Here is a 144,179-nt window from a genome sequence, read left to right as displayed (position 1 = left end):
AGTCGATTCAGATTTTGTATAGAACAATCGATTCGAGTCAAGTTGACTCCCAGTTCTATGTGATAATGTCTTTAGGCTGGTTTGACTCTGTCATAGAGTCGAATTTGGTACGATCCGGTGTAACTCTAATGAGGAGCCAAATTTACTGAGTTCAACTCCACGACAGAGTCACAGTAGCCTAAAGACAGTGTTATTCGCGTTTTACGTCTTCTCCTATCGGGATCACATTCTTCGACATTATTACTGTATTTACCATTCAAAAGAAAGTCATAAGTTACATTACTAGCACAAATAAATTTAAACAGCAGTAATAAATCGTAATACATAAAATACCCACATTTCAACTCCCTATCCCAAGCATCTTCCCATTAGAAAACGTATGCGTTTCTAAAAGGTAAGAAAAAAATTTCCAACCATAATATCTTACCGGCAGGGGTTTCCCTTCCATAAATCCACCCCAGCCAAGCAATGATAATAAAACAAAATTTCTTTTAATTCTTAATTTTCATTACTTTGATGAATGTTTGTAAAAGTAATTAAGATACTTTAAAATAATGAAACTAAAAAAAATAACCAAACAAATTTATGTACCATTTTTATAGCTCGACTGTTCCGCATTTAGAGAAAAAAAAACTTTTTCATCCTGTTCTAATTCAGGTTAATTTAATTTTTTCTCATTCTTACCAACAATTTTCGTTAATTTTCATTAGAACACACCTGAATTCTATGAGCGTTGAGATTCTATTTCACATTCCGGCTGGTCACATTACTATAATCAGTAAAAATAACGGCTACGTTTCTCGGCCCCAAAACTAAGACAAAAAAAAAGATAATAAAATAAATGAGAGACAATAGAAGGAATAATATAACATGAAATGAAACAAGAAAGATAAACAGTCGTTGTAAGACTAGAATAATAAATGGCACAATCATTAAGTTAACGTTCCTTTTCTCTCATTTGCTGGTGTCATTTCTATTTCTTTTCTTCATGCCAAGCTTCATATAGAAAAATATAGGAAGTCTTGTGCATTGAAAAAAAAAGAAAATAGGAAGGAGATTTTCATTAACTAAACATTTTTTGAGTTTAACTTTAATTAAATTTCTACGGGTCATAAGAGTCAAGTCAAACTACTTGAAAAAACTTGAAATGAAATGCACAGTGTTTCTGGTGGAGGAACCTTTTTTTCTTCTCTAGCTCATTCCAAAACATTTTCCCTTTTTGCATTTTTCTTTCTCATTTTTATTTGCTTGAGCCATTGTTGTTCAGCAGCTTCATGGCGACAATTTCATCTCATTCTTATTTTTCCTTATGTTTTTCAATCTTTAGCATATGATTCGGTACTCTGCTGGTGTTGTTAATTGGTCTGATGATCCATGTCCAGTAAATGTGGACAACTTGATACAATGTCCAGTAAATAAGGAGAGCTACGGTCGTCTAGTGACGCATTTCGTAAAAAAAAGGTCATTAGTCAACCGTAGGTCTGGTTATTTACTGGACAAGTTGTTCACTCGGATGTACTTAGACCAGGACAAGAGGAATTCATAGAATTCTCAAGGTGAGAGGTTGACCTTTCACTTTAATCGACACTCCCTTTAAGCACTCCTTTGTCTTTAGGACTTGCAATTGTCCATTAATAATAGGTACAGTATCAATGATGAGGCTAATTTGCAGCAGAAATCAAATAGCTGATTATAAATTGAGAAACACTCTCCCAGACAAAATTCTCAACTGTCTTCAACATGCAGTAAGCAACACACCTCACCGAACAGCTCACCGTGTTCATTAGGGCAACACTATGTCATCGTATTAACGCTAAGACTCAAAAATACCCTAACATCACCATGAAGACTGATTTTTACCCCAAAAATTGCAGTCCACCTCATTGTGCCTCTAAATCCAGACATCAAAAATCCTTAACAATGAAGATATCCACTAAAATATTAACCCAATCTTATTATTCCCATCCATACAAAAATTGAATATTCTTCCTCATTAAATAAGCAACATTTCATCCAATTTCAAGCCATACTATCTAGCTTCATAAATGTACACATTAAACTCATCCACTAAGCAAACACAGAAAATTTTCCTACTTGTCTTTTTTTCTCTTTCCGTTTTTTGGAATATATGCTGGTGTGCTTCTGCTATGTGCATTAGAGCTTTTCGTCTAATGAGTTTTTAATTAAATTCTGATGCTGCAACCGTATGTTTACGTATTCATAGGGTGGATCGGATAGAACTGGGAAGATATGACGTTTTGTGGGTGATTTTTTTTTAAGGTTGTAGGGAAATTTTTGGAATTTTTTTGGGGACGCTAAGGATGTGAATTAGGGTTGAGAGGACTTCGATGTGGAGGGGTCTTTACTGGAGTCCAGACACTGTTGGGGAACTTTTTTGTATTTTTGGAATCCGGACCCATGAAGTCCTGCCAATTCTGGATATGATTTACCAGTTTAGTCTGAATTATTCTTGGAAAATTTCAAATTAGGCAACCTTACTCATCTAATGGTAGACTTGGGTCATTAATTGACCTAGTTGGGAAGCAAAAGACAGTACAATTGCCCTATATGAGCGCCTTAATAACAAGGTTAATTACCAGAGTGACAAAATGTGGAAAATAGCATCTTGGGACATACAAATGAGCCGAAATCAGCCTCCATAGTGCCGTCAGGGCAAATTTGTGTCTTACTGTTGATTCAGTGACTTAATAGTGCCCTATCAAACAAGTTGTACAACAGCATAACCAACAACTCCAGAACATTTCCCAAAATACCCCAAACAAGTCTCCAACTATCACCATATCCACCCAATGTAAAAATTGTTCAGGAAAAGTGAGTAGTTTTATATAGGAAGAAAAAGACTTCTCTTTTTTATTTCTCATTCTTTCCTTTAATTTTTTTTCTTCAACATTTATCGGTCGGTAGGAAAACATGTTTTGTGTAATTTATAGCTTATAATCATACTCAATCGTTACATGCAGTTCTTCCTTTCATTACATCTACATTAGAAAGAGAAAGTTCAATAACATTTATTTTTTAAAAAGTTTGTCAATTAACTTGTTATGAGTTTGTGTTATCATGTGACATAAATCGCCTATCACTCCCTTCTACAGTCTATCCATATTGCATATAATGAAAGGAAAAAAGTCATTTAGTTAAATGGAATAAGACTGTTTCTACAGATGAAACGTAATTAGTGTAGTGTGATGTAATTTTATTAATTTTTTTTCCATCCCTTTTGCCTTCTTACTTCCTTCATTATTCAGCATGAGGTAGACTTTTAAAATTCTCCATTATATAGCCATTTGAAATACATATTTATTCACCGTGAAATATTATGAGCAAATTTTCAGTTCCTCTTTTATATATTCCTATTCATACCAGCTATGAATAAATAGAACAGAAATGAATTCAGCAACAGGTCTTCCTCTCTTATTTCCTATTGCCACTTGAGACAATGGCGACGTTCCAACTGAACAATTCCACGGGCATGAACACATTTTCTCCTCTTACTATTGTGTGTTGGTTGTATAAAGTCACTAGCTTGTGGAAAATTTCTATCTACCCATCTCCTTCCGCACTTTTACTCACTTATTATTGTTGTAGAACTTGCTGCCATTTCTCATTTTTCCACTATCTGGGGGACTTATGTTCTGTTTTATTCACACCGTTGGGTTTGGTCTTTGTTATGATATTTTTTGGAGGATTGTGGATAAATAAGGATATGCACATGTAGTTTTGAATGGGGATGATAGTTTTAGTATGTAAAATAGTCAAATTGAAGTAAATGCCACTCGATCGAGTCCGACCAGCACAACGTGGTTGGTGGAAGGCATCGCAAGCGCTGATGTTTTCTCAATTTGCAACTAAAAACGGACATTTGTTGCATTGTTCAACTCAGACTAGATGATTGCATCGTTAAAGAACTCATAGATAATCCTTGTGTCATGGCTTGACAATATTCACGTCGAGCTATAGATTCGCATTTACTGTATTTTGAAAGGTTAGAAACTTGACTTACTTACTTACTTCGCTGGCCATACAGATCAACTGTGATTCATGGCCTCCCTCAGATGTCGCTTATAACTGGTTTTATCGCCGGCTTCCGCCTGCCAATTGCCAATACCAATTGCAATGCTGTCTCTATCGACAACTTTCTTTTTGGTTAACCTAAGTTAGCATTTTTTGGATATATAAATCGAATGGGACTTGAACCAATGTCCTATGATTGCCGGTCGCATGCTACTCCTATTGAGCTACCGGGCGTTATTATGGAGCCTAGCAAAAAGCACACTTAAACATACTTCTTCTATACGGCATTCATTGAACAGCTCATATCATTGCATTGAACCAAAACACAAATCAAAGTATCTAAAATTGACTCAAAATGTTCAAAGGTTCTTGATACATATTCAACATGCTCTACCCAATGACCAAAACATCCAAGCTTACTCATATTCATCATCACACATACGTGGCTTATTAACAAGCTCAATATGACCTCATATGCACAAAAATAATCTAATCTTAATTTTAAAATCTAGAATTTTTAAATCTCATTAATTTTGTCAATTGACGCATGACAATCATGATTGACCGTGAAAATAGATAAGTCAAACTGTTGATCTGGGGGAATAACAGATCTAAAATCTGATAGATTGCAAGTGAAAAACTTCGTTAATTAAGATTTATCATTTATTTGTTATATCGTGTATTTCAGCAATAATTAACAGCGATACTTTGTGAACATTTTTTACGGAAGCCAAATAGTGTTTTTGATGCACGAAAATTTCGTATAAATAGCGATGACATGGGAAAGTAAAGTCATCATTTGAATAGTAACAGTTTAACAGTTAATACATTATCCAAATAATAATTATTCACAGTATAAAAGACGTGAGAAAAATGTTCTTCAAAGTTGTTCTTGTTGTTGCTGTTTTGGCTGTTGCAGTCAATGCATCACCTGCTAATAAGGTATATTGAGTGAAATTTATTAAATTTGAAGACTTCAACCTCAAATTTGCCAAAAATGCTCCAAAATCTAGGTTAAGCGTCAGATTCCAACACCACCAATGCCACCAGGCATGCCAGCTCCACCAATGCCACCAGGTAAGCTAATCATCCAAAACCATTAAACTCAAATTAACCCCAATCCCCCACAGGCATGATCTTTGACGATCTCAACCGTGCAAAGAGACAAGCTGAAACAACAGCACCAAGTCGTGTTGCCCGTCAAGCTCCAGAAGACACAACACCACCAGCTAGAGTCGTCCGTCAAGCTCCAGAGGACACAACACCACCAGCTAGAGTTGTCCGTCAAGCACCAGACTCACCATCACTATCCCGTTTTGTTCGTAGTGTCTTCGGTGAACAAGAAGCACCAAAAACTATCGCTCAAGAAGCTTACTTCTCAAAAATCACCACAATTAATGGTGAAAAGTAAGAGAACAATCAGAAATATGATTTTTAATTATTTTTGTAAGTGAACATTTATAAATTATTAAATTATTAATAAACGTAACCACGATAAACCCTAAAAATAGATTTTTGTTATTTCTTTGAGGAAATGGTTAGTGATTTTTGTGTGTATTGTTGAGGATTGTATTGGAAAATAAGACATTTAGGGCTATTGAGCATGCAATGGCATTCAAATTAATTGTTACTGATTTAAAAAGGTTTTTGATTAGTTTTGACTAATGAGCATTGGAGCCTATTGATTGAGTATTGGGGACGAGGAGCATGTATGATAGTAGACTTAACCTCCAAATCTACGGTACAAATCCAGCTTGTGTTGCATTAACTGTTTTGATTACTTTAATAATCCCGAACTGTACATTATCTCCGTCTTGACATAGCTAAATCATCGTATTAGCAGTAAGACGTGAAGTTGCCAGGACGGCAACCATGTACGCAGATGACCCATGACCCATCTTTAACGGCTAAATGCAGCCGTATTGAGCCGCTCTAGTAAGCTGATGAGATATTAAGCTTCCTTTACGAAAGCCACTGTTGATACTGTCAGAAAAAGTATAAATTCGAATCACGGATCCTGAGTGGGACTCGAACCCACGTCCTACGATTTCCGAGCACAAGATCCTACTGATCCTACTACTGAGCTATCTTGGGTTATTCAAGTACATGGCAAAATGTCATATTTAAATTATACATTTTCTGTCAACCTCTAGTGCTGCACTTCCAATGATATGTCATTAAAAGTCAAACTCCAATTAAAAAAGCATATACCCCAGCATATACCAGTAGGTGTGAATAGTCTCATAAAAGCATGACCTTCCTTCTATCATAAGTCATTTGACTGTTGTTCTGCATGGTGAATCTTTTGACACCCTCGTCCATAAGCATGTATATTTACACAATAATAGTACAATGAAGACAACAGAAGCAGTCAGCAATAAGGCTAGTAAAAAAAGGAAGAAAATTGTCTTCCTTTATTTTATATTTCCAACTGTACTTTCCTTCTGTTATTGTGTTTTGACACTCTCGAGTATCTTTCGACTTTATCTATCCATCTTTTTGTGTTGATGTTGATTACATTCCTTGCTGCCTTGTTGTACACGGTGTTATATAAAAAAAATGCGGGAATAAACTCAATTTTCCTCGTAAACGTAATTAGATATAATCAAAAAACAAGGAAATATGATGGAATGATGATGATTCCTTTCATCCATCTCAAACAACAAAAACAATAACAACAAAAAAAATAACAAAAGAAAGTCATAGCACGACAGAAACTAACACAAGATCCGACAATACTGTCATCATGTATACATGCTGTTGTTCCTACATCTTGAGTTCTTTTTTTTCGGGTAATTTCCTGAGGGGTTTAAAGCCGCCTTTTTTCACACTTATGATTCTTTCATCTTTTTTTCTTCCTTCTTTTTCTCACTGGTTTATTTTTTTTTTTGCTGCTCTGTCGTCTCTCCCCCATCTCCTTTTCAATGAGCAGAAATTAGATTATGTTTGCATTACAAAAAAAAACTTCTATCTTACCCTTTTTATCAAAAAAAAAATGAAATTTTCTTATTGAACATATTTTTAGAGCTAGTTTTCAAAAGAGGGTATGTTTGGTGATGTCATTGTTAGGTCTGTCTGAATGTCTGTTGAGTGCTGAATGTTGTTTGTTGATGCCACAATGTGTTAAAATGGAAATTGTTAGAGTTATATTAAAAATAATCAAAAAATTGCCAAAGAGCTATAAGCAGCAATAAAGCAGCGGTGGCCTAGTAGTAAGATTGTCGCCCTACCGATCCTAACGACCCGGGTTCGATCCCAGGAAAATTCTAATCAGATTCGGATGTTTTTTCGTTGTTTCTAGTCACACCAACTAGGTTTGTATAATCGCGATACACAAATTGTTAATAGGCACATTGTATTCGTGTACCCTAGTCCATGCCTGTCCAAGTCTGAAGAAATGAGAGATTGCTTGTATCGACTCCATCAAGATTCTCTCACGGAAACTCGAACTAAGCAATAACTCTGAAGAAGCTGCTGATGGAGATAGCATTGCAATTGGTATCGGTAATGGGTAGACGGAACATTATTCCAAATGTAACTCTCCTTAGAAATGTCGCAAGTGGATGTAATCTTGTCCTAATAATGTCATTGTGTTACTCTATGAAGAAGTGGATATTAAGTCGGATCAAGCTCTAAAGAACTCACTTTATTGTCACTAGCCTCATGATTATTCTCATTCAAATGCAGAACAATGCGTCCCTAGTAAATTTATTAAAGAAATTTTCTACTTTTTACTTTTCGTTTAAATGTAAAGGTAAGAAAAAGACATTTTCTTGTGATATAGAATGAGAACGAAAACGGAAGGGTAAAAATTTTCGGAAATACACATGTTCATACATTCTAGCAGACTCATCAAGTACATGAGTAAAGAGAAGAAGCAAAAAAAAAATCGTCAATATTGAACCCGGAAAATGCTGTCTGATTGTGATCATGAACCTTGACTTCTCCTCCCGTATTCTTTACGTCCTGCTTGTTCACATTATATATAATATCATTATGTGATATTGTAAAATGAAGATTGAGGGAACTGAGAAAAATTTAAGAAAATAATACAAAAAAATTCTCTCCTCCGTAATCTACTATTAAAGTCATTTATGGTGTCGGCAGCACATAACAAAGTTTTTTTTTCTGCTCGCTTCTTTCTGTTTTTTTCGTATTATCAGAAAAGGCAGCACATTAAGTTTTTAACGAAATTTTTGAAAGATTGCATCTTAATTAAACAGTTTGTCTGGTCGGTCGGGCGGTCAGTTAGTTGCTCGGTCGTTCAGCTAGAAGCTCGTTCGGTCAGTTAGTTGCTCAGTCGGTCAGTTAGTTGCTCGGTCGGCCAGTTAGTTGCTCAGTCGGTCAGTTAGTTGCTCAGTCGGTCAGTTAGTTGCTCAGTCGGTCAATAAGTCACTCGGTTAGCCAATTAGTTGCTCGGTCGATCAGCTAGTACATAGCTGGGTCAGTCGGTTATTTGCTCAGTCGACCAGTTAGTCACGTGCTCGGTCAGCTAGTTGCTCGGTCGTTCAGCAAGTTGCTCGGTCAGTCGGTAAGTTGCTCGGTTGAACAGTTGGTCGATCAGTCAGATGAGTCAGTAGAAACTTTGGATTGCAAAAAACCGTTAATTAATGAATTTCTGATTTCTGGCACATAAATGCGTTGAAGTCACTCGATAGTAATGAATACTTCTGTAATTTCTTTTTACTCTTACTTTACTTTTATGCTATACACGAGAAAAAGTACTTTTCTTCCTAAAAATACACACACAGTAAAGAGAGAGAAAAAAAAATTGAAAACAACATTAAACTTTGTAATTTTATAATGCTTAATTTCCATCCAACCTTTCCATATTTAATGGTTTTTCTTTCTTTTCCACTTTATATCTTCTTATTTCTATTTTATCCGAGGGGTTTTTAGACTTTTTTTTCTCTTTTTTTTGGTTAAAATAATTTTCATTTCTTACCTTCAAAAATTGAAACAAAATCACTAAATGGAATGAAATTTTATATCTTTTGCGTTGGTGAAAATTTCTCACTTCAAGTGGAATTTATTAGACAAGTTTTAGATTTTTTTTTTAATGAAATGAAAAGAGGCAAAATTAATTTGATGCTGTTAAGTCTTAGGTGGTCATGATTTTTGTATGCAAAATTAACCAAATTTTTAATGCTTTTTTATTCAATATTTTTTAAAGTACGGGCATTAATATTTTATGAGACAAATGTTTCTAAATTGAGTGAGAAGGGAGGGGAAGTTGGGAATGTCTTTGATGATGAATTTAGACATAATAGAGGTATAATGTACTTTATTTTTTTGTGAGATGCTGTTCATGAAATATTCTTTTGAAATTAATGTGATTTAAAACGTGTTAAGTCGTGGTAATTTTTTATAATAAACAATGTATTCAGCTTGGTATTCAGGAGGGTAGAAGCATGAACAGTAAGGGGTTTGGTGCCTCTGGTTGATGTTAAACATTCAACACTTTCATCCTAAGGTATTGTAATGTCATGGGCATAGTGTAAATTCTTGTCATATCTACAGCACTCTTTATAAAGATTGAGAGATCGATCTCTCATGAAAATCGAATCCACGTACTCAGAAAAGAGCAATCCAGAATTTTGGTCTGATGTTTAACCACTCGGTCACCGAGATCTTATTCTCGGTTCGATTTCCATGATTTCATTCTGCAGATAGATGTTGATTTTCTGGTTGAAAGAAGAAATGTTGAACTTGTTCCAAGAAACTAAAAAGCGGTAGGTTGCAATATATCCAGATTTAGGCTACAGTTTCGGTTGTTTGCATCTAGTTTGTCTTCCTTACTTACTTTGCTGGCCGTACAGATCAAGTGTGAGTCATGCTAAGTATTCCATCACTTTGAATTATTGAACCGTCAAAGCCGCAGCCACTAATGAGTTGTTCGAGTTAATGCCCCTTCTTGCTCTCATACTTTTATGGCAGGATTTTTCCTCTTTTGTCTTTGCCCAAGAGACTTTAAAATTTTAAATCATTCAGGAACATTTTAAAGTGCATTAAACATGATATTATGCTTCTATTAATAAATAAACAATTTTGACTTGATTCCAAAAATATTTTTGGCTTCCTTAAACTGATTAGATTGCCAAATCCATGACCTTTAGATTATTTATACTACATTAAGTAGCCAAAGTGGCTAAAGATGGAATTTATTAAAAGTATTCATAAAATATCATCCCTAACAGACAAAGAACTTACTCTTGGGTAGTGAGCAAGCACATAATCCAACCTTAATAACACTAGATGAGCCTGCTCGTAAGCATTGGTCTCTCCTAGCTCTGCTCTTGAGGGAATCTTTTGAAAATTTAAAATTTTTTATGAATATTTTCCAAAAAATATGAATTTTTTCAAATTTAATAAATGTATGTTTAACAGCAACTTGACAGCAATTATCTTTAAAACACCAAAATTACCAACTAAACCCCTCAAAACTTCATTCATCGATTTACAGCAAAAATATATATTTTTCAAATAAAATCCAACCAACATTTCCCATCCATTTATCTCTATAAATCGCAAGTTTAACAGTCGACAATGAATTTATTATTCCACATGCCATTCAACTTCGCAAAAGATGTGAAAATTTTTCAATCTTTATTTACTTTATTATTATTGAAAGTTTTTTTCTATTGCAATTCTTCTTCTCATTTCTTCCCATTCAACTCATTCCACGAATGTCTTTTTTTATCATCATCAAGTACAAGCGAGACTCGGTATCATCAGAAGTTTTTGTGTGTATACACGTTTCTGTTCCTTCCTGTTCTTTCCCATCGAGAGAGGTTAAAATTCTCAATTTTCATTGTGTAATGAGAGGGGAAAATGACAGAAAAAATTCAGAGATCAATCCCAGATATTTTGTGCTGACAATTTTTATTTTTGAAATAAAATTTACCGTAAAAAATGCGGTAAATTACGCAATTTGTAATAGAATCGGTTTCACGTGCCGTGGCAGCGTTTGATGATACTTGAAGTGAACAATTTCTGTGATTTGAGTGAATTACTTTTTTTGTGTATCTTATTTCAAATTAATATCTTGATAATCACTTCTAATAGGTAATTAATACTCTATCAAGAGACTTCATTGATACTGAAAAAATGTCGAAGAAGACAACATGAAGATGTAGGATTTAATGTGATTACATTAAGAGCTGTGGTGGATAACCTTTGTGCTGCGGGACACTAGTGCAGTGATGAGTAATTTGTGTATTGTGACACGATAGTGATGTGGTAGGCCACCTGTTTGCTGCAACACAATAGTGATGTGGTAGACCACCTAAGCGCTATGACACACTAGTGATGGGATAAGCAACACGTGTGCAGTGACAAACTAGTGAAGTAACAGGTAACCTGTGTTCTGTGACACACTAGTGATGTGGTAAGCAACATGTGCTGCGACACAGTAGTGATGTAAAGGGCAACCTGAGTTCTGCGACACAGTAGTGATGTTGTAGTCAATCTATGGGCTGCGAAACACTAGTGCTGTTGTGGGAAGCCTGTGTGCTGCTGCAACCATGTGACAACCAGAGCAACAATGGAAAAGGCGTCTTCAGTCGACTGTTATTCTTATTTAAATTTCTCTTTTTTTTTGTCGTCAGATAAATTGAATAAATAAGCAAGAACTCTTTAGTATCTTGAGACACTTTAGACATGAAGATTAAAATATGTAAATGTACTTTTTTACATGAACACTTTTCGATTCTTTTTCTTTTTTTTTGTTCAAGTATTTGTCATGAATGAGAGAGAAAAAGAGATGTGAAAATGAAAATGTCGAATTAATTTCATTGCTAATAAAATCACATAAAATGTTGTTAAATATAGAATGATGGAAAAGGGCTTTTAAATTTTTATTTAATATTTTTTTGGGAAAACTTCCATGCTTTGTAGTTACTTACTTTTCTGGATATGAAGATCATATGTGATCTATGGCGTATCTCAGTTGGCGTTTAATGCTAGCTTAATCACTGGTTGCCTTTTGACAGCTGGCTTATCATCAGCCATACTCCAAGAGTTCTTTATCCACTTTGTGCCTTCCGATGCTTCAAACTTTTGGATTTTGAAAGTTTTTGAGCAGACTCAAAGAGATGCAGAAGATTAAAGGTGATGAAAATTGAGAATTGAGACGGTTATTTAACATCTTTCGATTCATAGCTCATCAATAAGATCTAATTGTCGTCATAATCACAAAACTACTGAGTTTTGAGCGTGGGAGGCAGAAAATTCAGGTGACAAGTGGCAAAAACGTGACAAAAGGTCACAAGCATTGTCATTTGAATTGATCGCTTCCTCTCATCTGATGTTGCAAAGATTCATACCAGATGGACATCGTTTGATCCGGAATGAGCACAATAATTAATGCTTTAAAAACCTTTAACTTCCAGCTCATAAATATACCAAAATCAGCTTTAACACAACAATTCAAATAAAGCTCATGCCCCAAATTCAAACTTTTAAAGTCCTTCTTCCTTTCCAAATCAATAAATTCTCACCCCACAAAAACAAAACCCAAAAAAAAATCTCAGCAAAAATTGACCCTCCAAAAAAAAATAACAAGTCTGACATGCCAAAAACCAATAATTTTCATATTTTGCGTGGAAGTTAATACATTTCAAAATAACATTCATTTCATTCCATTACCATATCGCTGTAATTTTTTTTTTGTGCTATTCAATTCCTCGACCTCCCCAAGCGCACATATCAAACATCACCGTCTGTTATTTCTCACTTTTATACATTTTTTTTTCTCTGTTGCTCTTGCCATCTCTCTTACTTCTTTTGCCTCCCTCTCGTACCATTATTGTGCGTAATTGCTAAAGTAAATATTTTAGGATATCAAGGTGAATGAGAGGAGAAAAAAAAAATATTCTGAAGCATAACGACAGGAAAAAGTAGCAAGGAATGAAAATGTAAAATGAAGAGGGATGATGGTGAGGATGGGGAGGTTATTGTGACTTATTAAAGCGCATTTTTTAAGGTATTTGAGGAATTATCTGGTATTTAGTTAGGATTTAGCTGTGTGGATTATCATAAGGTGCGTCTTAGCGTGGATGTTGGAATTGAACTGACATAAATTAATCAGCGTTGTTTAGGTTTGGATACTTTTAGTATTAATATTGTTGGTTCTGTGCCTTAATTCGACGAGTTGAGTTGACTTTTCTATGCAAAATCTGAGTTGACTTCAAGCTCTGCTTTATGACATTTGGCTGCTTTACTGTTTTTTCAGTCATTTTACACTTTCATTCCCGAACAACAGAACGTGTTCGCTAGGCTGCTATGTTGCAATATTAATGGTAAGATCGGATGTTTCCTTGACTGCACCTTGAAGGCTGACTTCGACCCATTTTTACAACAAAAAATGCGGTTATTTGCATTGCGCTGTTCGGGATAGTCCTAAGGGAGCTTCAGCAAGCAATCAAGTTTCCAACTAAATTACCAAGCTGTACAACAGAGCTTCTTAGACACTGCTACGTCGCCTTGTTTATGTCAAAGGGCAAAAGTGACGTGGGAATGTCCTTACGGCATTATAAGGGTTGTCTTTAGTCAATTTTGGCAAGAAATGAGATTTAGACGAATGCAGAGTTGGCAGGACTCCAATGTGGGACGAATGAGTTGAATCCAAGCAACTTGAAAGAATGAGATTTTCGGATAATTATGTACAGCCAACCAGTCAATCCACAGCCAATTCCCCTCTCACCCCTCATAAAAATTGCTTCAAAAGGCAAACTTTCGCACAATCGTGGAAGGGAAAAAAATGAGAGAATAAGAGATTCCTATTATAGCTCTACAAATCAAGTGCCCTCCTCATTTTCGATCCTAAAAACGAGAACGGTAAGGAAGAAAAGAATAGAGAAAAAATAAGCTTCAAATACACACAATTTAATAGCATAAATTTTTTTAATCAAATTCCTATGTTGGTAGTTACGGCAAAAATGAAAGTAGAAATGGCAATAGTAACACGGAACAAAAAAAATATATAAAGTTGTAGAGCGAATATTTCATTTGGGACTAGAAAAAAAATTCAATAGAAACGGATAATTTTGAATGTATGATATTAAGTAGGGTGAGGAAGGCACCGTGAATATGCAAGAAAATCGTTATTTAACTTACTTTTTTCTTTATGCTTTCCACAAACAATGCCATCAAGTGTCTTTCAAGTTTTGTGGTACTTTAAAATGTGTTTTTTTGGTTGCTGCCTAACCTTCAGAAGGAGAAAGTTAAAAGATGAGCAAAATTATCGAGATTTATGAAGGATCTGCGATAAAAATAAGAGAACCTCGCTTGTAAAAAAAATATGTATAGCTATAATGTCTATATAAAGACATCCTAATAATCTTTACGCCTTTACAGCACAGTTGATAAATATATATAAAGGCACTCTTTTATACACATGAAGTAAGTAGATAACATAAAGTATGAAGGCAAGAAAAAAAAATGTACGTGCATAACAAATAATGCACATCGTGATTGTCATATCTCTTAAGGTTTTTATGATATAAATATATGAACTTTCCACGTGGCGGTGGCGATAGCATTAAAAGTAGTAAAGATAAACAACATATAAAAAGGATTGAAGACATTGTTCCTTTACCTCATATGAGATATGAATATTTACATTTATTTTATTAACGTCAAATCTCTTGTAGAAAAAAAAATATTTAAATTCAAATGAGATGGATCTAAGGTAGTTGATAAGTACATTGAAATTTGAGACAGATCGTGATTTTACATATACATGGATTTTTTTGTTGTTTGGAACCATTTTACTTCGTTGAGGTTGGATAAAGATGGGAATGATGTGGATCTGGAGAAAATTTGAATATTTTAAAGGTATTCCTTTACTTCCGATTCATCATACTAGATTGTATTAAGAAGGCTGTTGCTGTAGCTTTCAGGAATTAGTAGTTTTTATTGCATAAGAGGCATATCGGACACTAGAGACCGCTCTCATCAAGACGCGTATTTTGAGTATAAATATGTTATGCTTTGGTCAAGTTTTCTGAGTAAAATGTTAAATTTTCAATTTTTACCAAAATTTTTCAAAAAAAATCACTTTTTTTCAAAAATTCAATGAAACTGTTCTATTTTTATATTGTTCAGCAACTTGTCTCAAATTTACCTAATTGAGGTTGAAATTTGACAAAAACTTATTTTTAGTGCATTTTTTGAGGTTTTTTCATACAAATGCTATTAAATCTTATCAAATATCAATTTTTAGCATCATATTATTGATTAACTTTATGTTTTTGAGAATGATCTTTCATTTTCCGAAGAGAAACTTATCAGATATCTTGTAAAAACGGTCAAAAACTGACTTTAAGTAGTTCAAGCAAGGAGACAAAAATTTTCAAATTCACTTTTTTGCAACTAAAATTATTCAGAAGACTTCCAAACTTTCAAGAGGCACCTTTTTCATCTGAGAACTACATTTGAAAACAGTTTATAGATAATGCTTTCACAGATACTATGAAATTTTTATTTTTAGTTTAAATTTGATATTCTTGATAATGATAAATATTTTCCTTTAAGCAAATACATATCAATCATAGTCAAATATGATTCCTACTCTGTATCTTTTTTAAAAATATTGCAAACTAAATACGAAATACTTGAAGATTTTGATAAGAAAAATGAGGCACTTTCTATGAAATTTGCTGAAAGTTTGGAAGTCTTCTGAATAATTTTAGTTGCTGAATTTGAAAATTTTTGAACTACTTAAAGTCAGAGTTTTTTCAAGATATCTGATAAGTTTCTCTTCGGATGAAAGATCATTCTCAAAAACATAAAGTTAATCAATAATATGTGCTAAAAATTGATATTTGATAAGATTTAATAGCATTTGTATGAAAAAACCTCATGCACTAAAAATAAGTTTTTGTCAAATTTCAACCTCAATTAGGTAAATTTGAGACAAGTTGCTGAGAAAAAGTTGATTACGATATAAAAATAGAACTTTTAAAAAGATTCCAGCAAGTTTCATTGAATTTTTGATGATTTTTTTTGAAAAATTTTGGTAAAAATTGAAAATTTAACATTTTACTCAGAAAACTTGACCAAAGCATAACATATTTATACTCAAAATACGCGTCTTGATGAGATCTATTGATCTACAGTTAAAACAAAAATTTTTGTTAGACTATAAAAAAGTTATTCAATTTTTTCATTTTCGTCGATCCATTTCACTATCACTTCAAAGCCAAATTGCTCGAAAGTGTCCGATATACCGACTTCCAACTAACTGCACTTTCAAATAGCATAAAGTAAGAGCTACCACTACTATGGGTATTCCTGAAGAGCTACAGCAACTTATGTCCAAAAATTGCGATTTTTTTGAAGAAAATAATTTTTTTCATCACCAAAACTGCAGTAAAATTATATAGTATGTTCATAAAAGTTGTAGATTATATCCATATCTATAATATAAAAATAATTTTAGAATCCATAGTTACACTGGTTGAGGCTCAGACAAACGGAAACACAACATGCCTGTGATTTTTATAGAAAATCCAAAAATTCCCCTAAGGGAATCAAGGCAGGATAATTTTTTATATCTTATAATTAAGCACACATAGCTATCAAATAAAAAAAGTTTTAAGAATTTTTATCAAACCAGTGACTGGTTGATCGTTTGAGGATGACCATTTGAAGTGCAACAAAATCTTCCTGTACCATAAATGGGAGCATAATTTAAGCGAAGAAAATTCTTTGTCCCATAGTGATGCCTGTTAAGAGGAATTTTGTTACGTCCAATGTTACAGCAGATCAGCTTTCATTACAGCATACCTCTGAAGGAGGCCATGTTCCACGATCACAATTGATCTTTAAGTACTCATATGCATGTTCCTTGTTTATTCAAAAACATAAGTTCCTCTTAAAACTGGAAATCAACTACTCAAATAAGCATCCGTCCACTATAGATGCAAAACTCCAAAAAATTTGACTCCAATTCCTTTAAATCTGCAAACAAATCTAGTATAAATGCCAATAATTTCCACCATCATGGATCCCTTACCATTTTTTAATTATCACAGCTTTAATACCCACTTTCAGCATATTAATTATAGAGACTTAACAGCCAAGCATTAACGAAAATTATCTTTGATACTGAACAACAAAATATTATAGCCTCTAAAATTTACTATCATTCTTTATGAGTAGACTAAAGTCTAGAAAAGCTTTAACCACATCTACAAGCAAATTGTAACTACAAGATTGTTTATTAAAATCAGCATGATATCTATCCACAATCTGTTCTCATTTATTCAAGTCAAATTGTCTGAAAATTATGCTTTCAGTAGCTGAATGCGCTTCTAGAAGTGGAACTAGCTTCAATATTTCAATTTAAAAAATTCTCTTCTATTCCATTACTTCTGATCTATTGCAAATATGTTTCTGAACAGCCTACATATCCATATTTTTGCGTACAATAAATGTAATGGAAAAATGACAGAAAATATTCATTGTCTGCCAAGAAAAAGAACTAAGAAGCAAATATCATTGCTGTATATTTTTTCCAATTTTCATGAAATTGAAAAGATGAAAAAAATAGAAAATTGACTTTTTGTCATCATTCCCAAGCCATCAGCACCATTGACTTCATTCTTTTCTCATTCATAGATATGTTCACTTTCCTTTTTTTGTACACAATTTAGTGAAGCAGACGTAAAGGTCACCCTAGTCTTTTCATCCCCTCCCGTCTCCAAAGGTTGAAATTAAATTAAGCAAAAAATTTTCAAGCAAAACAATTTCCTTGTATCATCAACAAAAGGAATAAGAGACACAGAAAGAACAGAAAAGAAGAAAGAAAATTACCGCACTACCGCATATTTTTGAAGTAGGCGGAAAATGAGATACAGAGAGTAGAGATTAAATGATAAATCTGTAATCTTATCTTCGTGAAAAGAGCCGCTTTTTTTTTGTTATGAAAACGAAAATTGGATGACAAAAAAAAAGTTTCGAGGGAAAAAAGGGACTGGTTGGAAATGTTTGAGTTAATGTGGTACTGAGACGCAATTTTTTGGTGTTTCTTTGAATCTGGTACATGAAGATGCAGCTTGCATTCTTCTTTTGCATCCAAAATGACATTTGTTCCATATTCAAGCATATTTAAGCAGTCTATAACCTGAGTTTCAAAACATTTGGTCTTAATTGTAACTCTCATGAGTTTGGCATCCGAATCATGGCTAGATGGGCCCATAACAATGTCTTGCATTGCTAAATGACTCTAGATCGGAAGGTTTATTGAGTATTACAGTATCTTTAAATCAGCTTGACTTTGACCAAGGATCTGATTCGTTGAAATCCATAAATTTCTATAATTTCATTGGAATCAATACGTTAAGTAGTTAAATGTCTCTGTAGAGCAATTGGCAAGGCGCTTGACTTGAATTTGGTATAGTAACTCGAAGGTCGTCGGTTTGGTCGTCAATTTCCAGATTTGTGCCTTTTCAGAAGTTTAGATGCTTCAACTACTTGCTTAATATACGAGATCAAGACGAAATTGGAGCTCTGGTCAACGTTAGATTAAGGAACAGGTTAGAAACATGAAAAATTGGAACGAGATCCATCTTACAATTTGAAAATATTGTTAGTACGAACCTGAACCCTGACAGGTAAAGAGACCGCTTTAAGGTACCGTAGTGGTATTTCTGTACCAACAAATCATGCTCTTTGCCTGTTATGGTGAAGGTATCATTTTATGTCAATTTAAGGAAACGACTTCCATATGAATCACAAACAGAGCTTTAGTATCACTTATCATAAAATGACAGACAAAATACAGTCACAACCTCTTTTTCATCCAAAAAGAGACACACACGTTAAAAAGTACAAAGGCAAAAAATGGTAAAAGGATCTTAAATGTGTGAATTATTACATAAAGGAAGTTTTTCAGTGAATAAAAGCGAATTGAAAAGGCAGAAAATGAGTATTGAGATAAATGTTGCCAATATATCTATGCTTGAGAAAGAAAAAAAGCGGGGAAGAATCGACGAGAAGCTCGATATCAAGTCAATTATTTTGCCCTTTAGAACTTCGAGACATGATGTCTGACAGAATATTGAAAACATTTCTTTTATTGTTGATGCTTAAAATGCTTCTCGGAATTGTCGATAAAGAAAATGCTGGGAGATTCCATTTTTAAGCAATTTAAAGAAGTACTTTAAATATGTTTTGTGGATTGACTTGTGCACCTCAAGCGATTTTTAAAGACAGGGTTAAGAATTGGATTTAGAATGCTGTTTCTGTGTCTAACAGATGTTAGCATTTAGTGAATGTTCATAAATGACATCAATTGCATTTGAAGAGCTTATGTGGGAAATTATGTCTTACTCTTTTGTAAGGTATTGGTCTAGAATCGAGCTTGAAGTCAATTCGAATTCGAGTCGGCTTTTCCATAAAAAATCGAGAAAATTGCTGCATCTAGTTCATTTACAATTGAGATGCAAGTCAAGTTCTAGACTTCTAATCGCTTGCCTGGACAGCTTCAAATCCGATACTTAGATGGGAATTGTTTCTTATTTTGCAGCCTTTAGGTCTTTTGGCTCAAATGGCTCAACATGATCGCTAGAATACCGTAATGCAGTTGTTTATAGGATAGAACGCGATGTTGCCTTGACTACACCGTGATGGTGTGAAGTTTGCCAAGTTGTGCAGCTCGGTCGACTCCAGCTTCTTCTAAAACATGACCAAAAAATTGAAAAATCAACTTCGACCCCATTCTGTATCAAAATCATCAACATCATAGGTAAACAACCCCTTCCAATACCTTGCAGTCCCAATATATTCTTTTCAAATTAGTACAAAACTCTATCCACCTTTCAATCTAATCCATGTCTCCCTTTAAAATAACTAAAATTGCTTTTTAAAATCAAATATTACAAGCTTAAAGCAATTTCCTTTGTTCCTTTATTTTACTGATCAATACACTTTGATAATTTTTCGAAAACTCACTCAGTTGGAAACACAATTTTAAGCATCTTACTACATCCATAGTTTAAGGATTTCTTAGAATATTTTAGATAGAATCTCAATGTCATTTTTTTCATGCATTCATACCAATTTTTTTTTGATACTTTACGTGCCAAATTGTATATTATGATAGAAGTCATAGCAAAAAAAGATTCGCTTTGAATTTTTGATATTCGTTATTTGAGGAACCGAAATGAAAAAAATGCTAATACAGATGATCCCCTTCCTCATATAAGGGCGAAGGAAAAAAAAATAAGAAAAGAAATGATAAAAACAAAACGTGTCTCACATAAATTAATTTAACATTATTTTCGTCTTGTTGTTTTTGCCATCCTCGTTACTACACATATAAGCCAAAACCAAATATATGTCATTTTGAAAGGCACAGCAAGAGAACATAAAATAAGCATAAAAATGCGTCCTATGTGTTATAAATGAACAACAAATTTTATTTATTTTTATTCTCAACATATATACAGATATGCGTGCTTTATGCGTGTTTTTAACTATGCCACATTTTATGAACTCAAACCTATAAGTATGCTTGTTTTTTTTGCTGAGGGATTGGATGTTTCATCATTATTCAGATAGGACGACACATTATAAATTTAAATTGGTGACATATCGGGAAAGTTAAGTAAGTATTTTACACATCATTATAGAGGATAGCTTCATGTTGGATGTTTGTCTTTAAATTTTGTTTCTTTTTTTTTGGGTTTGTGTGACAGAAAAAATTGGGATTTAAAGGTTTAGATGGAATCATGTACTGTTTGAGGACATGTTTATAGCATCATGAAACTATTGCTGTATATTTATCAGGAAATGTGGATCACAATCCGAGCGGCACAATGCGACGAGCCACATATTTTGCTGTAAAATGAGTCAAGATTAGTTAAGAACACCGTCATGGTGCTGTCAGAGTAACTTGCTGTCTTACTAGTAATACGGCGTCGTAACGGTGAACTGTCGAGCTCGCAGTGCTGTCTGGTCAAGTAACAAATCCGAATTATGATAGCTGACAAATATCCTAAGAGGTATAAGAATCATATTCATGACACATGCAAAATTACAGCTTATTGAATTTAAACCATGGTAAATCATAAAAGCTGAATATTATAGACCAAAATCAATAGAGTTGCTTGAAACGGTTGAATTTTTTTTGCAATAAACCCTAAAAAATCGAACAATTTTCTTTTCTGAGGATGTTTTTTGATGCCAAAACCCCTTTCTAGCTATTATTTGGCACAAGCAGGACAACAAATTCACTTGAACACCGCAACTTACCGTGTTGATGACAAACTGTTAATAAGCTTCCTAAATACCTTGACGACACAGTGATGACTGATGTTGACCAATTTGACGACAGTGAAATGAGATTTGCTACATTTCCGAAAGCAATCTTTTGCGATTATTCGACCGTTCATCCAGTTACATATATACTTAATATTACATGGGGGCGGTTCATTTATTAGGTAACGTCAGAGCTTCATTTCTACTCGAAGTTGAGTCGAATTTAATATTATGTAGAATCGACTGTAATTAAGTCGACTTTTTACAATATCTGAGTTGACTTCCAACTTTATATAGCGCTCTTTAAAATTAAGGAGTCAAACGACTTTTTCCCATAAATGGACCAATGACAAGTTCTACAAATGTCAATTTTATAACTAGATCTACTCTCGACAAATTGCAGGCTCAACTACATAGTATCGTATCACTCGGGCCAATGCCAAGCTTGTATGGTCACTTCCTAACCCAAATTTAACAAACTTTTCAAACTAAAAAGTCACAAACTCTCAACCATAGGTTCGACATGACATCTACAATGTTCCGATTCATTTTCGATCAGTTCATAAACATCATGAGACAATTCAGCTTTAAATGTCTGTTAAATAGCTTTAATTTTCTCACAAAACATCCCACTTAAGCAACAAGAAAAGATTCTACAAAAAAAAATCAATTTCATACTTGACACGAAGCAATATCATCTCTGTCATTCTAATACGAAAATGACGTAAAATTATTGTTCTCATAAATATGAGCAAAATACTAAACTAAACTGGAATTATTTTCATTTTTTTTTGTTGTTCGTTCGCCTTCATCTCTCGTATGATGATGAAGTGATAAGAAAAGTAAATTTAACGCACATAAATTCCATTCAGCATTTTCATCGTCACACACATATTTTCCTTATTATTTTTGTTGAGACGAACAAACAAAAAAACATTTTTCTTCATTTCCATTCACAGTTTTTATGATGATTTTTCTTTTCTTATTTGCAAGCACCATTCAGCATCAAGTGATGAAATGAAATGAAATGACTTAAACAGAAGTTAATGCAATAGTTGAATATTTCAAATTATTCATGATGAGTTCCGCAATGTCTTTTCTTTTACATTATTTTTTTTTGTTTGTTTTATGCGACATGACAAACTCATTTTCATGTCCGCATAGTCAAAATGAGGCTGGGTGGCATGTTCATCTTGTGTTTTTAAAGTTTTCTGTTTTTTATCAAATTTACAATTTTTAAAGGATTTGTACTAAAAAGTGAATAATGATAGTGCATGGGATAAAAGGATATCTAAAGTAAATGGTTATATGGCCCAGTATAGACTGCGCTATGTGATATTGAAGATCCAACTCATTTTTGTACAATTGTAATGTATCACATCAAAATAGCGTTAACTTCACATATCATCCAAAATCAACATCCAGAACTGCATTTAACCTTCCCGGAGATAATTAGGCATTGCAATTGCCGAAAATCTGGTCCCAGGTCGACTTGACTCTAGTCTGATGGCTGATTTCATCGAATTTTACCAGGAGTCAGAGTCACAATTTTGTGATGTGGCCAGCGACAGAGTCAGATGAAAGGCCTTTTGCAATAACCTAGGTTCCAAGTCTGAGCATCGTTCCAGTAAGTAAGTAAGTAAGTCAGAGTCACACTAACCTGCGACAGTATTTCCAGCCATTTTTTTCGCCATATGTCTTCCTAGCTTGTCTCTGAACTATCCATAATGACCATTTTATCCACAAATCCAATATAAACCTAACAACTCGTACCAACTCAGACTCCATCGATTCACTATGCTTCCCTCCAATATCTTCAATCTAAAATATGTCTTCCGATTTATATCATGCAAAATTCATAGAAAACCGATAGTTTTAGATCAAAACTTTATGTTAATTTATAGCACATATTCCCTTCAATCATTCATGTCCATCTTCATCATAATATTCATCAAATTTTCATATGTACATCCTTGGGAATCATCATTGACATTACCATAAGATACATCAGAGCTGATTGGAATGCATAGAAATTGAAAAATTATAAATATCATTTTTTTGCTGCTGCTTATTTTCTTTCCTTTTTGAAAATCAAAAGATTTCATTCCTTTGAGTTCTTTTTTCATCTTTCCTTTTTCCTTCTTCCAACTCATTTCATTTTCTCAATCATTTTAAGATTATTTTTTGCTCTCTCTTTGGAACTGCTTTCAATTTATTTGATTTGTTGAGATTTAATAGTATAAAATGTGAAGTTGTTATAGATGATGATATTAAAAAATGTTAATGTTGCATCTGTAAGATGCAATTCTAAGGTTCAATGCACTTTGATTTAAGTTGCATCCTTAAAAAGTGGAATCGATACTTTTTTGTATCATAGGAATCTACATTAAATTCTACTAAAAAATTGTCATGCTCACCTAAACGAAACACAGCCGCAAAGTAGAATTTTATCGCTTGTTATGGCTCATTCATGAATAAATAGCCACAAACTTGGTTTTGTTTACCACTAGTCGGTTTGTCGATTAATTTATGGCTCATGAAATGCAACAATGTGCTTAGACAATCATTTCAGACTGTCTTAATTGAAATACATGAATTTAGAATTGAGAGAATAAACTTAAGAATTTTAAGTAATTAGAGACAATGATGTAAAATTAACGAATGATGAGGATGAATTTATCCAAGAAGGCAATGAGCATACTCACTTAAATGAACCGTCTTATGGCTATAATAAATCAATTGAATTGAAAATGATGACTTTTGTGAACATAATCATGATCATAATTCATATCTGTTCGAGTCAGATGTCTGCAGTTGCACAGATTGTTGCAATTTGTAAACAGTTTAATTCGAGACGTAAGGTAGGGGAAATATTATACCCGAGTGAACCAGACTACGTTTAGTTGACCATATGTCTAGTTACAAATTTGAGATTTCATGACTAATTCCATGAATGTCAAGTGTACAGAATGCGAATTATCAGAGCCTTAAGTCTAGTTATTTTGTGTGTTGTTGAAAGTTTATGGAATTGATCAATGTCTTTACTACTAGAAATAGGATTGAATAGTGCAGCCTGTTTCGTTTAGGATTTACATGAAAATGAAGTCAATCAAGCTATTAGTTCCTGAGTATTTCAAAGACAAATTATCAATTTCCATTATTGATTGTCAAGTAAACATTGACCCTAAGCCCGAATCTAGAAGTAAAACTGACTAAAAGTAGACTGTAATTAGGTAGCCTGGACAGTTGTAATCGAACTTGCTCAATACAAGAGTTCGAAGTCGACTCGAATTTCATATGAAGTCGAGTCGACATTCAATTCGAATTAATGACTGTCGAGCTCAATACTCAAATATCGTTTTCTTTAAAGTTTCTAGCTATACTGATTCTTTGGTTTATACCAGTTTATACTTCTAATATGTAATGAACATTGGCAAACTGAGGATTTACTTTCTTACTTCACTGGCCGTATAACAGAGGGCTACCTTATTATCCTACTAATTATTCAACATTACTAAATAATCCCTCCCAAAAATTAAGACCAAATTAAACATAACTCAGCATCTAAAAATCTAATTAAACCCCAGAAATCCTCATTAATTACTCAAAAAAATTAATTAATATCATTAAATAGCTAGCAATTAAAAAACGCTGCCTTTCAAACACAAGAATCAATTCCATAAATTTAATCTATTTAACAGCCTAAAAAAAATATGAAAATTAGCGGTTAAATTATTTTCTGCTGACCACAGCTTCAATGAAATTAAATTGCATTCATTATTCTGTGTCTCTGCGATTTGAATCAAAAGCGAGACTCATTCAAGCGTACACAAATTTTTATTCCTTTAATGACATCCAATATATTTTACCAAAAAGCAGCATCAAGCTTTGGGGAGACTATCAGAAAAGAAAAATTGAAAACACGACTCATTTGAATATATTTATTCTGTAGATAAAGAAATGAATATATTTACTGGAATTGGAAGAAAAAGAGTCAAAAATCCTCTCGAGATGAAGAATGCAACAGCAAAAATTGAATGAGAAAAAGAAGAAAAAAGTCTCAAACCACAGCGGTAGTGAAATCAGAAGCAAATAATTGAAATTGACTTCAAAGGGTCAAATGAAAGGCAGGATAGATTATAGAGCATTGATAAGAGAGAAATTTGTGTACTTGTTCAGGATTTTTTATGTGTAACGTGGATATTTTTGGTATATTTTAAATGTATGGATATTGAGTTGATTCTTTTGGGGACTGTTTAGGAATGATGTTGCTTAATTCGAATTATGGTCTAGTCTCTGTCACAATTCTGATTTTAGTGGGCATAGAAGTAGTTAGAACTAGTCTTTAACTAAACATTAACTAGATATAATGAATTTTTGTCCAATTTGGTTCCGGATATGCAACATCAAAGTCAAAAGGAAGCACTAGAGTTTTCAATCTCAAGATTAAAGTGTCCTGAACCTCGATATTGATCCTGTGAATTACAATTTAAAGCTCACCAATCCTAGTTCCTTGATGATTTGTCGTTTAAATTCATTATTTATACCAAATAAGGAACCAAGTCAGAGTCACGTCAGTCTGAGACTAGATTTTCCATTGATTAGCAATTTGTGCAAATCGGGTATACGTCCTCGTTCTCTCCCAAATTTAATGCCATGTATCTCTATCGACAGCTTCTCTCCATGAATTCTTGGGCCGTCTTCGTGTTCGTTTGCCATAAAATTTGAGTTCAACTGTCAATGAAATTTCCACAGGCTAATAATTACAGACCTGCATTTTCTACATTTTAGATGCTGAGGTCTGAAGTTTTAGGCTAAACCCTAAAATCTCCTTTCCCATGAGATCTCAAAAACCCAGTCACACATTAGACACCATCCACTACCAAACCCCAAACGCATCAGTAAACTAAGCTACTGTACCAAAGATTACTAAAGAGATTCAAAAGAACAGCACATAAATTTATTCGTTTAAGTGATAACTTCTTATACAATGCAGCATCATTTCTCTTTTGACATTGGCGTTATCGGACGCAAAAAATCACAATCGAATAAATACATTAGGCTAATACACGAAGAAAAAAAAGCAAGGTAATAGAGAATAAAGGCATAAATTTTTGCAGCTCTTTCAAGCTCTCTTCCATTTCTTAACATTTTCTGATTCGGCATTTTTTTTTCTTGTGCTGTTAGCATACGTAAAGTAGAAAAGTAGAAAGCAAACATTCAATACAAGAAAAAAAAGTAGATTTCCTCATGGGTAATCAGCATCAAATAAAAAAAAAAGAAAGAAAAAATCTTCTATTCCAAATGCCTGTTCCTACCATTTATGATAATGCGATTAGAGATTGAAATCGATAAAATGACATTGTTCAGGTTCCTTTTTCTTGCTCATGCCTTTTTTTTATTGTTGGCATTTTCATTCATCTACTTTAAAATTTATATGGAATCATTTTTCCATCCAACATCAACAGACTTTAAATAAAGCTTGGCATGTCGATGTGGATAGAAAAAAAAAATTCCACAGCACATAAAATATGTGCAACAAAAAAAAATAAACTAGTCACTAAAGTCATTTAACACATCATCTAAAAACATTTCATTTCAACGACACTGGAAAGAAAGAGAATGCAGAAAAAAATGAGAATATTTGCGACATGATGCTTCCTCTATGGTCATTAATTAATTCGGGTGTCAAATAGATATGGCCTTACAGTCATCCCACAATAAACAAACATTATAACAAGAGATATACAGGAATAAGGAGAGTTTGGATGAAGATCATTGGATGATGAGAGGAATCAAGTTGAGCGGAATAAGGCGCAGTTTTTTGAGAAATAGAGAATAGATTGACAAGTTAATGGCTTTATTGTCTTAAAGAATGTAATTTATACATTTGGACTGCTTTGACTGTATTAGACAGCAATCTGACATTCAGGAGCAAAAAGGAGTCAACTAATGTCAAAACTATAAATGGAAATAGGCTTTATGGGAGATAATGCCATCGTGGAGTCAACAGAAGCTTCATTTGGTGCAAATTCAATGGCAGCTGTTAGGGCATAGGTTCCATTCTCGATTACTCATCTGCTTGGACCTATGAGACTCACTGGATGCATGGAAACAGTTTTCATGCTTAAGTTTCAGGCCGAATCTGGCCTTTACATCGACATGGACCGAATTTTGAAGCCATTAACCCTACCGAAATGATGCCTGATTTATTCCGCTTGTAGTTTCTGAGTATTTACACTGAGAAATGTACACTGATTTATCCTTAGAAACTGAATATACTCCTTTATTCAGTACCCAGTCAATAAGCAATTTACCAACTCAGTCTCCCTTAAGTGAACAAATTGACAGCATTCAACTCAATTTCCATCACAAAATGTTCCAGAACAAACTAAATCCAACAACAACCAGCCATTTGCAATATGTAACACATTGAAGGATTGCATTAACAGTCTCTGCCGGACGTTTTAAATGATCTGAAAGGAAAACAAAAGAGAAATTCAATGTATCGCTATCCAATGACTTTACAGTTGAGCTTGAACGAAAAAAAAAGAAAAAATATTTCTAGAGTCACAAAACGAGGTGAAATAAGTCATTCCTTTTTCGTGTCTACCCAAGAGTAAAACAGCAAAATTCAGTTCCAAAAAAAAAGTGAAAATGTAACAACGAGAATGAGAGCAGAAGAGGACTGTTCACTGATGAATGGCTTTATGTGTTTATATGGATTTTTTTTTTTGTTGTTGTTGCTGTTCAGAGAAACATCAGAAAAAAGAAGTGGAAATAACATTTCTACTAATATTACTTATAAAGAGTGAAAACTGTAAATCAAGGATAATCACTCCCAAGTGGATATGAGTCAGGACACGTACTATCTCTCCCTAACAATTCTATTTCTTTCATCCAATTCCTAAAAAAAAATGTGTTTACATGTGCACTGTGCTCATATATGTATGTTTCTAGTGTAATAAGCCATTCTGCTTTTGGAACAATAAAATAAATAAAATTTTTAACATTAATAAAAGATTTTTTCTTTAAAGTTTATCAAAAATTCATGAAAAATATTGCGAAATTGGAATGTTTTACCAAGTGTCATATTGATTTAACTTTACATTCATAATTTATAAGATTATTGAAGTTGATGCGTAATGAGGGAGTGAATTTTCGGAGAATGTTGGATTAAATTTCAAATAAAATGTTAAATATTTAATTTTTATGTGAATTTTAAAAGGATATAAAAATGATTTATTATTGATTTAAAGTCATTTTTAATGTGAAACTTAAAGATTTCGCAAATTTTGCTGTTTTAATGTAAAAATTGGTTCTGCATTCATTTTATCATAGAAAAATTCTTACATCAGGTCGGTGTACAGCCAGTTTTGGATCTATCATCAAATTACACTTGTCCAAACAACTAATGTGTTCGCTAAGTTTCTACTACTGCAGGGTTTGACCTTAACCACAAGCCTGCATTGTCTGCATTTTAGATGAGCAGAATTGCAGTATGAAACCCGTCCAAGGACGCAAACCTGCGTTTTTGTCTACAAACCTGCAATTTTGAACGAAACCTATTTTTACGTCACCGTATTAATGGTACGACGTGAAGTTGCTCTAACGGTATCGTAGCAACTGATTTCGAATCATTTTAGCACAAAAAAGCGGTTTTTTGCATTGTGTTGCTCGGGAAGTCTGTCGTCAAGCTGCATCTTTAATATTTTTAAACACTATTTGTCATAAATACCATCTAGATACATAGCTTATGTTGCTTCCTATATACATGTTCATTTCGGAAATGGTCGGCTAATATCTTACCTATCATTGCCTTATTATAGGACTGCCATCTTTCAGGCGAGGAATTTACTATCCTTTAATGTACTTATCTTCCGCATATCTCGGTCGGACCAGCGGCGTATTTATTGATATCAGGAAATACCACGAGAAGGTTTACAATTGACATTTGGTCAACTTAAGATTCAGACTTCGACTTAACCAATTCCCCTCAAAAATCCATCCTGCATCTCTAATTTTAAATTTCATCAATTTTATCTCAAAAAAAACTCTTTCAAATTCTCAAAACTACCTCCTATTACCAGACTCTAAAATCCAGCTGACTCTAATAAAAAAAAAAAAAATTTTAAACTTTGTTAAATGCACACAGCTAATTAAATACAGCACTGTCATTTCAAAGACGAATGCCATCTGTTTTGACTGTTAAAATCTATTCACGAATATAAAAATACACAAAACTACGATCAGGTGTTGAAAAATTTCATAATTTTTATTCTGTCGTGTCAAGCATTTCCACATAAAACTGCAAAAATTGCAAATAATATGATAAATGTTTCCTGAAATATTATATATTTTTATGCAACGTTTCATTTTTGTCATGATTTTATATTTTATATTTTGGATGTATGAAATATACAATCCACCTCCATATATGACTAAATTCACTTAGACGAAAATGGAATAAAGATTTATTTGACAAAAAGGTATTAAATAAGTAAGTAATTTCAAAGGAAAAGTGCATAACAAACCACGAATACTTCTTTAATCATAAAAGCAATGTTTGTTGTCTCTCCACAAAGTTCCCCATCCACAGCCCACGACTCTTATAAGTAAAAATTTTGCTTTTATGTGTTTTGTTCATTTCCATTTTTTATTAGTTCTTTCCTATCTCTCTTTTTTTCCGTTGTTATGTTGTTTATCAGTTTATTTTTTCACAATTTCGTTTTTTTTTTTGCCATTCGCATAGGTGGAATTGTTGCTGATTTTCCACATTTTGGCTGTCTGTCTGACTGTTTCCAAAAATTATGTCTTCTGCCCACTTATTGACGGCAACACGTGACGGCTGATTTTGGTCCATTTTAACGGCGAAAAATGACATTTGTCGCGTTGTGTGTTTAACAATGCGCCAAGATTTGCTGAGATACATCATTTGACTGCTTTTATGACGAGTCTTGACAGGAACACCTCCAACGAATGAGTTTTGAACAATGTAGTCCTGATCCGAGTTAAACAGGCGTAATTAGCTAATTTAACCTCATTTAAAGTCGACATTTGTGAAATTGCCAAGTTTATAATAGACATACAATGACAATTTTTAGCTGGAATCCTAATGTTTCTAGTTATGCTCAGATATATCAGGCTCCAAATTATTGCTATCTCTGCAGTAAAGCCAATCTTGACAGGAAAACAAACATACGAATGAGTTTTGAACATCTGCGTAGTCCTGATCAACGAGTACCTAAACAGGCAAAAATTAGTCAATTAAATTTTCTTTTGCAAGCATGACAATTTGCATGGATTCCGACAGCTCTCATGATTACTCTCAGTTTACTCTGCTCTTAAGACTACGTTATTGGAGCTAGGGTTAGCAACTCCATAACGACTATGCTGTGCTACTCAGTCTCTTGAACCTCAAAACAGCGCTTTAGACCACAACAATCCACAAACAACACCACCAGTTTCTTCTTCTTCTGTTGCTGCTACCACTGCCATTTTATCACCAAAAAAAATGTATACTCGGAACGAAATAAAATAAAATTAACAAGTCTAGAGCATAAAAATAGAGGATTGTTGAGTGGTCCGTTTCCATTCCATATCAAACGTTTTGAGCTTGTACGCATCTTGTGCACAAAAAAACGTGTTTTTCTCACTTTGATGTGTAATAAAATTATCATTTATTTTTCTACGTGCAATTTTGCTTCTTGTTCATGAGTCTTTTTAGCAAAAAATATATAGAAGCTGTGGAAAAAAGAATGAGTGAACATTGCTCGTTTATTCGTTTGACAGCATAAAAGCATAAAAAAGTTTCTTCGTAATTTTATTTTATATTTTTTTTTTCAGACACTTTTCTCATTTTTTGTGGATGTGAGAAACAAGCTGCAACAGTACCAACTAGATTTTTTTTTAAGCAATAGCTTCATGAAAACTAGCATGAGAACGAGCGAAACAAATTTCAAATCATGATCATAATAATGATGAAGTAAGTTGAAAATGAGAATGAGAATGATGAAGAATTGTTGGCAATTATGACGCTTATGATGCACGGAATGAGAGTTTAGAGTCACTTGTTGTGGATGTTTGAAGATGAAGCAGAGTAATTGGTCGATAGTAACTGTTCTGAAAATTGATGATGTAGCTTTTTGATCTGAATTGTTGCAGCATACTAGAGGATAGCTTAAAGCAGAGTTGGCAGGAGTCTGACTCCAAAGTCGAGTCTAGTCGAGTCTAGTCGAGTCTAGTCGAGTCTAGTCGAGTCTAGTCGAGTCTAGTCGAGTCTAGTCGAGTCTAGTCGAGTCTAGTCGAGTCTAGTCGAGTCTAGTCGAGTCTAGTCGAGTCTAGTCGAGTCTAGTCGAGTCTAGTCGAGTCTAGTCGAGTCTAGTCGAGTCTAGTCGAGTCTAATCGAGTCTAGTCGAGTCTAGTCGAGTCTAGTCGAGTCTAGTCGAGTCTAGTCGAGTCTAGTCGAGTCTAGTCGAGTCTAGTCGAGTCTAGTCGAGTCTAGTCGAGTCTAGTCGAGTCTAGTCGAGTCTTGTCGAGTCTAGTCGACTCTGGTCGACTCTACTCTAAACTTTTCCAATCTAATGATGCATTCCACTTCCATATAGTCACCCAAAATCACAAAATGAATCCTTTAAACCCCAATTTTCTCAAATTATCATGCTAAACATATTTTGATGATCTCATAAAAACTAGTTAGTGTTTACCACTGCAGATAAATCTTGAAAGAGATATGCTCATGCTTTATCATTGAAACATCTTTTATCTATAATGAAAAATATGATGATTATGATTAGCTTATTTCCAAGAATGAAATTGGATTTAAAAACATTTTTTATGCACAAATAAAAATTAAGTAGATATAAAAAGAGAGCATTGCATTAAGAAGAGAGAGGACCCAAGCATTATCATATCCAAAAAAATATTTTAAATGGCAATTCGCTCTTACAATCTCATTTAGTTCAAAAAAATAAAAAGTCAAATCGTCCCCAACAGAAAAATGCTCACTTCCACCATCTAAATTCAACATACATACAACGTAGCTTTCCTATTCACATTATGAGATCAACGTTCATTAGCATCTAATCTAGTATAATTCCTAATATAAAATAATATATTTTGCATTTAAATTTTCATCGCATATGTTTTTCCTTTCCATGCTTTTTTTTCCCTTTTTCTTGCTCTTCTCTTTTCACTTATGTTCCGATGCCGCTGTTACAGCTACGACTGTTGTCACAATGCCATCCTTCTGTTGCCTATTTTGTGTGTGTGTGTGTGTGCTTTTCGCATGTAAAAAGTTGTTTTCTAATGTATCATCAGCATTCAAGGAGCATCGAAGGTTACGAAGAAGAAATTTGCCATTTCTTAATGCTGTTACATAAACACATTGGATAGATACAGAGGAGATGGCGAGAGAACGAGAGAAATATAAAATATGGTGTGAATGGCTGCATGTGTGAGGGTGGATTGGAACGCAGTTTAATGGTGGATCTTATCATATTAGGACCAAAGTCGTCCGTATTGTCTTAGTCGAAAGTTAACCAATTTTAGTTCGAATTCGGAGTCACACTTTGAAGATTTCTTGCAGTCTTGACAAGATTTCGGTCCTAGTACCTGAATCGGTCTCATTCTTGGTTTCAGTTCTGGTTCTAGGGCTCGGTCTTAGTGTTGGCCTTTCTCTCGATTCGTATCTTAGTTCTGTTTCTGAGTTTCGATCTCGATTTGAGTCTCGGTTCCGGCTTTCAGTCTTGAAAATTCATCAAAATCAATACTTCGAGAAGCCTTATGCTCGATGTAGCCTAATTATCATGACAATCCAGGGATATCTTAATCTCTAAGATTTGTCGAAATCATCACATTAACACCCGAATATATAGATTTCTAGTAGACAACTTGACATAACATCCAGTTAATTACTAGACCTGCAAACGACTAATGACGTATTTTGTTGAACGATCTGAATAAATTGCCACCTAGTCGAATGGTCGACAGTAAATTCAGTTATTTCCTAGACATTATGGCAACTTGTCCTCTCAGAGACAATCTGCAACCCTACATCCCCTCATCATATCCAGCAAAAAAGCACATAAAAAGGAAAATATTCTAGAGATATGTGACACATAAAAAAGGGGAGATACGACTATAGAAAGACAGTAAGAGTACTCACAAGTTTCGTGTCCCTCTAAAACAACGACGATGCACATGTGCACATGAAAAAGTTTGCAATAGTTATTAAACAAATTAGTTTAGTTTGTAATATCAGGAAAAAAAAAATTTTTTATTACAAAAAAAAAGAAAAATCTTCAAGCATTTTTATTGGAAAAGTTTTCATCACATTCATGACTGCTTTTGAGTAGGGTTTTGTATTATTTTTATTATGCTATTGTCGCTGTTTAATTTACTTGGTGTAGAAACAGGAAATTATTCAAAAAAAAAAAGTCACATTTATATATAGCCTGAAAAGATGTATTTAAAAATGCCAACATGTTCATATCACTTTTGTGTGATGCATAAAAATTTACTGTTATTGATATTTTCATTGTTATTGTCAAGTCCTTAACATACAGGTGCAAGAAAATTGTTGTGTGGTTTTGATCGATTCACTTTAAAAAATTTGACAAAAATTTCTCGGAAATTTTCTCATTCCCTAAAAATTGCTAAATAAAAATAAATTCAGGCATCGTAATAACCTGGCAATAACATTTTACTAAAAAATGGGAAAATCAACAACATGTAGGCATTCAAAACACGTTCTTTTCAGTTAACAATAAATAAGCAGGCAGTTGGTGGAGTGAAAATACTTTTGTTTTTTTGTGAAAAGATGCACGACATGTTCAATTTCTTGTTGTTAAAGGAAGCTTACAAGCTGGTGCTCTATTGTGTGAAAAAAAATGAAAGAAATGAGAATGAGACGAGAGGAAAATTGAAATATTTTCGATTTTTTTTTCACTTTCTTTTGTTTTGTTGACCTAATGGGGATGTGTCATTAGCGCATTTATTATTTAAAGGGGTTACTTTAAGTCTTTTAGGTTTATTTACTTTGCAATCATATTAATCCGCTTACTGGCCATATCTACTTCGCTTCCATACATACCATACAGATCTCCTCATTAGCAATGTCTGTCCGTTAACTAATATTTCAAAGTAATGCTTGTAACAAGTGCCATTATGTTCCTATTGGCAAGAACTCCAAACCGTACTAGGCTTTCTATAGTCCCAACGAACTCTTTTCATACAAATTATGTATTGACTTTAAGAAAGTAAGGAAAATCGGTACATAAGCATCGATAATGCTCAATACCAATTATGCAAATTTGTCCTTTATAAATTAGTCGTAGTGCCTCGATCCCGAAATGATAATTTTCTTCGAGAACTACCCGACAGGTTCTTTATGACAATTGACTGCATTTTGTCAGCCAATTTGATCGGAAATGGTCTAACGGATGTCAAAGTGTCTTAACTTTGATACGATGAATTATTGGTGCCCTAGCAAACTCTTTTTACTGTGTGGACTAGTTATTAAGCATCAGTCCTGCAATCATGTTTTCCAGACTTAATTTTCGATGGCGCTTTTGGAAATCATATGAACTAGAATAGCGGCTTACTGCCTGAGTTTGTAGGAGATTATTCAGGAATGTTGCCCATTTTAATATGTGACCTAAGCTGTTATTTTGCTGCTGCTCCTCTGTTCAACATTCCGTTTCTCTGGAATGCTTCAACTGGACAAGATGTAGAATAATTTGAAATTTACTAAAATCAGGTCAAAAATCAGCCAAAATAGACAGTAATAAACTTAAAATTCCACAACAAAGACTCAAAATTCGTCTCCATTACAACAATTGTTTCTCATAATTCCCCTTCATGAGAAAATTAGTTCACACAATACATCCGGAAAACAGTTTAAATAAGGATAAACTGAAAACAAAAGGCACCCCTTTCTCTCGGAAAATTCTGACATAAGGAAAAATAATTTTTCGTTCGAAAAGACATGAGGAAGTTGAAGGGAAGAAAAAAATTATTTATTCGTAACTGTACAATCGACATTTTCAACTTTCTCCGACTATATTTTTCATCTTCATTCATTGATACGCATACATATGGTGAGAAGTCAAAAACGAAAGTCGGATGGATGTAAAGGCAAGGCAGATAGCAACAGCAATGAGTTTGTACATTTCTTCCAAAGAAAAAAATATTTTCAGCAATAAGAAATGGAATTTGGCATGACACATTTTTCTTTATTTGTCATAGTTGAACGAAAAGTTTGTGTGCCATCGCTTTTAAGACAAATGAAGGAAGAACATGATCCGAAATAATAATTATGCACATGTTTCACTTCACTTCATTGCTTTGTGTCGTGCTCTGTTCTCCGTTCCGTTTCGATAACAAATTTTCAAATTTTACGCATTTTTGCATAGATGGAATTGGAAAACAACAAAAAATATATTTTTTTTTTGTTTTAGCTTAGCTTGATGATTTCTATATTGAAAGGGGTTATTGAGATGTCATTTTGTCTGGTAGTCGATTGTTGTATCAGATCTTGCTTTAACATTGGTTTAAGGATATTACTGGAATTAGTTCTAATAGCACAAGTCGGTTAATCGATCAAAAATACGGTTCCAAGCTGGCATAACCGACTTGGATTCGGTTCAAACCGGCACCAATGTTTCAAAGTCATGAAGCCAACGAATAACAAGTAGTGCTAAAGTTAGCTATTGACCTTATTATCGACACTTGATTTGACAATTCGGATTTAAAGTTGAACTTTATGTCTTTATGAGCAATTCCCGATCGGGACATAATGAAACGTTGCCACCACGGTAACAAGGTGGCATAATACTTAGAACCAAGTGGCAGCCACTTAGTAAAAACGTTTTCCGGTTGTTTTCGGTTGTTTTCGTCAAGTAGCTGCCACTTGATTCTAAGTATACTGCCGCATCGTCATCGATTGATCATTAAAGAAAAGGTTTACAGAGGGGTATGCAATTACTGATAAATCATTTGAGCCATAGATTTTAACTATTTTGGCTAATTAAGCTGAAATTTGGAATTTAGGCTTCGAAATTGTATTTGTGTATAGAAATGATGTTGATTTGAATTCTGATGAGCATATAGGAAGTCAGCAGGTGTAGAAATGTCCAAAAATCTGGATTTTCGACAACACAACCCTAGCCTTAGATCAGATTCAATGAAATGTGGCTTCAGGTCATAGTCAAATAGGCCTGACACCAGCAACTTTTGAGTCACATCCTTTTCAGGCATGAAACTAAGCAAAATTAAGGACAATACTAGAACAAAAAAGCCACAATAATTAAGTTGTAGAGGCACTTAAATATTGAGCTATGTAACTAATAGAATATGCACTATTGAACCACTTAAATGCTTAAAATTTTTAACCAGTCATTTTTTCCTTTTTATGTATGGTATTTCTAAAATTTATATATTTTTTCCATTCTCGCAGAAGCCTACTCGCATAAATATATTCGAAACATCCTAAAAATGAGAAAAGTTCATATTTACGAGACTGCTGTCGCAAGGAAATGACAATAAAAAAAGAACACTGCCAATGGTGATAAAACTTTACAATAGTGATGAGCGAATGTATATAAAAAGTACTGAGAAAAAAAAAATATAAACTTTTTCCGCCTCATTCAACTGTAATCATCATCGTAATAGAGCAAAGCAAAAATAAATCGGAAACTTTTTCCTCGCACGCATCGAAAATTAGCATCAACAGCAAAATTAACGAGCAATTTGTAGAGCGATACTTGAGGGAGAGAAGATGTTAAAGATTGAAGGCACAAAAAAAAAGTCAGGTAGGAATCAGAAAATGATAGCAAAATAAGGGATCATTAATGTAAATGACTTTTTTTTGCCAAAGTACCTTTAATTTCCATCCTCTTTTTTTTATTTCTCATGAACAGCATGTAATTGAATAATTAAATCAAAACTGAACTGCTTTTTTTAAAGGAATCGATAAATTAGAAGAATTTAAAAGAAATTCTGTGAATGGTGAATTTTGTAAGAATTTAGTCAAGACACATGAAACATATAAAGCACGTTTTGTGGTGAATTTGACAATCATACCACAATCTTTTAAGTATTTTTTATTTTTTAAAAAAATTGAAGAAGAATGTGAAATATTTGTGGGAATGATGAATCATTTACACAATCATAGCCACTGACTTGATCTTGACAGAAATGTGAATGTTGACAAATTTTGTATTTAAGTAGTGAATCTTAATCTCGGTATTTACTTTACATGTTTGAAAACATAAAATATATAGTAATTAGTAGATCAAGGGAATTGGTTAAATTGAGAAGATTTATGAAGTTAACTTGATTAAGGGACCTCTTAAATAACAATAAAATTGTTTTACTAAGGATTTTAAGAATGTTTTGACTAAAGAAGATTTGAAAAAAATAGGTTGAACTATGCCAGAAGTTGCTAAGCTGTAATATTTACTGAATTCGAAGTAACATCACTTTTGTTGGTTAGACTAATCAAAAACCATATAATTTCATATACCCAGTTTTGACTTCAAGCTCTGACTTGATAACTTGTTTAGCAAGATACGGGTCACGAAAGTGGGTGTTGAATTAAAACTCCCGCATTCAAATCCCATCACCGACCAAGTGATTTTTCGGAATTTTAGATACTTCAAATTTTTAAGTGTTCTGGCTTTCTTCTAATTATAGAATCTAGAAACGCAAAAAAATTACAACATGCTGATCAGGATTAGTTTGAAAGAATGGATTATAGAGGCAAAAATCATCGTATAGGGCTTTTAAAGAACGGAACTGGATGCATTATAACTTTTTGAAAATTTGTTTATTCAGGGTGTATTTTATATTGTTCGAGCAAGAGCTCCAAGCATGCTTTCCAGAACTGCTAATTGAGCGTTTCTCTCAGCATGTTCTGATCTTGAAAGTATGCTCTTTGTTTGCTTGATTAGGACTGCAATTTCGAATTTGCCCTATCAATTTATAATACATTGACTAAGCGCATCTTGATGACATGATTCTGAAAAATTCTCGAGATTGTTCCGATTCAATACCGATGCAATATAGTTATATTTCGATCCCGTCATGATACTCCCTAAAATCAAATTTTCATGACGACATCAATTCCCAAAATACAGAAGCAAAAAACAGAGCAGAGCTTCGAAACAAAAGATCTTCTGCAAAAAAAAAAATATCTTTATTATTAAATCTTTGACGTCACTATTAATTGACCTCCAAAAATGAACAACACGATCTATTAATTTCGTCATTTTGGCAACAAAAGTTGTTTTCTAATGAATGATGAATATCCAAGTAATAACAGTAAATCTTCACATTGTGTTTAAATCCCCCATTCCCAAAGTCCCTGATCGTGTCACTCAACTTGCCTGCTTTCCTAAAATTTATTGACAATTAAAAAGTTAAACAAAGCCAAAATTAATGTCTGTGAATTTTTACGTTGTGCTGCTTTTATTTAGTAATTAATTGTCATCGACGTATAAATCACAATAAAATTTTTTTTAATGTATCATCTATCATGCTTACTATTTTTCTAAAATTATATAGACCTCAAGTTGTTTGGTTCCTCATGCTCAATTTGCAAAATTGATTTTTGTTCCTTTATTTTCACTTTTCATCTCATTTTATTCTCTTCATTTTGTCATAAATATCACGTGCGTACAAAAAATTTTCATCTTCTCAATTTTGAACTGACTATTTTCTCTCATTCATTAGTAGAATAAATACAGCAAGTGATAAATGTTTTTTTTTTTTTTTGACAAAAATAATTTAAATATTTTTTGTGAAGAGAAAATTTGTGAATATAAAGGATTAAGTTAATGGAGAAATTCCTACTGTGTCTTGCGTTAGACCTTGGTGCTAAACTTATTGGCTGGTGGCATTTGATAAACGCTATTTGTTGGATGTCCGTAATTAGTTACTTTCTATTTCCATATATTACAAGTCGTGAGTATATTTGGCGCCAAAATATTACATTATTCTCGGATTTTTAAATAAACAAAAATTTTCTCTGGTGAAAAATTATTTTGGGGTTCATTTGTGAGTGATGTGTGATGAGGTTTGAATATTCTGGAGTTCTATGCCACTTCTTCCCGTTCCAAGTCCTAGCAGACCCGAGTGAACAAAAATAAATTAGAACCAGCCTTCTACTAGGCATTAACTTGGAATCGACTAGTTATAACTTAGTTTTGTCCATCTGGGAGGCTAATAACATGCTTTAATTGTACAGGAATACCAGTACGGCATCAAAAAAGCGATCTATTTGCCTTTTAGGGAAGTTCACTTATTACTAAGAGACGCAAATAGAAAGGGAATTAAAGAAGGTGGTCCTGGACTTGCTCACAAGCAATTGAAATAGCTTCTTCAGCTCCTGACTAGCTTGCAAGCCAGATTCCTTCAAAAACATTCATGAACAACCTTTTAGTCATCGCGGCACACCTTTTAGTAGAGTTAGTTTGTAATGTGCCAATTTGAAGCAGAGGTGGGCAACCTGTGTACAGTGGAACAGTGCGATTTTGGTCGAGGGTTACTTTACCATTCATGGCATTTATGAAACCTTTTTGACGGTATACCAGTGTGCCACGACACATTGGTTGACCAGAACTGTTCCGCTGTACACAGATTTCCAAGCATTGTTCCACTGTACACAGGTTGCCCACCACTGCCTCAAAGCGTCACATTACATGCCAACAACCCCTCAAAAATACCGCGAATATTATTATTATTACAAATAAATTAACCACAGCTTAATTAAGTGGGAAGTAAATATAAAAGCCAACGACCACTAAATTGGATATAATTTAAAATTAAACTTGTTAGCCAAATAGTCAAGTCTGATTACAAAAAAAATGTTGTTTTTGATGAAAAACTTAATGAGATTTTCGAGAATGTTCGCCAAGTTTTTTTTGATAGCTGATTGACGACATAATTTTAATTGCGATGATTAGGAAGTTATTTTTATTGAGAATTAAATACTATTCGGGAGATTCTTGGCACATGATGGATGTTTTCTCTTTTGAGGGTTAAATAAAATTAGATCAAGGTTGGCAAAAAAGCCGGCTATTGAAACATGTTGAGAGAGATTTAGGCATTTGTATTGATGTCGGCTTTTTAGTCAGTGTTGTTTGAGAAATTGGGAAGCCTCATTAAGTACTGGATCAGAGGAGGGCAATCTTTGTGTTGAAGAACACAAGTGTGCGGCCCAAAATTCTTGAAAATGCTATGAACCGTATGCCGAGTGTGGTTTTGGTCGAGTGTTACCAACAAGGTGTGCTGCAAAAAATAAAAGATTGTCCATCACTGGTCTAAATCAACGCATTTTTAAAGAAACATTCCTAGAAGCAGGGGCATATTCAGGAGGAGAAATGGAAAGGGGTATTGGGGTCACACAACTCTCCTCCTCATCCTTTTTTGGAAGTCCCCTAAATTAACTACACTCCTGGATAGGATTATTAAGATCAAGATCAACCCTAGCATTCAAACTGTGGGTTGTCATTTTTCATCTTCAAAGGGCCATGTTCAGAAGTTAAAGTCTTCATTGGAACTACTGATTATATTCCTATGCTTTAAACAGTATTGACATATTCAGGGAATTGAGGAATTTGAGGGTCAAGATGTCAAATTACCCATCTTTTCCAGATAATTATGGACATTTCATATAAAATTCAGTTCCTAACCCGACAATAACTTCCTGGATAAACCCCTGAACCCCACATAACAATTAATCATAAACTAATTCATAAAATTAATCTCTTTAATTCCATACAGAACTCGCAGTTATGATGATATACGTGCTGTCGCTACTTATTTTTGCACTCTACATCAAAAGATGTGTTGACTTGATTCAAGGCGCTAAACAGGTAAACCCAACAACAATTTATGAACATAATCCTTTTATGACTTGATTTATTTTCAGTGCGACTTCTTCAAAGTTAACAATTTTAAGTCAATGTTGCTGATTTTCGTGGCCATCTTTACACTCCAACTAACATGGATAATTCTAACACACAGAACAGCATTTCCAGTGCCTAAAGTGTACCTGATTATATTCACAGCCGTGTCATTAGTTCTTGAAATTTATAGTTTTTTGATTCTTGATGCTTTTGGACTGAAACTTCAAGAACTGTTAAGCAGCCGAACAGCTGAAGTTGTGTGATCAGATTTTTATACCAACATGCATGCATGCCAGCATCAACAGATGTGATTGTGATCAAATATATAAAAATGTATATATTTACGCTTGTGATGGCGGATAAGGAAATTATATCAAGAACGTATTGCAAGTAGGAAAAATTTTCGTCCACTGTAAATATTGAGAGAATGAATGTCTATAAAGCTATTGCATCTTGTGAGAGAAATGAGTGAAAAATAAGAAGATAATTAAAAAAAATGTTTAATTTTTAGAATGACTCGGGTCTATTTTTAATTGCAGTCGTGTTTGTTTTGGTTTTTTAATAAACCTGGGTATTTATATGCGCAATTGCTAAGAAGTTGCGAATAACTTGACTGACAGGAGGAATTTTTTGTTTGTTTGACAATTTTAATAGACATAATTTAATGGTCATACATAATTAATGAAGTGATGAAATGGTTTGATGTCGGAAACTGAAGATTGTCAGATCTAGGACAGTTTCTAACTTAACTGTCGTCTATTATAATTTTGTAAAAGACGCTACGTGCAGTTCTTATCTACGACAGTCCAACACTACCAATTTCCAAGGATTTATCGTGAAACAATACAAAAGAACCTCGGAACTTATCGCGATCCTTCCTCATCTCCCTAAAAATGTTTATGTCTGAGATCCTGACATAACCTCACATTCATAATAATACATACTTTTTAGCGCAATGGCTTATCTGAACCAGATGAAGTTATACTGAAGCTTATCAAAACCAGACGAGTTTTTGCATAACAATAGTTTGGAGTCATCAATTATGAATTACTAGCAGTCATCATGCTCAATTTTTAACTACTTCAACTCAGTAGTCATCTGTCTACTGCGACACACCTTTTCTGGAAGCTACACGAAGCGAAAAAGTGACACTTTAGACACATCAGAATCAAGTTAGTGTTTCCCAGTGCTGTCCAAACTCTTTTGTGCCACAGTACACCTTAATGGTGAGTCAAAATCAAAACGACACATGGTGCACAGCAAGTTCCATTTTCTCACATTTATGACATGCACCAGTGTACTGCAGCACACAATTTGACAACATTGGTGTATCGTAAGAGACTAAGGGAACGCTTTTAGGTTCCTTAGTGGTATTACTGTACCATGAAGGCATGCTCTTTGTTTGTTAAGAGCTAAAGCTAGATTCGGCATTTAACAAACCTCAAATTAATATGAAGCTGTCCTTATTCAGTTATGGCTTTTTCAGCACTCTCTGTCATCAAGGATTAACATCTACAAAATCAACATGTGCAACTCGGAACTATACTCACTTTTCTTCAAAAAATATGAGCAGTCATGTTTCTCAAAGCAGGCAGTGATCAATGGCAGTGATGAATATGCTTCATAATAATTCTTCATTCTCAATTTCATTAAAAATATTTTTTTCAATGTTCAAAATTGAAGGCGTTAATACTTTTATGACTAATTAGAGTATAGTCCTCGATAATAATTTTGATATGTCTCAATTTCACCATATTGCAAACATCACGTGGATCTGAAGTTGATCTGAAGTTTCACTCATTATCTTGACCCCACCCACGCGTACTGTTTTTCTGCGAGTAACTTATGTCTTTTTGAGAGAAAATTTAATGAAAATTTTCATTTTCGAAATTTTTCACTTTCTTAGTTCAGTTCATCCTGTGTCATTTAAAAGAAAACAGCTCTGTATTTTTAGGCGGAAATTTGGATTAATAAGAAAAAATTTACGTAAACTGAAAAAAGTCAAAAAAAAATTCAAAATAGTGGATTTAAAGTGGAATTTTCGGCTATAATCCTTAACATAAAACACTATGTTGAATGTTGAAAGATTTTGTTGCTTAAAATTAGAAGTCGGAGTGCTTTTTATCGGCTATTTAAATTGCTTAGCATCCATCATATTACTCTTCTTGATAGTCTTTAATTGTAAGCACATATATGCTGAGATATGCAAATAAATATTAAACATCCGTTTCATATTTCAGTTGGAGATGAATTTTTAAAGCTGGTTGGATCGCTATTTGCCGCTGTCGTTTATTTTCTTTCGAGTTATTTTCTCCTAACCGGAGTAAAAAGCGTAAGTCATAAAAATATTTTTTTTTTGCTTGCTTGCTTCTCGGTGATATTTTTGGCGCGTTTATTGAAGGATTAGCTACTTATTTATACAGTGTATTGTTGACTTTGGTGGCTGGTCTATTGGATGTCTGGTTAGAGTTTGAAGTTGGTTATCCATCGCTACCTTCTGTTTCGTAGTCAACGTCCATTGTTCTCGATTATCGTTAGTCACCGGCGGCTTTTTTGTGGTGGTATCGATACCGGTATTGCAACTCTTCAAACGGTCGACAGATTACAGCATTTAGAACATTATTTGAATGATATTAAAGTTTGTAGACATTGCTTAACTCATTGCTTTTACTCCCTCACTCTAAATTCAAATTTTTGAGGAAAAAAATCTGTTGAAAATTTAAAATGTTAAAGAATTTCTAAAATTTCATGAAATTGGATTCAACACAGTCGTTAAAATTCCAAATTCCAAAACACAGTTTAAAAATTTGAATTCTGAAAAGTCGTTAAACAAAATAATTTCGAATTAACTGAAAAGTCGTTAAACAAAATAATTTCAAAATTAACTCATTATGTTATTTTTGAACAATATCTCAAACACATCAATACCGACAGATACTGTCAAACACTCTTAAGTCCTTCAATCAGCACCACACAGTGTTTACGTTTTGATTTTTCTTTCTGAGACATGTGCAAATTTATGAAAATTATAGATAATCTCAAGACATTATTCATACAAATTTATTGCTTAAATTTTTGAAATTTATTAATTAATAAAAATATTTTTATTCCAGAGAAACCACATCTACGTATCGCCGTTTCGTGCCATCTGCTTCTTTGCATTTCTTGGGATTACACTGGCAATTGTACTGACTATTGTCAAGCTCAAAGACGATGATAACAGAGAAGTTGGATATCACCACCTTATTTTTGAAATTGTGGCAATAATAGTGGTATCATATTTGTTTATATGTGTTCATTCACTTCATAAGAGATTTAAGAATGAGAGATTTGGCAATCGAGCATTTGTATTGACTTATTAGATGTATATTGGAGAATAAATGTGTGATTTTGGTTACTTTTACTATAAAATTTGCGTGTTTTTGTTGTTTTTACAATTCATTCTCAATTAATTATTGCGTTAATAGGCAATAATCATCAGTAAAGGTTTTCTTCAGTTTTTAAAAAGCAAAATTTGCATCAACGTATTTAAAATTTTCAAAATTCTACGTTTTACGTAAGAAGTCTACGTATTTTTCAAACATTATAACGTTTTTAACGGTTATTTCCTATTTTTTCAATAAAATCTTCAAAATCTTAATTTAAACAATTTCAGAACTATAAAATCATTTTGATGATATCAAATTCAACAATATTTCATTCCTAAATCATGTATTTAACACAATAAAACGCTTTTAATTTCCGCCGTTAAGAATTACTTTTGAACTTCACAACATTACGAAACCACTTGAAGTTGGCTGCGAAAAATAAAATCGCTAAAAAATCAAAAATTCACATTCAACGACTATATTTGCAAAACAAGATTTTAAATTATTCTAAAAATTATATTTAATTAAGTTCACAATGTCAAAACAGGCTATTAAAAACTCAATCACTTTAAAAGGATCGGCGGCTATTATTAAGGAATATTTAAGTAAGTATAAACTTGATAATTTGCCATAAATTCAGTTTTAATAAATCATTTTCCGGTTTTCTTCAGATTACGGCATTAATTCTATTCTATTTCAACGAGGAATCTATCCAGCGGAATCATTTGTTCCTGCACAGCAGTATGGACTTACTATCTTAATGTCAAAAGATGAGAAAATTAAAGATTTTTTGAAAAATGTTCTCGGACAAGCTGAAGGTGAGAATTTTGCATGTTTTTGTTGATTTATCCTTACTGGATCTTTGTTGTGCTGTATATTTATGCTTAAAATATGTAAAATGATTGCATGTTCCACTTACAATCGATTAATTAATGAATTTCATTCTTTATTTCCAGAATGGCTTGCACTAAACAAAGTCGAGAAATTCTCAATGGTCATCAGCAATGTAAACACAAAGGAAGTCCTCGAATGTTGGGATTTTCGTATTGATCCAGAAAGAAATGACCAAAATAAAGATCCAAATGTTGATCCAAACAATCCAACATCATCAAAGGAATTAAAGAAGATCCAAGCTGAAATCGGAGCAGTCATGCGTCAAATTGCAGCAACAGTCAGCTATTTACCATTACTCGAATGTATTTGCAGTTTCGATTTACTCATTCATACGCTTAAGGATTGTGATATACCCGATAATTGGAACGAAACTGAAAACGTATCGATTAAAAATAGCCAAGTGGTAAACTTAAAGTCATTCTCCACAGGCTTACACAAGCTGGACACGGTTGTTTCATATAAAATGACTGATTGATCATGTCATATGTGTGGAAATTAATTTCATTCATTCCGATCTTGTTGAATATCCTAGGATTAATATTTTTTTGTAATGTCCATATGTGCTTTTGCGGCCAAAAAATACATAAATTAACATTTTTAATTAAAGATTATTATCCTGTAACTTACTTAACAACTGGTCATCTAATTTTGCAGAATGAGCGACGGTAAAGAAGCGTGAAACATTATTGCATGCATAATTAATTAGCCGGTTCCAATTGTGAATCTTCTCTCAATTCTCTCGCATTTTGTTGTTGCCACAACGTGGAATTACAGAGTGGAATCGCGGAGAATAGAAAAATATCCAACAACTATATCTACTTCCACTGAGTACGTACGATTCTATTTTGTTTTGTACACACGCTATATTGTTTTATGTCTCTCTCACCACAGTGCATTAACAGACACAAAAAATATTGTAAAAAAATTTCTTTCAGTTTTATTTTGATCGTTGCATGGAACAGTCGGAATAATCGGGTATAAATAAGTCATAGATCCATGAATCAGATCGGTTTTTTATGGTAGACTGCACAGAGTCATTTTATGTGACTTGCGCTGATTTTTTAATATTGGTCGCAACACCGTGTGTGGACTTATTAATTTAAATAGTTCGTGTGACAATTTTTGTGGATTAATAAGATATAAAGCATAAAAAATTAAAGGAAGTGAAGAAAAAGTGAAGCAACAAAATTAATTTAAAGGCTTTTCTGTGGATTTAATTATTTTTTGTTCTGTAAATTGGATGTTGGCCTGATCACTAACCGTGAAGAATAGGATTAATGATGTGAAATTTCATCTCTTTTTAAGTAAGTCTCGGGTACGATTCATCAATAAAAAATAGGAAATGATTATTTTCAATCTTAAAGATAAAAGAGATTCAATAATGCACAAAAAACAAAAATTTGTTACTTACTGTAAAAATATTTAAATTGGAAATGAAAGAGATTTTTAAGATCAGAAGATGATCACGAAAAAGCGGAGTAATTTGTAGCGCCAAAAATTGCTTCAGCATGACAAATTCCTACAATTGAAAGAAATCAAAAGAAGCAACAGAGATGATTTATTGTTGTGATCTTTACGGTTCTTTTGCTTCAACTATGACTTGAGATGGAAATGGAAAATTAAAAAATATTAAATTTTATTTCGTGTGGAATTCTGAGATGATCGAGCAGTGATTATCTAGATGACAAAATATCAATGAATTATTGACTTAAGTCACGAATTTTATTGTGCTGGCTGTAATAATTTCTTTCCTGGAAGTGCTCTATGAGAATCGATCGATCAAGTGAAATTATTTAACGAAAGAACAGTTTTGGATGTCTGTTGAGTGCTGTTTGACAATTTTTTTGGCAATAATTCTTAATAATTGTCTTTTAAGTTTGATACACCGTTCATTTGAGATTTGAATAATATTTATTGTACATAGCTGGAAACCCGATTAAACTCTGAAGAATAAACATCATTGTGAATCCGTAAGGAAGTCGCTTAATTAAACTACATTTACCAAAATTACATAATTTCTCAATATTTCTTGACTTAAGCTTAATGTCACTAAATGCTGAATTTATCCCACTTGATGACGAAGTGCACTAGCGACATGCTGTGTCAAGTTTCATTTTTGCGATCAAGATAAGCCAAACTAGCATTTTTGATGCAGTCAGGGCACACCATGTAATGAAACTGTTCCATATGCATCACATTGATGTTCCTTAAGAACGTAATTGTGAAAGATATGGATCAATTTGGGTGCATAAGATTTGATGTCAAGACTACGCTTAAATGATGCCAAAACGTCTATATTGTGCCTCTCGAGAAGTAGATTATTATACAAATCTAAGAATACTCATTAAATCCGATATTACCAATACCTCAATACCTGCTCAAAATCAAATCATCAATAATTCCTATGTAAAACCATTTAAAATACCTTCCTTCCTTCATTATTTCTGTAATCCATCCGGACACTTATAACAAATCATCTTCATTATTTCTCACAACATTTCTACATAAATTTTCCAATAAATCACATCCAATTTCCCACAAAACAACTTTAATCATATTCCTCCAATTTTCAATTCCAATCAATGCATTCATATAACATTTTTATGCTCTATTTGTCCGTTTAGAAATTATGTTTTAAATTTAATGGTCATTTCTGCCTGTTTTTTCATGCTTTTTATTGTCTTTATAATCAGCTGATACATCTCGTTAAGTATTGAAAGCGCGTAAATGAGCCTGTACGCAATGTTGTGTTGAGTACATAAAATTGATACATATTTTTGGCAGTCAAAGAGACATTTTTATGTGAAAGTGACATGATTCTTAAGCATGAAATTACAATATTAATGCTTTTATTATTATTATTTTGAAGATCAAGACATTTACTCACTTTCAAATCGATTTGTCAAGTGATTTTAGTGACAATTGTCGAGTTCCTTGATGATGCCAAATAAAACATTAAATTTCATATTCATGAAAGTTTTTTAAATTTGTCGGAAGTGATTGATTTATTATTCATGATCATAACTGAATTGGAAATTTAATTTCATTATTTTGAGGTAATAAATTCTTTCTAAATAATGGAAAATTTACGTCCATCGACCATTTCTTTTTGTATAATTATGGACGAAAATATTAACGAAATAATATTTCAACTTCCGGGCACAGCCATCATGCACTGAATTTAATTATTCAACTTGATATTCTGAAAGCGAAAAAATCAAAACTTACTTAACATGTGAAGGTATGTTCTGATTTACGTCAGGCTTCGATGAACTTGCAAAATGCATGAGGGTTCTCGCACCGACAAGTGTAAAATGATTTTTATGGCAATGTTGATTTGTAGTGTTTGAAGATTCATGGCAAATTCTTGATGCTTATACTCATTTCTTGTATGAACATTTCTGCAAAACATTAAGTTCTTGATTTTAAATTTGAGTTGCTTGAATTTTTGGAATATTTATTGAGTTTCTCTTCGTTTCGTAGGGTCAAATTGCTTAACACTTGCATTATTGATCAGTTTTTTGATAGCATAACTCGACAATGTTGACGGTCAGATGTTAGGTGTCCCTGATGACATCATGACGTTGAATTTCGACCCATGCCGCTCGGGTCACTAGTTATCAACTCATCCTTTAAGATTCATAACTCACAAAACTCAGATTTTCTTACAAAAAATATCATCCATAACTATATTAAACTACCGCATATCCGCACCATAAAAAAAGATGATCCAATGCGGGTGTCGTCGCTCGTCACACAATTCATCAACATTACCCTCACGTCGAATGTATGTTTTGCTAATTTTTAGCACATCACAATATATGTTATATAATACTATAAAGTGTTTGAGGAAGAATCACAACAAAATAATGAAAAAATAATTTCTTAAGTGCAAAATTTCTAAAATTAAATTAAGAAATGTTAATGTGAACCCCCCTGGTGAACATACATTCGCTTGAGCATTTAGCAAAATTTGATGATTGTCTCATGGTTTTCAGTAGTTTTTGATAAATTAAGTGTCTCAGATATGCTCTGTGTTGTGGTAGACTAAGAAAGAGGTTTGCAACCTCCTAGTAGTCAATTCTAGCTAGTCAAAATACAGCTAGTAGTCAGTTGCAGCTCTTTTGATGAGGAATATATTCAAAATTGCAAATATTTCAATAGCTAGTCCAATAGTCAATTGATCGGATCTACAACCCAATTAATATTGCAATATTAAATTATAACAAAAATAATCTCTCAATTCTGAAGTAACACAATTTCAAGATCTGTGGAAAAACGGATTTATCAATTCCGCTAAGATTTAATCTTTCTTAAACTAATTCCATTAAAAATCAATGAACGGGAAATTGTGATGAAAATCTTTAATTAATTTAAATTCGTTTTCATGACCACAAAAGACACTTTACGAAATCTCATTGTAACCAAAATGACTTAATTTGTTGTCATTTAAGGTTTTTTACTATTCTCTAATTCATTTTTAATTCAGCTTTTAAGGTTCATTAACAAAATTCGACAAACGGCAAGCAATCGAGTGAAAATTTATTTATTTTATGATAATTTAAAGGCATTGTTAGTTTTGTTATGAAACTTTCATGTGCAAATCTCTTCATTTTCACTTTCATTCATCATTCAATTCTCAATTCAATGTCATGTCATAAGTTTGCATTTCAAAACTATAACATCAGCTAGCTCCGATTGAATTTTGGTGAGAATTCCCAGGAAATTTTTCTCATGATTTTTTTTTACCTAACCAGCAACTCTTCTTTTTACTTGATTTCATTAAAGTGCTGCATTTAAAAGAAAAATATTCATTTATGAAGATCAAAAAGATCGATCATGGTTCATAGAAAGTGCACAAATTGGAGTTCGACGAACTTTTATGTTAATGAATATTAAACAAAGTATATCGAGTTAATAGGGAAAGAAAAATGTTTCTATTCATTCATAAAACAGATGCAATTAGTAAATAAAAATTTTTCTTCTTTTCATTCTAAATATGCTCTGCAGCATGTAGATATTGTTAGGTGTATGGAAACATAAAACAGACATTCTCATCGATTTTATTTGTACTTGATAGTTGAAGTTCTTCTTTTGAGTGAAATCGATATTTTTTTGAAAATTTTGTTCATAATTGGGGTTTTCAGTTCTATATACAATAGATGCATTTTAGAATTTTGAGGGAGAGTTAGTGAATTTATTAGGGCTTCATAATTATGGAAAATTGAATGAAGAACTATATAAAGTCTTTGTGTTTTGGAAACAATATCTGAATAGATATTCACTAGGCTTAGCATGATATCTGCTTCTAGATCAAAAGTAAATCATTATAAACAAACCCGAAAAACACAACGTGTTCTCTTGGGCACCGAAACATCATCAAAGACTCAAATTTGCCATGATTGGATCATAATGAAATGGTGCAAAAAATGCCCTCCGCTACATTGTGATGCTCGGAAAAAGTGTCTTGATGACTGATTTAGTAAATTAATGATCACAAAGGTTGATGTTAGCATTGAATTTAGCCCAGTTATTTTTCGGGAGGTATTATACTCCTGCTTCTTAAGTTTAGCAGTTTAATATCGAGAACAAAGAATTAGACAACGTGAGAAGCAAAAATGAATCAAAAATGATGTACTTAGAATAGAAACAAGAGTCACAAATTTATTACGCGAAGCTATTGTGAAACGAACCTGGATTCATTGTAATCCAACGAACCAAAAGTTATTAATTCGCTACTACACAATAATCCCTGTAAAAAATTCATGTATGATTATATGTGAATGTGGACGTAGATAAGAATCGTGAAGATCTGATCAAATCTATATTGACCCTAAAATATGAAATTCTGGAATAAAATTGCGATCTTAATTTACTTTACTTTTCTAAGTGTATGTAAATATAACCAAATCAATATTGATCAATATATGCAAATAACCTCCAGAACCCCTAAACTTAAATTGTCAATTTTAAAAGCCATACCACAATAATAAACCACAAGGGTGTTTCTATAGATTTAAAATAAAATCATTGAGGACTTCAAAAAAACTAAAATTCCATGTCAGTCTGAATTTCTATTCTAAGAATAATACGGTATTATTTCAATAAACAAAAAATATTCATGACCATAAAGCGCGAACGAGACATAAAAACAAAATAATGTGAATCATTTGAACAAAACAAAACAAAAATCATACATTAACTCTTTCAACGATAACCAAAAAAAAAGGTTCAATAAAACAAAAAAAAAAGTATTAAATTGTAAAGTCAACGGCGAGGAAATGACAAACAAATAACATGTGGTAAGTGCACATGAGTGAATATTTGGATTGGTGATCGTTTCATACATATGGTAAAGTGGGAATCGCCGGAAGTGCATCATCGGAAGAAGTTTTATAATGTCAGGTGTATACAGACATAGATTAATAAAAAAGTCAAAAGTTTATTGTGTTTTTTTGCAAAATTTGCTGAATTACTGAAAATAAATAAATTGTTTATTGTTAAATGCGAGCATTTGCGCGATTTGTTCATGATGTTTATGGTACCGAGCGGCACATGTGATGGTTTTTGGGGATCATTCTGGTGTAACTAATTATAATTTTGAGGTTATGTAGTTGTAATTTGTTGATAAAGCAAGTGAATGTGCTTTAAAGTTGGTCAAATGAGGATTTCCAATTTATGCATGACATAATCCAACGTCGAGCCACATGACACAATGTAGAGCCATCTCCCAGCAACCGTTGGGTTTTACAACACAGTACTAATTAAACCATGCATCAATACACATCGCTTGGTCGCGGTAGCTTCGTAGATGTGCCTTGGTATCTACATCAGTGGCCCTCAACCTTTTTTGTGTCACGACACACCTTGGTAGTAAGCAGCGATTGAAACCGCATACAACATGCCGTTCATAGTATTCCCAAAAAGTTGTCGGCAAACAACTGTACCATGACTCACAGGTTGCTCATCACTGAACTAAATAAGATAACACAGCTCAACATCCGAAATCGACTATACTTCCCGGGCAATTACCAACAAAAAACAATCAAGATACTCAAAAATAACTAATTTTTTTTGCAATTGATGATATAATTGGAACTGACCATGGTTAATTGTCTGGCAAAAGGCTCTTTATGGTTATGAAATTCCGCTACCTAACAGTCCATTTCTCAAGAAAGAAACGGTGAGAAAAGAAGCAACAAGAAAGTCTGTCGGAAATGAGTTAATTTTTAATGATGAACGAGTCACATTAAAAAGATTAAACTTTAAATATGAGAATTTAAGTTAAATAGCTCAAGGCTGAATACTTGCTTGATTCCGTCCGTAAAGTGTTATGGAATGCAAAATAAATTGCATAACTTATCAAGCACATAACTCAAAATAGTATTGAAAAATGCTGATTTTTCACTTGCCGTTCCTTCCTTGTTTATAATTTGTAATTCCACACAAAAAAATAAGCAACACAATGCATTGTGTGTGTTCCCAATAAAGACAATTACGAATGCATTCAACGTCATTAATTAATGAGGTCCAATGAATGTCTCGGCAATGATTTATTTACGCAACTTTCTAAATACTCAAAATTATCTCAACTTTTTATCTCATCTAGTACTGATTTTAATGAAGTTCAGTCATTTTTGTGGTCAAAAATTGAATTTTTCACACAGCTCACAATTGCTTTATGTGCAAGGTTACACTTCATGCCAGCATAAATTTTCAACACTTTGATAATTTTGAATAATGACAAATTTGAATTAGATTATCTTTACCATTTTTTGTGTGTGACTCATTGTGCATTTGACATGTCCATACACTGTCTATGTATGTATCAAAACACTTTCGTTCAATGCTGAATGTTGACAATGAGAACGTTGACATGTTGTGGCTTTGTTTGTTTAGATTTTAGAGGAAAAAGTTTAAATTGAAATCTTTATCGGATAATCTTTGAATTTTAATTGAAATTTGTGGATTTATTGGACTTCCTTCATACTTCTGTTTGATAATATGGTACAGCTGAGTTATATGTACTGAAAATCAAATTATTCTGAGCAACACAATGCGGGAAACCGGACTTTTTGGCATAAAACTGGGTTGTAATCCTCCGTCACGGTTTCGACTATGCTACACCATTATCTTACTATTAATACGGCGGCACAGCGATGTTCTAGTGATTAGAGTGCGCTGTTCAGAACTTACAAAATTGATGTAGCAACTTTAAGACCTTTAAATTGTCACATTTTCGATAAAACACTCAGTGGTCCTCTAATCAATCCATCCATGAAACTTACTGGCCATACAGATCTGTTGTGATCTATAGATTCCATTAGATGGTACCTGATGCTTGCTTTAATAGCAACCATTTGTCATTTTCTAGCACTGCTTCTGTTATGATCCATACTCTATCTCCATTAGATGGCACCTGAAGCTTGCTTTGTCACTTGCAACAATTTTTCATTATCTAACACTGCTTCTATCAACAGTATCTAGCTGCATCTCAAATCGCTGGCCGTACAGATCAACTGTGATCGATGGCCTCTCTTAGTTGCCGCCTGAAGTTGGCTCTATCGCTGGCTACTGTTTGCCAATTATCAATACCAAATTCCATGCTGTCTTCATAAAAAAAACCTTGTTCATTACAAGTTTTATTCATCCGTATTCGTGCTCTTATGACATCCACAAAACAGAGACACCTAACATCTCAGATAGCACTTCTAAATTCCATACGTATGTACTAAATGAGTAATTGAGCTTATATCTCAAAATCAGAAGATGAGCTACAAAATATCACAACATAATTACTTTTCATCTAAACTGCATTATGTCGACAAAAATTGCAAACAAAAGCATTTTTTATGTGACATAAAATTCATTAAGGTAATAAACGTTGTGAGAACGTCTCACCGTCGATTTCAAAATATTTTTTGCATTATTCTGTGACAGCATTTGCTGTTATTGCAATATTTTGTCTTAGAAATTTTTTAAAATCTCATTAAGTACATGATGAAAAAATTTTCATTACAAGAATAGATTAATGGTGCTGCTCATAATGTAGATTTAAGTGAGATATTTTTTGGGTTAAGTAGTTGAGATGAATTTGTCATCAATCATTGGATTTAGTTTGGAAATGAACAAAGTGAAGCAAATTGCTTAGCTACTGCCAAAGTTCAGGATAGTGTCCATCAAAAATTTGAGGTTATGTTCCTAGAAATTCAATTAAATTTCTTCCTAATAAGGAAATCAATCAACAGATCACAAAAACACATGTTTACACAAAATTGTCAATGCTTTCATGCCATGACTTTCAAATTTCACTATCGGAAATGCGTGTCACTTTATGCAAATAAAGCAATTTGTGCCTTTATGTTCACAAATGTCCATGACTCATTCTCAACAAAAAACGACAATATAAACAGTGAAAGTATATCCAACCATTTATGCATCTAATAGTTGGCAAAAACAAAAAAATCACGATCATCTGTTAAGGTCGCAAGTCATAATAACTCCTCTAATGTCCAAACATATGGCAAATATGGAAGATCTACCAACATAGATAAAATCTGACATAAAGCTAAATTGTGTTGATTTGAACATAAATTAACCTATTTGGTAGGTCTTAGTCTGGAAGTTAATTATTTTAGAGGTCATTTGGATGGAAATTTGATTAATTATGAGATTCGGGACTGTTAATGATGAGTTGTGATCATCTTTGATGGTCATGTCAAGGTGATTGGATGTTAATGTGCTGTTTAATACTGAATTTAAGATCAATTTGAGTTGAAAATTTCGGAATCAGTTTTGCATTATGAACTATTGGAAGCTGAGAAGGTTACAGGAAGTTAGATTGGAAAAAACTCAATCTGGGAACACTAAGAGATTGTCTTGGTGAGTAACAGCCAAGTGAACAGTATGATTAGAACAAGAGTTGGCAGGACTTTGGATTCCGGACTCCCAAAGTCCAACAAGTCAGGCCTTTGTGAAGTCGGACTCCACTTTGTTAACATTGAAGTCCTGCTAACTCTGATTAGAACCAGAACTAGAAGTCGACTCGATTCTTGCATTGTAAAGTCGACTTGAAGCTGCTAAGTTAAACCCACTTGAATGGAACCCAAGCGACATCCATGTTATAGTAACTTCCAAGTTGCTGATTAGTAGTTGATGATGTCGTGGACAGTGGACATGTGGACAGTATTTCAATGTGAGCCCATAATAATAGCGCCTAAAAATTCACACTATGCTGATCAGGTTCGTAGTCATGTCAGCCTCTGATAGCTACATATGTCGAGCCCATGAAAGCCTCCCGTCCCCTAAAACCACGTCCTTGATAGAACAGTTTAAGTTTAGTTAATGCCAATTTTTATTAAAACCTGATCAGCAAATGTGTTTCATATGACTACCTACCTTCTTCAACCAGCTCATCGACCCCCAGCATCAGAACAATCAAAAAAGCAATAAATTAAAAATCCACTAAAATTTCCATCTCAAAGCCAACGATCATCTCTAAACTTTCTCAAAAACCACCCAAGTAATTTAAGTGCTAACGCAATAATTAACATGTCAGTAATGTATTTATGTAGATTCAATTCAAATTCAAATCAAAACAAGCTAAACACTCATAAAAGATCCAACAAATCTCTCATAAAACTTTAAATTTTCATTCATAAGCTCAGTTCTCACGATTTGTAAATTAAATCTTTATTTCCATTTCGTCTACACACATTTTGCTAAGCATTTTGATGAAAAGTGAAATTTTCGCATGAAATAATCGTATCAAGACAATGGCCTTTAAGATCGTCGTCGTCAGGTATTCAGACAGCCTTATTTTTTTGTGAATGAAAAATATTTAAAATGTAGATCATTTCTTGTTAAAAAACTTCATGAACCATAACTGTGTTTGACTTCTTTCAATATAGTAAATTCAGACTTTCATTCTTGCTGCGCTGTTGAGCTGTTAAAACTGCATGAAATTGAAAATATTTTAATTTTGTTTATCACTTTCAGAAATCACAATTTTGTGTTTTTTGGGTATGGAGCAAGTATGGAGTTATTATTTTGTTACTAAGGGGGGTTGTTTGTAAATGATATCAATGGGGAAAGAAGAGGATCTACTTAGGTTTTAAGGCTTTCGAAAGCTATTTTGATAGGGTTCCCTCAGATGCCGCCTGAAACTGCTCAGGACTGCTAGCTTCTGCTTGAATTTCCAATACCAATAAGTCTCTGGCATCAAATTTCATGACCTGATTTTAAGCATCAATAACGCTGTAGAGTTCGTCCAAATGCAGGCTCTTGTGGTTCTTGACATAGAATGCTGCAATTCTTGCTGAAATTATCCTCAATCTGAGTTTCAAATCCATCTCGTCCAATTAGATTAATCTTTAGTGACGTCAACTTATCAATCTTATGGGGCTCTTTAAGAGGATATTATGGCATTTGTGAATATCTTATGAACATTTTGAAGACTATATTCTCTTAAGGCTGAGAGAAGTGCTTTGAAATGATAGGGGAAATAAGACTGGAACTGAAATATCAAGTGCCATGAACTTAGGTATGCTTATTTTAGTAATCTTTGAACTAAAGCTTATTGAAGACGCATTGATGGAAAACCACGATCAAAACTGCACATTTCCAAAATTATTCAGCGGCATACAGCTTAGACAAAGCTGTTCAGGATCGTAAAATTCCAAAATTTGCTCCAATAATCCAAATTCCGAGCAAAGATGCCAAAATTTCCACTTTGCCTCTCGAAGATTCCCTCCAAATCCACATTAATGTACTGCAATCGAACATTGCAATGGAACGTACATCACTTCCAAACGACTCCCAATGAATATGACTGTAAATATGTTTTACCGGCAAAACAATTGATTCACCTGACGATTACCCTCACATCTTATTATGTGTCTCGCTTCTTATTTCAATTTTCTTCATCTCTTTGCTAGTTCTTCCTATCGTTCCATTTCACATCCTTCGTTGAATTTAACAAACCATGAAAATATCACAGTGAATATATATGAGTATATGCCTCATTATTAACGTATGTATATCATATAATGATGGTAATGCTGAGTAGTGAATTTTTTATATCATAAACGTAATTTCTTTTTATGTAGCAACGTGAAGTCATTATTCTGCGAAAAAATTAAGTCAAGAACTTTTTTTCCATATGATATGCCCTATAATCATAGCATGGATGAACTTTGACGAACCGTGAGGTTGTGAAGCATTAAACATGAAGATTTTCTGTCAGATTCTTAAGACTTTTTTGCGGAATCAGCTTGTGGAATGGCTAATTGAGAAAATTATTCTTATAAATTCGTTTAGGAATTGCTTAATGGAACTGTTTAGGAATTTTTATATAAAATATTCCTTGTTATAACGGGCAACACATAGCTGAGGTCATAAATTATAGTTCCAGTTAGCAAAAAAGTGTGAATTTACACTCAACTATGTTAATGCTTCATCTTCTTAGTAAAGGCATTGAACAGACTCACAAATGAACTATCCAACATCCACATCAGGTCATTGTCATGAGCAGACTTTGAGTCTTCTTCAATATTTTCTCCCAATTACTCAAATCATCCAAAAATTCACAATGGAAATGCTTCAAATTAAAAAATTGAAACAATGTGTCACAAATTGTTGATGTTTGAAAATATTATTGTTACTTCTTTACGTTACGCAAATGTTACGTAGCTTTGTAAATATGATATTTCAATAGGTTCGTTAAATATGAAAACATCAGAAGAAATGACATTATTTGTTAATTATTATTGTATTAATTATAAGGGCTTGTGTAATTGAAATTGTTATGAATGTTTTGGGATTGTTTCGGTATTAATTGGATTCAGTGAGTCGATTTAACAATGGATCAAAAAACAGGAATAACAAAATTAGGCAACCGGCAGACGTGACTCTGGCATGGATTGTAGATTGATTGCTGAAATGATTTAAATGAAATCTGAACATCATATTTACTCTGAATTGGTGCTGGTTTCAGTTCATATTTCGGCACCTGACTAGTGTCACGGCAATCTGCTGCTTCTGGATGATTAAAACAATTGATTTTAGAATGGTGCCGGATTATTATGTAAATCTATTTTAACAAATTCTGGCATTAGTTTTGATCTTTTGGATTTTAAATTTATCATTCTCAGTGACAACATATTATCCAAAATTACGACGTAGAAACATCCGTAAAGCTTGGTAGAATTGACTTTACCTGAAGACGAATTTTGTCAAATCTCTCTGAAGCTTGGTCACGAGCTTGGAGCCGGAATTTCAGCTCTAGGTTTTGTGACTTTCGACTCAAATTAGAATTAAGTCTGCTTAAATCTAGTTGGATTTAAATCTAATATCTTTGAAATCATCAAAACTAATCTCTGGCAAGATCAATAACCTTAACTCATTAATTCCATGCTAATCATCAAGCATTCACAAAATTATATCAGCAGTTATGCATTATTAAAGCCCTTTAATTCGTCACACTCATTCATAAAATCATTCAAACCTGTAACTCAATATCAATATTTCCTATTTTATACAAAAACATTCAGTCACAAGTAAGACTTTACATAAAAATGTTTTAAAAAATATTTATTTCCATTAATTACAGAACGACTCAAAACAACAGAAAAAAAAGAAATCAGCATGAAAACAAAATAAAAATTCCAAATAAATTGAGGAAAATGTAACGCACAAATTGCTTGACAACAACAACAAAAACAAAAAACAGCAGTGACAAAGTGGAGCAACAAAAAAATAAAAAAAATCAGACTTTAAAGTTACGCAAAAGTAAATTTTACTTAGAAATCGTTAAAACCTTTATATCCAAAAACAAGTGGCCTGACACGATGAATTCAATTAACAGTCAGACACATGCACAGTACATATCGCACCGAAAAGTTCGATGGAAATGCATAGATGTACTCAAAACATTGCTATCAAGCATGTACATCATTAAAACATTATTAGTGCTATTGTTATTGTTATGTGTTGTAAATAGAGTTAATTCCGATGAAATTAGACATAATCGTCCACCACGTTTCATCATTGATGATCAACATTCAGAAATTGTATTACGTCTTAAAGAGGGACCTGATACGCCTGTTGGTAAGTTATGGTTTTATGATTTATGCTTGAACGTGCTTATTTGTAGCAACACGTGTAAGAATAATGTGCATCAATTGCTATTACTCATCGCTAATGTCTTCTGAAGGTGTCGATGCTGTAAAACTCGATTGTTTGTAGTCATAATGCACAGTTTTGCTGCTAGTGATCTAGATTCTATTTTACAGTCATTAAGTTCCCTAAATAAAACATATCTTACATGCAGTTCCTCTATATTATTGCATTTGGTTCCATTTAAACAGGCAGTCTAATTTATAAGTTACAAGGATTTGATCCTGATGGCGATCCTTTGGAGTTTGGTGTTCAAAGTACTTATGACAGCGATATTATAGTCATAAGAAGCATAAGCGATAATGAGGCTGGAATATACTTAGATAAAGAGTTGGATCGTGAGGTAAGATTGTTGGACGTAAGTGCTTTATTGACTTTATTTGTTAACAACCTTCCTCTCTCCTTTACATCATCCAGACAAAAGATGCATACACGATAATTCTCACACTGACTGATAACAAACTTGGCGAAGGTCGCTACGTAACACAAAGTTTATTGCTCTTAGTTGAAGATGTAAATGATTCCGAGCCAATATTCACATCATATCCATCAGCAATAGAAGTGCCAGAAAATAGTCAACCAGGAATTCTTCTCACGGTTGAAGCTACAGATCGAGATGAAGGTGCATATGGACAAGTCGTTTATTATCTTGAGGAACTTGACGGTGAAAGTGACTCGCCATTCTCAATATCTACATCGCAAGGCAAAGGTGTCATTCGTCTAAGAAAGTCTCTCGACTACGAACGTAAAAGTCTATATCAATTGAAAGTTCTCGCTATTGATCGTGCACATCAAGGTCAAATCAATACAGGCACTGCAGCTATTGTTGTTAAAGTCAAAGATCTGGAAGACAATGGACCTGAATTTGTATCGCAATCGCCGGTAACACGAATATCTGAGAGTGTTCCAAAAGGAAGTTACGTCACGACTGTACGGGCCATTGATGGCGATCGAGGTGTAAATAATAAAATAAAATATTCCATCGTTCGTGGTGGAAATAATATGTTTAAGATAGATGAAGATACAGGCATAATTACAACATTAAAGACATTAGATCGTGAGGATACGAGAAATTTAATTAACGGTGCTTATATTTTGGAAATACTTGCGACAGAACGTTCAAAAATAAAACCAGCACCTTCCGTTAAAACTGAAATTACAATCATACTGATTGATGAAAATGACTCAACACCGCAATTTAAAAGCACGCGTTACGAATGTGAAATACCTGAGAATTCTCAACAAAATACGCCTGTTAATTTCCTACAAATTGACCCAAAAAATGATGTTTTTGATTATGATTTGGGAAATAATGGTACTTTTGAGTTGTACCTTGATCCACCGAATGATATCTTTGACATTTCACCGAAAAGAAGTCTGAATGAAGCAACATTTATAATTCGTGTTAGAAATCCAAAATTGCTTGATTATGAAAAAATTAAGATGCTCAATTTTACAATTGTTGCTAAGGAAATTACACCAGATGCAAAGTTTAGGTATGTTAATTTGAATTTATGGGATGCCCGAGATACACATGACTGACATGAGTTGATTGAGGAGCACATTTTAGACATTAGAGCTTCGTTGCGTGGCCATGCAGGACAGTAAATCATCAAAATTTAAATCATTTGAAAGGACCTTGGATTTCGCACCTTGCATGTTCACCATGACGCTGTTTTTGACCATTTTGACGACGATAACTGAAATGTGCGACTACAGCTCATTTAGAATTGAATTGTCGTTTCGATTTCACTTGATTTGTAATTCCATTTGACATCTCTGTCTGCTTTGTGCTTCTCGGTCATGCATTTGCACTTGACTGTCTACAACATATCGGCTAATTTCATTTTAATTTACATACTAATGACAACTTTCTTCTTCTTCTTCCTATTTATTCAGTACGGTACCGTTGATTGTGCATATTAAAGACAGAAACGACAACATTCCTCAATTTGCTAAAGAAGCTTACAATATTGTGATACCTGAGAATATTTCTGTTGGCACTAGCATTGCCAGAATTGAAGCTATTGACTTAGATTCTGGAAATTATGGAACGCAGGGGATAAGATATACTGGATTGACTGGTGAGTTGAGAATGTGTGGTTTATTGAAGTTGGGTTGCTTGTCGAAGGTACAGAGCCTTACAGAGAAGCATTCATACCTATAATTGCCACGAAAGTAGTAAGGTCTCTGTGGCGATTCCTAGAAATATCCATTTTTCGAATTGGGAATATCACATGGATTAGACAACATGATGTTGAGCCATTGATTTTGGCCATTTTGGATCGATCAAGAAATGTGCTGTCGAAATGACAAAGTTTGCATAATGTTCACATGACATTCATGAAAGCATTAATTTTGGAAACAACAGTGGATTACTGCCCTAAAAATCCCAAAATACCTACCATATATATTTAAATTAAAGACCCCAAAAATTCAATTCCCAAAATAATTTGTCTATTGTTTATCAAATTACATATAGTCAAGCTCAAAAACAAAAATACATTCCCATACCTTTCAAAATACCCAAATGTAAACCAGATAATACAACAAATCACATTTTATTCACTGTCAAGTACAAAACACATAACATACATATTTAGTACAAATATTTTCCAGTGCTTTAAATTTTTCATTCTACTTGCTTTCAGTCATCATGTGAATTATGCTTTATATTTATATTCTCATTCACAATATTTTTCATGCCATAAAATACTTAATTAATGTCATTGTTTCCAATTTTACTTTTTATGAATCATTAGGAAGTGTTGCACAATTGCTACATATGGACCCAAACAATGGAGTCATAACAATTAAAAGTACAGAAGGTCAATTTTTTGATCGTGAGCTGTATGAGAAGCATTATTTGACGGTTGAGGCTCGTGACAACGTTGGGGAAGGAAATCGCAATACAGTTCCTTTAATTATAACAATTCAGGATGTCAATGATGAGATTCCAACATTTTTACAACGAAAATATGAAACCAGACTGCTGGAAAATCGTCGAACATTTGAGACAGTATTACAAGTTGAAGCACGCGATGCTGATGTAAATGGAACGAGAAATAGTGAAATTTTCTATGACATCATTGACGGTGAATTCCGTCCGAATTTCACAATTGATGCAAAAAGTGGAATTATAAAATTAAGAGGTCCAATTGATTTTGAGAAGCTGTCAGCGAGTCACAATAAGAAAAAGACATCAGTCGCTCAAATTAGCTTGATTGTACAGGCAATGGATGGTGGAAATCCACCGCTGTCATCTAATGTACCTGTAATAATTTATGTTGAGGATCAAAATGACTTTGCGCCAAGATTTGAGAGATTTTCATATGAAACAGCGATTCTTGAGAATTTGGAACCAGGAACAGCAATATTGACTGTCAAAGCTGTGGATCTTGATGGATCATCACCAAATAATCTCGTCCATTACCGCATCATTGATGGTGCACTTGATAAATTTGTAATTGGTTCCAATACAGGCACAATATCAATAGCAAATGGTGCTTCACTTGATCCCGACTTGTCTGATCCAAAACGTTTAAATTATTTACTTACAATAGCGGCACTAGACGGTGGAATAGGTGATCAACAGTTGAGCAGTAATTGCATTGTAAATATATCCATAATTGATGTAAATAACAAGTCACCGGTGTTCAGTGAAATGCAAACAGTTTACATAAAAGAAAATACAGCTGTTGGAACTTATGTTTTTAAATTAATGGCAACTGATTCTGATAATGACTCTACATTGAGGTACTTTTTTGACAGTGAAATGTCCGAGGCTAAAAATGAGAATGGAATCATTATAAAGCAACAGGAATATGATTATATGCAAGGTAAGTGACATGATAATCTAGTCTAAATTCCAAATTTCAATTCCTTTATGTCTACATCCACAGCATTTGACCTAAACGCTAATGATGGTCTGATTAGAGTCGTTAAAATCCTCGACCGTGAAAAAATTGAAACTTTAAAGATTGGCGTTGTTGTTGAGGATATAGCATCTGTGAATGGCAAGCAAGTGGCAATGACAACACTCAATATAGTCATTGAGGATGAAAATGACAACAATCCGAAATTCCAAAAGCCATTCTATCGACGTTCAGTAATGGAAAATAGTCAGCTTGGATCAAATATCTTGAATGTTGTGGCTACAGATGCTGATAAGAATAAGTCATTAATTTATGAGCTCGAAGGTCCAGAAGAGATTCTTAATCTTGTCCACCTTGATGCTGTGTCTGGAGAAATTTTGGTACAAGAAAAAATCGATCATGAAGTTTTTGAATGGCTGAATTTTACAGTACGTGCAATTGACTCTGGAGTTCCACCACGGTCATCCTTAGTTGATGTCTTCATTCAAGTCATCGATGAAAATGACAATCAGCCTTATTTTATCACGGAATTCCAAAATCTTTCAATTTATGAGAATCAACCAATTGGAACTCAAATTGCAGTGATTGAAGCTGACGATGCAGACTCTGGAGATTATGGAAAAATTACATTCTTGTTGGACAGACTCAGTTCTCATGGAAAATTCTCTATAGATCCAGAAACAGGCGTCCTTAAAGTCGCTGATAAGATTGACAGGGAACAGAAGTCTTCCTACATGATTGTCATTGAGATTTGGGACAATTATCAATTTGGAGCAGCAAGTGGAGAGAGCAGGAATGCCTTTAAGCAGTTCTAGTGAGTATTACATTGTTATTATTAAGGCAATGACCTCCAAACCATCCAAAAATTGACCATGACTCATTCTAAAACCTCATAACCTTACCTTGACTTTTACATTCATATTCCAAACTCATTTACAGCATAAAAATTCTCGACGAGAATGACCAAACGCCAGTCATTGAATTTCCATCACAAAAAGAGCCAAGCTGCATTTCAATAACAGAATTTCATGACGTAAAAGAAATTGTCACATCAATAAGAGCAAGTGACGCTGACGATCCAACATCACCAAATGGTCAAGTGAGATTTGATCTACGCGGTGGAACTGGAGCTGACATGTTTTATATAAAGCAAACTGATCCATGGAACGCAAATGTCTTTGCACGACATAAGTTGAACAAAAAGTACGGCAATTACTCATTGAATATTGATATTAGAGATTTAGGAAATCCACCGCGATCAACAGACATGAAACTTGATATTTGTGTGCAAGATTTTAATGATCACGCACCATTTTTCGTATCTCCAATTAACAATTACACAATCCGAATTGCTGAGGTATGAATTTTTTTACAAAAAGACAATAGACTGAAAAGTTTCACGTTTTAATGATTTTTTTTTTGTTTTACAGAACGCAACAGTCGGGCAGGTTATAACACAAGTTGTGGCTAAGGATGAAGATGTGGGATTAAATGCACTGGTTAAGTATCGATTGAAGCCTGATCTGTTTGGAAATTATAAGAGTTTCTCGATTGACGAGAATTCGGGGTTGCTTACATTGAAGGTTGCGTTGAATAGGGAGAAACAGAAGCTGTATGAGGTAAGGAAGATGTGTTCAACACTTAAATGATAAGAATCTTGTGTATAGAAGTGATTAGAAGGGTTTTGACAGGTGTTTAACTGACAGGTATCCAATTTAGAGCAAGAAATTGCAGAATTAGGTCTGTAGAAGTAGTAAGGAATGCTTGTGTCCCAAACAGACGATTATTGGTGCTGCAATAGCTTCACAGTGACTTAAACCTTTAAATTCTAGTCTTCTAAATCGCCATTAAATCAAATAATCACTAAAAACTCTATATTCTGTCTCGGAACTACCTATCTGACTAGAAATGACAATAACACACCAAATTCCACCCAAAACCCGCGAATCATCATCATACTCACATCCATATGCATACTAATATCCATTAATTTTATCAATTCCACAGATCCGTGTCGAGGCATACGATCAAGGCATCCCAAAAGAATTGTCATCCGATCTCGACTTAATAATTTATGTACACAGCGTAAATAATTACGAGCCATCATTTTTAGTGCAATCAATTTCTGTCAACTTCACAGGTACTCATGAAATTCACAAAAGCTTCCACAAACAGACAATTTTGTAGAAAAAAAATATTTTTAAATTTTACGTCACACATTTGTTTTGCTTTCTTATTGACAGAGCACGTCCAGCCTGGTATTGAAAAGCGTAAACTCCCCGACACAGTCGATCGCGATGAGGTCGATGACTTGGATGATGATCCAACAACTGTTTGTTACTTCATCATTTATGGCAATGATGATGATCTTTTCTATTTGGATCGTGCGACACATATATTGAGTGTGAGGAACGAACTGGATAGAGAAAGGAAGCAAAATTATTCGTTGATAATTAAGGCAACTGAGAATTGTTTGGAACCGCCAATGCCTTTAAATGTGTCAAGTATTGAGATTAATAGAATAACAAGCAGTAAATTGAGAAAGGCAAAGAACGAGATGAATAGATTTACAGATTTATTGAATGTTGGTTCCAGTGACATGGATGTTGATAATTATGAAGAACTTATGGTTGGAAGTGACTCCTTAATTGCTGATGATCCAACCTTAGTCAGGGTTGTTGTGCTGATTCAAGACATTAACGACAATCCACCAAAGTTTGCCAAGAAAGTTTTCACTGGCGGTGTCTCAACTTCTGCAGATTTCGGAACTGAAATCATGAAACTTAAAGCATCAGATCCTGATGTTGGCATCAATGCAAAATTATCATACTTCCAAGTTGGAAAGACTCACAGGACACTAGCTGAAGGACTTGATTCAATTAAAGATCCATCCTTTATAATTGAGAAGGACACAGGAAGTGTAAAACTCAATTTTGATCCACAGAAGGAAATGAAAGGCTATTTTGACTTTACTGTGATGGTGAAGGATAAGGATGGATTTAATGATACTGCTCATGTGTATATTTATCTGTTGAGAGAGGATCAAAGAGTTAAGTTTGTGTTGAGACAGCAGAGCTTCGAGCTGAGGGAGAGGATTGATCAATTTAGAGAGTAAGTAATGGCAGTTTTTAATTGTTTAAAGGTGAACAGGAAGGCAGGCGGGGTTATTAAGGCAAATAATGCTGCCTAAAAACAGTGTGACTGTAGCTTGAGACCGGATTCGATGTATTCCAGTTAGAGTCATGCTAGGTCGTCTGTCTTCTTGGTTAATATCCAAAATAGTTCAAGACTCGATCTGGTAATGCAGAACGTAATGTCTGAACATCGACCAGAGCAAGAACTAAGCCTCTGCAATCAAATATAGCCATCTTTTGAGGTCTAATTCCTTGATTTTCATAAATTGTATCCAATTTGACAAAGATCAACGTCCTGATTGACATAATGTCCATGAGAGACATCGTGTCTACAATTTATCCCTAAAAATTCAAAAAATTCTAACTAAAATTCTATTTCCATCATCCACAGGCACTTTAGCAACATAACCAAAGCAATTGTCAACGTCGATGACTTTAAAGTCCATGAAAATAAAGACGGAACTGTCGATCGTACAAAGACTGACTTATATTTACACTTAGTCAACAAAAATGACAATTCAATCATTGAAGTTTCCGAAGTGCTACGATTAGTCGATCAGAATATTGAGAAGCTTGATGTGCTTTTTAAAGAATTTAATGTACTTGATACGCAAGCTTCTGAAGCCTTGGTATTGCAAGCTGAATTCGGGAATGCACAAATGATTATCTGGCTAGTGATGATTAATTTAGCGATGGGAGCACTATTAATTATAGTCATTACGTTGTGCTTGTCACAACGAACAAATTATCGTCGAGAGTTGAAAGCAGCACGAGTTAATGCTTACGGTAAGTGAATTATATCTTATTTCTGTGCCTTAAATAAACATAAACTTATCATTAAAGTACCAACAGACACTGGAAAATTAGCAGCAGCAGCACGCGTACCAAATACAAATAAACACAGCACGGAAGGCTCTAATCCAATTTGGTTAAAAGCATATGAAAATGAATGGTTTAAGAATGATGATAGCTACAGTCAAACATCATCGACCGGTCACGATTCATTAGATGAAAATGTTTTAGTCAATAATGATTATGATGAGAGTAAGCTAGCAGATGAAAATTTCATAAAAACCATATCGACATCGAAAGAATTTAATGGACTACATACTCAAAATAACTTAATAAAGCATCTTAATATGTATCAGCATATTGAGAAACTCACGAATGGTACGATAATTCCTAAGAAATTGGAAACAACAGAACTTTAGTTGTTATTGGCAGCCATAAATATACATTCTACTTATTTATATTTCATACTGTGAATTTTCATCCATTAGTTTAAGTTTTAAGCAGTGCTTCTGGATGAAGTGGATTTTTTTGAGCCAAATATTTTTTTTTGAGGAATTTAAATTTTAATGGAATTAAGAAAGTGATTACCGAGCTGCCGAAGAAATTATTAAAGTTTGCAGCATTATACAAGCTGATGTGAACTACTTCCTCATATTTTATTACGAATAATTAAGAATTTAAGGAAATTTGTATTTTATTTTAAATAATTTATTTTGTACATTAAATATCGATACATGTATAACAACTTATAGTAATAAGATACATTGTCATATGTTTAAAATGGATATGTTTAGGATTTAAGAGTTTTTATTCCTTTTGCTTGATAAAGATCAGTATTTTGGTAATATAAGACATAGTAAGGAAATTACAGATTTGATTTAAAGGAACCCAATAGATATGCAAACTGTAGATGTGCATTGAAATTCGAGTCGAACAGCATAAATCGATTAATCGATCAAAAATCAAATTGGTTTAAATTCCGAGTCACGCTAGCTTGGGTCCACATTTTGGATTTATTAATTGACTTGTGCCATTCGGAAGAGTCCTGCCACCTCTAGTTTCAAATTCTATAGATTAGGGAGGTATTAAAATCCTACGAAACCAATCATATGATGAAATAAAAGATGACAAGCAACGAAAATTTACTTTAAATCATACGCCTGTTTACTATTGTCATTTGGCAATAAGGAGATTGTAATCAGATTTAGTGTCAGAAATGTCTCTTAATTTTATTTCCAAATGAGAAACTTTAATTGAGCTAGTAATTGCATGCATGCATTTAAATATGCAGAGTTGTAGTTTTTGGTTGATTAGCTATGTGAACCGGTATTTATCGCTAAAATTCAAATGTCAAACGCATGCGTCTACCGAATTTAAGAATGATTTTGTACAGTAATGGATGAATGACTTGAATATATTCCATAATCGATGCTCAAATAATAATTTTAGTAAATTTGAAAATGCGAATAATTTTAATTTTAAATAGATTTAAATTGTAAGGATTCATGTAAGGTTTAAATTGACTTTTTTACGAAATTTGAATTCTAAATTGTAGTAAAATACATAATTATTTAAAAATTTTGGAAGTCTTTATTTTTGATGGATTAATAAAATTCTTAGAAATAGTTTAAAATCATTAAATATTTAAAGACATCAATTATTTCAATTCTGGAAAAGAACTAGCAAATTACCAAATAGAAACTCTATAATTTGATAAGAACCTACTGTAAATGTACTTAAGTATAAATAAATTCTAAGAATAAAATCTTGTATAATTAAATTCATCTATTTAATTCTATTTACAGAACAAACATCACTTACCAGACAACCTTAATGCATTATTCCCAAATATATTTCCAATTTTGTATATGCGCCGTGAATAGATACGGTACCCAAAAAAAGCACACACAAAATTTTACACCAAAAAACCAGACACACCGAGATAGTCAAAAAAAGCCTGTGTGTGTGTATTAGTGATGTTGCTGTATGCCTTTTCGTTTCATGCTTCATACAATTTTTAGGGGGGAAAACGAATGTAAAGAAATTTCAGTTTTGTGTTATGCCGCCGCTTCAGTGTATCCAAAAACAAACGTTTGAAAACAAAACAAAAAAAAAAAATTTTTCATCGTTTCCAATCGGTTACATTATGTTCTCCTGTTGCTATCGATTTGTTATAAATGAATCTTTTCATTTCCTATCAGTTATCGATTAATTTTCAATAACTTTTCAGTTTCTGTTCAATACGGTTTTTGATGTTCTTCGGCTACAAATGTTGCATGGGGAAAATTGATACAGTAAATTTTATTTTTTGCTGCTTATTGAGGAGTAAGAAGGCATTGCTGTGCTCCACATTTGTTTGTTTTTCGTTCTTGATTGTTTGTGCCTTGTTCTGCTTGATGTTTTGTATGAGGACTTTTTGTGTGACAATTTCCAATTAATCATCTATCACTCCATAGGGTACACCCTAGGATACGTACCAGGGTACATCCTAGGGTCCATCCTACCCAACTCCATCCAACACCTTCAATTTCCCATTACAATTCCAGTTCTTCGTCAAAAAATACTGCATTCCACAGAACACATCGCATGCGATGACATCAAAACACAACAAAAAAACATTAATAATTCCTCGCAGAGGGAAGTTCCATATCGAAATGAATTTCAATTCGCAGACGAGAAGAAAACGCTGCACGAAAAGAAATTCCCGAGGAAACAATTTGATTTGGAATGTAACGAGCGCGCAAAATATTGAAGAGAGAGAATGTGTGTGATGATGATGATGTGCTGTGCCGCGCGTCGACGTCAACAACGAGAAAAGAAAACAATGACTTTATAAACGGGAGGGAGGGGGGCATGTTCGTAAATGATGGATGGATGTGCAAAAGGGGGAGGAGTCATGTAGCTGTTAAAATTGCAATTTGAGTGGGCAATATAAAAAGGAACTGGAAGTGAATATGAAAATAGAATTTTTGAGTTGACATCACTTACGGATGCCTCCCTAGATGTCGGAGATTGTAGAAACCAAAACAGTACATTGACTCTCTCGTCGTGAACACATCGTATGTGTTGCTGCAAACTTATGTGTGCCTAATAAATTTGTTGTTTGTGTTTAACGTGAAATGAGTTACATGGGAGACTCAATGTTTTTGTTCTCTTGTGCTGCCGATAACTGTTCACGACGATTGGGGCTTAAAAAAAATAAATTTTTCATATAAGCATTAGTACTATGAAACTCCAATGAATTTTGTCTGTCTGGTATTATTTCAAATTTAACCCAAAGTTATACGTACTAAGTGGCTTGTGGCACTTCTCACAAATTCAATTTACTTTCTTTTCCTCTAAGTGAGAGAGGGAAACAACAAAAAAAAAAAAAAGTCACGCGTTACGGCTATGAAACAAAATTTATGATTTTCTATTGGATTTGCTTTGGTGCTTTGGCTGCTCCAACGACTTGACGATTACACCATTTTGTTTTCTTCACGTTGCTCTCTCACCAAAAAAAAAAATCATTAATATTAAGACTTTATCCCCAAAAAAAAGGGAGAATTTTAGAAATTGTAGAAATTTGTCACAAAAGAGTCTCAAAGTCAACATATTCTCGGATATAACACAAAAATCAGTTCCCCACGAATGTGCAATAATTCTCATGTATGTATGCATGCAAAAAAATCACAATTTTTTTATTTCCATCCATATATGAATAATAATCAGCATAACTAAAATATTTTGTGTCTAAAATGCTATAACTATCGATTTTTTTCATTCTATTCATTTCTATCCATTCTGTTTGGTTTCATTGATTTGCCAAATGCAACCGGTAATAGCACAGCAATGCTCACAATATGATGGCGAAAATTTATTTGATCGCTCTGTCGACCAACTAGTGAACGCCACAATGTATTTCCTCCAATTGCGAGCCAGGTTTTTTCGAATTGGAAAATCGAATTTTTGTTAGTGCCACTATTTTATAACCAATATTTTTCACCATTTTACCCAGTTCTCATAAGTTCCAACAGCACTGTCATTTCTCTTTTTTTGCTGTGTTTCGATAAAAAAAAGTCGTGTCATACTTCTGTGGATATATGTGTGGTTCTGCATGCGATATTAACATAAGAAATTAGATTCTTGTTTCTAAAATCATTTATGGTGGATATGCTCATGCGAAAAATTATTAATTATTCAATTCCTATCCACTGCCTTAATCAACAGAACATATTGAACAAAAAGGACAGTTAAAATTAAGAAAAGCATGTCGAGTATAATGTCATGTTCTATACCGACTAAAAATCGAAACGAATACTTCGCGTAACGATAATAAAAAATTTTAAAAACTGTATTTTTTTTTTCATTTTTTCGTTCTGTGTACGGATGTTTTTTTGTATGGAACTAAGTGTGTTTAGATGTGCTGCGACGCATGGGAGCCGGATGAAAAATTCAGTAACAAAATTTTGTTGGAAAAGAAAATTAGCAAAAGAAGCAGAAAACTTTACAATAAATATTGTTTTCGAGTTATTTTAACTGAAAACAGTCGAAATTTTTTAATAAATATTGTTGAATTGTAAATATACGTTCGGGGATTTTGTTGCTGTAGATGAGTTTTTTTTGCTTGTTGAGTGGCTTTTTTTTGTGATGCGTGATTGGTGGTGATTTTTTGGATTGAATTAAGAAACTACTGTAATTAATTCATTTACTTTGCTAATTAATATCACTTTTTGCATGTAGATTCCATTTATATCTATATTTTTAACAGGCAATGAGACCGCTTCTAGGTACCGTAGTGGTATTTTTGTCCTATGAGAGCACGTTGTTTGCATATTTTGGTATATTACTTAATTACTTTGTTCGCTAATCGTCCAGATCAATTGACTTTTTCACTGTTTGAATATTTATGCTATATGTAATTTGAGGTCTTGGAAGAGAGCTGTTGATAATGACAGTGTAGCACTTGGTATTGACATTTGGCAGAGGGTATCCAGCGATAGAACCAATTTCAGACGTCAACTGAGATAGAACGTTAGATCACAGCTTATCTGCTCGTCCAGCAAAGTTTTTAAGTAATTTGAAATCTTTCTGAAAATAAAAACTAAAAAAAAAATTCCATCCTTATTTCAGGCGATTTGCAAGGAATTTCTTATTTCCTAACTAAATATATCGACCATTTCATGCCCGTCTCACATTCACTGCAGCTTTGGCGTCCATTTGACTGTCAAATCTCCATTCATAATCATGTTGAAGCATGCACATGACAAAGTCAGTGAAATGTTAAATGGCAAGCTTCTGGGTTCTAGAATTGGATTCAATCTCCATGAAAAATCATAATTTGGGGTTTTGAATTCAGATGTAATCGAGAATTCAGTTTGTAATGGAACGAAGTTAATTGATAAATTGTATCGTTTGTTTATTTGATAACAAACAAATGTGGCTGTACAAAATACTGAAATATACATGAACATTTTTTTTCTTCTTATATATGCTGAAAGTTTCAATACTCGGTAGTTTTTGGTTTAGAGTTGTTTTCCTCTTATTATATTCAGAAGTTTTCAGTTTTGGGCTTTGGTACTGAGTTAGTCTCGGAACAACAATTACAATATTTTTCTTATTCTATATAAACATGTCATACTGTAATTTATCAATTATTAGAGAATATCAACGAAATCTTTGGAAATTAGTCGAATATTTCATATAAATCGCTAAATTTTTCCTTAATAATCCAATTTTTCCCATATTTTGCTGGTGCTTATTTTATGCCGATAAAATTTTTATTTGAAATCAGTCAGATTTATAGAAAACCATGAAGTATAGAGGAATAGGTGGACAATTAGCTATATAGTCATCATGGTTATTTGAGGATGGCTATGGTTAACAATTGATCGTACGGCCACTTCACTGATGGTAATAAATGCTTGATCATGCCATCTTACTTACTTACTTATAAATTGCGATCCATGGCCTTATACTACCTCAACCGCTGGCTGTCATACTTGCTAATTTTCAATACCGAATCATGCTAAGTCATTTGATGGAGCTTCTTACAAGTCTCCTTATTATATATTCAACCCATCGCATGTCAGCTTGCTCACTATCTCATATTGCAATAATTTCTGATTACACTTGTGAAGTATATCGCGATTATAACAACAGCAATGATGACATCATCATAATTATCGTGAAAAGTTGTTGATTAGTAAGGCAAAAAAAGTTGTTCAATTAATAGTGAAATCTCCTAGGATTGAACTCACACCTCGAAGATCGAGAGGCAATGCCTATACCTCTAGGCTATCAGGGTAATTTTTGTCCAATATGTAATAAGGCAAAATGATGATAACTTTGAACAAAATGTCACTCACAAACTACATGAGTCATACTTCTAATGCAGCTTGTGTGTGCTTCTTCAAATGTTGTACATGTATAATGAATGACTTAATGACTAGATTTTTAATTAAATAATAAACCCAATCCCAAACCCATTCCTTAATAAATGACCATCTCAACAATATTGCATCCAAAAAATTCACTTCTCCTTCTACATCGACACAAAGCATTTACTCTTCGTCATGTATTCCATTTGTCATAACAATAAGAAAACGAAAAAAAAAATCTTCTCTCTTTTTCACAAAATCGTTATTTCTCCTTCATACTTTTTTCGGTAATCAAAATGAAATACACAGAACCCATAAATTTTTGGCTACATCTTCTGAGCAACTCATTCGTTTTGTGTGAGATTAGAAAAAAGAAGTCGCATGGGGGAAGAATAAGAAGAACAGTCGAATAGGGGTTGGTTGGAAGTGATGTCTAGCTTTTAGGGCGGTTCTAAAGGGATGTATGGGAGTTAAGGATTTTTAAGGATGCAGATTTTGGGAATTAATGGCTGAAAGAGTGTCTGAGATGATAATTGACGTCATTTATGTCCAACCCTACACAAACAATTATGTGATTTTGGATTTCATGCAGCAATACGATAAATACCAATCTCGCAGATTCTTCACATTGGTCTGAATCAGCACAGAAAGCAAAAAAATACTGAATGTTGATTTGCTCGCCTAGAAAATAAAGGCATGCATGTAGGGATGGAAAACAAGTTTCTCATATGTGCTACACTTCTTCTTGTTGTATATTTAGATTCTTTTCATCTCTCTGTCTCACATGCTTGCTCTCTCACTCGCACTAGACAACGACCAGATATTCTAGAGTGTAAACGGCATTAGAACGTTGTGCTGCAACTCATGTTGTCCTAATGAATATCCACAATGTTCAATTTCTAATTCACCGTGGAAGATTTAGCATTTGTATGTACGATTTTACTGTTCTCAGTATTTCTATTGTTTTCTTGTTTTTTCACTCCCTATCGATGACTATGACTGTGAAAAATTCCTCCTGCATCAAAGCAGGAACTAAACAGAAACCAAATAACAGAAAATAAAAAATTTGATGTTGTATAATTTTTGTTCAGTCATAGAACGCCTTAGAAATGAATATACAGAACAGCAGAGAGTGAAAAAGTTTTTAAACACCGCAATTTTTCTCGTCATACTGTTCGTGAGATTTCTACAAGGCGGACATGAATGTCAGCAATTGTTTAGTGCTCATGAAAACATCATACGATCATATTTACTCTCTCTCCCCTCATACTTTTTATTTTGTGTATGTCCGCGCACTCATTCTTGTTATTTTTTTTTATTTTTTTTCAATTCCTCTCGAAGCTTGAAGCCACTCAAATGTCAGCCATACACCAATAGTGACAGAACTCTTGGGCCATAGATTTCGTATAAAAAATATAAAGAATCTGCCTTCACTTGTAGCTTGCTGCGAAAAATTTCTCATTTTTCTTTTGCTAGATTTCGTTTTATAAAAAAAAAAAATTTGTTAAAACACAAAATATCGAAGGAGGTGTTCACTAGGCGCACATGAGAATCTGCATATGTAACGGAGATTATCTACCTTTTTTCGCAAAAAAAAATCACATTTTAGCAGTCGTGTTGGAATGGACAGAGTGTTATTTTGGTTGACTTTTTATCCCTAAAATTAAATTTCTATTTATAAAATGATATCATTGGCTTTATAGGAAATAAAGGGTGTGATTAGTTGAATTATGGGCTTGATTATTGCTCAACATGCAACCAAACTTTATCTGTTTTTAGAATATAATTTTGCAGAGTATCTCAAAATATTTCACGTCCTAGTTTGGAAATGACTGAAAAAAGTCAACTTAAATATTTTTTAAATATTTTATTAAGGCACAATAATTAAAATTAAAGTATAATTTAGTTAAATTTCCATAAAATTCTAATCACCAACCAGCTATAACCTTCAAAAATTAGAATAATCAAACAAAGAACCTTAAAACAACTTTTAACGGTCATAAAAAATTCAAATTAATCATAACCGATTATTTCATAACAAAATTAACATCGTGGGAAAATTTTAAAATTACTTTAAAATCATTACATCTCAATTCTCATACAAGCCTGTTAGTAAGTGAACTGTTTGAAGATTTTATTATTATACTTTGTATAAAAACGAAAGCATTGTGAGAAGTCGTTCATTCAACCAGAAGTTACTCCTCAGAACGCCTCAGAAGATTAAATTAAAATAAATTGAAAAAAAAATTGATGATCTTAAAAATTTTTATTTCATATTTTTTAAATATCCCTCAACACAATCAACCAGGCTGCACACCATACATGAATCCCTTCCATCCAATGTTGCTGTGCATGCATTTAACTTTTTTATGAATTTTTGGTTGTTAACAAAAAAAAATTTTTTTGTTCATTTATATTGATGACTAATGACGTTCATCGGTTCATTATCATCTGCTTTCCTAATATAAAATATGGAAGGAATGTATGCAGCTGGGGAAATTTTTTTTAAAAACTATTTCAACCTATCAAAAATTTCATTATTTTTTATTATGGTATGGTAGTACATCAGCAATTCCTTCATTTTCGGCAACCCGAAAATATTGTGAGATGAAGCAACATTCTTGTACGAATATAGTCTTAGTGCACAAGCGACGCTCAATGCCTCACAATGTTCACAATGTTTTTTTTTTCTTCTTCTCGTCGTCGACGACGTTTAAAATTGTAAAATGAAATTCAGTTTTGTGATATTTCAAAAGTGCATCGACGAGCGCAAAAGATGAAGAAGAAATTTAAAAAAACTATGAAGAAAACATAAAAAGCTAGAGCTTGACTCAATATATAGCAAAAAATAAATTTTTATATCGCAATTGCAAATGTGAATATATATTTATAGTAAAAATTGGCGCCGTGCAAAAACCAGGCAGCTTGTTGTTTGGGATTGTCAATCTAGCGTGTAACTCATTGAGCTGCATGCAACTTATTTTGTCTACATTCTCTTGTGTCTCACTTATTCTTGGGTTAGTTTGGCACTCTTTAATAACCTACCTCACTGTACTTGACACCCATTGTCTTTGTCTTTCTCAATCTGAATTCCTATGATCTTCTTTGAATATTCATGTGCTCCTCTGTCAATATCTGACATTTTTTATTAAGTTTCTTCATCCTTTTGTGTTTCACTGTGATTTTGAAAGATCTAATGTTTTCATTTTGAGTCTACTGTGGCTCAGTTAGGTTTACTGTCATCCAGCTAAGTCTACTGGGGTCCAGTTAGGTCTATTGTGATTTAATCAGGTCTACTGTGGTCTAAATAAATCTACAATGAGCTAATTTAGTCTATAAGAGTCTATTCATTTCTATTCGATCTATTCAGTTTTAGAATCTATTAGTCAGACTAGACTAGGGTCTAGTCAGATCTACTGTGGTCTGTTTAGGGTTTCTAGTTAGGTCTACTATGGTTTAATCAGCCATATTGTGCTCCATTCTTTAGGTTTATTGTATTTTGTTCATATCTACTATAGCCTAGTCAGATCAACAAAGATCTAGTCAGCTCTTTTATAGTCTATTTAGTTCTACTAGCGTCTAGTCAGGTCTACTGCTGTCTATTCATTATTTAGATCTTATTTATATTTATATTTAGATCGTATGCAGGGATTATTATATGGTCTAGTGAGATCATCTTGGGTCTAATAAGAACTACTGCCGTTTATTCATGTCAGGTCTACCGCAGTCTATTCAGGTGTACTATGTACGATAGTCATGTCAACTCCTCTGTGACTAGATCACTAGATGACTAGAAACCAGATCTACTGTGTGTAGTTACGTATACTGTTGCTTAATTAGGTCTACTGTTCTAAAATCAGATCCACTTTGGTCGAGATAAATCCACTCTATTTCCTATCATACTTTTCTTATCTCCTTTAGTCTTTATTCAGTTCCTATACATTCTTAAATTGTCTAACCTTGATTGTCTAAGTCTTAAGCCATATTCTCCCATAACATTCATATATCTATCTCTTTCATATCTGTTTTTAAAGCTTCTGATCCCCCTACCCTTAACTCATTTCAATCACTTGACATCACTTTAACACTCACCCCATTTAAAAGTGCAACATTTTCTTGTAGTATTGAAACTGCACATCTCCTGGTCGTTTATACAACAAATTTCCAATGGCTTCCTAGATTCACAGTCATATCTTAAGCTGTGTCTCCATTTAAGCATGTAAGTCTGTGTATTCGTGACACTCTGGAAAATTGCATGAAAATATTTCTGTTATTCTAGCATCAGAAGTTAGTCAATTTCTCCTTCTTCTTTAAGAATGAAGTTTTTTTTTTGTATCAACCTTTACTGTCTTAAAGGAACAAATGGATGCTGCACAACATAATTAACAATAAATTTTTTTGATGACGTTTTTTAAAAACTTTAAATTTTCACACAAGCATAACAGAGCATCATGCGATTGAGGTAGTAGAATGAAGCACATTTTAAATCGAGCAACTTTTCCGCAACTGCAATTGCTTCTGTTTCATAAACGTCCATGCTGCCTGGTATGCATGTGCACAAATGGATAAAAGTTTCCATGGACCATAATAAACTATTAGAAACTTCCAATTCATGCTCAAAATGCTCTCAATCGTGTGCTTGAATTTTCCATTCCTGAACCACATTTTTCGCATTTACTTACCAGAAACTCATCATTTGATGCATCTAGTCTAATTTCTATTGCACATTTTTCTCTCTGTATACTTTTTGCACTAACGGAAGACATGATAGACTAGTCAATTGCATCTTCTGTTACATACTCTTCTTATTCCATTATTTTGCTCGTTTCGCTTTGCTTGCTTTCTGCTACCTTGGAGGATAAAGTTGAATAGATAGAAATGTTGTGTATATGCAGAACTTTGAATAGATTTTAATTAATTTTATCATATGCTGGAACCTTTTCATGTGAATTTTAGTGTCTATTGTGTACAATGCTCATTACTATGTCTTCACACTTTGAATGAATGTGTAAAACAAAACAAAAAAAAAAGCACAAAAAACTTCATTCATACATTCAGGCAATGTGAATTGTGAATCATCAAGCCATTGTATACGTGCTGGATTCTCAATCGTTTCCTATTTTATGTTATCGTCAGCAGATTTTTTGTTGTTGTTGTTGTTTGGGTATTTGCTTAGCCAAATTGCGAGTCAATCATCATGTCAGTAGATTTCTTTGGTATGAATCTATTGCTATCTGGAGGCTAGTTCATTTGGTCATGAAATTACTTTGTTGGAAATGGATGAATTGATTGCTTTAAGAGATTTCTTATTTATTCGTATTGGATGTAATAGATTTGGGTAACAATTGTGCTGCGCAATACTGCTTTTTTACTTACTTTAACTGTTCTAGGATGTTCACCGATGTAGAGCATAGGTTCTTACAAAACGTATTCAATCTGACTATATTGCTGGCCTTATCACAAAAGTTGTACAAATTATCCGTTTTTACATCTAACTGACATTCTTTTGAAACCGTCCTAAGGCATCATGGCACACTAGAATGTAGTCAAAATATTTGGAAAATGCCGTAAAGTGTATGCCGTATGTGGTTTCAGTCTAGGCTTATCACCAAGACTTACTAACTTCGCTGGCCGTACAGATCAAGTGTGATCCATAGCATCCCTCAGTTGGCATTTATTCATCAACCCAAGCTGTCCCACAAAAATCAAAAGGTTCCCCACCACTGGAATCTGACATTGACTTGTTTTTGAATACTCGTACCTGTATAAATACTAATATTAAGGATTCTGTTTGAACTCTTAATGCTCAATAGTCAATAAATTTGTATTTATCTTCGGTAGAGTTATTATTGATGCTATAAAAATGTCATTGAACTTGGATGTCTGTAAAAATAAATTGATTAAATTTAATATTTCTTGAAAATTTTCAAATTGATGGAAAAAAATGAGGTTTTTATTGAATTTTTGTTACAAGAAATGAGAGATTGGTGTATTATAATTTCAATGACTTTATCCAATCTCAGTGTGGAGGATGCATGAGATGTGGGGGTGGAGGTGTGGGAAGTGTTCAGGGAAAGGGGCCAATTTAAGGGTTTTTTGGGGTTCAAGTCGTCCGTTTATTTTGAAGAATTCTTCAATTTTCTAGAGATTTTTGAGCAAAAAAGCACAAAAGCCTCTAAATTTTTGCATTATACCTCCCTCCTTACCCGCCAGGCAATGCCTAAGTAAGATGTTCATACTACTGGGATCCTCAATCTCTGGAATTATAACGAACTGAGTCTCAGGATTACTATTCAATCTCTGGAATCAAAAATCCTAGTTCGTACCCATTAGCTCCACGTATGAAGTTGCTCTTGCTACTTCAATATCAGATGCCTGATCAGACGTCATTTAAGAATCACCCCAAATTACAACCCCCAAACATTTTTTTTACCAAGTTCGAATATTTTCAGAACAATTTGCTTTTATCTCTCTCGAGATTCCTTTTGTTACTCACAAAACATTCTTTTTTGAATGTTAAAGAAATTTCTGAAATGTTTCAATAAATTGAAATAAATGCCGATGTATGTATGTGCTTGGAATATATTCTAAATATAAATATTGTGACTATAACATTGTAATTTCAAATGATTGCAAACCTGAAAGGTCAAAGAGGCATCAGTTGATGATAGTGGAATTATTGTTAGGAATTTACTGACATTTCCTGATTGTTTGATTCAAGGGATGGGTACTTCGATTGTTTCAATGTCCTTTTGTTGATTTAAAGATTTTTGGAAGTCTCGGAATTGACAGATTCTCGAAATTGAGGCTGAAAAGTCTTGGTTTTCGTGTCGGGGACCGTTGCTTAGAACAGCAATACCAGAAACCAGTTTATAGACACAAAATCCTCGACCAGGTCAGCTTAACACTTGGATGATGCCAGATTTCAATTGAACCTGAAACCAAATCATAGTCAAGCCAGCCTGGGGCCGGATTCTTGATCAATTAACCGTTTTTTCGAACTCAAATCCTCTCTCATTGCTCTACATCTCTTCCAAAAACAAACAGCCATAAATCACCAAAAGCATTAATCTCTTCTACTGCTCTAAATTCACATATTTATGTACATTCATGAAATTAATAATATAAATTTGAAACGATTATCATTTCTCAAAATTCTCAATGTAAATCTCACAATTTATTGATAACGCCCATATAATCAAAATCTTCTACACAAATTCCCTTCGTAGAAATTCATAAAAAGATGAATTACCATGAAAATATTTGCTTCCTCAATGTATGATTTGAAGAGAAAAAAATTGCCAAATTATTTACATCGTTGAATGATTTATGTAGGCTTGTTGTTTGAGAGCTATAATGTGTGGGATTAGGTGTGAATTTCTACAGATATAATTTTTTGTCATGGATAAGTGAGATGCTGCAATGTCAAGGCTATCGGTACTGAATTTGAGAAAAATTAAAAATTTTCCCGAGTGACACTGATGAAGATGGAAGTTGTATGGATGGCAACAGGAGGCGGCTTCTATTTACTTACTTACTTACTTCGCTGGTCGTACAGATCAATTGTGATCCATGACCTCCCACAGGAGTCGCTGGCCAATTTCCGATACCAAGTTCAATACTATCTCTATCGACAGCTTAATTCCAAAAGTTCTTTGGGCGTCCACTTTGGGCTCTTTTACCGTCCAGAAAGTCATATTTGAAGACCATAATAACGGCTTCCATTTGATGGCAGTAAAAGAGCAAGAAATGGACAAAAATACGTTAAAAGTAGATCAACTAGACATTTACTTGCCTTCAACTAGTTGTAACAACTAGTTGTCCAATCAAGAACTAAATGGAGCCTTAAAAGCTCCATGGTAGCTCAATGGTAGCCTTCTTGATTTATGTCACTCGGGTTCAATAGGAATTCAAACAATATCAATTTCAAATTTGATAACATTTCCATCTGTGTCCTGTGTGGGCTTTAAAAATGAAAAATCAGGAGATATTAATAACAATTTAGTCATAAAGCTCTAGGCTTCATTCTCCTTAATCTTCTTGATATCTTAAATGTGGTAAGTAAAAACGATAACCTTGAAAACATATTTTGATGTTGTTCAGGAAGCGTTAACAATTAATATTTGACTTTATCTAAAATTGATTTTTATCATTATGCCTAATTTGATGAAGATTAATGAAGTTATAATCAGTTTTAAGGCTTACTATGGATTCTTGGAAATAATTAAATGATTTTCTGTTTATTTTATGATTAATTGGAATTTTAAAGCATAAATTTAAGGTTGAGATCACATTTTCATCATAAAAATCTAAAGCACATAAAGCAGTCCACGATTTTATGGGGATGTCCATTAAATGAATAAAAAATTCATTTAAACAATAAAATCTACTCTCAGTACGACTTTGAATATTCAAATGATTAGATTGCGTCTTATAAAATGGATTCAAAAAATAATATACGGAAGTCAGATCCATCAAGACCGAGAAAATATGCTAAAAAAATAATTTTAATAACAATTGTAATCCTAAGTACCATTATGATTGCTTTTTCGTATTTAATATACAATGAGATAAGAAAAGCACCGGTAAAAGCAAAAATGGAATGCTATGTCACTTACCTGATATCAAACAGTCTTACAGATGAATCATTTGATTCATTTGGACAATTTTTTGGTGATGTTGAGTTGTGTGATGCCATTATTGAGAATAAAATTGATGACATTGAGTCAACAACAAAGACAAGATTGAATGACATTGCAGGTCATCGTGCTTACACCATTTGTATCATAAAAACATTGAAAAATGACTCAAATTTTGTAAATAAAATTTTATTATTGGAAGTACTTGACTATACGCGTATATCATGGAAATTTTGGAAATATTTTGAACGTAATTCCCGCTATAATTTACTTGAGAATCAATTAAGCTTTCAAGAGTCATACGCAATTAACTACTGTCAAGGTAACCATAATCGAAATGAAATTGATGGTAGTGGATATGGTGATGTTGTGGATGATACCGAAGATGATGAGGTTTCGAGAAAAACACATTCCAGTGAATATAATAGCAATGATATGTATTTTGATGACGATTAAACTGTATTTGAGGCAGTAAATTCTCTTATCAAACGTGCCGCAACTGCATGACTCACTGAACATCGTAACCTTCAACGACTATAATTTCGGATCATAAGTTATCAATATTACTGTTAAGTGCTCTCATCGAAATAAATCACAAACAACTCTCAAACAGTTAACAAATTTGTGACTTGTACTAATTAATACGGCAGACAGTTTGTGGGTGCTGTAAAGTGCTTTGATGTAAATAGCTTGTAATCTTTAACTGTAAAGTGTTTAGATTTTAAATGAAAAGGAAGTGACTGATGTTGAATGTTGAAAATACTCGTACCATAAAAAATTGTTGATCGTAACTTTTTTTATATCCATCATAAGCACTTTAGAGAATATGATATGAAATATGTATTCAAGAATAAAATATGCTGCAATATGAAATGGATAAATTGAGATGTTTGATGAATGTGAATGACAATTTTAAGTGCAATATGTAAGAACGTGATGAAATAAAGTTTTGTAAATACTATATCAAATTTAATAAACTTGTATATTCTTGTTTTGTGAATGTAAAATTGTATTTTTCTTGTTTGGTTCTATATTAGCATGTCTATGTTAGTGAGTCGTAGTGGCTTGGTAGCGTAGTGGATTCGTACTTCCGGATTTAGCCATTGTACACCGACCCAAAGAATTCTTGGAAGTAGGTCGTTGATAGAGACACTTCAGCAATTAGTATTGACAATTGGCAAAGGGTAGCTAGTAAAACAACTATTTGTAGAGATATAGACGCCAAATGATAGGGGCCAAGGATCATATCTGATCTGTATGGTCGGCGTAGTAATTAAGTACACACAGCGATCGAGGGTTCGAAACTCAGCATGGAAAATGTTTCACGTGTTCTTTTTCGAATAATTTGCACTTTCAACTCGGCTTATAGTCTCTCTTTGTAGGCTTACAGACAGTCTTGTCATCACAGGGGAGTGGCTCCGGATCCCACATTAAAATTGGTTGGTCTAGGTTTGAGTGAGTTCTAGTGAACCTTCGATCGCTAAACTGTCATTAGTCCTGAAACGCATATAGTGTAAAGCTCTGGATCTTTGAGATCTGATTGAAACTTCTAATCCCAAAATTAAGATGAACTGTGTGACCGAGGATTACATACAATTCTATCCCGGGATTAAAAACCATAGATTTGAAAAGCTTATGTTTATTCTTTCATGTAAGCATGTTCATTGTTTGAAGCAAGTTTGTACAAATTCCCAATTCGGACATAAAACAGACATTAACTCATCACTGTTCATAGCTTTAATAAGTAGCATTTGAAGCTCTTAGATGCCATTTCCCTTTTAGATTCTGTCCAAAGATGGTGTAACAAACTTGTAATTGAATCACAATAATGTCATCTTTATTAAAGCTTTACGCTGTTGCCAAGATCTAGACAAACATGATTAATAATGAAAACTTAATTGAATAAGTAAACTGAAGTAAACAAAAATGAAGAAGAGATAGTGAACTGTAGAGAAAAATTTCTTTGGAAGACCATTGGAGCCGTTCATTTGTTGCGTAACACTCTTAAGGGGAATGGATGGAATCTCAATGTCTGTTACGTCTCAATTAATGAAAATTTGATTCCAGAGTTAGCACAAAGGCAGAAACAATTGTTGAAAGCCCTCCGAATCACGATTTCTGTAGGTAGCCGTAGCCATCGTACTTTAAGACGACAACTACTACTTACTTACTGGCTTGGACGCACGAGGGTCTATTGCCGTGCGTAGGGAATGTTTGAAGACAGCTCTATCCTTCGAAACCTTTTGCAAGTTCGGGATATTAAGGACTCTGGCGCCCTTTTCAACGCATCCAATCCGAGAATCCTTCAGTCTTCCTCGCGATCTTTTTTTAAGACGTCAAAGCCCGGTTTATGCCAATTTTGAGTGTATCTATTGAGATTTTGTTCCGTTAAGAGTCAAGGGATGTTTACGCTTTATGTAATAAGCGAACAGACCCCAGCTGTAATTAAAATTCATTTGAAATTAACACTAATTTCCAAACCTTTTTATCCTTTCTGGAAATTTTACTGAAAATAGAATTTAATAATTATCTATAAAAAAAATTCTGAAAACAGGAAAATCCAATTAAAAATGAACAAACAGCAAATTTTTATCATAAAAAATATTTCTAGCAATTTTTCCTTTTATTTTTATTCAACAAGTACTTTACATTATTTAATAAACACAATAATTTCATTATCCTACTGTACATTATTTATTCATTTATGTTAAGTGTGAGTTTGGCTTGAAGAAAAAAAAATTGTTTATCAACCCACAAAAATTTTTGTTTTATTTATTTTATGCTGTCTACACCATTCTTTCATGTGGTTGCTGTCCATAATCAACACATAGTTCATAAATCAATTAAAATTATTTTACGGTTCAAAAGTTTATCCATTGGGATAATTTATAATGGCGTCTAGAAGTTTTGAGGATGTAGCGGGGAAATAGTGAAGACTGTTATCAGGGAAGTATTCAGGGAGAGGTTTTGAGGGGTCAAACAACCCCACTTCTCCTACACCCTCTATTGGAAACTAAAGATTTTCAGCTATCTGCTAAGTCATGTGCTTTTTGGGTATTTTATAACAAAAAAGTGACAAATTCCAGATTTTCCCATTTTATAGAGTCGGAAACCGAGCAGCACCAATGTCAGAAGCTTGACCATGGAGCTTGCAAGGCTATATAGAAGTTCTACAAACAGAAGTCGTCTCCATGTGACATCTGACTTTGTCTCAGCAGTCAAATGGAGACGACATTCATTTTGTCTCATTAAAAGATCTATGGCAGACCCCTTTTCAACATGTGCCCCGCGTAACAACCAATCCATAAAAGTCAAATGATCTAGAAAAATCGTCCAAAATTAGCTCCGTTTAAAATAAAAATCCACTCGATCATTTTTATAATTAACTTGAGTAATTACTGCTATTTTTGTAATTCATCAGACGATACCCATTCATTCATTAATTTACTTTAAAAAAAATGCTAAATTTTGCTCGAAACCACAGCTGAATTATTTTTAAAAAAATTTCAATAAATCATCGACCTAAATTTACGTGATTCGAGCTATTTTTTTTCCATTATTTGAACAAGTTTGGATGTTCTTATTCTTTTTTGGATATTTTTTCTGCATGATTATGTTTTCTTAAATTGACCTTTTATGTTGTATCATAAACAGAGCTATTAGTTAATCGTTCATTAATAAAGATTAATAAAATTGGGATTTTAAGACACCTTGGATTAGACATTTTGGTACTAAATTAGATTTTGTCAATGAAGAACTTCCATTAAATGGACAGATGCAGAGATGCAGCCATAATTTAGTAGAATCTTCGGATTTTTTCATTAAAACCCGTTACAAATTGAAGAATTTTTGTAATACGTTAGGATTTAACTTCTACTGGACATCAACTTGTCATTAACGAGTTAAAACCTTTTGTTTATCCGCTCTTGCTTGCTTCATTTTAAGGACGACAATTCTCATCCTTAGTTCTACTTATAAAACTTGCCCAAAATACCTGCCAACTTATACCCACTTAATTTGCTCATTAAATGCCAAACATAATAAGTATTTAGGCATAATTTAACAGTTCTGCTTCTGACTTAAAAGGTCTTGTATTTGCAAAAACTCAATGACCTTTAGATAAGTAATTTTAGAGACTGAATAATATTTATCTTAGAATCATCAAAAAGGCTTCATTGTTAAATTATAAATTAGAGGAGTTGGATGCTTTTCAAAGAAGACTATGGTTTGACTTGAGGCTTAGATTGCTGCCTACATCACAAAGCTTGTACAAATTCTCTAAATGACACTCTCGCATTACCGTTCTACGTCATGAGCCAAAAATCTATTGCAAGCCTATACTTATAACAATCCTACAAGCCACAAAAAAAATCACCAAAAACCACAAAAGGTTCTTGACATTATGATTGATTTGAATCTGTTCAGAATTAAGAAATGTCTCGACATGCCACATTTGGGATGGATGAATACGTAGTTTATTTCACATTATGGGAAAATTCGATTTTTTTATTCATCCATACTTAACGTATCAAATCGTACTTCGCGTGCATTATTGAATAAAAATAACAAAAAAAGAAATTCAAATTTATTCACTGAACAATGCTTATATTGTCAAGTTTATTATAGATATGCTGCTGTATGGTAATGTTGATAATATACCGTGATGCAGTGGCGAGGAACGTTTTATTTTTGGGGCCAAACTTTGGTGAAATGCTTGACCGAAGGTGCATACCCATAAAAGGCAGAATGACCGCTTTTAAGCACCGTAGTGGTCTTTCTGCATCATGAAATCATGTACTTTGTCTGTTAGGGTACGGCACACAGTTTATGGCATTTTTAAAGATTTTTGGAGGCTCGTAGGTGTGTCAGGCACAAAAACCTATCCAGCCGCTTCATTAAAGCTCTACAATTCACACTGCCATGTCACACAGGTTGCCCATCACTGCCTCAATACAAAAAATATCACTTACAAGTCTTCATACAAAAACAAAACCAAATTACGCTCTAGAATATTCAAAAAAATTATTGAATAGAAAATATTTTAAAAGGAAATACATCAAAGATGAAGCCTTCAACGCCCCAACAGTATATCAGATATTATGTATCATTCCATTCAATAATTGCACGATTTTCTTTCCCACCCACCGATTTTCGATCTGAATTCCATTAAACCACCTCCTTTACCGCAAATAAGAAGACATATGAATCGAGTATCGAAATGTTATAGACTATAAACCTTAACAATTGTGCGTTGTGCGAAAAAAACCTTAAAAATTTTATTGACGTCTCACAAAAAAACCGTCTTTTGTCAGTGGCCCTTAACCATACTATAATAAAATACAGTCGACAGAAATTACCATAATGCTGAAAAATACTATAAATCAGGGATGGGGAACCTTTAATTGTCTGTGGTTCACTATGGTGGTAAGAAATGACAAGGTATAGGATTCTAGGCATTTCCAGGCATTTCCTGGCATTTTTGGATTTCTAGAATTAGTATTTGATGTGCCATGACACACAGGTTGCACACCGCTGCCATAAAATTCAATAAAACAAGACCCAATGAAGTGTATCGTCGCGTAAAAAAATTTGTTTTCAAACTTTCCAATTTCTCTCAATTTTTTATGTCTCATTCACAATTCCATACCAACAATAACCCATGAATATCTTGCGTCATTTTAATTAAATTTTGTGTCTTTTAATGTTTCAAGATAAATTTGTTTAACAAATTTCCCTTTAAAAAAAGAAGTTGACATCGTATGTCTCTAGGCTACAGTTATAACTGTATCATTTTTAATCAATGGCAGACGCGATGGAAAATTTGTCGCAAAAATTATTTTTAAGCACGCTTTATTTAAATTTTTTACGCCTACTCATTGCCATTAAGAAATCAACTATTGAATAACATAATTTATCCATAGAAATGTTCACATGTACGCCCACAATTCTGTGGTTTGTTCTTGAAATATCTCGCAGGAGATGTTAGTGACATTATACACGTTTTAAATTGTAAACATCTTTGCGGTTCTCAACAAATTTGAACTTTAATAGAGACATTTTGCCTCATCTGATTAGCACACTTAATGATTATTATGGGGTGGAATGAAGAAGGATTTTGGAGCAGGTAGTAACAGCTTGTATTAGATAGTAGCTTTCAATTTAATGAAAAGTTTCAATTTTAGTCATTTTCTTATGAGTTAAGTAATTGACTTGGTTGTGTAGTGGTTTCAGTTTTAGGAGTTTAATTGCTACAATTCAGCAATCAAGGGTTCGAGACTCGGTATTGAAAACTTTTCATTTGTCCTTGTTCTCGAATCACATGAACTGGAAATATGGCTTACAAGCGCGACTACGTTTATAAGGTGCAGTAATAAAGTCAAATTAAGAGTTGGCAGAGCTTTGGTATACATCAAGTTTCGGACTTCTAAAGTCCAAAAATTCGGCTTCACAGTAGTCTTTGCAGCTCTGGTCAAAGGAGTGAATTGGATTTAAGAACAAACTGTGTAGCTCTGGATTCGAGTGACATAGTCTGGATAATTCTCACATCCTTAACTTTCAGTCACGAACCTCTATAAGGTTGACACAGAGAAAGTAAGCTTTACAATTCCTGGCAATTTTGGATTTCCAGACCTAGTTTCTGGTGTGCCGCGGTACCTGCACAACATTATAGTATTTCGATCACAGCAGCTAAAGACTCTAGTTACAGTCTACTGCATTCTCATGATTTATGCCCGTACAACTCCCATTCCGCTAATAATGGCTTAAAAATGTCAAATTTTAGATGCATGGGTCCAGCAAGTTTTGATTCTCGGCTAGACAACCCAGCATTTTTAAGTGACAAACTAAACTTTCAACTTTTGTTACTTAATTGATACTGGGCCCCTAAATTGTGGGATCTAAAGCTGTTCACTATTTCTTTGCAATTTCCAAGCCAAACTCTTTGCTTAAAATGTATTAAGAATGCCAATTGAGACTCAAAAGTCCCCCTCATCACATTTAATTTCCTCAAGCCTTTCCCACCTTCTTAATACATCTCAAAACTTTTCATCTTCATTAGTTTTCACTCACTTAATTAAATTTACTTATAAATTCTAGAAGGATTTCCATTAAAGCAGTTATTGTTCGCTTCAAGGCCATCATTAATAATAATGCTATTCACACCACAACCATCATATTTCGATAATGCCTTAAGTGATATTTTATCATGGCTGATGTTTCTTTTATTTTTACCATTACTTATACAGCACTTGTCAACTCTTTGGAAATCACTAACAGATCTGCAATGTTCTAATGTAAAATTGCCTTGTGTCATTTTGTTAGCGCGTCGAAACGACACGACCAGAGGACGTTTGGAATCAAAATATCGGAATGCCATTTGTTGATTTGAAGACGCACTAAATGGTTGTATTGGACATATTGATGAGCACGTGTTTAATGACGTTGAGTTCAATGAGTATGAATGCTGTGACATTGAGCGGATGAGATTCCGATTTGATAAGACTTTATCCTCTTGATGACTGTAAATATACTTGGATATTGTTACCTAGAAGAAAAAAAGAGACTGGCAATTTATTAAAAAATTAGAGTAAAAATTAAGTGTTAAATGGTATTTGTGAAAGTAATGGGGTGGTTATAAGGAAGGAATTTATGGGATGTGATGTAATAAATTTGGTTTTTATTAAAGTAAAAAGCTCTGAGCTTTTGGTTTATGGCTTTAATCAGGGCAATAACTTTGAAACAGAAATCAAATTAAATTTTTGTGGTGTGAACTTCTGAGAGAGGGTGTGTCACGAAAGGCACATGGCACATAGGAAAAGTGAAAAATCCGGTTGTTGATTTGTTTGATTCTGTTTTGGATAGGATTTTATTGAAATTAATTAGACTGAATCTAACTAACTTATTAATTGCCGAGCATTCAGATTAGACTGACTTTGGATTAGACTGGATCCGACCAGAGTCACGATGTTGGAGCATTGAGGTTAGCCTGATTCTGGCTTAAGATTTCACTGAGTCAGACAGATTTCCTTTGATTCAGGTTGACATGACTATATTTTGGACTTAATTTCAATGAATTTGAATAAAGTCTCCGTTGTTTAGTTCTCAGGTGGATCTGACTTTTGCCTGGTTCGAAATTTCAATGAATCTGAGCAAAGTCAAGGTTTTCTAGCACCTAGACTGGCTTTACTCTGGCTTAATACCAGACTTCACTAAATCTGCCAGAATAGCCCAGATTTTATTGATTTTATCAGACCTGTGAATCAGGTTGAGGCTCAGGTTAATCTGAATCTGGATTAGGACTGATTTAACTAAAACTGACCAGAGTCACGATAGCCTGACTCCAGGTTAGCTCGACTCTTTCTTAAGTCTAGATCTTACTCATGTTTACCTGGAACTCAAGTTAACCTGACTATAACTAAGTATCAAATTTGAATTAATCTGCCAAAAATCACGATAATCTGGCAACCAGACTAGCTTGACTCTGGCTTAAGGCTGGATTTGATTGAATCAGATCAGACTCACTGATCATTGAATCTGGTCAAGTTCATAACTGCTTGGGAAGTTGATTGGACTGATTCTAATTTAGGCCTGGATTTTACTGAATCTGGCCACATCTGTTGCAAGATGTTCCACCTGTTCAACGCCATATGCTTCTCGGGTATGCTCAAGAAAAGAATTTATTGGATCAGCCTCAGCTTTATTGAGAAATCTCAAGTTACGATACTACACAATATGAATAAGTCAGCATCTCACATTTTCATTCAAAAAAGAAAAATGCTTTTAAAGGCTTTAAAGCTTAAAAAGAAGAGTTCAACGTACTGCAAAAATATTCTCTTTTTCAAAACGTTGGGAAAATAATTTTCATTAAAAATGTGCCAACATCCGACAAATTCCTTCATCTTTTTGTATCCCTCAAAAAAAAAATAATAAAATATTTAATAAATTTACCTTAAATGCATCTCTGAATTTAGCTGACATGATGTTATATAAAAATGGATTTATGCAAGTCGAGACGAAGAACAAGACACCTGATACAGTATTTACACTAAACGAGACATTTTCACTCAGTGCACTATGCTCAATATATGTAAACAGAAGCCGTTGTATGTGGAATGGAAACCAGCATAAGAAAAATGTGATGACAACAACAACTGTAAAGTAGATTAAATAAAAAGAGAAAAAATTGGATAGAATAAATTCAAATAGAATAAGTTTTGAAGATAATAGAGAAAGTTTTTAAGGATATTCATCATTTGAAGGTTTTTATCATCGAGGGTGGTGAAAAATTCAACAAAGTTGGACGGAAAGTTCATAAATTCTCAATTTAAGCAAACTTCAACCCTCGATATTCGTAAGTAAAAGTGTCAAAACATTTTATTGTCATCAAGGAATAGCAATAAACTAAGTTTTTGTCTTAAATTTACTTCAAGCCTTCATGCCCGAGTGGCATAAATGGAGAAGACTCCTCCATGGAGCTTATAAGGATCTGCTAAATCTCTTTTATTGATATCTAATTGATACTGCTCCGTTTGTCGTTCATATGGCTGCCTTCGTTTTAAAAGTTCCAAATGCGTCTATATTGCTGCCTTCGTTTAGAAGCAGCTCCATATAGGTCCATAAGAATCCCTATGATTAGGAGCAGCTCTAAAGTCACCCATATGACTGCTTCCGTTTAGGAGCAGTTTCATATGCGTCCATATAGCTGCCTACGATTAGGAGTAGCTCCAAATGCGTCCATATGTCTGCTTACGATAAAGAGCACCTCTAAATGCATCTATATGACCGCCTCCGTTTAAGAACAGCTCCAAATGCTTCCATATGACTGCCAACTGTTAAGAGCAGCTCTAAATGCGTCAATATGATTGCTTTCATTAAAAAATAACCCCAAACGCGTCCATATGGCTGCTTCCTTTTAGGAACAACCCCAAACGCGTCCATATGGCTGTCTCTGTTTTAAAGCAGCTCGAAACGGAAGCATCTTCGATTTGGTATCAATAAAAGAGGTTTAGCTGAACCTTAAATGCTCTGTGTCTTCATTTGTCAATTGTGTCGCTCGGCATGCTAATATTCCGGATATAAATCTTATCACAGATACATTTTATTACAGCAATTCCTCATTCTAATGGAAAACTCCTACTTGCTGCAAATTGTGTCACACATATCGCATTAGATAGTAAAAATGTAAATTACAGAATCAACTTAAGTAAAACCTTTCCGCATGTTGAAATGCACAATCGACAATTCAGCACAAAATCATCATTAAATTGAATGTATTGGTCATCATCATTAATGATTTTTCCTTGAACTGGATTTGATATCTTTCATTGGATACAATTGTCTGTAACTTTGAATAATGACGGGCAAGAAATCGTTCAAAATAATTTATGGAATGTTCGTGTTTATTTAAAAGGCATGAAAAATCTCATTCAATAGGCTGCACGAAATGATGAAATTATATGAAAATGTTGCAGGTAAATAGACCAAAGGCGTCTTCTTTGATGTCTAATAGGTCAAGAAGATTGGCTATTTTAAGTGGACATAGAGCATGAAATGTCATGAATTTATTAATAATGACCAATTAAGGAATGAATGTAGGAATGCTTTTTTATATAAAATGTCAAGACTGAATTTATTGGAAGTGGGATTCACTGGCGTACATTGGTGACTGTTCTATAAAAGTTGATTTATTGGTCTCAAGGACATAAATGAAGAAGGGTCTGTCAAGGAGCTTCAGGGGCTCCAACAAAGCTCTTTCATTGACACTAAATTAAAGTTGCAACTGCTTGGCAGTCAAAAGGCTTCAATTTCGTATTTATTGGAGTTGTATGGCTCCCAAACAGCTGTGCATTCCATTTGGTGCTAATCAAAGAGCTTTAGTGGAACTCAAATACTCTGTGCCGCTCGTGTTAGCCAGAAATCCCCAAAATTTTATTCAAAATATCAACTACATTGGAATCTATCCAAATTTGATAGTTCCAAGAAAATTGTTATCGGACATTCTGTCAGAGATCAATTCCAATAGTTTCAATTCAGAATTTACACACAGAAAAATTCATTATACTGATATACAATCCGTAACAGACAATAAACATGGATGTATGCAATCACGGTAACATGTTCATTGTGTGTTATAGAAAAATAATGAATAAAGGAAAGAATATGAATAAATAAAAATTCATCGAATTCAAAGGATATTTAATGAAGTTTTAATGCATGCATTGGAACTCAATCTATTGATGCTCAATGCTTTATTGTAGAGTAAGTTCTGACTAAAAGCATGGAAGCAAAAAACATTGGAATAAGTGAGGATTTGAAAATTCATTAAAATCGCCATCTTTAATGATGTGTTAGGTATTATGGAATCACTTCCCCTTACAGACTATGAGACCGCTTTTAGGTATCGATATGGTCTTTTTGTTCCACGAAAACAAGCACGAGTAAAGGCCCCTAACGATGTGGTTTCAGGACAGAAACAGTTCAGAAATTACGTAGCTCTTAGGGTGGAATGTTAGGGCTACAAACCGTTGATTTGCGGGTCAAGAGACTAAAAACGACATTTTTAGCATTAAGTCGTTTCCGTATTAATTCAGTTAGAATGTGTAAATTTCATAAAAACACATAAACTCCTGACGACATACAGTTTGGACAACAAAGCACTAGTGTGTTGTGACACACAGTTTGGACAACAGAACACTAGTGTGCTGCGACACACAGTTTGGTCAATACTTTACTGGTGTGTCGAAATACACAGTTTAGGCAACACAACACTTTTGTGTTGCGACACAGTTTGAACAACACACAAAGTCACAATTATGACTCATTTAGTTCCAAAAATAGTTTCAACCCCATGCTAAAAGAAATATTCAAATTAAGCTTGACATTCCACATTTAGCCATCAATTGGACATTCGTTAAAAATTGGCACAAAAACACAATTTCTTTGAATCCCCACTCCTAAGCAACAGATTGACCTATACCCTTAACAAATGAATACCCAATATCAATTCAATCATGATTTAATTAAAAAATGAGACGAAATTTAATTATAATAAGTTTATGGAATATTCTGGGCTTCTTTTCATTTTCATTTCCATTTAAAAAATTATGGCTGTTTTGAATAAAAAAAAGCTCAATAGAAACATGAACTTTATCCCACTCCTTGGCAACGATGAGCAAAAAAATAATATTTAGTTAATATTAAATTCATTCTTTTTTTGCGTATCCATTAAGGAAATCCGTGATCAAAGAATTAAAGTAAAAAACATTGAATTTTTCAAAGGAAATACTCTGCTTTAAAATCTGTGTGTGTGTGGGATGAAAATTGTGTTACAGCACGTGTATTATAAACACACTTACAGCATATATATTGCATTTTGAATTCTCGTTATGATGATACACTTAAAAGCTTTCCGGAGTTTTTTTTATAGCATGAATATTTAAGAAGAAAGTTCGCAGGGGTTGTGAGGAAGTGATGTCTATCAAAAGGGGCTGTTTAGTCCAATGTTGCACAAACACACAAGTTTGTTGTGACACACAGTTTGGACGACACAGAACTAATATGTTGCGACACATAATTTGGACAACACAGAACTAATGTGTTACGACACAACCTTTGGACAATAGTGCACTAATGTCTATATATAAAGACGTCATTTACGAACAACCCCAACTTAAGATTTTATAGCTCAACGAAACGTAAAAAGGTCTATTTATCTTTAAATGGAATAAAAAAATGTACATTCAATGTCGTTATCATTAACATGAATGAAACTGTACAATTTCAATCAGTCTACGTACCCAACATATTTACAACGTGACGAGATCCATGATGCACTTGAGCACGATTACTTGAGTAATTTATTCGTCCATCTTCAGGTACTATATTGTCTTGCTCGGATGAATTTATTTTATATTCTTTATTCAAGTCGGTATTGTTGTTTGACTGATTGTGCTGTTGCTGTATGAGTGCCTCATTGTAATGTGATTCACTATTTATAGTCACGAGTGTTTGATGCTTTGCATCATTTTTGAAAATTTTACGCTATAAATAGAACAAGAATAGATTAAAATGTAATAAAATGGATGTTCTTTGGAATGGAATGCAGGCAGACTAATTAATTGGTATTTTATGTCCTTTTTGTATTATGGTACAATAAGGATAACTTTTCAAATGAAACTTGAATAAAGAATGGATCTATTTTGGACAATCTATTTAACACATCTTTGAATAATAGGGCATCATCCGAAAGGAACTGACACGTGATAGAAATTGCTGAACTGGACCCATACCAATTTTAACTCTAGCTTGAAGCCGGATTTCAACGAATTTTGCTTGGAACTTATGTCAAGTCGATCTGGTCTGGAACTATAGTCAAGTCGATCTATAATCGGATTTTCGGCCATTTCTACACCGTGTGCCTTTTGAGTTAGAGCTTTGAAAATTCAGCAGATGATGCTTAATTGAAATTTTCATCAATTTCTAAAGATATGATAACTTATGAAAAGATCCATCCAATTTCATATAAGTTCTATTGTATAAGGTACGTACAATGGGATAGAAATGAAATGAAAACAAAATAATCTTCGTAGAAAAATATTATTTTGTTAAGATATGAATATATAGAGTAACAGGTATGAATTCTTTAAAATCTATACAATCATTTTTACATTTCAATAAATACATAGTCCGCAAGCATAAATTTTATTTATTTTGTTTGTAAACATTCTATTATTGTTATCATTTCATCAAGGCTCTTTAGAGCTTGTCGAAGGTCAATTTCAGGTCCATCAGAATTAGTTAGTGTTCGTCAAAGTTAATCCGAGCTCATTAGAGTTCGTCAAAGTCCATCTTAGTCCATTAAAGTTCATAAAACTCTGTCACAGTTCGTCAGAGTTCATCAAGGTCCTTAACAGTCTATTCAAGCCCACAAGAGTCCATAAAAGTCCATCAGATTCCCTCAAAGTCCATTAGCGTCCATCAACGTCTAATAGAGTTCTACAAAGTCTATTAGAGTCCCTCAAATTTCAATAGAGTCCGTCACAGCCCATTAATATTCGTCAAATTCCCTCAAAAATTCATCAGAGCCCTTCAACGTCCATCATAGTCCACCAGGCAATCATCAAACTATTTTTAATTCTATTTCTCACCTTTAACCTAACACTACTTCCATTAACAGCACCACGTTGAACAATTTTAGATTTTCTAAGTTGAAGTCCTATTAATATGTACAATACTGTTATCACGGACATTGGTATAACAAATAAGAGAAAAGTTGAGATCACAAATAGATGTTGATGTTCTTGTTTTGGTATGCATATTCGATAAACTTCATCAAGATGAAGAGTAAACAATGTCTGAATAAAAAAAAAATATTAAATTTACATAACATCATAAAAATTTTCGAGTCAGGCAAAACAAACAAACCTGAGGAACTGCTAAGCACATCGATATCATCCAAATTCCCTATAAAAAAGGAGAATGGAACAAAAACAAAAACGTAAAACTTTTGGCTATAAACAATTTTCTTAGAAATTATTGCTTCCTATGGTTATTTCCTTTCGTTATTTAAATTAATTTACAATCATGTAAAGAAAAGAGCTTCAACTTCCTTTATACAAATATGAATACTAACAATAACATGCCAACCTTACTTACCAAAATAAATTTATATGCTCTGGAAAGTTTTGATAATGTGTGCGATAAGAAAGGCTTGCAAATGGCAACATATCTGAAAAAGGAATGAAGAATAACTTTGAATTAATTTTTTTTAAAATGAAAATGGAAGTGAGGTTGAAATGTTGAATGTTTCGCTAGAAAAAGAATGAGAAACTCAGGTCGTAAATTTCTCATTGTCATAGATTCAAAGTGAATATGAATTTATGATGGAATGCTAAACGAGGATTTAATGTTTGTGAATAGGTGAGTAATTTATGTGTTAAGGGGTTTGGGGGTCGTGATTTAAAGTCTAGATTTTGAATGGATTAAGATCCATATTTTGATCTGTTTAAGGCAATTCGTCTTTTTGGATGAAAGGAACCTGTCGATAGAAACAGTATTGCAATTGGTTTTGACAAATGGTAAGCAGAAGCCGGCGATAGAACCTACTTTAGCCGACATCTGAGGGATGTCATGGAACAATGGAACACAGTTGATTTGTATCAAACTCATCGAATACTTACTTTACGTAAGGCAATTCATAAAATTTTCAGGTCCATTATATCAATATTCCAATCATTAAATAGTCAAGTACCTTGTCCATTTGTTAGTCACTACATTTCAAAATTCTTCACGCTAAAAAAACTCGATAAATGCATCAAAGTGTAGTCAATTTTGAAAGTCGAAGCTTCAGTGGAACAGTTTAATCCTTACGTAACGAGACAAAATCAATTTTGATGCGCTCTGTAAATAAACTGAAATGACAAAGAATTGTACTGCAGTCTTAAAATGAGTTTCCCTAAGAAAACGAAACGTATTTACTCATCAAATATTCAAACTCATCCATAAATGCATCAAAGTGTATAGTCGAGCTATAGTTGGATGAATAGCAAGATTTCAACCCTATTCACCGCTAGTGTTACATAATAACTCAACAGACCCCTCCCATTGTACTCTTAAAACGAGACACATAATCAGAATTGTCATATACGTAACGAGTTTTTTAATTATTCTTATTGACGTTTTAGTTAAAGTTGAAAAATTAATTTCCACGAACAAAAAAACTTTTTCATCCCCTTTATTTGCGCAATAGTTTGAAAATATTGATTTATGACAATATAAGAAGAACTTGTTGGTTTCACTTTAACATTGAAAAATATCTAAGAATGTGTAGCAGTTGATAAATTACAACGCAAATAAAATAAACAACAAGTCAATAATTTCTAGAAATTCAAGTCACTTCTAATTATCATATTAATTTGTCAAACTTATTCATCTTAAAAGCTTTAATCTAGTCAAGTAAAAATTTAGAAGTAAATCTCTTTACTCATGCAACGCTAACTTCAAGACAGCTTTATAATGAAAAAAATTCATCTTGCATCAAATCACATTAAAATAATTTTTGAACAGGAATTTCCCTTAAATTTTTTACATTCTCGCATTCAACACACCTTCACGTGTCGTTTTCAATCAAATTCATTTTTCATGAACGGTGTAAGACGAAGCAGTGAATTTAAGATGCGATCGATCATTCTTAGCTTGTGAGGATTTCATGAGGAAATTCCCATAAGCAAAAAACTGAATAAATCAATGTTACCGAGCGGCACAATGAGGAGAATGAGTCGCACAATGATTTTTGGTTGTAATTTGCTTTTTGTGTTGATAGTTCAGATGAATTGCCGTCCATGACCATCCTTAGACGTCTCCAGAGCTTAAAGTTGACTGAATTTGAGCAGACTCAAGTTAATTTCGAGTTCTGGATGTCTCCTAAAACTTTTTCTGTTGGACAGGCTTCTGTCTGTCAATTACCGATATCAAATGCAATGCTATCGCTATCGACAGCTACTTTCCATAAGTTCTTGAGCCTTCCTCGCTCTCTTTTGCCCAACGAAGTCAGTTAACCTTAATTTTCATCGTAAAATGGGTCAAAATCACCCGTTACGGTGCTGTCAGGGCAACTAATCCTTTAAACGTTAATAGGACGACTTAACCCTACCTCAGCAAACACACTGTACTGCTCGGATCTATTTGCATGTCATTACTTTAAATAAATTTTTATTTATCACTTAAGATTCAATGATTCGTGTACGTCGCGATGTAATTACATGTCATACAATCGATTTTACATCAGATCATGTGTAGGCATTAAACTTGTAAACTGTATTTTATTTGAATATAATCTCTTGTTAATCTAGCTCACAACATTAAGTGAAGTCCCGCCTTAGAGATTTAGTCTCTAAAGTAATTTGTAAAATGATTGAGAATATTTGTTTGTCGACATTTAATTAAAGTTATGTAAATTGATTGGTATTAAAAATTGATATAGATTAACGTAGGATTTGCCAATTGTATGCAAGTTTGTCCATACTGTTTGCAATTACAAGGAAATAGTAGCAATTGAATGCAATACTTGAAATCAATGAGCATAAACACTTAAATGCATGCAAGTGTCGAACCATTGAGCAATTATGGATTTACTGAGAATTTGTTTTGAATTGGTCATTTGTCATTTGTATGACCTGGGGAATTTGGGAAGCCGAAGTCTGACTCTGAAGTTGATCAAATGTAAAGGGTATGCCTTCTGTGGAAGGCATGAGAATTCTCGTGGTACACCCTGATACCGCTGGCGTCCGAGAAATGTGCCTGGATAACGACATTTGAAGGAACGTTTGGAAATTTTGTAGCATTTAAGTAAGGAGGAAGAAGGAAGAAGGAAGAGAGGAGTGGGAAAGGGAGAAAAGGAAGGAGCTGATGGAAGAGGGGACGGGAATTGAGGGACTAAATCATTTTATAACAAAACATTGAAGCTGGAACAAAATTGAGCAATTATTATGCGTTACTTAACTTCCGAACATTCCCTTACACCATAAAAATTTCCAGAATCACTGGAAAATTTAAATTACGATGAATTAAATAGCATTTAATATAATAATTAATTCAATGGAAATTAAATCGCTCGACACATTCCTCGAATCTTAATCAAAGTAATTTCTGTGTCTGTTTTTAATATTATTGCAGTTTAATTGAATTCTGAGTACAGTAAATTAAGGTATCACTAACTCAATTATTTGAGAGGGTGGACAAGAGTCATATCAGGCAGATTTTGAAGTCAACTTGAGTCAATTCGACTCGACTTCCAGCTAAAATAGCATGGGCGTATTCAAGAGAGATTTGGGGTCAAAAGACAAGGTCTTCTGTCCTAATTTTTGGACAAAATTCATTAATTTTCTAGAATTTTCCATGTAAAAATCTCAATTCCTCCTCAAGAAATTCAAGAAACTTAGTCATAGAATTAATAAATGTAAAAAATACTCAAAGGAAATCATTTTCTTTCAGACTTCTTTCCAAGAACTAAAAGTATGCAAAAAATGTAGTCCACAACAAGCAATCTCTTGCGAATCATTTCAATATTTTATTTGTTTATTATTTTTTTCAATTACCTCTCAATTGTGAATGCTGTTATAGTAAACACAGTTGCGTTGGTGAAACTTTCCGCAGCAAATTTATGGACCTTGCATATTGTTTCGTTAAATGGATATTCGGGAAACCACAGCATGTACACTTCATCCGGCAATGCTTAAATTTTATAAAAATGGAACAAAAAAATATTTATTATTATTTTTGTTGTGAAATATTCGCAATATTGTTGTTAAAACTTTTAAATGGAATTTAATTTAGGATAAATTCATTGTCTAGAATTTAATAGAGAGTCAGGTGTGTAGGTAAATAAAGGTAGAGGTAGGAGGATCAAAGGCCTATCAAACGAAAAATTGTTCGATAATTTGACAAAATTAACAAAAATTCGTGACAAAAAATTCAGCTGAATTTTGAGCTTTATTTTGTGAATTCCTAAGTGATTCTGGCTTTAAACTAGAATGCTTGAAGGTAGACCAGAGTGCAGAGTTAGACAGTATCTTAAAAATCGTAAAAATTGTGGATTTTTCAATTTTCTCAAATCAAAATCGGAGAAATTTAGATTAAAATTGTTAAAATCCTAAAAGACAGTAGAAAAGCAGCAGTGGCGTAGTGGTTAGAGTGTCGGCCAACCGATCCAACCTACCCGAGTTCGATCCAAGGGACATTCCTGTCAAATTCTTGTAGTTTTTTGCTATTTCCAGTCACACCAACTCGGTTTGGACACAAAAACAACGATTTATGCGATAGAGCTTGACTCTAAACTAGATCCCGAGCATTTTTGACCTCAGAGTTTAGATAATACCCCCCATCATTCGTGAACAAATCCCCCCCAGCCTACAAATTAAAGTTTCTCTGAGGTAGATTACGTCTTTCTTTTGATTTAACTTCCTTCTTTGTAGACCATAATCTCCTTGTAAGAATTCTCAAAACCACATTATTTGTCCTTTTAAATCCCAAAAGAAGCAAGCAAAAAGAAAAATTTCATTACAAGATAGTCCAATGGGCTTATCACGAGCCCATAATTTATACCTGTTTAAAACGGAAGGAGGATAAATCCGCTTCTCGGAAGTATAATGAAATAAGATTATTCATTTTTTACTCATTATCAGCCATTTTATAAGGAAATGTAATAAAACGCCATGAGATTTATAGCTGAGGTTATAAATTATTTTACATAATTCCGAAAATCTTAATAAATTCCGAGATTTTTTAATGTAAAACATCCGTATTGCCTAGCTGATCTTATTAAAATGTTCTTTAATTACAATCTTAATGAGTGTCTTGGAATAAGAATACTTAAATGACTTAATCAAGAGCTGCAACATTGCTGGTTCAAAAATGGTCGAATTCTTTGAGATATTCTTAGAATCTGGATTAGTCGAGCTGCATTTTCCTTCTTGGAATTGGATCGAAATCCGCTTTGCATCTTCCCGTTAATAGGGCGGCGTAGCATTGCAGTTAAGACCACCCCGAGCGACACAAATTAAGAAGGCTCCGCCAAGGAGCTCTTTATGCTCCGTTGCACCTCGTTTATTAATACCAAATGGTAATTGCCACCATTGCGTCCATATGGCTTTCAAATGGGGGTCACTAAGGACTTTACGGGTTATTCGCTTATTATGATGCGCTTTTTTAAGATTACAAGGGAATAGACTTTCCAAAAATTCCATTTTTCCCATTAAGCAATAAGCGAACGGCCCTCTTACAAACCCATCCTTTTCTCCAACCCGTATCATTACAGAAACTCCTTAAAAAATGTTGTTGCTCTTTATTTATTCACTCAAACAAAATAAAAGCAAAAAATGTTTTGTCGTAAAGTAAACTTTTATGTCTTTAACGGAAGTGAATCTTGTAAGAAAATTTTTTGAATTATCATAAAATCTGCTTCTTAAAAAATTAGGAAGTCAAAATTGAAAAGATGATTTTCATGAAAATTCTTCTGCAGTGTATCCGAGTGACATAAGTTGAAGGAGGTCTTGTCATGGAGTTTTTAAGACTTATCAGAGTTCTTTAATTAACATCATAAATGAAGTTGGTTCCGCTATGTAGGTTTTAAGGCTCTGTCAAAGGCCAAGGCTCAATTTATTTTAATAAGTTACTAACTTTGTTGTCCATATATATCAATTGTGATGGTCTCCCATAGTGATGGCCTTTCATGGCCTCCCTCAGATATTCAGTATTGTCTCTTTCAACAGCTTTGAGTTGCAAAACAGGCACTTGTCACAGGCAACAGATTTCTTTCATGAGTTCTTTGAGTTTTGCTTGTTTCATTGTCACCAAATTGAAGTTGTCGCTATTCGATAGGCATAAAAACGTCAAACGAAGGCGGCTTCCATTTGATGTTAATTAAAGAACTCTGATGAGCCTTTAAAGCTCCTTGACAAGGCCTTCTTCATTAGTGTTGCTCGGTGTATATATATAATGACTGAAGGGCCCAGCCTTATGAGCTGGAGGCACTGCGATTTTAAATCTGTTGTACCACACCCTTTAGACCTACAGTTTATAGTGGGATCCGAACCACTTGCAAGCTCTGCACATTGCAAAGACACGAGTACGTCATAAGACCTGATGTACCCTGCAATGTACCTAGTTACAATTCGTGTGCGCAAGATTTCGTAATGAAAGTCATCCAAATACTAGTATATCCTTGTATACCTAGCAGTGGAGACATTATGTGCCAAAGACCTCAAAACTCCACCCAACACACGAACCGAGCTTCGTAACTAAAACGGTGAAATTGGAAAAAGAGCTTCGAAAATTAGACATGGCCTGGGATTGAACCCAGGACCTTCGGCACGTAAGGCCAACGCTCTACCATTTAGGCCACTGATGCCATTTCTCGGTGTATATTAATATTCAATAAATTCAACGTATTTTGATTATAATACATGAAAAAGATGAGTAAAAGGTTTTATTTATAATCTTTTTTTTCTATACCTAATAAATTCAATTTATGTCAAAACTCAAGCATGATACTTGTATTCTTATTATTCAAGAATTTCAGATATTATGTCGTACGTCACATAGTGATTTTGTTTCAATAAATATCATATATTTCAATTATGTTATGCTTCAACATCACCAAAATATTCAATTATCATGAGAAGAATTTCTCTTTTGATGCTTTATTGGAATATCTTTTGATATTGTTTAATTTGAATTCATGCTGATGATGTTTTAATTATTTATTTATTCAAGGTTAAATGACAACTAATATTAATTAAATGTGGATGTTTAAGATAAACTGAGATTAAAGTTAGTACGTAGGCTGAATAGTACAAGTTGGACTGAATATGGGAATATTCGAGATCAACATGAAGATGAAGAGATCAAGATGAAGTTAGAGTTCTTGGAAGTATTTTCTTAAGAAGAACGAGTCAAGAACATTAACTGTAGCATGAAAAATTGGAACAAAACTTTTTTTATTACACTTCTAAATTTAAACCTTTAATCCGAAAAAGTATACGACCTTCCACCGAACTTTTTCTTAATTTCCACAAACTTTCTGCTCGAGTTTATGAATTTTCATAATCATGTCAGAAACAAAGTCATTCCGGGAACCCAAAAAATTTATTATTCTTTAAATTATAAATATTTCATTTTCTCAGAAGATTATCTCATTTTAATGCATAGATACATATTTGATGTATTTTATTTTTGAGTCATATTCCATGACATGAATCTCAAAATATATTTTTGTTGTTGATTATGGACATCCCAAAAAACTTGCTTGCACTTCTTCTTTTCAACATTTTGTTGATGATATTTCCAATATTTTTTATCTCTGCTTCACACAACCTTGTATGCCTTGACTTCTGATAGTTTTTTTTCCGTTTTATAGTTCAATTTAGCACAAAACTTTATCTTTATGAATTTAGGATGTTGCTATTTCCTCCTTTTTTGAGGAGCATACGTGAATAAAATATTCCATTATCATAATATCCTCAAGATCGTTTTATTTCTCAGTTTCACTCTCATGCATTCAGTTCCATATAAAAAAACTTATAAATTTAATTTGAAAGTTTCAAACCAAAAAAGAAGCAAATTAGTTTTGAATTGATAGAACTTTCTTGTGGTGTACAAAACGGATTGAATTAAAATCTCTTTTGGATGCTGTTTTAATTATGTTTGATAGTTTGAATTGTTGGGGATGCATTCAGGGTGGGAATGGTTGGAAGGATGGAAAGGTGGAAGGGTGGAAGGGTGGAAGTGGTTGTAGGACTTTAAATTGTTCGTAGCCCATTCGGTTTGGAAAGACTTCTAAATATTCGAGTTGGGTTCAAGGAAAAGAGAGTGTGGGTTTTTTTGGTGTCTAAACCAAAAATTTGCAAGGTTTTTGGGATTCTGAATCCTACTGGACTCCGGACTCTAATGGATGCATCTCCAGTTTGGAGCCGTATCAATTATGGTCGAAATAACTTCTGTTTGAAAAGAAGTCTGAATGTTAAGGTTATATTCAGGTAAATAAGACGGTGGAATTAGTAAGGTCTTAACCAAAGTTGCCAGAAATGGGCTGAAACACAATTGGAGTCGGGTGGACTGGTTTTGGACACCATTGGAGTTCAGACTACAGTACCGATGCCTTCACATTTACAATTATTTTCCAAATCCCTTCAATTTGGAAAGAAATCTTCAATTTTCTAAAAAAAGTTATGAAAAAGATCTCAAACACTTTCCCTGCTCCCCCTTCTACCCTCCTTAAATTCTAAATCCACCTCCCCTTTCTCAATAACCTTCTAACCTTCACCCCTGCAGAATGAACAACCCTCAACAAATCAATTTTTCCATCCAAAGTTCTTCTTTTTTCATACAATATTCTTCAATTATTATCACAAAAAGAGGTCAGTCCTTCAAATCAGATAAAGAAGTAACAACAAAGAGTATTATATTGAAGATATTCAGATAAAAAAAATTCGTTGATGAATTTAAGCACGCAAACATCAACGGAAATTTCTAATTATGCTTCAATCATTCAATATTGATCTAAATTGAGTTCTATGAACTGATGAATATTAGGACTAAATTAATGATTAAAATGAAGAGATAAAGCAAGCGTCAGGACGGCGTGACTCTTGATTGGGGTTAGATTTAGTGAAATGTGAGTGATTTTTTGGGGTTTAATGCATTTGTAGTTATAGATTAAAGACGATATAGTCGATAAATAGAAGTGATTTTTAATTTTTCTATGGAGCTGTCAACTTCATACCTAGCGCTCATAAGGAAGGGACTGGAGACTTCAAAGAAGCGGGAGGGGGCTTTAAAAAAGGGCAGGGGAATTCAAGAGAAAGTAGAGGCCTTTAAGAGATGGTTTAGGACTTCCAGGAAGGAGAGGGAACAACCAGGGAGAATAGGAGACTTCCAGGGAAGAGAGTGGACTTCAAGGAAGAGTTGGACACTTCCAGGGAGGAAAGATCCCTTCAAATGACGGAAAAGGGCTTCAAGGGAGGGAAAGAGGCTTCAAGGGAGAGAGGGAGGCTTTAAGAGAGGGACAGATATACAAATTTGTCAATAATCAGCTAAATTTTGACCAAAAATAACAGTGTGTAGAAGAATGAGTCAAAAAGTCAATTTTCTGCGTTACATAACAAGCAAATTGCCTTCTTATCTACATTCCAATATAAAACTCATTGATTCTTTTCCACCAGACCGGAAACTATCGAGACTTTGGTTTGGAATCCTTTTATTTGATTTAAAATTGTTACTTCTTCTTCCCATTTACAATAAACATCCTCGATTATCTACTAGACCAAAAGTACAACAATTCTACTTTCAGCACTATCAATCTTGTGACTTAATACGTGGGTGTGATCGATATTATGACAATTTTTGTGGGTGTGATCGATATAATGTCTATATATGTGGGTGTGATCGATAACCAAACTATAAGCAAAAGTTTTTTTCGTCGAAAATCATAAATAAATTCTCCGTCCGCAAATTATTGACTAAATAAAAGTTTGGTTTCGCAAGAACTTGATGAAAAGAGCCACTGACAGTCGTACAACATGACAATAAAGATTGAAAAATTCAGTTGGCAACAGAGTCTTGCCTTCATAACAATAATCCTTGACTTTTGTTGTTTTAAGTGCCATCCATAGCTTATTATGCCTTCAGGACTACATCAACGTAATGAAAAATTTCGTCTTGTTAAATATTCATCATGTAGAGCGGCATACTCGGAAATATTTTTTGTGATTAAGTCATCCTTGAGAATCTCATTTTTTTGCAAAGAAAATTGAACTTACGTTAAGGACAAAAAAAGACTCAAATACCATCAGCACTAATGAAACATAAGTTGATAATTAAATATTTTTCGTAATTAAAATTTAATGATCCATTGAAGCATTTAATTGACGCCGATGACGATAATTGTGTGGCTTGATGTGTTCTCTTTGTTTCAGATTTTAATTTTTTTATTTTGTTAAAGAACCCATTAAACGCATTATGTGGAAAGTCATAATAAAAATTGGATGGAGAACAAAGGAGTTAGTTCTGACCATTATTTGGATATGGAGTGTAGACGGGTTAATAGTAAGCACAGCAAGTAATTACGTCAAGTCGACTCCAAGTTTCTGAATTGTACTTCAATTCTGAAATGTACATGCTGTAGAATTGGTGATTAATTTGGAACTAAGCTGGCAGATTCGGTGGTTTGCGATCTCAGGTCAGAATCATGTCAGTCTAGAGCCAGATTTATATTGATTTCCATGCGACGTACTTTCCGGAATTTTGGCGAGTCGACCGTATTTTAATCATTAAATATACGAACAGCATAATAGTTAGTTAATCGGTTCAAAGTCCGGCATTAAACCGCCGAAACTGCAATCGAGCACCAAATCAGAATCAAGTCGGTTTGATGCCGGATTTTCGATCGATTAACCGAATTATGCTCGTCTGGATTTGACTCTTTTTCTCAAAATCTTCACGAAACTTCACCCCGACACACTCATTTAAGTGAGTAAGCTCATTGTCGGGTAGGAAAAAAATAGCAATTTCTTCAAAAAGACTTCATAAGCTTTAAAAAAATCCTAAAAGCCATCATCAATAACAACAACAACAACATGTCCCATATCTTCAAACTAAAACTTTTACCATAACTTACAATAACATTTTACGGTACTCAATTGTCAAAAATATTATACTTTATTGAATAGAGAGTAAATACCACTAGACCTATATATTACAATAGAATGAAAATCCCCACATTAAACATTTTTCAATCCACATTTTTCACTTTTTGTCACATTTTGGAAAACCCCAGAGTAAATACCTCAAAGCTTTTATCAGAAATGGAAGTAAAAAAAGGAACAAACATTTGTGCCACAAAAAAAGGCGTAAACACATTTCAATAAAAGGGTTTTCCGACTGCTTCCACTTCTTATTGATTAAATGATATAAAAAAAGAGACTGATGTGAATGAATCTTAATACATATTTACTTCCTTATGGAAATAAATAACCAAAACCTAACAAAATCGGAAATGTTTGTCTTTTTAAATATCCGGAATGTATTGAGTCTCTAAAGGAATGGAAAATTTTACGTCTTCTTCCTGTTTACCCACTCAACCACAATAAGATGATATTTTTGTGGCAGCATATACTATGATCGATGGTATTTTTACTATATTTCTTCATGTTATTTCTATTAAGCTTTTTATGGAGTGGATATTGATAGTAAAATGAGGTAGTAAAAAGCTTATCAATCAGTATAACAAGAAAATGTTCGGTCATGAACGTTTTAGTTGGAATAAAAATGATCCTTAACAGTTTGGGGGGTCGTTGAATTGTGACATCCTGTTATTAGTCTTGCAACTGTTTCTGGGAGACATAAATGAACAAATAAATCTCTTTTATTAACACTAAACGGAAGCTGTCTTCATATAGATTAGCCAGACATGGATGCCACACAGTCATCCACATGGATGCCACACAGTCATCCACATGGATGCCACACAGCCATCCACATGGATGTCACACAGTCATCCACATGGATGCCACACAGTCATCCACATGGATGTCACACAGTCATTCACATGTATGCCACACAGTCATCCACATGGATGCCACACAGTCATCCACATGGATGCCACACAGCCATCCACATGGATGCCACACAGCCATCCACATGAATGACCATATATCCACATGGATTCCACATGATGACCATATGAAGGAACTTGTTCCATCTGCCTATCCTGTCACTTGGAGGCGCCATTTATGTAGTGCCTATAAATAAGGTCTATCCAAAATTTATCAGCAGCTTCAAAACTCCATGACGGACCCTTCCTCATTTCTGTCACTCAACATTGAGAATCATCCCAACTAAATTGAATCTTAAAAAGCTCAAATGTCATATAATTGCCCTAAGCTTCATATTTGCAGCTATTGAATTGCAAAAACCCATCAAAACAACAATCTCAACTTTACAGTTGCAGTTCCGATTGAAATGTTATTGGATGAGAAATGCTTTTTTCCACAGAAGTTTTATTCCAAATTACTTTTGAAAAAGTAATCAAAGTACTTTCGTCATATGCATGCATACCTTATGAAGAGGAAGTCAATTTTTAGTTCAAAAAGTTCTATCCAAATGTGTAAATATTTGTTTTTCTTAGATTGTAGGAGAGATGGGAGGAATTTGGGGGGATGGATTGCAAAAGTTCAAAAAGGTGCCAGCACTTGAGTCCGTATACCAAGACATATGACTCTATGTATGTCTAGGCGTAGCCAATGGTCCGTGCCTCCAAAGGACCTCCACCATGGCTATGCGCCTGACTCTATGGATTCTGGATCTCGTTTTAAAGGCACTGCTCCCACTTTTAAGTCCTGCCAACTCTAATCTCCAGCTTTCAATTTATTCAAGTCATTTATTGACAATTTTGAGTATTTTATGATTAGCAATTTTAAGAGATCTATCCAGATGCTATTGCAGCTTCAACTTAAATAACAGTTGACTATTTCAATGCGACAGACATCACGAAGTTGTTGCTTTATTTCTTGCCATTTAAAGATGACGAATTCCCAACTATCTACAGCTCTGAATATAATTGAAATGTATCAAGCCACAATTTGTGCATCACGAATCACATAAACCTTGCATAAACCAAATTGGTTTGATCTAGACTAACGATGAAGCACTCATAGTTCGACTTGACATTCCATGATAATGAGCTCGCGTTGTTATGATCGGTTGACCGATAATCTAACCACAGCGTCACTGCTGCATATTTTTATAGCACTTGCTTAACATGAAAAACTTTATCTGTTTAAAAATGAATTTAACTTGAAAAATTATGAAAATTGAAAAAGTTTTGTGCATTAGTGAAACCAGAATCCAGATGTATTTTAATTTGAGATAACTGAAGAAGAATTGTTCATTTATGCTGTCTAATATTTGAGGTGGATTAAAAAATATTTGGAAAATGTTTGAAAGTTTTAAATTGAATAATTAATTTTAGATTTAATAATTTTGAGAATTTAAGGAAGGGATGGGCAACCTTTGTGGCATGGCACGATTTTATAGAAAACTTGGACAGAAATTGCACAGTGCATTGAGTTTATGACATTTTCGAACATACTTGATGAAATCTGATGTGCCCCAGAACTCAACGTCGACTCAAATTTGATATAAAGTCGAGTAGATTCTTTGGTTGTCCATTAGAATCCAATAAAGTGTTAAAGATGTCTAAAAATTTCAACAGACATCCTAATTAAACGACTCTAAACCAGTGGTGGGCAATCTTTATCTTTCAGGGCACACCTTGGTGGTGAGCCTCGATGGAAACTGTGCACGGCATACAGTTTATGGAATTGAAAACGTTTGATCGTTTTTGATGGAACCTAGTACACCTCAGAACCCGAAGTGGACACTAATTTGATATGAAATTTAGTCGAGTTTTGCATACAAAATCTGATTCAACTTCGAGCTCTAATGTACCTCATCCTTTGATGAACCTTAATGTACCACGACTCACAGATTGCCCATTACTGCATTAAAGGCTTAAAGATGTCTAACAATCCTAAATGTTGATGACGTCTCTACTACCCGACCCTTAACCATTACTTATTCCAAAATTACAGCTATTATAAATTTCTGCACTTCAATTTCTCTCTGTAACAAATTAGAAACAATAAAAAATTCTTCATTTCCCTTAAAAATTCCCACAAACTTTTTCCTAAAAGTTTGAAATCCTCAAAAAAAAATTGCAACCAAGAAGAGTTCTTGTGGTCATGACGGCTAAATGAAATGATATAGTCTTCGTCAGTTAAATAATACTGTTGGTAGCATGTGGAAAAAAATCTCATTTCTTAACTCAAGTACCCTTCTGAATTCAAATAAGTATGCATAAAGTCATGCTCTGAATTTCATCAAGACGCAACAAGTTCAGCAGAAATTGTGGAAATTTTGATGCTATTTCTGCTTAGTTCTTAATGTGATTTAAAATTTGATTCCGAGAAATTTATTTTTGAAAAATATTTCAAAGTCAGCATGAAGATGAAATGGAAGTATCTTGAGTTTCGTCATTGCGTAACTTCAGTATATCTTCTTATCAACATCCAAAACTCAGTGACCAAATAATGAAACATTCTTTATCTCATGAAAATTGAGTTATTGAATCTCTTGATGCTCATGAAAATGAGATTCTTGTGTGCATCTGCGGACGGGCGAGTCCTTAGACGGCAATATAAAATTAAATGAAAATTAATCGATTTTTTGTGTGTGGTTGAAACAAAAAATAAAGTTTTTTTTTTTGTGTGTTCTAATTTGAAATTATATTTGAGAACTGAACCATTTGGATCATAATTTATTATTCTGTGTACCTTTATAGAAATAATGTTTTTGTCTTTTGCAGAAAGTTTTTTGGAGGTTAATTTGGGGATTATGGCTTTGCTTTCATATTCTGAAGGCTATAAGCATGGTTAAAGCGAGATCCGCCGAAAAATTAGAAGTAAAGAAGCGCCTGGGAGAGGATCATGGAGTTTTGGAGGGGTTTAAGGGGTTTAGAAGTCGACTTCACCCATCACTAACCCTCCATCCCTACCTTAAGATCCACCTTCGCCTACAAGACACTCTAAAACGAACAATTCATATCAAGAATCAACAAAAAATCTAACTTGCTGTCCATAGCCACTAATATCCTCCAAAACCTCCAATACTCCACCACCCATCACTTCCGTACTTTCCCCCTATCATAAATTTATGATCCCCACTCATAAAGAAGCAAAAACAAATAAGAAGTTTACCAGGAAATTCGCGAACATTTATCATAATTCAACATACAAAAGCTTTTAATACTTGATATTCGTGACGAAATCCCATTAAACAGACACTGTCATTGAATGTTACCTTATAAACTTTTGAGTGTATGTATGCGTATGTACATCAGCACCAAACAATCATTAATAACGTCAAATGTATTAATAAAGGATTTTTAATGCTGAAATATGTTGATTTATGGTTGTAAAGTTACATGCCCGAGTGATGGGAATGGGGAAGGCTGTGAAGCGGAACTAAGAGTCAAAGTTAGGGCTTGAGATCGACTCGAATTTTGTATGGACAATTCGACTCAAGTCAAATTGACTCCATATAAAGTCCGAGTCAACTTCGAGCTCTGTTCCAAGCTCTTTCACATGGATATCATAGCAGCTCCCATCTGGCGTCAACAAACGAGCTTTGACTACCTCATAAAAGCTCAACATCAGCTCCTTCTCCATTTGTGTCCCTCAAAATTCCCATCATTTACTCGGTACGCATTGTATTTATAATCCTTTTGTTAAATTTAATCTGATTTTAAGTATTTGCATACAGATTTAAGCTTTGCGTTGATATGGCTAACGTTACTAACAGTGGGAGTACAAGTGGTTGTCTAGGGGAGTTGATAAGTTGAGCTTCAGCTCTTGATGTAGCATTTGTGAGCCAAAAATCTGATTCCGAAAAGGGATTTAGGTAATTCCTATAAATTCAGATAAATTTTAGAATTTAGTTCAGCCCGAGCGATATATATGAAGGAAGGCTCAGTCACGGTGTCTAGGTGGAAGTAAGGAATTTTTGGCAGTCATTAAGTGTTAGTGAAAAAGGTTTGGTTGAGCTTTTAAAGCATCGTAGCTAAGCCTTCTTCATTTATATCGCTCGGGCAGTTTAAACCCAGAAACCCTGACACAATTAAGCTTGAAAATCTTGGTTGTTATCCAACAAAATCCGATTTAAAAGTACCAAAAAGGTTTTATCTATCCAAAATAAACTTTCAGCACACTGACCAAATTTTAAATTGTTGCCATGGATGAAACATTCATTTCTGACTGATTTCTACTGTTTTTTAATCCCCAGAAGCTCCAATAACACCTACATGCTTATTTTTACTTTGGTTGAAAAATTTGTGAGCAAACATGAAATAAAGTTGAATGCTTAAGGGCTGTTCATTTTTAACGTTACGGAAACATGGGGTTTTTGAGCTTCTCATTATAAAATTTTGATACACGAAGCTTCATATCCAACCTGATATCCACTTTGCAAGCGTATGTATCATGTGATCAGCACCAAAAAATCAAGATTTAATCAATTTTCAACAACTTTATCTGATTAAATTTGATTCATTGACCAAAACCTTATATCCTTCACATCCACAACTCTTTTCATGATTCATTCACATCCAGAACTACTTTCAAAATTGATTCACATTCAAGAATATCCAATGAAAGCATCAGAAAGATTTGAGTACTTCAAAAGTTAAACTTTCATTGTTAAGTAGCTCATTGATGTAATATTGGACATAGATACAAAATTACAAAGAGAATTACAGATTTCATCCATAAGAAGTCATTGAAAATCCTACCTCAAATCTGACTCAAATCCCATTAATAAAATAAAGATTATATAAATTAATCTTGGAGAAACTGAAGCTTTATTCAAGGTTGCATGATGAATTCTAGGAAGGATATGATATTTTTGTGGCCTAGATCGAGCGACATGCTGTGTTAAATTTAATGTTTGGTGTTAAAATTGCTTGAATGCATCCGTTATGAGCATTTAGTCATTTATATGTTGAGGCTTTGTTATCAACAACATGACATACCCTAGAAGGCAAAGTGTATGCTTTCATGGTACTACGGTACACAACTACGGTACCTAAAAGTTGTCTTTCTACATTTTATGGATATAGACTCGATGATAGGTAACTTGATCGGGGTATGTTCACTCATTATGTATCGCCTTAAATCGAAGATCTGCTCTACACAACTGTTAACGGCACTCCCGAGCTTCCATGGTACAGAAAGACTACTAAAGTACCTAAAAGCGGTTTCTTTACCAGCTATGGATAATGACACAATGCTAAGCAACTAGATTGGGGTCAATTCACTAATTATGTTATTATCTTAAATCGACTCAAGTCGACTCGACTCAATACAAAATTCGGGTCGACATCTAGCATTGCCTGAAGGTCGTTTAAGCACCATTAAGTAGCCAAGTTAGTGACAATACAGGAAGATCTACTCTACGCTACTGTTAACGGTAGTCCCTAACAGACATGGTACAGAAATACCATTACGGTACCTAAAAGCGATATCTTTGCCTATTGTTATTACACCTCCATTTTAGGACATAAACTTAAACTACTCGCATCTTTCTAAACCTTTCTAAATAAAGCTTCAACCTTCCATCCATTAATAATCAATTAAATTCATCGACTTACCAGATAAAAGCAATAACAAATCCGATACAGCAAGGCTAAATAGGTAAAAGTTGACAGCCGTGTGCATTGACTTATTTTTGGCAATAACAATGCATGTTATAACATTACCCAATACACCAAGCACAAAAATAATCACATAAATTACTGTTAACACAATAAGTACAACCATTGAATTTGCAGCACTAAATGAATGAGATTTGGATATAACATCTGAATTCATCTCATAATTATTAACATTATCATCAAATTGTGTCGTTGAATTTGTCGTGAATAGCATTTTAGCATAATTACGTACTACATAATCACTTAAATTGGTCGTACTTGATAGATTCAGATTTTTAAGATATTTCTTATAAACTTCAATCTTATTTGCACCAAGTCCAATGTAATAATTTGGATGTGAATTGTCATCAATTTCGGCATCATAAATTATGTCACTTAAATTATTCATTCTGGCTTAATGACACTGATTAATTCTTTATTAGGAAGTTCTCTTTCAATTCCAGGACTGCATTCAATATGACTGAATCCCATACATGCCATAGGATTATCTTTTACGTTTCAGTCGATGACTGTTTTCACATTTTTTCACAATATAGATCAGCATCTTGCATAATTCTGACTGAATGAATTTCTCTTTTTGTTCCAATTATTTTTTTTTGTCACTTCTGTTAAACGTGATAAAGCTTCATGTGTGGCAATTGAATTCACATTGTATCATGTTCTTATGTAATGTTCACTTATATAATTTCATCTCATACTTATTATTATATTAAATAATGTTTTTTTGAGTCTGAAGGCATTAATATAATCCTATTTTGATTCTATGCTTCTTTTTGCATTCATGATGATTGCTTGAAAGCATATTTCCAACATATTTCTCGTAGTCATCTAAGAATATAAGGGAAATGAGTGTGAAATTTTATAAATGTAATGAGAATCATTGAATGGATAAATAGCAGTGTTGTTATTTAGATGGAGGATTAGTCTGGATTTACTGAGATTTGGAATTGTCTAATCAACTTACAGTAGGGCTCTTCCAAGAACTGCAGACCTGCATTTTAGATGCGCAGAGCTTGCATTTCTCGGCTGTAGTTTAAAGTTCGTCCTAAGCAGTAGCCCTGAGTTTCTTTGTTTGCAGTTCCACAGTTTTAGACAAACTCTAACTTAAAGTCATTTCAGCATTTGAAATTTGAGTTTTCAGACATCCAGACAAGTAAAAAATCGGGTTTGTACTAGAATCTGACAACATCTTGTTCAGTCGTCGTCTATTACTGGATATTCGTACATTTCGAAACTCTGATGCGAACATATTTAGAATATTAAAGAATCCTGGATCAAATTGAAGTTTTCTAGCTACTCTTCTGTGTTGTTTGGGTAATATGAAGCTATAACTGAATGATTATTTTCTCGGATAACACAGCATGTTTGCAAGGCCATCGATATGTCACCGTGTGTACAGCAAGACACTCAGTAGCCCTGACGGAATCATGACGGCTGACATTTTCCTCAATTTTACGGCAAAATATAAAGTTCACTGCATCGTGCCGCTCAAGCTTGACGAGACATAATTCTCATACATGTCTAATATTTCAATCTAGCATCAACATCCTTGATAACAACACTGGCAAAAAAATCCATAAAAGTTAGTATTTCTGTGAAATTTAATGTGATTCAGATTTATGTCGATGATGTAGCATTTGTGAGACAACAAAGGAACTAAGAAGTCTTTAAACTCTTTTTGGGAGAAAAATATTACAAATTTTCGTATAATTTTTAACATCTTCGACTGTAAAATGTCTGAGCTACAAAGTAAAAATTTTCATTTAGATTGATAGAGTTACAGATATAAAGAAGAAGAAAAAGCATAACAGCAGGTGTTGATGCTTTTCTATTGAAATGATAATATTGAAGAGATTTTTTATTTTTGAAATAAAAGGAAATAAATCCACTATAAAATTCTTAAGAAAATTTTCTTTTGTCGACTTTGAAAGATTTTTTTCACTTGAAAAATGAGCTTTTTTCAAGCTTTGTTATTTTTCCATAAAGTTTGATTCTAGTAAAGTGTTTGTTTATGGATGATTGAGGCATATCAAAGGATTCCTTAAAGGTTTCCACAAAGGATTGTAAAGTAGAGATTCCAATAAGGCTTAATTTAAATCTTTTCCTGTTAAGAATTTCGTAATTTTTGAACGTTTTATTACGTATCTGCCAATAAGTAGTCCTTTTGGGAAGCTCGAGGTCGACTTGAATTTTATACGAAACCAAATCCATTTTTCCATACAAAATCCCAGTCGATCTCAAGTACAAGTCGACTTCAAGCTCTGGATGAAGGTGGCTTCCACTTGCGAGCTTTAGCGAAGCCATTAGACTCGTTGCATCCAAATTAAGACTTTTGATGAGCTTTAGAGAAGCCCTAAAAGCTCCATGACGAAGCCCCCTTCGTTTGTGTCGCTCGGGCTAAAGTATTTTCTATTTCATTACAAGAATGCTTCCGGCATCCTCCTTCTAAATAAATAAAATTACATTTTTAAGCAAAAAACTTCCCAAAAACCTAAAGATAGCTTCCAAAAGGATGTGATTTTTTAAAAACTGCTGATTGAATTTTTCCAAGAAGAACTTTTATTTTTAGTAAAACCTCAAAAAAAATCGCATTGACAAAGTTCATAACTAATTCAACATCCTTTTCAAATCCATTCCAAGGTACATGAAGTTAATAAAGAATCCTTTTGTCCCGCAATAAATGAAAAGGTTTTCTTGCTATTTTTTTGTTATTATCATCATCTCCTTGTGAGTTTCAATTCAATTCAATGAGAATGGAAAAGAAGAACCGAAATTCAAATTACTTCATTACTCTATATCCTTCCAATAGGAAGGAACAACCCCCGAAGCATATTTACTTATTTTTTCAATTTTTCTTATTTTTTTCACAAGAAATTTTTAAATAAAGTTCACGGAATTGACACGAAAATGCTTCCATAAATTACCTAGTAGCAACATAATATTAATTAAGGCTCCTGGTATGTATGCTTCGAATGGAAAATGCAATTATCAATTTATTTATAGATTCTCTATTCAGTTTTTTTTTATCAGCTATAAAATGATATTCGATACATCGACAGCAGGCAGCGGTTAATTTAACCTAGGCAACCACATATTTTCATTCACAAAATCAATTATGCATGAAAAAAAGGTTTTAAAAGTCACAGTTTTTGCAAGGTCAGATGATGCATTTTGAAATATATTATGAATTTAATTGATGTTTCTATTCTGTGGTCGGGCTGGAAATTAGCTTTTGTCTATTAAATGGACATTGGCTTGACAATTTAATTTTGAGGATCATGGCCCGTCAACGTCAAAAAATCGAGCGGACAAAAATACGTTAGAACTAGTCATCAACGGGACATCAACTTGCCATCAACTAGTTATAACGTTTTTTGGTCCACTCGAGAAACATCTTCAATCTTTAAGAGTTTTTCAAGAAAAATAAAAAAATCCTCCTAATAGTTGAACTCTACTTAAGGTAGGGCGGCAATTTGCTGTATTTTTGCCTCCCTTTCTGTGTCCGTTGCTGTGTCCTAACAAAACCTCAAAATGTCCTGATAAATTTGCGAAAATCTTCTAGTCACCCTAACTTAAGGATGTGAAATTGATGAAAATTGTTTTAAAAAAATATATGAATAATCAGTTCCACATCCAACAGACTCTTGAAGACTCGTTTTCATTGAATTCTCGAGAACGAAATCAAGTCCTAGATCGAGAAACAAGAACAAGACAGAGAATAAGACTACAAGGACATTCTTAGAAGTCTCGATTTAGACAAATCTCGAGACTGAGATTGAAAAGTCTTTGTCTTAGTCTCAAGAATAGTACTTGCAAAATCTCAAAAAGAGTATGTCTCAATTCTAGCCTTTTTTGTGAGATTTATGTTCTTATTACGAATTTTAACTCAATTCTCGTATTTTTTATGAAGTCGGGTTGACTTGAAGCTCTACTCAATTCTTCCAAAAAAAGCACAAAGCGTAAGAAAAGTCGGAAAATAATTTTATAACCCAGCTACACTCTAGAGTATAGCCAAATTATCCCAAATTAGACTCAAACCCATCCAGAGTCATCCCAATTTGTGGACATTATTTTTCCAACTTTTTACACTGTGTCCCTGTCGGATCATTAATCGAGTTATTCACTAGATCAGTTTACATATTGACTTTGTCACCCTCTACTAGCTCCATCACTCCATCAGACTCTGCCAATTGATTTAAATTTAATCAAATAGAACACAACTATCACATAAAATAACCAGAGTGGACAAAAATGGATTATATCTAGTTTAAAGCATGTAAATGTCTAGTCAATGTCTAGTTCTAACTTAATTTCTACTCGGGACATTTCCTTTTGCCACACAATTTTGATGAAAATAGATATCAAATACAAAATGTATCGAGAAATGAAATTAGAGCTTTAATATCAGTCTTAAGTCCCTTAGTGATAGTTGTTCATTTGATATTTGAAATTGGCAAGTGATATCCAGTGTTAAGGCATGTTTCAGACGACATCTGAGTGAGGCTCTGAGTCATAATTGCAACTCTAGTTATCATAAGCAAACTACCACTTTGCTCTATAAAACAAAGCTTCCCGAGGAACTGCCTTGACTGTAAAAACAGTTTGTTTCAATTTCACATTTCCATATCAATCACTTTTCACTTTTTTAAGATCAATCGACCTAAATTTGCATATTTCATTGGAAAAATTTTAATTTTTTCCTCAAAAGCTTGACAGCCAATTTCATTCTTTTGTCTATCAAGAGCCTTTCATGCCTTGATAGACTTTTATTCCTTTACTTCAAGTTTTTCTTCCACTTAATTTAGACAAGCGCTTTATATTGCAATAATTAAATCTTAAGTTCGAAGGTTAAGAACACGAACTAAACTTAAAGCCCTCAAAAAACTTTTACAGGATGTCTAATAATTATTTTTAATAGCCATCAATCATTCCAATTAACACTTTTTATTTCTTAACCAGAAAATTATTCTCAAGTAATTATCGAAAAAGAAAAAAGTTTCAAGGCTTCATATTATGCCTAACTTTTTGGAATTAATTCAATTTTCGCAAAGGTAGGGGATGTTTAAATTTTTTATGTGGTTCTGTCGTAAAAAGGGGAATGTTTTTGTTGATCTGACAGAAGAAGGATAATTTTGAAGAAAGGATCCTGAGTGGGATTTGAAAACCCACGTCTTAGGATTTTCGGTTGGATGCCTCGTCGAACAGAGTTGCAAAACAGGAACAGTTAAGGCCAAAAACGTACAATTTTCAGGGTATTGACACTTAAAATATTTCATCCGATACAAAGACAAATTTTCATCCAACTTTCATCCGAAACTATAGAATCTATCATCTGAACAAAAGAAAATTCATCCGAATGAAATTCAGTGCCAATTCTTTATTTCTTAATGATGTCTATCGGTTTTCTTACAAAACCATACAAATTATCAAGAAATTGTACGGTTTTGTCTGTGACAGGTGCCTGTTTTGCAACTCTGACCCCAAATGACAAAATTGAAGAAGACTCCACCACAGAGCTATGGAGGCTTTGAATCGATGGCTTTAAATCATCTTTTATTAATATCAAATAGAAGATGCCTCAGTTTGACGCAAGTTTGACGTCCAAAAGACTGCCAAAAATAGGCGGCTTTCCTTTTGTGTTAATCAAAAAGGTTTAGCGGAGCCTTTCGTTACAGAGCTATGGAGGCTCCGTTAAACATCTTTTGATAATACCACATTGAAGTTCGCCTTAGTTTCGTGTCCCTAAAGCTGCCAAAAATAGACAACTTCCATTTTGTGTCAACAAAAGAGGTTTTGCGAAGTCTTTAAAGTTCCGTGGCGGATCCTTCTTCATTTGTATCACTCAAGCACTGAGCTTTTATGGATTATTCTCGACTATATGGTGCCGTACTTAAATTATACATTTTCTTTATTCCCTCTTATTACACTTCCAATAATATGCCGTTGAATTGATATTACAGGAAACCAATTCTATTGCACTCAGTTACTTGAGAACCTAAAGGCTATTCCTCTTTACCACTGCACTCTCAATGATACACCGTTAAAGTTCCATTACAGAAAACTCATTCAATTGCACCCAGTTACTAAGAACCTTAAGGCATATTCACTTTAAAACTAAAAAACAAGTTTTGCGTTGCTTAAATTTCCACAGAAATACGATCAAAAATTCTACACTCATCCACAAAATTTATTTTTTATATCCACAGTAATTTAATTTGACCTGTTTGTCTTGTTGATCTATCCACAAATGAAATTTATTTTTTTTTAAAACTTTTTATTCCTTGTTGACAGTTCCTCGATTTATTTTTTTTCTTTTTACCACTATCACGATTGAAGCTTCGATCCGTACTGAAACCGTTATCACTCAATTTCATTCTTAAAATGAGAAAATAATGTTCATTCATAGAGTTTCTTGGATGTATATTCGGAACATCATTACTGCACATGCGTCAGATGAAAAGCTTTCACATTTGAATCGTTCTATGATCATTGAAAGTCAATCAAATTAACGTATTTCCCTATAATGAACTATTATTAATAATGTACAAGTATTTAGCGCTGTCATATCATCATTAATAAATGATCAATTGACAGGCAAACAGACATCTTTTGTTATTTTCATTCAAATGCTGACAACTTGTGTACGACTCGTGGAAATTATTGCTGATAAGGTGAAATTTGAACGTCTGCACAAAAGTGTAATTATGGCAAAAAAAAAGTTATAGCTTTTGGTACAGAGTTGGTTATTGATGTATACCCTAAAGTGTGAATTTACCCTAACGTAGTTCACCCTAAGAAGGAAGCTGTCGATAGAACCAGTTTTAGGTGACATCTGAAGGAGAGGCCATGGATCACAGTTGCTCTGTACGCCAGTGAAGTAAGTAAGTAAGTAGTTTATCCTAACGGATGCTGTTGAATCCATTTGAATTGACTATTATTATAGTTTTTATGTTTGTGCAGCTGCTAACGTAGATCTAGAAAGCGAGCTAAAGTACCCGGAATAGAAGTGGAAAATAATCCGATCCGAGGTCGACTTAACTCAGGCTCGAGACTGAATCTCATTGAATCTGACCTGGACTAGATACTTAAAAATAAATATTTGCAATTTTAAATTGAGTTATTTCCACATCAATCAACCACCAACTCTGCCTTTTTTAGGACTAAATATTAAAGACATTTTGGAATAACAGACGATAAATGAACTGATAAGACATATTTTTTTGTGCTTACATTGATCTTTTATGGATGAATTCAACCGTATCAAGTAATAAAACTTTCATCATCAATAGACGGTTTTGACTGCTTCACGGTGCTTATCATGCAAAAAAGTACGAAAATTTCCCAAAAAGACTCTCAATATGAAAATGTGAAAGTTCATTCCCAAGCCTGTTTATCTTCAGAATGTTTTTTTTTTTGCGTTTTTATTCAAAAGTAGTTCTTGCGAAATTTATATTCAAATGACTATATCCTTTTTCCCACTCTTATCTACATACTTAAAATTCATGAATTTATCCAAAATGTATCATAATTATTCTGAGAATTCTCCTATGCGATTTAAATATTTAAACAAGCTCTTTTTAGATGGTTTGTAGCCTTAGGTTCAGCCAAAAGTCTCACATGTAAATTTTTTGACATGTCAACACATATGCTTTAGATAAATGTGTTTTACAAATGTCAAGCATAAATTTTAAGTTTTGTATTTTATACGGGAAAGGCCAAATGGAACTGGTATTGAGGCGGTCGGTCCTGGCTGACAAAGACGCACTTTTGAATTTTGTGAAACTTATTTAGGATGCTGACAGAATCGTGACGGGTGATATGACAGAAAAATATTGTATATCCCAAAAGAGTCTCAAACCCACGTCCTACAATTTCTGGTCTCATGCTCCTACTACTGAGCTATCCGGGGTTACTCGACAACATGGCATCTATATTTCTTGCTATTGCACTCCGAATGATATTCAGTTGAAAAGAATTCCAGGAATCATATTCCAACAGCAGTCGACATTTTTGAGAATTGAAGGGTTTGGTAGATATTTCAAAACCTTACACAATACACGATTCATGGCATTTTCAGGCATTTCCAGTTCTACTCTAATTTGATGCTTTAAGCAAATTTTCCCACCATCACATAGATTTTTTAAAGACACAAGAGTGTAAAATTTCAAGCACAAAAACATAAAGTAAATTCATTCAGACATGTTAAGCACATCTCATGTTATACCCGTGTCAAAGTAATCGACAACTTATTTAATCTCAAAGATCTTCGACTAACAAAAACGATCTGAAAATTGAGTGAAAATAAGTTCATGGAAATTTACTTGATACCAACAAAAATTAAATTAGGAAATCGTTGTACAAAGCATTAATTCTATAAATACAGTGGATGGGAAGGAATTTATCGTAGATTGGAATTGTTAGGCGCATTTATTACATTACCATAAATTGAAAGTAAACGGAATTCACAAGAGGACGGACGAAAAAAAAAAGAAGGAAGAAGCAGTTCGTAAATTGTTTAAATAAATTAGTACTTGAGGGGTTGGGGGAGAGATCAAGTGTCCATTATAAAATTATGGATAGGCAATATTTTGAGAACATAATATTTAAGTGTCTTCTAATGACAGCATTATTATTTCGGAAATTTGAGACATTTAGATAGACGTCTAATAAGAAATTCTACATCAACATGAATTATGATACTTTTTGCTGAAAAGTATGGATCAAAGCATTCTATAAAGTTTAATGGTTGATTGTTAAGGATGAATAACAATGTTCAACTTCAAAGACAACGTTTGGCCTTTAAGGCATTAAATAAATTAAAGAAATATTGTATAAAATAAGAAGATAGCTTAGGTACAGAGATGGAACTATAAAGGGATTCAAGACAGTCTCCTTCCTCCAAATTCCTTTTCATTCATCCAACATTTCAGTGTATGCTGGTTGAAATTGTATCAGATCCAACTAAAACTTAAATAAGTCCCATTAAAAATTGAAGATCAAACTTAAGGAACAGAAGTTTGAATGAGCACAACCTCCACAAATTCAAGCACTTTTAGATAGATTGACAAATTTTTTGTCCAAAACTTACTTCCTCCACATTTTATCCAATTCTTCTTCCTCCGTATTTCCATCAATTAAAAAGATTTGATATTAATATTCAAGCTTTAACTGAATGCCTTTATCATCATTATTGAAATGACTTTGTTGAAGTGAAACTCTTGAGATTTTCTATGAAAAAAAAATCAATTTTTTCCTCTTACTTTACATAAAATTCTCGAAAAACATGACATACATTTTAAGGTTCAAAGGAATTTCTTTCTTGACGGTAGAAAAAATAGCTCAGATCGTAGTAAACTATATTTTTTATTCAATTTACACAAAGAAATTTGCTTTTGGGGGTTGTTTGGGGATTATTCGGGTTTAACGTAACATCTAGCAGGGGCGAGGGGGTTCGTGACTTTGGTACAGAGCCTTAAGGTCGAATGAGGAGGTCTAGAATGCTGTTTTACCCATTATGTAATTTTCTAATCTATTTTTCCTTATTAATGTCACTTTGTAGGCAGAGGACGACTTAGATTGAAGAGCATTGAGCCATTTTGTAGCTAGGGAGTCCAGGAATTCAACTTTGTAGTACCGGAACCACTAAACAGCCCCCTTATATCTTTATATACAAGATACTCTCTCTTATCTTATCCAGGATATCATTTTATTCACATAGTACGACTATATAAGATTTGGGATGTGCAAAAATATCAGGCAAGGCAATAACACTTATGTTTAAGTGCTGGATGAACATTCTTGTCCCCAAATATTTTTTTAGGTAAAATTTTCTGCTTTTGAAATAAAAATAATCCTGGGATATCTATCAAAAACATAACTCAACAATCAAAATAGCATCCTATCCAACATGATTTACTTCTAGTGCTGAAATTGTTTGTTTATAATATTTGGGTTGATAGCTGAGTGTCCCAAAGTTATGAGAATTGTTTACGTTAAAACGATTATGGATTTGAAAGCTTTTGATTTAGAATTTGCTTTTTGAGACAATTTTAAAGCTTCTTAAAAATTAGATCCTAGATAAATAATTCTGAGTAAATGAAGATGTCAATTTTACAGCTTTAATTTGAATCATTTGATATTCTCAACAGATTAAGAGACTGCTTTTAGGTACCGTAATGGATGATATTTCTGTATAATGAAAGCATGTATATTTGTCTGTTAGGATTTAATTGGACAATTTACCATTATATGAGTGGCAGTGAAAAAGTAGCAGTGGCGTAATGTTAAGAGTTGTTGACCTACCGAGTTTAACGACCCGGGTTCGATCCCAGGAAAAGTCTAGTTGAATTAGAGTACTTTTTCGCTGTTTCTTAGTCATTCTAACTAGGTTTTTGGGCTCGCGTCACTTAATTTATAGCTAGGTACATTGCATGGGCATATTTTGGGATCTGTGGGCATACTCTGGGTTTTTAGGTATATTCTGGGGCTTTGAAAATACTCAAGCTCTTTAAATATATTGTATAATGTGGTTATACTCTGAGTCTGCGGATAAACTCTAGGTTTGTGGTTTTATTCTAGGGCTGTGGGTACTCTCTGAGCTTGTGGATGCAATCTGATCCTGTGGGTATACTCTAAGCCTGTAAGTTTACTCTGAGCTTTAGGATGAACTCTGGCCCTGTGGGTATACTTTAAGCTATACTTAGCAAAGCGTCATCAAATAACACACATCGCTGGATATCACGCTCCGCTTGTCAAGTTTAAAATCGCAAACCAACCACCCCTTCCTCACTCTTTCTTTCTTTTCTTCTCTTCTTGAACCTAGCAGGTTTATGATGAAGAAACGAGACGGGAAAGATGGGTTCAAAATTTCATTTTTTTTTCTCTTACAAAATGGTGACGTAATAAGTGAACAGCTCGCTTATAAATCGTAGAATTTAGTTCAGAGAGGGGATCAATGTCAAGGTCAAGGTTAAGAGAGGGTAGAATGACCTGATTGGATGACATAATCTTCCTTCTACCCCTGACAAAACCAACAAAACCAGAACACAATATTAAAATGACTTTTCACATTGATTCCATAGATTTTTAAATTAATATTTATTCACAATCGATTACCAATTTCAATTTGCAATGATTGCAGTTATCTACAGTTTAAATAAATTAAAAATTCCTTACGGTTACAAGCATAATACACATAATAAAAAAAGAAGCATCATAAAAAAATTAAAATTTATAGTTTTTGCAGTTGCGTTCCATTATTTTCTATTGCCATTCTTTCCCGTTGAACTAAGATGTATGTATCTTCCATTGTCCCGTATTTTACGATATAAACTAATATATTTTCCAGCCACAACAGTTCTTGGGCAAATGAATTTTTCACAAAATAATGTCCTATATGTATGAAAATAGACGACAAAAACAAACATAATAAGAATCTAAGCACCAACAATTTGTCTTAATTACTATGTCTTATTAAAAGTAATTTAAGGATTGGAGCCATACCGATTTTTTGCAGCAAGACTTATTTCTCCGTATTTTAAGGCTTGTAAGAACGTCAAAACAAATGTATAGCAGTTGTACGTATCTTTTTTGTACGTCGCCTCCGTCCATATTCCTTGTTTACACATCTTTTTGAAAGGAGAAAGAAAGCAGTCTTCAGTTAAGATCAGTGGTGGGCAACCTTTGTGTCGCGACACTCTACTCTGCTGTCAATAATTCTTGGAAATGCCATGAATCGTGTGCCGATTCAAGATGTGCCACGAAAAATAAAAGGTTGTGCACCACTGGTCAAGATAAACAAGCAAAAAAATATTCAATTTACCATAGCAAGTGTCTCATCCCAATGTTCAAACCATGCTTCAGAAACAGATTCAACGATAAGGCTTTGTTCCCACAAACTGTTACTATCACGTGGTACATGACGTCTCAAGCCATGCCTATCAAATTCTACTATAATACCTTGAGATGTTGTAAGTGCTATATGTAGGTCAGTTTTGTTGTTGTAGTCACTAGAAGAGATTTTTTTTTGAGGGGAATAGATGGAATGACACAAATCAATTAGCATAATTGATTCTGGACATAATCATTATTAGGTATATAATTTGGTAATTAAGTGACATTGTGTATTTTAAATAGCAATTCCTAATTTAATCAAAATTATACTAAATTATTTATTCAGGAGGAAATGGAATTGAATTTTGTAGCTTATTAAACGATTTTACTTTCAAGGGATATTTACTGTCCAGTAAATGTTAATTAATGAGCTTGATAAATCTTTTATTTCTGGATATAGTTTATATTCGTGAGATTAAGAAGGCAGTGTTGGTAGTGAGGAAGCAAAGTTGAGTCTAGAGATCAAACTACTTGTTTAACAAGCAGAGCTCAGAGACAATTTTAGTGCTACACATATAGTAAATTGCGGGACTTTAGTCTTCCACTAACAACGTCACAATTATAGGATAGACTCAAATGGACGGGAAAAGCAAAGTGTAGAAATTATCGAAGATCCAGTCACAGAGCGACTTGACTCTGGTTTGAGGATGAGTTTTAAAGAATCTGGTCTAAAGTCAGAGTCATGCTGGACTGAGACCGGATTTTGGGTGCCTTGTAGTTTTCACAATCTAATCATTTTTCGCTTACGAACGAGAGCATGACAGACTACATTTGGCACCAACCCGAATAGCAGAAATCGGTTAATCAATCCAAAATCTGACATTAGGCTAGTGTAACTCAGATTTGGTGTCATATTTGGTTTAAATCTGCCACAATGACAGAGTTAAGCCGGTCTTTTGTCAGACTTTTGATACTTCATTTGATGTCCAATATAGAAACCTCATAGAATTCAGAGATCATTAGGATTCGTCTAAGATTTGTCTAGAACTGTATCTTAGACTTAGTCCAAAGAAACACAAAAGACACTCGTTGAAGGAAGCTGTTGACAGAGACAATATTGCATTTTTCATATTACGGTAGCCTTCGACAGAGCAAGATTCAGGCGACATCTCAAGCAAGTCATGGATCACAATAGTCCTGCTCGCCCAGAGAAGTAAGTAAGCAAGTAAGTAAGTAAGTAAATTAAATTGAAGCCTCAAGAAGGAACCTAAATCACTTAATTACCAACTCTGCATATTAATCTACAGATAAACTTCTTATAAACAAAAAAGTAAATAATTTAAAACTCTAAGTAGGACGTACTTAAGAAAATCTCCTTTTGTTGGACGTAAAATCACAGCAGCTTGCGTTTGAGACGCTCTTACAAATGGATATGGTAATCTAAAAATAAATAAAATATTTTTAATCGTTTAAAGTACTGACAGGTGTAATTTTAAAAATGTATTATGCTACCCAGTGCATGAAATTTTATGAGCATGCTACTGAATGAATAAAGCATTTTTTTTCATTGCCAAGGTTGGAAATAAATGTTGCCAATGACTGGTGGTGTGAATAATTTTTTTTGCTGTCATTTTTTACAGCACCTAATGAATTGGATATCGTGTTTTTGAGTAAAACAATGCACTTAACAGTTGATTCTATTGTGGTTAATGAAGCCACAAAACAGTAAGTGATTCCAGATCATGTCTGTAGCTGATTTTTATTTAAGCATTAAATTGAATTAAAGTTAACAATTTTGTTTACAGCATTAACTTGATGTTAATGTTATCTGACATTGATTTTACTTCTCAGAATCACATTGGCAATGTTGCTTCCAACTCTGTCAATATTAAAGTGAATTTTGGGGTTGTTTGCATGTTGTTTAACATTTAATAACGCATACTTCTCATGCTTTCATGTTTGTGAATAAAGAGCCTAGAGAAGAGTCTTATAATATGAGATCTTACATAATTTGGATGCTAATGTCTTCACTGCTCATTGCTCATCAGCATAACAGAAAATTTTATGTAGTGACGGCATAGGGAACGTTTGGAATTTGCGTAAAACTAAGGGATCGAAATCACCAATCATGGGGCCGTCAGATCAACTTTGTTTCTTGTCTTGGGGTTAATATGGCGAGGTATCGGTGCCCCAGCAATTACATTGTGCTGTTTGGTCTCAACATCATTTAAAATTCTAGCTCTCCCTGAAGGTTATACCAACACATTTCTATATCACGAACCACATCATGAGAAGCACTGACCCATTGTTACACAACATCCAAACAACCTCCACCCAATTCTATCACAATTGTATAAAATACTCACCGAAAAGGCAAAAGTCCAAAATTATTATTTTCATTCAAAAGTTTTTTGTTACACAGCGGACAAACGTCGGGCAATTGAAATGAAAATATTTTTGCATTACAGTGCTGATAGCACAAAATTCCAGGATCCGACAACATTTTTTTGCACAAATTTTATTTCTCAACAGAATTTGGAATTAAATTTTTAATTTAGAACATCACAAGTTTTTTCATCATATTTTTTTTTTCTGTTATGTATGCAGTCAAATTAGAGGTTTTTTTTTACTGTCTGTATTTGAAATTACATCTATGAATGTGCTGTTAGCTCATGCTTAAAAATTAATGTATCACGATGATTCTGTTCACTTCCTATATTCTCCAAAAAAATACCTATTTACATACACTTGTGTAGGTTTGAAGAGCTAATTAATTAAATGTGATAAATCAGTTAGCAAATTAGCACCCATGCAGTCAGTTACATCAGACGGTCATCTGTCGTGGACGAAGATTCAAATATGAAATTTTTCATTTTACGTGCACTAAAAAATAATAAAAAGAAAATTTTTTATTAAACTTTCTCGAAACCAACATGACAAATACACAGGTTATAAAGTACTGAACGCTAATCATATCACACACGGTACTCAACGGAATAAGACAAAAAATAATACAACGGGCAAAAACTATGGACTACATGGAAACTAAAATGTGAAATAAATCATTAAAGAAGACGTTAGGTAAATTGCGGTTGAATGTGACGGACGGAAGCGCATTTGAACATTTTCAAGGGTTTGAAGACAATGATGTGTGAATTTTGAAATTTATGCATATTTAGGCATGACCAAGGTTCTTTAACATCAAAAATTAGTGTGACAAATTTTAATTAAATTTTAATTTAGTCCATACATCAGTGTAGGACAATCTGTGATCCGCGGCATGCTAGTGTGTCGCCTAAATTCTTGAAAATGTCAATAACCGCATTTCTTATACGTAGCTTACCAACAAGCTGTGTCGTGGTGCAAAAAGATTGCGCACCATTGCAATTCATAAAAAATTTTAGTATGAAATTTGGAAAACAAGTGGTTTTAGTTGGATTATTCTAATATTGCACGCCTACAGACAAAAAACACGGTTTGCAGTCTTGGACGAACTGTAAGGTACTGTCTAAAATTACAAGCTCGATCGATCGACTCGACCGACCTCGACCAAAACCACACACTATATACGATTCATGAAGATTTAGATGGTCAGATTTTAAACAACTGGACCAGATCGTGTTGCGGTCAAGAAGTTCCCCTCTTCTAGATCTTAGAGTTTTTAAAAATAATCGACGGGACACCGACCCTCGTGTGAAAGCATTACTCAGCCACTATCCCAACAGTTTTCTGTCTTAACAAATTTATTTCAAATTGCTTTAGTTCCTGACTACGGTATGATATTCAGAAATTTATCCAAGAAAGCACATGGAGTATTGATAGCCTAATATCCAGCCCCAAATTGACTTAACTCTGGCTTCAGAGCGAATTCATCGATTCTAGCCTGCGGCCAGATTCACGCTGTCCAGGGATAAGATTGTCGGACATTTCTATAGCGTGTGTCATGCGAGCATGTCTATGATTACACTTGTACAGTGTTGGGCAACCTATGCACAATAGTGTACCGCCAATTTTTTTTGGAAATCCCATAAATCGTATAAAGTATGCGAATTCAGTCGAAGCTAATCACCAAGGTTTGCCCGAAAACTTTAAAGTTGCCCACAACTGCATAACTGTGTCATGAAGCATAGTTTGACCAGCCCTGCTTCAGACCAACAACATTGTTGTTTAATTAAAAGAATCTACACATGTTTCAATTAAAATTCAAGGAAATACCCGCAATAACATGAATAGAAGACAAATTTAATATGTGGGAAATACACCAGACAGACAAAATTTCCAACTACATCATTCAGAGAATTATGAGCTAAAAAATAAAAAACTTTTTTTGTTTTGTGAATGCAACGAGACGAAAGAAAAAATTGTTCATTGTTGCTGTTTTCTTTTTCAAATCACACTTTTCATTTCTATTATGAATTTTTTTTATATTCATATTGTATGCTTAAAATTGATGCTAAGACAATAATAATATAGCAGGAAATTTAATTGTAAATGAAAGCAATTAGAGCTCTAATTGTCTCACTGCAAGACGAGATGTACGTCTTTTCACATCATTCTTTCCATTTTTTTTTTGTCTGTGCCTTATTCAACTCTCTCAATTTTTTTTAACTTTACTTCTTCTTATTTGCCGTTCTCCATTCATTTTAATATGTAGAAAATGTAATTTAATATTGGATATAATTGAAGACTTTATACTTACTTTGTAAACTTTCCTATCTATACTGTTAGATAAATTATGAGGAACTTAACACAAAAATAATCAAATTTTTTAAATTTTGCCACATAAAAAAAATTCCAAATTTTTTGCCGACTGAGCACCGTTCTCGACCAAAAACCAACTACAGGTGAACTGCTCGATGAACTAACTCGCACGCTTTTAACATTTTTTTTTAATAATAACAAAAAGAAACAAAAAAATTTTTTAATGTTGTATGGGTGAGAAATGTGTAAATAAGAGAATTGAGAGAATGAGAATCTTTTCATGCATAATTTACTGTAATGTTAAGCTAGTGTGCATAATGTAAAAGTCATGTTATGCTGGATGCCTAATTGATAGGGTGTTTTAATTAAAAAAATTTATTTATTGCAATTTTTTTTCAATTATGCATGTAATTGCAATTGTGTGGATATCATGAAAATGTGCTGGAACCAAAATTTGAGGTTTAATTAAATTGAAAAATTTTTGTGATGAAAAGTCTGGAATAATTTACCTGAAAAAAATGGTTTACATGACACAATTAATTGTTTTGGCATGCAAATTTATACAGATTGTTGTGCAGTAATAAAGGAAGGATAATATTGCGCTTGGTATCGGAAATTGGCAAGTTGGAAGGTAGCGACAGAGTATGCTTCAGATAGGGTCGTATGATATACTGTATAAGGACGGCCATCTGCTGTAATTTTCCCGGGACACTGCTATACTTTTCAGCCTTGCTGCTGTGTCCTGACAAAGCCTTAAAATGTGCCAATTATTCAAGAAGTCGAAGACTCCATACAAATTTTGGAATTTTTGACAAATTTTGAACATTTTCTTTTTGATTCAGGCGTCCCTGTGGTAGGTCATGGATCACAACTGATCTGTACGGCCAAGCGTCAATTTATTAGATAGTTTTGCGAATGCAGTAATGAATTGAAAATGAGAAAAAGCACAAATCAAAATTTTCAATTTAGATAAATGCAGTAATAAATTAAAATGTGAGATACGAACACAATTCAATTTGTTATACGATATTGTTATTTTTACAATGATTATACCAGTCGTGGACAACCAGTGTGCCAAGACATACCAGTGGCAAGCCAGTAATTCAATTAAACGGAAATAATGCTTCAAATTTTAGTTCTGTAGGATACCAAGTTACTGAAATTCGCGTTACGAGTCTCACCCTGCCATCCAGCCGATCAAAATGGTCAATCTACCCTGAATCTGAATTAACTGGTCCTGATCACCCCATGACGGGTAATTTCGACCAATATTTACGGTGAAAAATTAGGTTTGCTGTTTTATATTGCCTGGGTGCATCCATACTTGAATTTATATCTAGTCCAGTGATGGAAAAGCTTTTACTTTTCTCGACACATCTTGTTGGTAAGTCTTGACTGAAACATCACACAGCAAACGATTCATAATATTTTTGTCAGCACACAGGTTGGCAATCACTGAATACTAATCATAAAGTGCTCTTAACTGAACTGCAGTAAAGACTTTCTTAGCTAAATCCTCAAATGGTTCAAGTTTTGCCTTCAATTTTGATTCCCTATTGCTATACTTCATGAAAATGGTTTCTACTTTATATTTACTTCTAAAAGACAACAGTTTTCGAAGTTCCTCATCATTTCCTTTGAATATTTCCTCAATAAAATTAGCGACTGCTGATAAGACTTCAAGACTACGACCTCTAGCTATTGCTTCAAAAATGAAAGTTTCGCCATATCTATCCACAGTCATCATAATATTTCGAATTTCATTGACTGAAAAGGTTTCCATGAATATCATTTTGTAGAACAGGAATGATTCCATTTGAGTACCGCTGTATAGCACATACAATGAACTGGTGTCATCATTCATAGTTAGCATGGATTTTCTTTGTTCCAGACTTAAGTATTTCTTGACAAAAATCCAAATGTCTTCATATGATTTTGAAAATTCTAGATCATTAAGATTCGGAGTTAAGACTGTGTCCATAAATCGTGTATTTCTTAGCATCAAAAGACTTGAAATTTCATCCTTGTCGAGGTACTTTTCAATCGTGGACAGGAACAATTTTACAGCATTTACATCTTGTTTATTTAATGTAACGAGTAAAGTTTGATTATGCATGTGCTGCTGAAGGAAGGTTTTTATTTCAGTGCTGCTTAACTTATTTTCAGCAAGATCCAATCCAGCTGTTAATGCATGTATGTTGTCAGTGATTGTTTGTAGATTTGCAGCTAAAAATTCGAAATATTCAGGTTGAGAAAAGTTTTTGGATTTGATAAATTCGATAAAGTCTTCGATGTAGTCTATGGCATTTAAAGTCGGTTCCATTGATTCTAATTGATGTGAAAAGTTGGTGACATTTGCAAAATATTTGACAAACTTCTTGTCTTGTCTGTTGGACCAAATGATGAATAAAAAGTTAACATTTTGGTATTTCCCTTCAAAAATCTTTTTCTGATCATCTTTGTTGAAATATTTAGCAACTACTTCCGTCAGATCCTTTAAATCCGAATAGAACACACCAAGGAATATAAATTCATGAAAACTTGTTAGATTTTCGTCAATTTTCCATAAAATTTCTAGAATTTTTTGATCTTTTTTGAAAAATGTTGAATAACAGTCGATGTTCCTGATTTCAGTATTAACTGACTGGAATAAGTCTTTGTAGTCATATTCCATTACATGTCTGATTTCCTCATTAAATGAATCTGATGTGTCTTTGGTATGAGCATCAATAAATCCAAATATAAAGTCAAGAATCACATTATAAATGAATTTCGATTTAGTTTCAATAATTTCCAATAGAATCGAAATCCTCAGTCTAGCTTCATTCCGACTCACTTGACCGTACCCTAAATTCCATATCTTATCATAAAAATATTGAGCAACAAAAAATTCCATAAATGTTCGATGATCAAAATTTAACTTTCCGGTTGGATCAGGAAATAAGATTCCGTACCTAGATATCTCATCATCCTTCCATGCTAACCTAAGCTTCATAATTGCAAGATGGTTAGGATCAAAAACTTCATGATGATCATAAATATTCTTTATTTTATAGTCCTGTGGAAACAAACTTTTCATCGCAAAATGCTGATGAATATCCCGAAACATTTCCTGCCTCTCAATACGCTTTGTGTCATTCGTGACTACATCACCTTTCTCTTGCTGAACAATATCAAACATCTGATTAATATAGAACTCAAAAAATGTGTACAAATTTGTGGATGCATCAAGTGATTGTGACTGTGAATATGACTTACAGATCATGTTAAGCATCAATGGACTACTGATTATTTCCCGTCCATAAAAGTCATCAGATCCTTGCCTTTCTAATCTCTTTATGAATGATCCGATCTTCTTCTTGGCTATTGTGATGTTTTGATGGCTCATCTTCTCAGATTTTAGGTATTTTCTGATGAAGTCATTCCTACTCTTCTCAGTATATGGAGCCAATCGGTACTCATTTACAGGAAATCTATCGACGATGTATTGCTTGAAGCTTGGTCTTGTAGATATCCATTGGATGTTGCTTGTGAATTTATATATTAATTCGAATAGCTTCAATGACTCATTAAGGGAATATGGACTGATCTCATCAAGTCCATCCCATAGAAAAATTGACTGATTTGATGTGAATTTATGTCTGAACACTTCCATGTCTACTTTTGAGGTTAGGTTCAAGATTTTTTGGCTAAGAAATTGAGTTAGTTCTTGAGTAAAAGACACCTGATCAATGTTTGACCCTAAATAGCTATTCAGTTCCTTAAATGCTTCAAAATGCAGCTTCAAGTCAATGTAAGACACCCAATGTAATGGATAATTTTCTTTAAACTTTAATGCCATTCTTCTAAATGTTGTTGACTTTCCATTTCCAGGTCCATCAGATAGAAGCAACAACTTGTCATGCTTTATATCATCAAATGCTTTTTCGGGATAGTTGTACTCATTGTTGTGCATAAAAACATGCATAAAAGTTCGGTCTATATAAATTTTAGACTTTTGCTGCACTTTATGGCCAATTTTTAGTCCTGCGACAACAGATCCATTGTAATCTCCTTGGTCCAATGTTTCGACTGAATCGTAATCATATTGTCCGTTGTAATCATACTGATTGAAGTATGAAACAGTTGTGGCTTTATTAAGTGATTTATTCATTTCATTTGAATCATATACCTGTAAATTTAGTAGGAATTAGTATATTAGGGGTTGGGTTCGTCCAAAATTAGCTGTCTTGGATGAACTATAAGAATCAACCAAAAATTGTAAGCCTGAGCATTTAAAATGCAGGGAATGCAGACCTACGGTTCACGACCGAACTCTAAAGCTTATAGTCAAGGAACACAAATCTAGTTCTTTTAAGCCCAGACCAGGAACGTAACGAGACATATTTTGAGAGTTGAGGCGACTGTGGATTGCAAAAGGAGATTGTAGCCTCCATATCTGTCCGGAGGCTGCGCTACGGTCAGCACAAAGTAGATCAGCGTTTCACTTAAGCTTAAGAGACAAGCAATAAGCATCAATAGAGAAAAGGGACGTTATCTGCAGCTCTTAAAATAAGATATGCATGCATAAGCAATCTTTTGATTCACTTCACTTCACAGCCCATCTGATAGACTTAAGAACACTACTTGGTGACTCCGACTTGACAGCTGTGATAGCTTTGACCCCAACGTGGCCGTTTTACCCATCAAACTCCTCCCTTGTATACATCCCTGACCCAAACAATCAGAATAATAAATTACAGTACCTTTAACATATTCCTAATTTCATCAGTAGACAGTGACTCACATGATGTCAAATTCCTTCCAAATAAATCACCAAAAATCACATGTTCACCTTGAAAATCGACAATGGAATTAAAAATCTTAGGTCTTAATTCATCTGTTAAATTTGCACAGCTGTAAATTGGTTCAATTGGATTAAACGCAAGCCGCCAAGTCAACCAAATAAGGAACGGAATTGACACAGTTAAGAATGCTGAAAAAATCCATAACCTATAAATTTGACGCTTTTGCTTCTTGGTACGGTCCGCAAATTTTAAAATCTCTTCTTCTGCCTTAATTTCGATATTTGGAAGTGATTTTTCCATATAATCAGCTGTTACTTCCTCAGTAAATTTAAAGAGTTCCGAAAAAAGTGTTTGATTTTCTTTGAGCTTCTTATCGTCATTTGAGTATTTAACAATCATGTGAGGAACTCGAACAATTAATTCAGCATGATGTAAATTTTTTGGATAATATTTAAAGACCATATCAATCAGGTCCTCATTATGTGCCCTCAATTGACACTTGGATGTAACTGCACTAAATCTTTCAATTATCTTCTCATCATTTGTGCTGCAATAAGGACGGCATTGATTGTGATAGACAAGATGACAAGCATAATGACATAATTCATGGATTAATGTCCCGTAAGCCTCAAGTTTCTTTTCGGAATCAAAAAAATGCTGAGCAGCAATATAAATATGTCGTGATGTATGAAAAACTCCTCTCGTATGTTGATCAGCTGTTGGATTCAGGTACTGGACTGAGTCACGCTTAATGTCGAAAATTATTTTAAAGTCACGCGATGCAGCAACAACTTTGAGAATCAATGATACAAATGGATGTGTCTTGTCAAGGAATTCAAATGCTTTTGTGACATATTCAAGCTTCTCATCCACATCCGGTATGTCATGTCCAACAAATGAATTTACAATCAAGATCATCAAATGCTTTTCTGTCCAATTTTTGACATACTTTAAGTTAATTCCACGCATGTCTTCACGATGAGCTGAATTAAAATTCTTGAATATTTTATTAACATCCTCTTTTGGACCAATAAAGACATTGTTGGACATAAGCAAGTCATAAATCTCTAAATCATCACAGTTTGCAGCTTCTGCAGCTGCAGAAGTATTATCGGATGTATAAAAATGCCTCAAATTTGGACTTTGACTTAAAATGTCTTTAATTTCGTCAATATTTTCATTTTTTATGGAATTATGCAGTTGCTGTGCCTGACTTGCAAATTCTTTTAGCTCCTTTGTGGCTTTTTTATCATTGAATTTCGATGGATATACAGAATTAGCATTAAGTAGCAAAAGGACAATGTCAAAATGCTCATTTTCCCATGCAAGATCAATAGCTGTTTTATTTGCGACCAAAATATTCAAATCGAATCCTTGTCTAAAGAGGTAATTGACAGCATTAATGTCTCCATGATCAGCAGCCAGCATAAGTAAATTGTAATCACGTGGATCAGCTAGTGCATAAAGGTTTAGTCGACAAATGTCATCCGATGAATTCAAAATAATCAAAGTATCCAATGATATTCCTGAATGTATATCAACTTTCATCGACTGAGTCAAAAATGTCAGTAAAAATTTCAAAATTTCAGGTTCAAAATTTATTGAAAAAATTTGTTCGTTCCTGAATTTCCAAAAAATTTCACTTCTTTCAGTGCCTTTAAATAAAATCATTGAAAATGGCTTGTTGAATTTTTCGAATATTTTCACAATTTTTGTGCTGTCTGCATCGTCCAAGTCATTTGTGATCTCAAAATTGATTAAAAATGCTGAATGTTGTTGCTTAAATTTGTTAATAAGCCACCTCTGTTCGAGCACTTCCAAAGCATTTTTGACATTTGCACAATTTTTGACTGTAATTCCTTCAACATCTTTCAATGGAAATTCAGCTGGATTTAGGGATTCAAGCGTAATTTTCGGTTTAGATTGTGAAATTGTCGGTGGCGGGGGCGGACACGGAAATGGTAACGATTCGGGTGGTGATGAGTCTGTTGACAAATTGATAACAAATTGTTAGAGTATGAAACTACGTCAAATGATCGTCATATGACGATTTTGTTGTGGTTCTAACGTCATCGTCGTACCGAAGTCGAAGACTCATCGTCGTACCGAAGTCGAAGACGTCATCGAAATGCACGGCATAGAAATTACTGATAATAACGGATACCAGACCGACTTGATTCTGGTCGTAAGCCGGATTTCATCAAATTTGACTTCGGACAGGTTCATGCTGGCTTGGAGCCAGGTTTTTTGCTAATTTCTACGCCGTGTGCCTTTCGGGATGATGTGTTGCTCGTTTTAGTAATCAGTAAGGTATAATACATTTCGTAGAGTAGGTTTTATAGCTTTTAATTAAAATATTAAGGCAGAAAACTAAGAAAGTTAGAATTGACTCAAATTAAGCCCACAAGATGCGATAAACTTGAGTCACTGCAATTCTGACTGCACTATTTATTTACTTTAATTGATTTAATCAAATTTATCAGCTTTACTTACACATTTTAAAGTTCCAAGATGATTTCACTTTTCATCACAACTGAGCTGAGTAATCATTTCTATTTATTTTGCATGTATTCTGATTAAAATTTTTTTAATTTATATGTCAATTCAGCACAAATTTTGCGTAAGGCGGCCATCTGCTGTATTTTTGCCGGAACGCTGCTGTACTTTTCAGTCTTGATGTTGTGTCCCGACAAAGCCTCAAAATGTCCCAATTTTTCAAAAAGTCTAAAACTCCATACAGATATTGGAAATTTTTGACAAATTTTGAACATCTTCTTTTCAACCTGGGTTCAACCTAACACCTGGATTCAAGCCCAGGACTAAAAATATTTTTTTCTAACTTTTCTGCACTTTTTTGTCAGTTTTAAACGTAATTTAACTAGTTTGTTAAATATTAAGACTAGACTCCCGATTTTTGTGCGAAAATATTCTGGCCACCCTATTTTTGCATCAAGTTGTTTATTTGTAATCTCATCTACAGTTATATACAAACATATGAAGTCTGTGATGTGCAAGTGAATTTTGATTTCAAGTCTTCATATTAAAAAGCATACAATCAATCATTAAAGTAAGTTATAATTTAATAAAACAAGATATCGCGGACACATTGGGTACCCTTTGGATTAAATCAATTCCATTTGCAGGGGAATTTTTTTTTGGATGGTACGAACAACCGTTGCTTGACAAAAACGCCATTAAGAATCGGAATATGAAGTAAGATTCTAAAAAATTGTAGGCTGACAGCCTGGAACGAGTCATAAGGTAAAACCCAAAATGACATCCAAAATGTAGGAAATGCCTTCGGTTCTAAGGCCTGTGACAATCATGTCGGACATAGCTCAGTACATATGTCTTCATCAGCTTTGAAGACGTTTCAACAGTTTCTTACCTAAATTATTGACCCACTTTGAAGATGATGCCGGCAGTTTAGATTATTTCTGCATAAAAGTTGCGATCTACAACCCTCAACTAAGGTCATATCCACAAAAAACACTCTAAATATAAATCCACAAGCTAGTTCTAATGCAAACATCAAAAAAAAAACATTAGCACTAAAAATAAATCAAAGTCATTCGGTGACTAAACACATTACCTATGCGCACTTCGCACCTTAACACGATGAACTACAAAAAAAATTTAGTAATAATTGTAAATTACGACAGTCCATAAATTATAGTCATTATCAATAACCGTCAAACCACCTGTTTGCATTTCACATCCAACAAATAATTGTAAACAAAATTATTATGGCACAGATGGCATCATCTTGACTGGAAAGTACACAAATGTAAGACAAAACGTGACTATGGTTAACCCCCGTAATAATATCTAGAATCATATCCAACACAAAAAAAATCTCTGCTCGTTACGATGAAGATATAAAGATAATTTTATCATATTGTGGATGAATAAGAGGCACAGCATCCGTACTTAATTGTCCAAATAAGTGGCAATTGTAACGAAAACAAAATAAATTTTCATATTTTATTACCATGTATAATAATCAGTATGGAGCAGTAATAGTAGCGTAAAAACCCTCAGTAACACGATAACTACCTTAAAACACCTGTTAAAACGTACGTCATGTACGATAAAGAAATAAATGTGATGAGCTGATTTAATGTGTTGGGAATTTTTTTTCTCGTGCAGTGCAGGAAGTTCGCATCGGAATGATAACGAAGAAATTTTTTACTTTATATTCTGCATTATGATGTGTAGAGTACCGATGATAAAAAATATGTGTGTGACTTATTAAATTTTCCGAACGAATTATTAATTTTTCATAATTTTGACGTAATATGGGAGGTGTGGTGGTGTTGCCTGCTTTATGTGGCTGTCCATTTCTGAGTGATACACATCGAGAAAATTTGGTATGAATTTTTTGAGGGATCCAGAGATTGAGGCAATGACCAAGAACAAAACCCTAATCGATACCTATTTTTAAACCCAGACCGAAAACCAAACCGAGAACCAGACAGAAATGCAGATTGAGACTCAAACTGAAGCCTAGATCGAGACTCAGACCGAGACTCATACCGAGACACGGACTGAGACTTAAACCGAAACTGACACCGAGACTCACATGGAAACCCAGGCCAAAACCCAGACCAAGACCTAGATTGATACTCAGTCCAAAACCCAGACCGAGAACCAAAACAAGTCCAAGACTCAGGCCAAATCCAGACAGAAATTCAGACTGAGACTCAGGCTGAAGCCTAGACCAAGACTCAGACCAAGAATCAGACCAAGACTCAGACCGTGACCCAGAAGAAGACTCAAATCAAAACCCAGATCAAAACCCAGACCAACTCAAGATCGAAACTCAAACAGAGACCAAAACTTAGAAGAATATTTAGATTGATACTCAGGACGAGAACCAAACCGTGAACCAGATCGAAACCGAGATCGAGACCCAGAATAAGATTTAGACAAGAATGCAGATTGAGACTCAAATCGATACCCAGTCCGAGACTCAGACCGAGATCTAGACAGAGTTGCATACCGAGACCCAGATCGACATCCAGACTGAGACCCAGACCGATACAGACATAACAAGGGAATTATTTAAATTCTCGGTCTTGAGAACCCTCACTAAGAGGATGGAAATTATTGACTGACTACATCTCTTGTCTGTTTGAGTCTGTTTGAGTCTGTTTGAGTCTGTTTGACTAACTCCATCTCATACTTGTGGTTATCCATTTTATTGTTGTTATTAATGTACTTGAGCTTGCCTTGAGCCATATAAAAGATAATTGTCAATGAGAGACTTGGTTCACTCATTATGTTCAGATGGGCTTAAACCCGATTTAAACATTAGAAATTCCAAGAATTCAATTGTACATTTTTCAAAAAAGTTCGTTGCTCTATAACATAATAAGTCAATGTTCCCCAAGAGAACAGCAATTTGAGAATATAAATGCGCTCTTGTCAGTCATAAGAAGTCACATATATACTCCATAAAATCAACACACGAGGGGAAAATCAATGACTTGTGTAGTAAGGAATGAAAGGAATTCTATCATCCTATGAATCACTGTACTGAAATTTGAGTAAGGAATTTCGATATTGAAATATTCAAAATTTTTCAACACGTCATCGCCTTTTTTCGTTGCCAAAAAAAAATATTAAAAATTGTTGGAAATACTATTAAGTCATTCGACAATTTTGCCGACACTAAAACGTGTGTACACAAAAAAAAATTAATCACACTCAAAACAGTATCGAAATACGTTTGGGAAATCCGTTTTTTTTTTTGAGCGAAGAGAATACAAAAATATAATAATTAAGTACCATTAATCACCACATTAGCGGTTGTTTCAGCTTCGCTCAAATTGTAACCAAAAAAAAAGTAAATAAAGCAATTACCGGCATGAAGTTATTTCGGGTAGTAAAAAAATAAAGAAGGCAATAGATTATTACATCATAAATATTGAAAAAAAAATTCCCCAAATTTAAAGCGGACCTATTTAAAGAGGGGATTAATATTGTGCTCGGAAAAATTATCTTTTTGTGTGTTTTTCCCAAAAAAAAAGTCAAATTATCAAAGTTAATGGAACGTGCCTATGGCTTATAATGAGTATTTGGCATTCTTTAATTAGCAAGCCTTCCTCAGGAATTTATAAGACGGAAGGAAAGAAATTAAAGCTTTTACATTCTTCACATTTTCCACAAGTCTTTTGACCTTCATGAATGAATGCAAAACTATAATAAAAAGAAAGGGTTTTTTGAGAATGTCTGAAGTATATTGTGCATATTCTTGATTTACATACATACTTATGGTGACGTTCACTTGTGATGTCAAATATTGAGGATAGACAAATATTGAGGAATTGACTTGTTGGATTAGAGTGAGTTTTATGTTCTCTGAAGGGAAAATTGGATTGTTTTTTGAGAAATTTGCTGTTTTTGTTGGAAGCTTATGCTGTTCGCAGAAAGACACAAATGAAAAAGGCTCTATCACGGATAGATCCGATCCTTGACAATATTTTAAGGGTTCACCACCGATCCTTTAAGGCTACATCATGGATATATTTATTAACATCAAATAGAAGCCACCTCTATTTAGCGACCATATGGATTTTTCAAGGTCAGCTTCCATTCTTACTTACTTACTTACTTACTTCGCTGGTCGTACAGATCAATTGTGATCCATGACCTCCTACAGGAGTCGCCTGAAGCTGGCTCTATCGCTGGCTTCCACTTGCTAATTTCTAATACCAGCTTCCATACAGTGTTAATATATCTATCCATGGCGAAGCATTTTCATTTTTGTCGATCAGGTTCAAATGGTTTGGACAAATGGGTATGAATTAAGAATTAAACAAAATTGTAAAGATCCTGAATTTCAAATCGAAAATCGTAAAAAAATTTCATTTATATGAAATTGTGTTATGTCGTAAATCAGCCGATGGGTCAAAATCAGCCGTTTTGGGGTCGTTGGAGCTTATCGTTAATTAGGCGACGTAGTGATACCTTAGCCAATTATTGGTGCTGTTCGGGTAAGATTCACAATTTCTATGATTTTTACGAAAGTGGCTGACTCCTGGTTTGAAACTTCTCGGCATTCGAGATGGTATCTGAGAGATTCATCTGAGACTATGTCACAACACAGTAGTGTGTCAAAAAGCAAATAAATACTCTTGACCTAGGTTTTCCTTTTGCGATTATAAATTATAATGAAAAGTTTGGCGCCATACCAAAATATGCAACATTTTACAATTTTCATTTCGATGAGTCATGTAAATACTTGTTGTCTCGCGACTTATTTTTAAGATTATAATGCATCACCTCCCATCACCTGTAGAAAAATTTGAAAACCACTGCATTGTATTGATTGGGGTGTATTGGATTAATTAAACTGATGGAGTCTGGGACTAATGGGTGCCGGAGGCTCAGAAGCAAAAGAGTGGCAATGGTCTAATTGTAAGGAGTCTATGACTTGTCTGGTCACATTATTAGTTATTTTAATAAACATTATTTATGAATAGCTTCTGAATACCCAAATATTATTCCACAAAAAACTATTTCTAAGATATTTGACGACGAAGCTCTAGTAAATTGACATTAACACATGACCCTGAAATTCCCCCATGAAAACACCTCTGCCTCTACATTTTCTTGACTCTATCAAGTTTCATGCATTCTTTTTTATATTTGACAGTAATCATGAATGTTTGATATTCCGTCCATACATCATTCATTCCCAAAAAAAGGATCGTCTTGTGAACTTTTCAGCTAGCATAAATTTGATTCACAAGGATAAACATATCATAGCATTTTTATGAGCACCAAAATGTCCGCATATTTTAAGCATAAACAAGAATTAAAGTATGGAAATATTGAACAATTTTTCAATTTTCACTTTAATTTAGTTGATGTAATTTATGGAAACTAAGGATTTTTTGTAAATTTATTGAGTCAAATTTTGGTTCCATCGCTATAAAATTATACTCGTCGTGTAATAAGAGTCGAGGATGGAATCATCCAAATGATGGGATTCGATTTTTGGGTTGCATTTCTCGTAATAAAATGAACATTATCCAATGCATGAACATTAATCACAAATGTTTATGGAATTTTAAGCGCAAAATATCTTGCTATTTTTCAATTTTGTAGGCTGAAATATTTATGGATGGGGTGGGCATTCAGCCATATTTTTTATTGAAGGTAAGGATGAAAAATCAGAGGATTTATTGCTACGCGGATTTAAATGAAATTTAAACATTTGCGGACCTAACAGAATCAACAAAAAATATCCAGAATCTCACAAACTTGACAATATCAAATTCAGCATCCAGCATAAGGTTAAATTGATAATGAATTTCTAATTTCATTCAAGAAAACGAGCTATAATTTAAATACTTATACAGCCATTAAGGCATGACTCACAGAGACATGCATTATATATTAATCAAATATAAATAATAATCCATATCAAATTTAGCTTTAGTCATATCTATAGGAGTCTTATAATTATCCCTCAATCATCTCGGTTTCTGAGGTTAAGTATTACACTCAGGGAAAAATAACTTGAAATTTAATGAATTTGTGTGGAGAAATTCTAAAAATGTTTACCCCTGATGCAAAGTGATTTTTCGGCT

General features: G+C 33.6%; 5 protein-coding genes and 1 long non-coding RNA gene across 7 annotated transcripts; 3 read left to right on the top strand and 3 right to left on the bottom strand.

Annotated features, from left to right (window-relative positions):
* The first annotated feature begins 39,039 nt into the window (after positions 1-39,039).
* Positions 39,040-44,618, top strand: LOC139095317 (uncharacterized). Its single transcript, XR_011544860.1, has 5 exons — positions 39,040-39,261; positions 41,083-41,174; positions 41,231-43,388; positions 43,448-43,539; positions 44,321-44,618. It is a non-coding gene; the product is annotated as an uncharacterized lncRNA (long non-coding RNA).
* A 420-nt stretch (positions 44,619-45,038) lies between these two features.
* On the top strand, positions 45,039-46,075 carry mad2 (mitotic arrest deficient 2). Its single transcript, XM_070646749.1, has 3 exons — positions 45,039-45,180; positions 45,247-45,393; positions 45,532-46,075. Exons 1-3 carry the CDS (start codon positions 45,111-45,113, stop codon positions 45,942-45,944), a joined length of 630 nt encoding a protein of 209 aa, XP_070502850.1. The 5' UTR covers positions 45,039-45,110; the 3' UTR covers positions 45,945-46,075.
* A 13,251-nt stretch (positions 46,076-59,326) lies between these two features.
* On the top strand, positions 59,327-68,067 carry Cad88C (cadherin 88C). Its single transcript, XM_070646682.1, has 12 exons — positions 59,327-59,575; positions 59,836-59,987; positions 60,062-61,140; positions 61,544-61,728; positions 62,407-63,483; positions 63,547-64,333; positions 64,459-64,876; positions 64,950-65,138; positions 65,527-65,659; positions 65,763-66,630; positions 67,045-67,439; positions 67,497-68,067. The coding sequence occupies exons 1-12, from the start codon at positions 59,413-59,415 to the stop codon at positions 67,862-67,864; spliced, it is 5,814 nt and encodes a 1,937-aa protein (XP_070502783.1). The 5' UTR covers positions 59,327-59,412; the 3' UTR covers positions 67,865-68,067.
* Positions 68,068-85,080: 17,013 nt separating this feature from the next.
* Positions 85,081-120,595, bottom strand: LOC139095490 (pyrokinin-1 receptor-like). 2 transcript variants are annotated; one of them, XM_070646845.1, is made up of 9 exons: positions 120,480-120,595; positions 114,197-115,087; positions 100,536-100,671; positions 97,096-97,168; positions 96,865-96,903; positions 96,588-96,794; positions 95,238-95,481; positions 91,390-91,592; positions 85,081-89,986 (listed from the first exon to the last, which is right to left on the bottom strand). In XM_070646845.1, the coding sequence occupies exons 2-9, from the start codon at positions 114,645-114,647 to the stop codon at positions 89,522-89,524; spliced, it is 1,818 nt and encodes a 605-aa protein (XP_070502946.1). In that variant the 5' UTR covers positions 114,648-115,087; positions 120,480-120,595; the 3' UTR covers positions 85,081-89,521. The 2 variants fall into 2 exon arrangements, with proteins under 2 accessions (XP_070502946.1, XP_070502947.1); XM_070646846.1 differs by having other exon boundaries at positions 89,855-90,004.
* Positions 120,596-125,332: 4,737 nt separating this feature from the next.
* On the bottom strand, positions 125,333-130,956 carry LOC139095293 (MKRN2 opposite strand protein). Its single transcript, XM_070646597.1, has 6 exons — positions 130,791-130,956; positions 128,458-128,974; positions 127,454-127,531; positions 126,081-126,267; positions 125,762-125,886; positions 125,333-125,650 (listed from the first exon to the last, which is right to left on the bottom strand). The coding sequence occupies exons 2-6, from the start codon at positions 128,592-128,594 to the stop codon at positions 125,515-125,517; spliced, it is 663 nt and encodes a 220-aa protein (XP_070502698.1). The 5' UTR covers positions 128,595-128,974; positions 130,791-130,956; the 3' UTR covers positions 125,333-125,514.
* Positions 130,957-131,832: 876 nt separating this feature from the next.
* On the bottom strand, positions 131,833-138,176 carry LOC139095489 (uncharacterized). Its single transcript, XM_070646843.1, has 3 exons — positions 138,073-138,176; positions 135,538-137,564; positions 131,833-134,963 (listed from the first exon to the last, which is right to left on the bottom strand). The coding sequence occupies exons 1-3, from the start codon at positions 138,074-138,076 to the stop codon at positions 132,255-132,257; spliced, it is 4,740 nt and encodes a 1,579-aa protein (XP_070502944.1). The 5' UTR covers positions 138,077-138,176; the 3' UTR covers positions 131,833-132,254.
* Positions 138,177-144,179: the final 6,003 nt, after the last annotated feature.

Source organism: Chironomus tepperi, unplaced genomic scaffold (assembly GCF_022539635.2).
Source record: "Chironomus tepperi strain 1889 unplaced genomic scaffold, CSIRO-AGI_Ctep_v1 contig_364, whole genome shotgun sequence".
Lineage (NCBI taxonomy): Eukaryota > Metazoa > Arthropoda > Insecta > Diptera > Chironomidae > Chironomus > Chironomus tepperi.
This window is presented reverse-complemented; position numbering and strand designations above follow the sequence as displayed.

What these genes read in the sequence shown, in the direction of transcription:
- LOC139095490 (XM_070646845.1), bottom strand. Translation starts at nt 114,647, where the DNA reads ATGAATAATTTAAGTGACATAATTTATGATGCCGAAATTGATGACAAT. An exon ending in GAGCATATAAATTTATTTTG is followed by an intron (nt 96,904 to 97,095) that starts GTAAGTAAGGTT and finishes CCTTTTTTATAG; the next exon opens with GGAATTTGGATGATATCGAT. An exon ending in TGTGCTTAGCAGTTCCTCAG is followed by an intron (nt 96,795 to 96,864) that starts GTTTGTTTGTTT and finishes TTTTTTATTCAG; the next exon opens with ACATTGTTTACTCTTCATCT.
- mad2 (XM_070646749.1), top strand. Translation starts at nt 45,111, where the DNA reads ATGTCAAAACAGGCTATTAAAAACTCAATCACTTTAAAAGGATCGGCG. An exon ending in TATTATTAAGGAATATTTAA is followed by an intron (nt 45,181 to 45,246) that starts GTAAGTATAAAC and finishes GGTTTTCTTCAG; the next exon opens with ATTACGGCATTAATTCTATT. An exon ending in TGTTCTCGGACAAGCTGAAG is followed by an intron (nt 45,394 to 45,531) that starts GTGAGAATTTTG and finishes CTTTATTTCCAG; the next exon opens with AATGGCTTGCACTAAACAAA.
- LOC139095489 (XM_070646843.1), bottom strand. An exon ending in AAATTAGGAATATGTTAAAG is followed by an intron (nt 134,964 to 135,537) that starts GTACTGTAATTT and finishes CTAAATTTACAG; the next exon opens with GTATATGATTCAAATGAAAT.
- Cad88C (XM_070646682.1), top strand. Translation starts at nt 59,413, where the DNA reads ATGTACATCATTAAAACATTATTAGTGCTATTGTTATTGTTATGTGTT. An exon ending in AATGCCTTTAAGCAGTTCTA is followed by an intron (nt 64,334 to 64,458) that starts GTGAGTATTACA and finishes ACTCATTTACAG; the next exon opens with CATAAAAATTCTCGACGAGA. An exon ending in AGAAACAGAAGCTGTATGAG is followed by an intron (nt 65,139 to 65,526) that starts GTAAGGAAGATG and finishes TCAATTCCACAG; the next exon opens with ATCCGTGTCGAGGCATACGA.
- LOC139095293 (XM_070646597.1), bottom strand. Translation starts at nt 128,594, where the DNA reads ATGTTGTCGGATCCTGGAATTTTGTGCTATCAGCACTGTAATGCAAAA. An exon ending in ACAAAAGGAGATTTTCTTAA is followed by an intron (nt 126,268 to 127,453) that starts GTACGTCCTACT and finishes AATCTCTTCTAG; the next exon opens with TGACTACAACAACAAAACTG. An exon ending in AGTCTTGCTGCAAAAAATCG is followed by an intron (nt 125,651 to 125,761) that starts GTATGGCTCCAA and finishes TCATACATATAG; the next exon opens with GACATTATTTTGTGAAAAAT.